The 129,959-nt window shown below is 43.7% G+C and overlaps 3 protein-coding genes across 5 annotated transcripts; 1 reads left to right on the forward strand and 2 right to left on the reverse strand.

Moving 5' to 3' along the window:
• Nucleotides 1–58,890: 58,890 nt before the first annotated feature.
• cldn14 (claudin 14) lies at nucleotides 58,891–60,323 on the forward strand. Its single transcript, XM_004912119.2, has one exon. The coding sequence runs from the start codon at nucleotides 58,999–59,001 to the stop codon at nucleotides 59,707–59,709; it is 711 nt and encodes a 236-aa protein (XP_004912176.1). The 5' UTR covers nucleotides 58,891–58,998; the 3' UTR covers nucleotides 59,710–60,323.
• A 15,511-nt stretch (nucleotides 60,324–75,834) lies between these two features.
• On the reverse strand, nucleotides 75,835–88,701 carry chaf1b (chromatin assembly factor 1 subunit B). Of its 3 annotated transcripts, none has more exons than XM_002942328.5 (14): nucleotides 88,570–88,701; nucleotides 85,777–85,900; nucleotides 85,509–85,641; nucleotides 84,371–84,488; nucleotides 84,062–84,165; nucleotides 82,591–82,687; nucleotides 81,740–81,824; nucleotides 81,115–81,208; nucleotides 79,903–79,972; nucleotides 79,695–79,783; nucleotides 79,405–79,567; nucleotides 78,174–78,587; nucleotides 77,525–77,622; nucleotides 75,835–77,122 (listed from the first exon to the last, which is right to left on the reverse strand). In XM_002942328.5, the coding sequence occupies exons 2-14, from the start codon at nucleotides 85,897–85,899 to the stop codon at nucleotides 77,004–77,006; spliced, it is 1,707 nt and encodes a 568-aa protein (XP_002942374.2). In that variant the 5' UTR covers nucleotide 85,900; nucleotides 88,570–88,701; the 3' UTR covers nucleotides 75,835–77,003. The 3 variants fall into 3 exon arrangements, with proteins under 3 accessions (XP_002942374.2, XP_012813446.1, XP_012813447.1); XM_012957992.3 differs by having other exon boundaries at nucleotides 75,937–77,125; nucleotides 88,570–88,700; XM_012957993.3 differs by lacking the exon at nucleotides 88,570–88,701 and adding an exon at nucleotides 88,175–88,196 and having other exon boundaries at nucleotides 75,937–77,125.
• Nucleotides 88,702–100,495: 11,794 nt separating this feature from the next.
• Nucleotides 100,496–121,474, reverse strand: morc3 (MORC family CW-type zinc finger 3). Its single transcript, NM_001079457.1, is given in 17 exon segments — nucleotides 100,496–100,869; nucleotides 101,694–101,839; nucleotides 103,432–104,287; nucleotides 105,673–105,794; nucleotides 106,584–106,605; nucleotides 107,468–107,545; nucleotides 107,773–107,895; nucleotides 108,701–108,799; nucleotides 108,902–108,999; nucleotides 109,543–109,662; nucleotides 109,911–110,042; nucleotides 110,623–110,767; nucleotides 112,224–112,371; nucleotides 112,919–113,133; nucleotides 113,962–114,094; nucleotides 114,874–114,946; nucleotides 121,404–121,474. Coding segments are annotated over 17 exon segments (2,709 nt in total). The 5' UTR covers nucleotides 121,443–121,474; the 3' UTR covers nucleotides 100,496–100,709.
• Nucleotides 121,475–129,959: the final 8,485 nt, after the last annotated feature.

A 129,959-nucleotide genomic window follows, 5' to 3' on the forward strand; every position in this document is an offset into this window, starting at 1 on the left:
GCCACCGATTTCTGCATCATGAAGCCATTGCTATATGTTATACACATGCAGCTCAAATCAACCATCAAAGCCCACAATACACTCATATTTCCCTGTAGAACTGATTTTAGTATAATGGTAATCCAATGCTGGCACACATCTATGGCTTTACACAGCTGTGTGCAGAGTAACAGGGCTGTTCCTGCTGAATTGTGCTTAGTACAGGGGAATCCCTATGCTGCCATAGTTTTATGGTATCTCTCTGTACAGGCTATGAGCAAACTTAGGGGGCTGTTCCTGCTGAATTGTGCTTAGTACAGGGGAATCCCTATGTGCCATAGTTTTATGGTATCTCTCTGTACAGGCTATGAGCAAACTTAGGGGGCTGTTCCTGCTGAATTGTGCTTAGTACAGGGGAATCCCTATGCTGCCATAGTTTTATGGTATCTCTCTGTACAGGCTATGAGCAAACTTAGGGGGCTGTTCCTGCTGAATTGTGCTCAGTACAGGGGAATCCCTATGCTGCCATAGTTTTATGGTATCTCTCTGTACAGGCTATGAGCAAACTTAGGGGGCTGTTCCTGCTGAATTGTGCTTAGTACAGGGGAATCCCTATGTGCCATAGTTTTATGGTATCTCTCTGTACAGGTTATGAGCAAACTTAGGGGGCTGTTCCTGCTGAATTGTGCTTAGTACAGGGGAATCCCTATGCTGCCATAGTTTTATGGTATCTCTCTGTACAGGCTATGAGCAAACTTAGTGGCTGTTCCTGCTGAATTGTGCTTAGTACAGGGAATAAACCATTTTCATTAAAATATACTTTTTTAGTAGTATGTGCCTTTGGATTGATTGATTGGAGACAGGGGAAGGCAAGCTAAAATCAGGTAACTCCCCAAAAAATTGGGGGAGTTTGGGGTTGACATCTCTGCAATGAATGGGGAGAGATCTGCCTTTTGCTCCCACACTACTTCCTGTTACAGTTAGAGCTGTATCACTTCCTGTCAGCTGATCTCTGAGGGGGCACACAGCCCATCACTAAATGGCGGCTTAAGGGAAAGGATATAACAGGGCAATATTTACTGATATATATATTCCAGTTTGGGGATATTCTTTAATTGGTCACACACAGACACCATACAGCAGAAACTGCATTATTCTGGGATTTTAGCAGCCAATGGGAGTGAGCGGTGTAAAAAACATAAACCAGAAATTCCAAATCAGTGGAACGGTACCGTTATCTCACACACAGCACTAAATCCCATGGCACTCTGACCCCAAGATTGCACCCCCAGATACAAAATGATACAAAATAAAAAAAGCTGACGATTTCCCCATTCTTTTTGGTTATTCCTAAATCTGTCTTTGATCAAAATACCATCAAACGTCCTCTCTCCCCATCGCCAGTGACTCACCGCCACCTAATGTCTTTCCCAGCCCCGCGCGCTGTATATCACCTCCTTCCAACAAAAGCAGTCCCTGTCAGGGTCTAGGGCAAGACTTTCCAACTTGCTTCCTACAGAATCCTAAAGGTGGAATAAATCAAAGAACTTCAGTCCTTTCTTCAGGAGAGAATCCACAATAAATCGGTTTGATTGAATTTCCAAACATGAACCCATGAAATTATTTGTTTCTCAAAGAACCAATAGGAGGCACAATCTCTCATAGAACAGAAGGTCCAACCCGAAACTATTTTATATGGAAAGGCTAATGGTGAGCACAGAGGGCCTGCAATGCCTTCAGGTCTTGTAATGATGTCTGCCTGATGCAGGAATGATCTCTAGTCAGTGTAAATGCTTGCTGCATGGCTGCATGGAAATCAGAGGGCTGCAGCTATTCAGTTGCATTCAGTATTCAGCTGCAGTTGGGAGCAATAAGCACTGAACAAACCTGTCCCTTTATCCCCATGTCTGATTCCTGTGTCCCATAATGTCCTAATGTCTTTCCCAGCCCTGAGCACTGTATATTACATATTTATCTCTATATGTCAGATAACAGCAAGATGCCTGACTTGATCTCAAGTTTTTCATCAGTAGAATTTCCTTGCATCTATAATTATGTTCTTGGGCAACTTCTATAGCAGAACTAGGGGGCATCATGGTTGGGTTGGCAACCCCTTTAGGTACAATAAGGCAGCCTCTGCCAACACTGTAGGGAAAGATAAACTGTAATCACAAATACCAGCTTTTTATTAAAAGTATATGCTTTAGGAACAATGATAATGTTGAGCTATTCCACCTGATTAAAATGAGGGATCTGCCATTTCTGGACAAAAGTGATAGCAGATAAAGGTCTGACCTTAGTCCTGGTGCAGTTGCCCCTTTTGCCCATTTATTTGCCCTGCAGCTACCAGCATCCCCTAAGGGCACATGAGAGCTGGGGATAGTCACACTTGTACTTCAGAAACATCTTGAGAGTCCAATGCATTGAGCCCCCAGCAGCAACAATACATTATAATGAAGGTCTGTACCTGTGGGACCGTATGAGAAGCTTATGCAGATACATGTTATGCAGTTGTTGGATTTTTTAACATTCCCAATAATTATCTAGACAATTTTTGGCTAAACATGGATCTGCCAGACTGTCAGGTTGGCCCATAAACAAGCTACTGACAAAATCTGAAAGGACGGAGCCAGCAGTTTATATTGTACAGGTATGGGATCCGTTATCCAGAAACCCGTTATCCGGAAAGCTCCGAATTACGGAAAGCCTGTCTCCCATAGACTCCATTTTAATCAAATAATTCAGATTTTTAAAATTGATTTCCTTTTTCTCTGTAATAATAAAACAGTACCTGTACTTGATTCCAACTAAGATATAATTACCCCTTATTGGGGGCAGAACAGCCCTATTGGGTTTATTTAATGGTTAAATTATTCCCTTTTCTCTGTAATAATAAAACAGTACCTGTACTTGATCCCAACTAAGATATAATTACCCCTTATTGGGGGCAGAACAGCCCTATTGGGTTTATTTAATGGTTAAATGATTCCCTTTTCTCTGTAATAATAAAACAGTACCTGTACTTGATCCCAACTAAGATATAATTACCCCTTATTGGGGGCAGAACAGCCCTATTGGGTTTATTTAATGGTTAAATGATTTTCTTTTTCTCTGTAATAATAAAACAGTACCTGTACTTGATCCCAACTAAGATATAATTACCCCTTATTTGGGGCAGAACAGTCCTATTGGGTTTATTTAATGGTTAAATGATTCCCTTTTCTCTGTAATAATAAAACAGTACCTGTACTTGATCCCAACTAAGATATAATTACCCCTTATTGGGGGCAGAACAGCCCTATTGGGTTTATTTAATGGTTAAATGATTCCCTTTTCTCTGTAATAATAAAACAGTACCTGTACTTGATCCCAACTAAGATATAATTACCCCTTATTGGGGGCAGAACAGCCCTATTGGGTTTATTTAATGGTTAAATGATTCCCTTTTCTCTGTAATAATAAAACAGTACCTGTACTTGATCCCAACTAAGATATAATTACCCCTTATTGGGGGCAGAACAGCCCTATTGGGTTTATTTAATGGTTAAATGATTCCCTTTTCTCTGTAATAATAAAACAGTACCTGTACTTGATCCCAACTAAGATATAATTACTCCTTATTGGAGGCAGAACAATCCTGTTGGGTTTAATTAATGTTTTATTGTTTTTTTTAGTAGACTTAAGGTATGAAGACCCAAATTACGGAATAGTCTTGGTCCCGAGCATTCTGGATAACGGGTCCTATACCTGTACTGTGTATGGCCACTTAAACAGTTCTGCAGAAGGGAGACAGCTATCAGTAAGAGATACCTCATTCTGACAAGCTACATAAAATACACAGAGATGCCACACTAAGAATTTATTTTGATTAAATAAATGTATTTAGACATAAAAATCCATGTTGGGGGAATAACACACACAGCCGGCCCACAATAGCTCCCCTTTACCCCCCAGTGTAGGCGACCACTGCCTTAAATGACCCATTGGCAGAGGGAACACATCTCTCATGTAGGAGGTGCTGCAGTTCCGCGTTGCATAAATAATGTTTCAAAACATGTTTGGACAGAATTACAGAATATTCACACGAAAAATGTAATATTTTCCTTGAAAATTGTCATTTTTTTTAAATTGGGGAATGCTTGTGTATTAAAACCCATAAGGAGGCGACTTGACACAAGGGCTGTGTAGCTTGAGTATAAATAAAAACCACCCCATTGACCCTACACATTCTTGAGGAATTGGGGGCTGTGATGGGGTAGGCGGGAGCGTTATTGAAGTAAAATCCAGATCTGCCAAAATAAATGCACGACTGAGCCATGAATATGTTATGTTACAAGGCAGCCTGTACAATAACAGCTAAGAACAATCTTGATTGGAGGCCAAAAATACTTTTTGGGAGTTTTTCCTCCTATGATTTCATGTGGGAGCCGCACAACACCTCTCTATGTCACTGCGCTTGTGTGTGTGTGTGTGTGTAAGTGTTCTTGTACTCACCTACACACTCACACTCGGGGGGAGCACTGCGGCACAATCATCTATTATACAGGACACTGATAGGCCGGCAATCTGCCACCAGTAGTCAGAGCTTCAAGCTGGTTGGCACTTTGCAAAACAAACAAAAACACATATACGCTTCCCAATATTTACACCCATGACGTTTTACTTTGCAAGAACCCTACTCATATATATACTATACACATTACCCCAGCACTCCATTATAAAGCTTCAAGAGAAAATTAAAAACCAATTTTGCACACACTGAAGGAAAAATGTCTGCATTTTAGGGAAAAGAGACTCATACTCATATATATATATATATAGTGATGAAGAATAAGTCCAACGTAGCAATCAGATTCTACCCCATGAATCAAAAACATAGGGCTTATATTTACCCACAGAATTACTCAGTGCCACCACCGTAAGACAGAACTCTATTTACTCATATATGGCAGATTCTGTTAATGCCTATAAGAGGGGCCTGGATGAGTTCTTGAACAATCAGAATATCCAAGGCTATTGTGATACTAATATCTACAGTTAGTATTAATGTTTGTATATATAGTTTATGTATGTGAGTGTATAGATTGGTAAGTATAGGCTGTGGGTGCTGGGTTTACTTGGATGGGTTGAACTTGATGGACTCTTTTTGGTCTTTTTTCAACCCTATGTAACTATTGACCATATTGTTAAGAACCCATTCCTGTGCTGGTGCTTTAATATTCTTTCCTCCAGTGGCCACAAGCATAGCCTCATTCATGGAATAATAAGTTCCCTTTGAGAGACCGGCAGTGATATTGCATGTGGAGCAAGGGCGAAGACACACGGAGCAACTAGTAGCAGCTACTTGTTGTGGCTACTAAAATAGACAATGTTGATCATTTACTGATAATTGTAGCCTTGAAAAAGTAGCTGCTACTAGCAGCTCAGCGTGTCTTCACCCTAAAGAAGCTCAACTTTGCGAGTCCATACTGATAATTTCTCATCATTATTCTTTTTTTTTCCCATAAAGGAAAACTATACCCCTGAACAATGTAGGTCTCTATAGAAATATATTGCATAAACAGCTCCTATGTAAAACCATTTTCATAAAAATATTTAGTAGTATGTGCCATTGGGTAATCCATTGCCGTAACTATGCTGGAATTGTGGGGAAAACCACTGCATTCTGGGTAAAACCATACCCCCATATGTAATTAAAGGCACTAAGTTTGCCCAGGAGCAGTAACCCATAGCAAGCAATAAGATGTTTGCTTTGAAATAGGTGACCAGTAAATGCTACCTGCTGATTGGGAGCTATGGGTTACTGCTCCTGGGCAAACTTAGTGCCTTTTATTGCATTAAATTGCTTCCTAAACTGCTTTCCTAAACTCATTCATTGTGCTACTCTATTTACCTTATATATATCTACATTATTATGATAACAATGTGGCCTTTATCGTACAACTCCCAGCGTACAAATGTTGCGCATATATATACGGGGCTGTAAAAACCATCTGAAATCCCCCCGCGGCCGGGGCGGCTAAATATGTCATTATACCTACACAATAACACTTTGCAACTCTCAGAAGATAATCCCTGTTCATATTAAAGGAATGCTGAATGGATGTTGGGAAAAGTTTAATGGTCCATTAACTGGGAACAATGTGGCTTAACCCTCTCCCCGCCGCGTGACCCGCGTGTTATTGGGACTATTTCCCTGCCGGTCCCTGCCACTAATGCAAGTTTTATACTTATGCCGTAAGGCTCGGAGCTTTGGAAGCAGGCATCGGAATCTGGAGGGGATTTTCCCCTGGAATAACGTCATGGCACGGTGGCGATTTCGCCAGATGATTGAGTGTTATTCCAGGAGCGTTACATTTAGCTGGAATGTCAGAGAGCTGCACAAATATGGATTCAGTAGGCTCCATAAAAAAGGGATTTGAGGTGCCGACAAGTGAGGCTTTCTAGGAAAGGGGGGTGTTCGGCCAGGGCTGTCCCAGGGCAAAAATGGCTTTGTGGGTTTCTTTATATCAAATAGCACTGTGTGACCTGTGTAAAACTACAATTCCCAGCAGCCCTTATAGCCAATCCCCCATATATGTAAGAAAAAGGCACTAAGGGGCCTATTTATTATGCTGTGCAAAAAACGGAGACAAAATTTGCCACGTAACAAAAGGCGTAATTTTTTATGCATTTTTTCTTCCGCCAGAACTTATGTAAAATCTGGCATTCAGACGATGACATTCGCAGCTTACTTTACACCTGATTGGTTGCTATGGGATACTGCACCTGGGCTAACTTAAGCTGGCCATACACGCACCGATAATATTGTACAAAACCTCGTTTCGTACGATATTCGGTGCGTGTATGGCAAGTCGGCGAGTCGCCCGATATCGCAGGAAGCTGCTGATATCGGTCGACTCGCCGATCGGCCAGGTTAAAAAATTTTGATCGGGCGCCATAGAAGGCACCTGATCAAAATCTGCCGTCAGAGCTGAATCGGCAGAAGGAGGTAGAAATCCTATAGTTTCTACCTCCTTATCTGCCGTTTCAGCCCTGAACGGTGTGTGGCGGATTGTACGATCTAAAATCGCCACGTGTGTGGCCACTTTTAGTGCCTTTGTCTTTCAGAGTCTACTGAGAGTTGTACCTTAATAACATCTAAGGGGCTGCAGGATGAGCAACACTGATACGTAGTGTCCATATTGCCCCACGTGCCACCAATCTTACTCTGCCATATGCATCTTGCCCTACTGCTGCAACTAGGGTTGCCATCCGGATGGTATTTTACCGGCCTGGCCCATAAAAATCATGTATGACATATCATTAATAGGTAATTAACATGCAACTGATGCCTCGTGGGATCCTGTTAAGTTTAAAGTCAAATTTACATTTATTTTTAACCTGAAATGTATCTATTTTAGTATAGAGAGCACAACTTAACCCAGGCAGGGGGTATAGAAATGTCCCTGTCCGGGCCACTATTAGGAAACACAGGAGCCCATACTACTAAGTTAACAGGGACCACTGGTCACTTGAGCCTGTTGGGCAGAGGGCCCTGCCAACAAACAGAATAAGACCCCAATAAAAAAAATAACGCCCTTGATCCACCCTGACAACACCCCATGGTTCCCCACAACCCCTGCCCCCTTTGTGCCCTAAAACCACATTTTTACATCTCTTGTGACCCCCTTCAGCCACAGAAACCCTGGTCAAAGTACTGCAACCCCCCCCCCCAAAGGCACCCTGCCTGTTCTTCCAACCTAAGGCCTCACATCTCCCCTACTCTGAGCTGTGGCATCTGCTTACATAGGTTCCTAGGAGATACTCCCTGGAGAAAACTAACCAGGTTATGGTAACTAGAACCTATTCTTTCTAGAACAAATCAGGATTCTTCCTCTGTCCAACTTGCAGTTTAAAATGCTCCCATGTCGCCAGTTATTTCATCATCTTGGACGCCAAGTTCTATCCATCTTCTCAGTTCCAAACCACTGCCCTTTGCTGGGGATAGTACTTCCTAGCAACCAAACCAGACCCAAGGAATATAAAGTTCTTTCAATGACCCCACTCCCAAAAAAACAACTAATTGCACCTTGCAAAAGACTTTTAGGAAAAGGACCCCTTTCAGTTAATCCCATCATGCCTTAAAGGGCATGTCAACCCCAAAAATAGTTGTTTGCCTAATTTTGTTTTCTTTTATTAGGCAAAACATGACATTTGGGCTTGACTTGTCCTTTAAATGGGAAAAAACACTGCTCTTCATCTGCATAAAGCAGCGAGTAGTATGGGGCTGCACTACCACATTATCCTGATACAAGACCTGGCCTTGAGGTAAACTGACTGCTGGGAAATCATCATATTGATCCCAAATATGGGCCAATATGGTTGCAAACTGCCTGCCGGACTGATATATATTTCGGAGCACTGTATGGGTTTTACCATGTCATGGTTTTGTGACTAAAAATCCCTGTTTTTTAACCAATATAACATGGGGCCAGGGAATATGCATTGATCAATCCCTTCTCTTGTCTGACCAATATCTGGCTGTCAATTCCCCTAGCATTATTATTTGTTTATACAGCCAATAGGGTATTGAGATGTACAGATATCATAAGACTGTGCCCCCAGTTTAATAGGCCATAGGCACCCAGTTTAATTGGCCATAGACACCCAGTTTAATAGACCATGGACACCCAGTTTAATAGGCCATGGACACCCAGTTTAATTGGCCATAGGCACCCAGTTTAATAGGCCATGGACACCCAGTTTAATTGGCCATGGACACCCAGTTTAATTGGCCATAGGCACCCAGTTTAATAGGCCATGGACACCCAGTTTAATTGGCCATAGGCACCCAGTTTAATAGGCCATGGACACCCAGTTTAATTGGCCATAGGCACCCAGTTTAATAGGCCATGGACACCCAGTTTAATAGGCCATGGACACCCAGTTTAATTGGCCATAGGCACCCAGTTTAATAGGCCATGGACACCCAGTTTAATTGGCCATAGGCACCCAGTTTAATAGGCCATGGACACCCAGTTTAATTGGCCATGGACACCCAGTTTAATAGGCCATGGACACCCAGTTTAATTGGCCATAGGCACCCAGTTTAATAGGCCATGGACACCCAGTTTAATAGGCCATGGACACCCAGTTTAATAGGCCATGGACACCCAGTTTAATTGGCCATAGGCACCCAGTTTAATTGACCATGGACACCCAGTTTAATAGGCCATGGACACCCAGTTTAATAGGCCATGGACACCCAGTTTAATTGGCCATAGGCACCCAGTTTAATAGGCCATGGACACCCAGTTTAATTGGCCATAGGCACCCAGTTTAATAGGCCATGGACACCCAGTTTAATAGGCCATGGACACCCAGTTTAATAGGCCATGGACACCCAGTTTAATTGGCCATAGGCACCCAGTTTAATAGGCCATGGACACCCAGTTTAATAGGCCATGGACACCCAGTTTAATTGGCCATAGGCACCCAGTTTAATTGACCATGGACACCCAGTTTAATAGGCCATGGACACCCAGTTTAATAGGCCATTGACACCCAGTTTAATAGGCCATGGACACCCAGTTTAATTGGCCATAGGCACCCAGTTTAATAGGCCATGGACACCCAGTTTAATTGGCCATGAACACCCAGTTTAATTGGCCATAGGCACCCAGTTTAATAGGCCATGGACACCCAGTTTAATAGGCCATGGACACCCAGTTTAATTGGCCATAGGCACCCAGTTTAATTGACCATGGACACCCAGTTTAATAGGCCATGGACACCCAGTTTAATAGGCCATGGACACCCAGTTTAATAGGCCATGGACACCCAGTTTAATAGGCCATGGACACCCAGTTTAATTGGCCATAGGCACCCAGTTTAATAGGCCATGGACACCCAGTTTAATAGGCCATGGACACCCAGTTTAATTGGCCATAGGCACCCAGTTTAATTGACCATGGACACCCAGTTTAATAGGCCATGGACACCCAGTTTAATAGGCCATTGACACCCAGTTTAATAGGTCATGGACACCCAGTTTAATTGGCCATAGGCACCCAGTTTAATTGACCATGGACACCCAGTTTAATTGGCCATAGGCACCCAGTTTAATAGGCCATGGACACCCAGTTTAATTGGCCATAGGCACCCAGTTTAATAGGCCATGGACACCCAGTTTAATAGGCCATGGACACCCAGTTTAATAGGCCATGGACACCCAGTTTAATTGGCCATAGGCACCCAGTTTAATAGGCCATGGCCACCCAGTTTAATAGGCCATGGACACCCAGTTTAATAGGCCATGGACACCCAGTTTAATAGGCCATGGACACCCAGTTTAATTGGCCATAGGCACCCAGTTTAATAGGCCATGGACACCCAGTTTAATTGGCCATAGGCACCCAGTTTAATAGGCCATGGACACCCAGTTTAATAGGCCATGGACACCCAGTTTAATTGGCCATAGGCACCCAGTTTAATAGGCCATGGACACCCAGTTTAATAGGCCATGGACACCCAGTTTAATTGGCCATAGGCACCCAGTTTAATTGACCATGGACACCCAGTTTAATAGGCCATGGACACCCAGTTTAATAGGCCATAGACACCCAGTTTAATAGGCCATGGACACCCAGTTTAATAGGCCATAGACACCCAGTTTAATAGGCCATAGACACCCAGTTTAATTGGCCATAGACACCCAGTTTAATTGGCCATAGACACCTAGTTTAATAAGCCATAGGTACCCAGTTTAATTGGCCAGAGCTGCAGCTGAATAAAATCTCTATTCAGTTAGCGGTACAGCGTTACTGCGCCGTCCGTAGATGTTTATGTTTAAGTTAAAGTTACTATGATTCCCATTGAGGCGGCCCGAAATCTGGGGCTGGATAAAGTCTTGCCAGTAGCTGTTATTAGCCACAGTGACAGGTTAATTGGCCCTCAGTGTTTCCAGGTGTGTGGTGTAGTCTGGGGTCAGGGAGGGCTCGGCAGTTCCATGTGGGTTCAATCAGTTTGGGAAAGGACCACAGTGCAGCCATTATTGAATTACTGATCATTTCAGCCCCTCAGCAGAACCTTCCTCTTCAGGCTTCACAAGTGAATAGCAATCATTTCCCATGAAAGGACTAGGGAGTGGGTTACATTGAGAACATAGTGGGAAATATACGGCAGCACAGCTTGTTACTAGCAACTAGCTTGTTATCCTGGAAGGTACCGAGGAATGAATGGGTATCCCCATTGCTACTATATCCACCATGTCTACTATAGTCTACTATCCCCCCCACTGCTACTAGAGGCACTATCTCTCCCTACTATACCTGCTATCCCACAGTCCCAGTCCCTTCCCAGAAGCTATTATCCCCCCACTGCTACTATAGGCACCATCTCTCCCTACTATACCTGCTATCCCACAGCCCCAGTCCCTTCCCAGAGGCTATTATCCCCCCACTGCTACTATAGGCACCATCTCTCCCTACTATACCTGCTATCCCACAGCCCCAGTCCCTTCCCAGAGGCTATTATCCCCCCACTGCTACTAGAGGCACCATCTCTCCCTACTATACCTGCTATCCCACAGCCCCAGTCCCTTCCCAGAGGCTATTATCCCACTGCTACTATAGGCACCATCTCTCCCTACTATACCTGCTATCCCACAGCCCCAGTCCCTTCCCAGAGGCTATTATCCCCCCACTGCTACTATAGGCACCATCTCTCCCTACTATACCTGCTATCCCACAGCCCCAGTCCCTTCCCAGAGGCTATTATCCCCCACTGCTACTATAGGCACCATCTCTCCCTACTATACCTGCTATCCCACAGCCCCAGTCCCTTCCCAGAGGCTATTATCCCCCCACTGCTACTATAGGCACCATCTCTCCCTACTATACCTGCTATCCCACAGCCCCAGTCCCTTCCCAGAGGCTATTATCCCCCCACTGCTACTATAGGCACCATCTCTCCCTACTATACCTGCTATCCCACAGCCCCAGTCCCTTCCCAGAGGCTATTATCCCCCCACTGCTACTATAGGCACCATCTCTCCCTACTATACCTGCTATCCCACAGCCCCAGTCCCTTCCCAGAGGCTATTATCCCCCCACTGCTACTATAGGCACCATCTCTCCCTACTATACCTGCTATCCCACAGCCCCAGTCCCTTCCCAGAGGCTATTATCCCCCACTGCTACTATAGGCACCATCTCTCCCTACTATACCTGCTATCCCACAGCCCCAGTCCCTTCCCAGAGGCTATTATCCCCCACTGCTACTATAGGCACCATCTCTCCCTACTATACCTGCTATCCCACAGCCCCAGTCCCTTCCCAGAGGCTATTATCCCCCCACTGCTACTATAGGCACCATCTCTCCCTACTATACCTGCTATCCCACAGCCCCAGTCCCTTCCCAGAGGCTATTATCCCCCACTGCTACTATAGGCACCATCTCTCCCTACTATACCTGCTATCCCACAGCCCCAGTCCCTTCCCAGAGGCTATTATCCCCCCACTGCTACTATAGGCACCATCTCTCCCTACTATACCTGCTATCCCACAGCCCCAGTCCCTTCCCAGAGGCTATTATCCCCCCCACTGCTACTATAGGCACCATCTCTCCCTACTATACCTGCTATCCCACAGCCCCAGTCCCTTCCCAGAGGCTATTATCCCCCCCACTGCTACTATAGGCACCATCTCTCCCTACTATACCTGCTATCCCACAGCCCCAGTCCCTTCCCAGAGGCTATTATCCCCCCACTGCTACTATAGGCACCATCTCTCCCTACTATACCTGCTATCCCACAGCCCCAGTCCCTTCCCAGAGGCTATTATCCCCCCACTGCTACTATAGGCACCATCTCTCCCTACTATACCTGCTATCCCACAGCCCCAGTCCCTTCCCAGAGGCTATTATCCCCCCACTGCTACTATAGGCACCATCTCTCCCTACTATACCTGCTATCCCACAGCCCCAGTCCCTTATTGACCCTTTGCCCTACTGTTGCTGCGCTGCAAGTTCCATATATCCATAAATACCATTCTGCCCTTGATTCCCTAAGCTGTAAGCAGTCCAGTAAAGAGTAGGGGGCAGGCTACTTTTTCTAGAAGTAACGTATCTGTCACTCTTTCTGGACACTTGAACTTTCTGCACAATAAATCCCGGATTTAGGACCAGTGTACAGAACTCCAACAATCTCTGCTCAAACAGACCCATGATTATATGCGCTCGCATGAATATGTCATTAGCAATTGGCAATATAATCTGACTGCAAAGCCCCTAACGTTTCCATGGTGCTTCTAATTGTTCATATCTGGTTGTGTTGTCATTCACGGCCGAGGCTGATAAGAAGATGAGATGGTGATTATGCAGCTCAAACATTTCGTTTGTCAGGGTACTTGTGCGGCCCGCGCCAGACATGATATTTTTGTTTGATACTCCGGGTGCAACTGATGTCACAATCAATACATTTAGACATGTGCCATTAACATCTTAATGAGTTGTTCTGTAATATTTTGACCCCCAGCATGTCAGGCTGCTTCCCAGAGATGACGGGAACATCTCAATCCGACGTGGGGCTCAGTAAATAGAGGCTCTTTTTTGAATATATGCATGGCGTTAATGAATTCATAACCATGGACAAAAGGTTAGAGTGTGAGCACATTCGACAGAATTAAACAAAGCAGGAAGGGAAGGAGAATAGGAACATGCAATGGAAAGGTCACACACAATAGTCACCAAGCAGAGATGGCTTTGGGGGTGCAAATAGACACGACTGCTCATGGATGTCAGTTCGAGACTTCAAAAGTTTAGTAGGGCAAATTGGGGAACATTGTGGTAGTAGGGCAAGATGGCTACAGTGGGGCAAAGGGTCAGCATATCTGGGCTATCCAGTTAGTGCCTGCAGACATCTGGTTTGAATAGAACTTACATTATAGGCTCAAGCAAGATGGTATTAATGGTTCTGAAGGTGGAACTGTAGGCACCTGACTTGCTTAGTTATATTTGGTGAGAACCTTATGTTAGTTAGGTCTGGGAATGTTTTTGTCTCGTGGTATTAACAAGCACTTTATAGGCTCAGTACTTATGCACCTGAGACATACCACAGCTTCTGACATTGAATCTTGCTCTTTTAGTATTTTAATTCCACAAGGGAATTGTCAGACCTGGTTGATCAGAATAGGACAACATGCAGATGTCAGTTATTTTTGAGGAGAATTGGGGAGAAGGCAGATATTAGACCTGTTTGATCAGAATAGGACAACATGCAGATGTCAGAATAGGACAACACGCAGATATTAGACCTATTGGATCAGAATAGGACAACAGGCAGATGTCAGACCTGTTGGATCAGTAGAGGACAACAGGCAGATGTCAGACCTGTTGGATCAGAATAGTATACCACACAGATGTCAAACCTGTTGGATCAGAATAGGACAACATGCAGATGTCAGATATTTTTGAGGAGAATTGGGGAAAAGGCAGATATCAGACCTGTTTGATCAGAATAGGACAACATGTGGATGTCAGACAAGCTGGATCAGTAAAGGACAATAGGCAGATGTCAGACCTGTTTGATCAGAATAGTATAAAATGCAGATGTCAGACCTGTTGGATCTGAATAGGACAACACGTAGATGTCAGACCTGTTGGATCAGAATGGGACAACACACAGATATCAGACCTTTTTGATCAGTAGAGGACAACAGGCAGATGTCAGACCTGTTTGATCAAAAAAGGATAACAAGCAGATATGAGACCTGTTTGATTAAAAGGCAGATGTCAAGCCTGTTTGATCAGAACTGGAAAAAAGTATCATCCATCTGCAGTGAAAGTCCAAATCAGAAGTGAACCAAGACCAAAGTTTGAGACCAGAAAGTGCACAGGAAACTAAGTGCTTTCCAAATCTTAGCATTACTGGTCCTGGAAAATCAAATTAAAACCATGGGGTCTGAGCAGGAGAAAACATCACTGCAGAATAAACATATTCGTTCAAACCTGGGAAACGGTTCATGGAAATAACGTTTGTCTAAGCCAACTCCTCTTGTTTAAACTCTTTATTGCACATATACGCGTGAGACTTATCTATCACGCACTAAATAAGCCCATAAGTAATGAACAGATTGTATGATCCTAGGAAATTTCTAGAACAAATAGAGAACACGTTGGCCGATCCAAACCCCTGACATTTTTCAGACCAAAGCCTTTTTTATAAAAACAAACGATCAGACAGGAGTTATCCCACCACAAACACAGTCGGGTGGTTCCACTTCACAATCTATTTCAGAAATATACTATTTGTGATATTCTCACATTACAGACAGACTCCATTCCAGCTGCTGAGTTGCACGTCAAGGTTTTAACTCCCGATGGAGGGGAAGAAGTTGTTTTAACAATGCACAAAAATTCTCCCGAAACCCAAAATTAATTATTTAGCTATAAGGGCTGCACATTTTTAGACAGATGACCAGTTTACCGTGCCATGTCTAATTTCCTTTATACCTCCGTGTCCTACAGCTTCAATGTAATTCGGACAAATTTCCTGAATGTTTCATCATAAACAGAGAGAAATGGCCTGCGGGGGATTCTATAGAATTCAGGAATATCAGTAAGAAAGGTTTGAGGGCCGTGGCAAACACTCAGCGTTGGCAGGCAAGGCGACACTGGGTAGAGAGGCATTATTATTATTATTATTATTATTAACATTTATTTATAAAGCGCCAACATATCCCGCAGCGCTGTACAATAGGTGGGTTACATACATTGGACATACAGAGTAACATATAAAGCAACCAATAACCGATACAAGAGGTGAAGAGAGCCCTGCCCAAAAGAGCTTACAATCTACACTGGACAGTAGTTTTGTTGACTTTGGCACCACCAGCAAGAAATGATTGGTTCCCATTAAACAGTAAAGGTCCCCATACACTATAAGATCCGCTCGCTTGGCGATGTCGCCAAGCAAGCTGATCTTCACCCGATATCCCCACCTACGGGTGGGCGATATCGGGTAGCAAGGGACGTTTGGGGCCAAACGATCGGATTACATTTGAGGTTATGGGGCAGTCGGTTTGGGGACAGCATCAACGAGCCGATGCGGTCCCCGATCCGACTGGATTTTCTAACCTGGCCGATCGAGATCTGGCCAATTTCAGGCCAGATCTCAGTCGGCCAGGCCGCTCTGTTCTGCCCATACACGGGACGATAAGCTGCCGAGTCGGTCCAAGGGACCCATATCGGCAGCTATAGTCGGCCCGTGTATGGGGGCCTTAAGTCAAGGATACAATGGCATAGTCTCTACAGTACATGATTAAATAGTGGCCCTGCAGATATCGGTACAAAGTTCTACAAACTTATATAGTTACATAGGGTTGAAAAAAGACCAGAGACCATCAAGTTCAACCCATCCAAGTAAACCCAGCACCCACACCCTATACTTACCTATCTATACACTCACATACATAGATGTTATATACAAACATTAATACTGACTGTAGATATTATAACTTTTACAAACTTCTACTGCCTTAGTTGGCCCTTTTCCTTCGGAGCCACCCCAGTAGTTGGTAGCTCTTCTTTCCTTTATTTGTCATTATGGTTTGGATACAAATATTGTCAGGCATAGTAAAGAATGGGTGGGATTGTATCTGTCACTCCCCTATGCATTTCTCTTCACTGTCTCACAATCTTCTCTAGAATCCAATTCAAATTACTATCACTTACATATAAGGCCCTTACTTATGAAGCCCCTCCCTATGTCTCAGCTCCAATCCCAGAATACACTCCTTCACGCGACCTACGTTCTGCCATTGACCTTCCCTCTCTTCTCCTCTCATCACCTCTTCCCATTCCCGACTGCACGACCTCTCCCGGGCTTCCGTTTGTCTCTGGAACTCTCTGCCTCGGCCCATCAGACTCCCCTCTTCCTTCCAAACCTTCAAACGCTCCCCAAAGACCCATCTGTTTAGAGAAGCATATGCAATGTGTCTAAGCTGATCAGACATTAAAGGATAAGGAAAGGCTAGTAAAGAGTTAATCTCCAGCTGCAGGCATACCTTAAGTCTCCCCCATATTTCACCTGTTCAGAAGATCAAAAGCCAAACAGGAAGAAAAAACGCTGAGCTCTGTAAAGAAAGTTCCCATAATGCCGCGCTCCTGCACCGAGTCCCAGACCCGTGTACATGCTCAGTTAGTAAGACTATGAGTCAGCTTCCTGCTGATTGGCTCAGATCCACATTCCTAAGGGGGGAGGGAGTTCTTAGCATTCTTGAGGGAGGGGGAGCAGGAGAGGGGAGAGAACAGAAAGCTGCGTGTCTCTGGCACAGGAATTACAGACACAAGAATTTTTTTTTCAGAGAAGTCAGTGCAGCGTTTCTGTGAGTGCTTATGGCTGTATTTACATAGACCTTTCTGATAAAGCTTACTTAGTTTTTACCTTTCCTTTTCCTTTAATATATGTATTATAGATCATCAATGCGTATCCACATCCTTTTGTTTCAATGTACCCCTAACTCTAGTGAGCAGGGCCCTCTGACCCTATTGTTACTCCGTATTCCCTTGTTTGTTAAACTTTTTAAAATCCATGTTTGTTTAAATTTATTGTGAATGTGTAATTTGCTGGCGCTATATAAATAAACGATGAAGATGAAAAAGGTTTTGGGGGTGGCAGGTCTAGATGGAATTTTTGTGAATGGCAGATAGCTAAAATATCCTGAATTTCAATTGTATAGTGTTGGCAGGTACTGAATAACCCCCCATGGTGCCCCATTTATTTCAGTCCAGCAACTCCCTTTGGTGGATTTTCTCTCCTGTTGTGTATCATATATTCATATTCTGAAGGCGTGTATGCCCACCTGTATATAAATAATCATGTAAATGGGCATATCATGTGGTATAGCTCTGGCAGTTGCGCTATTTATACAAAGCTTTAGAATCAATCTGGGACCAACATTATACAATGATAAGTAATCTTTGAGACCATGAATAAAACTGTGGAACTTGTGTTGTTTCAATGGCCGACGGCAATGATCCTCAAGATCACAATTATGAAAGTTTAATTAAATGTAATTTTTATGGGGCACTTTATATTTCTAAATGACACTGTTACACAGCAAATAATTCCCTCTGCCATTTAAACTTTTATTCTTGAACCAACAAATGTATTTGTAGCTGTAATATTGGTGTGTAGGCGCCATCTCAGTGCCTTGTGCCTGAGTCTGAGCTTTCAGCCAGCGCTACCCATTAGAACTGCTTTCAGCTAACCTATTGTTTCTCCTACTCCCATGTAACTGGAGGAGTCCCAAGCCGGACTTGGATTTCTTACTATTGAGTGCTATTCTGATACCTACTGGGAGCTGCTATCTTGCTCCCTTCCCATTGTTCTGCTGATCGGCTGCTGGGGGGGAGGGGGGGATATCACTCCAACTTGCAGCGCAGCAGTAACGTGAGACTGAAGTTTATCACAGCACAGGTCACATGACTGTTGCACCCTGGGAAATGAAGAATATGGCTAGCCCCATGGGAAAAACAGATTACAATACAGGATTCTGATGGAGAAGCTCTATTAACTGATGGGTTTTGAAAAAAACATGTTTTCCCATGACAGCATTCCTGTATTCCAATACTTAATAGTAATGTAGAGCTTGGGGTACAACCAATAAATAAACCACCATTGTAATATCGCTGTTGGTGCCATTTTGTCATCATTTCTGCAACTGAAACTACATTTTTGGTGTCTGCTCATTAAAAGGAATACTTTGCACACTTGTTACAAATGATAGATCATCTAGTAGAGAAAATTAACCCTTAAAAAGAATGAATGAAACACATGCAAAATAAAGTCTAGGTGGATAATTATTTTGAGTATCAATACATAGTTACATCGTTAATTTGGTAATAGTCTCTGTACTTTCCCCCGGTCTAGTAATATCCTTTTTAAGGACTGGCGCCCAAAATTGCACTGCATACTTGAGGCCTTACCATCAACCTATAAAGAGGCAAAAGTATTTTTATTATCCCTTGCTTACGGCCATTTGTTATGCAAGACAGCATTTTAGTAGCTTTAGTAGCCAGTGAGTGATGCTGCCTAGAGTTGCACAGATTGTTATCCACAGAAATCCCCAAATCCTTTTTCAATTAAGGATACCCAAACACACTACAATTTAGTGTAAAATTTCTATTTTTGCTATTTCCACTAATGTGCAGAATCTTGCAGTTATCAACATTAAACCTCATTTGCTGTCTAGTTTTACAATTTAGTCGAATCTCTCAAAAGTGGCAGCATCTTGCATGGAACTTACAGTTTTGCCCATCGTTAATACAAGTTAAACAGCAAAAGGCCAAGGAGGGACCCCTGCGGTATTCTGCTAACAACACTAGTCCAATTAGAAAATTTAATTACCACCTCTTTTCGTAATCTATCCTACAAATAGTATGTTCCATGCCAATATTTCATTATTAATTCAGTAACCTTCTGTGTGGTTCTGTATCCAATGCAAAGTCCAAGTAGATCACATCCACTGCCACCCTAGAGTCTAGGTTTCTGCTCACCTCCTTAATGAAGGCAATTAAATTAACATGCAAGCCCTTTTACACATAAAACACAAACTCATAATATCGTGATTTCCAATGTATTTGTAACGTTCAAGTTAGGAGGGAACCAGTGTGCGACCGCTGTATGCAAAATCTGACTCTTACAGTATAACAGGAACTCCCAGCTCTTTCCGGTCTTCACCGACGCCCTTTTGGGGCCCCGGAACTTTCTGCTGCGGTCCAAGCTGGGGTCCTGCAAACTTTCAGAGTTCAGACAAAATACGAGGTACCGGCAAGGCAAAGGCAGAACGTAGTCGGGGTACAGGCAAAAGTCGAGGCTGGCAGCAATATTCGTAATCGGGGTACAGGCAAAAGGTCGAGGTAGGTAGCAAGATTCGTAGTCAGGTTACAGGCAAATGTCAAAACCGGAAATAACAATCAAAACGCTTGAGCAGGTACTGATAATAACCAGAAGCCAGCTTGGGCAATGAAACACTGAAGGAAGGGGTTTAAATAGCAGAATTTGGCGCCAAAACAAAAGGAACCGGAAGAACTAGAAAACCTGCACAAAGATGGCGCCTAATGCTTCAAGGCACACGACTGCGCATGTCTGCGCGTCATCGCGCATGCGCAGTAACGCCGCGCCGTCCCTGCCGAACCCGGAAGTGCGGGCCCTTACTAGAGCGCGTCTGCCGGCCGGCGTGACCTAAGGTAGGAGAACGTGCCGGTCCGGCAGAGCGCCTCACAGTATTCAGGTATCTTGTCCCATTTTACCCCTTCCAAAAGCTTTCCTACCACTGATGTCAGACTAGCAGCCCTGTTGTTTTCAGGTTGCAAACTTGGGCCTTTTGATTCAAGTTTGCAACCTGATTTGTAATAAGTCAAGTATTTTTTCTATTGTTTTCTGAATAACCATTATGTCCTATGGTTGTAAGATTAATAAAAATCTGTCAGTGGACCCAGGGTGAAAAGACCCCATACAATTTTGACTAGTGCTTGATAAAAAAAACGACGCTACTCAAGAACCATTTCCTACTAGAAAGGTGAATTTTCTCATCTGGCAAATAAAAGCAAGATGCAGAGTTTGAGTTTTTTCCACTGGCGAAAACAAGTAAAAAAAAACACAAAACAAGACAATTCTTGGTAAATCTGCTTCTTAATTTGAATTGTTTGCTATGGGGTAATTGCGTCCAAAGTGCGAGCAGTTGGTGTTATAGAGAGGGAAGTGGGAAATAAAATCATTTAGGCCCAATAATGAGTAGGGACATTGGTGCAATGACATTATCTCCAACCCATCTCTATTATCTCCGCTAATCTGCAATTTCCTGCTTTCCTTATCTGACTTTTCTGTTGGTTTAGCCCATATGGTTCCAACTGTGTTGAAAAAACCAAGTGATTTTGATGGGAGTTTGTAATGAATTTCTGTTATCTGAAAAATCTATCTCCATACCAGCCGACCTGGAACTTGTATTTCCATTGGACTAAATTGTCACTTATATCCCATGTGTATTTTGACCTTTGAAAAGACAATAAACATAATACAATTTTGCACCATCAACTTGAACCTGGAGTTACAGACAGTAAGTCACCTTGGTGTAATGGTTGTTGGAGATGTGAGCCGTGTTCTTCACTGTGTAGAACTGATGGGTGATTTGGTACTGTACCTTCCCTAAGACTTCTCACACACCAGAGCCTTTTCTAGTAGCTCGGGAGGGATATACAACTATTGTACAAAGCAAAATATATATTGCTGATATACTGTATACTATTGCTGATATATACTATTGCTGATTGCAATGGGATTCCCTGGGGAGAGAGTAGGCTTTAGCCCCCAATGGTCACACAAAGAGTCTCATTTCTAAAGAACAGGGCAGGGTGCAGGGTGCAAAAACTGGCACAAACCACTGTGTCCTTCACATTTACCTGCCCAGCACTTTGAAGTGGAGTCTATATTTTGGAGCACATGGATACAGCAGAGTTCAGTAGGCATCCAACAGACAAGGAAACACTCTCGCATCCAGGACTTCTCACGCGATGCACTCTGAAACTCCCTTCCCCATCCCATTAGGCACTGCCAGACTCTCCAAGCCTTTAAACGGTCTCTTAAAACTCACCTTTTCATTCAAGCCTATAACCTAAACCCTCAGAAATGAGATTACCCCCTGAGCCCCCCTAATCTTCCCTCAATCACTCACTGACCACTGGTTTTCAACTCTCACTCCGCACTTACTGTCACTTTACACACCTACATGAACTCTAATGCCAGGCTAGTCACCCTGACCTTATGTCTCACCCCTCCCTTTTAGAATGTAAGCTCTTGCGAGCAGGGCCCTCCCCCTAGTGTCTCCGATCCTCATCCAATGTAACTGCAAACCATTTAACCATTTTTGTGAATTGTTTATATGTACATGTTAACTGTTATGTCTTTTGTACCCCTCTATTCTGTAAAGCGCTGCGTAAACTGATGGCGCTATATAAATAATAATAATAATAACAAGTAATGGTCCGCAGAGGAATCCTGTACTTACTGTCTGCCCACTGGTGTTCTCCCCCTAGCGCCAGATACTTAATATAGTCAGCACTGCCCTTTTCTACAGTTCTAGTGAATGTGAACTAAAGGGCACAAAACTGCAGGCTTTAAAATGTCGAAAACACCCCAAAAACACAGTAGGGCTTATTACCTGCCCCTACCGCAATAGGGGTGCAAATGCTTGTCCCTTAATGCTTATGCACATTGGACTTGCTGCAGGGGCAGTGGTCTGAATGACGCACAAGTACGGGGACAGGTGGGGTGCGGGAAGGGGGTGCCTTTGCGTGTAAACACCTTGTTACCTAATATAAGAATTCACCTTTTTGGCGTGTTTGCCAATTGGCTCTGTGTGCAGAGACTTGTAGCAGCAGCGCTAAATAAAAAACAGGCGGCGGGTTTAGAGGAAGGCATGTAAACAGAACGCCCAGTTCAGATCAGGTTAGGTTGGACTTATTCCCTGCAATAATAATTATCTCTCAGCCTCCAAAATCTCATTTGATTCCTTCATTCTCTTTTAATTATCCAGGGGGAACAGTGCAAAGTTGAATTTCCTACCCACTGAGAGTTCAATCTGCTGCTCAGGCGCCGCTCTATGTGCCAATCAGACAATATGTTATGGCAGCACATATATATATATCAATTATACTCTAAATGTCCCTGCATTTTTCATCAGCCTCCAATAACAGTGCGGCCAACAGTGGCCAGCCTTCATGGGACAGGTGGCATGTAGCAGGATAATGATCCCGACCAGCCAACCACAGCCCTTCAACTCATCATACACACCCCAGGGAAGCCTGGACAATGAATGGCATCTGGTACCAGAAGTATCCATGGTGCTTTGTGCAGTAGAAATAATGGGCCACTGTTGCAGGCGAGGCTAACACCATCAAAAGCTCAAATATGTAGCATTTATTTTCATAAGTGGCCACTTACCAAACACCCAAGCCAACTTATTGACTCCGGCCAATCAGGTAACTCCTCGGCTATCAGTTCTTTCAGCATTTTTTACATGAAATCCCTGCCAGAGGGAAGCAGAGGCAAGCCAGGAGGCAAGCGGCCAATTGCTCTGTCTCCTAGTTCGTAAAATAACTTGTGCGAAGCTGCGCCAGTAGGAGCCCGTAGCGTCGGCGAACAAGGGCATAGCAAAGACAAAATAGCTGTTTGTCTGAGAGGTGTCTGCTGGGATTGATGGGTTTCTTTTCTATAGCCAGAAATTAAATGAAAGAAAATGAAATTAGGTAGGGAAGGAGTTCATATTTATAAATAGATATAATTCCCCTATTGTACAATTTTGGACAAAGGCTTGCCTCTACATACATCTTAATTTCAAAATATAGTCAATATCTGCTTATAAAATAGATGTATTTCTAGTTGGACGGAGATCAGAACTTTGTAGACATTCCCAGTAATGCCAGTGCTACTGTGGCCTTGGATTGCTGAGCTGCTGAAAGATGAATTTAGCTGGGCTTCGGGCGTTCTGACCGGGTTCAAATGGAGTTTTTCTCCATTTTCTCCAGTTTTTTGCACCAACTATTCATTTATCCCTCTATTACTCTGAATGCCCAGTCCCTGTGGATGTACAGCAGCCCAACAACATCATGCTCCATCATGCCCCACCATATTCACTGTAGGTATGGGCCAACCAAGCATGTCTGGCGTTTTACTAAATGCATAAGAGTTTCCCACTGTAGTGCAGAAAAATGTTTTGTGGTCAAAAGAGTCAACATTCAGAGCATTTCCAGGTCAGAAAGGCTGGGCTAGCTATAGAGCTATTTAAACCCGTGTCCAAAGGAAGCCAAATGTGCAAAGGAAGCCCTGCATGGAGCTCTCGGCCACTGGAATATATAAGGTACACACCAATGCAATGTTAATTTCCATATTGGTGCAGTGCGATAAAAAACATCACCAGATTTTGCCCATTACACTGCTTTGTAAAGGGAAATACAACTTTGTGTGCTGCAAAGTGCTACTAATAAGGGTTTCTGTCCTTGGTGCACAGAGTTCCACACAATTGTGTGCCTAGTGCCATGCCTACTAATAGTATATGTGCCTAGTGTCATGCCTACTAACAGTATATGTGCCTAGTGTCATGCCTACTAACAGTATATGTGCCTAGTGCTATGCCTACTAATAGTATATGTGCCTAGTGCTATGCCTACTAATAGTATATGTGCCTAGTGTCATGCCTACTAACAGTATATGTGCCTAGTGTCATGCCTACTAACAGTATATGTGCCTAGTGCTATGCCTACTAATAGTATATGTGCCTAGTGTCATGCCTACTAACAGTATATGTGCCTAGTGCTATGCCTACTAATAGTATATGTGCCTAGTGCTATGCCTACTAATAGTATATGTGCCTAGTGCTATGCCTACTAATAGTATATGTGCCTAGTGTCATGCCTACTAATAGTATATGTGCCTAGTGCTATGCCTACTAATAGTATATGTGCCTAGTGCTAAGCCTACTAATAGTATATGTGCCTAGTGCTATGCCTACTAATAGTATATGTGCCTAGTGTCATGCCTACTAATAGTATATGTGGCATAAGTAGCGATGGACGAAGTGTTTCGCCAGGCATGGATTTGCAGTGAATTTCTGTGTTTCGCCATTGGCGGATTGTTTCGTGAAACGGATGAAAAAAATTGCTGCTGAAAAATTTGCTATTATTTGTCACGGGTGTCAAAAGAATAGCCGCGCGACAAAATAATAGCCGCGGGCAACAAAAGAATAGCCGCACGACGAAATAATAGCCGCGGGCAACAAAAGAATAGCCGTGCAACAAAATAATAGCTGCGGGAGACAAAATAATAGCCGCGCAACAAAACAATAGCCATGGGTGACAAAATAATAGTCGCCGGCGACAATTTTTCTTGCTGCATGACATTTTTGCTGTTTCGCAAATTTTTCGCTGTTTCGCGGATCTTTTGGAAGATTCGTGAATTTTTTCGGCGAAGCGAAGCGGAACAGATTCGCTCATGGCTAGGCATAAGATCTCTAACTCTCCCCATAGCAACCAAAATACTCAGCAGATTGGGCTTGCTATGAATTATATTGCAGTCCTGCATTCATTAGACTCTATAGGGGTCATTACTGACCCTGGGGAGGGGGGTACAAGTGAAAAATCTGGCATTCTGTCAGGAGTTGGAGCTTGCCCTGTGCCCAATGTGGGCTGTGCCTCCTCTGTACAGGGGCGCTGCTGCCTCAGGGCGGCTCAGGGTAGAATTGCCCCTGGCTACGTACCCCGTGAGTCTGAATTATTGGCAATGTGCCTCCCCTCACTTGCAGCTATTTGCACACAATCAGACACAGTGTGAAAGTGCAATAAAAAGTCTGATTTGTTTGCATTTTGCATGCTGGGTCCCCATTTTCTCCTGTATCTGCTTTGGCCGATTCCTTTCGTTTTCTCTCAGTTGCAAAGAAATGAGCTAAACCTGAGTCCTTTCCTTTCTCTCTCACCTGCCCCAGTCAGACTCACGGCTCTTTTGTAATAACTTGTCCCAATCCCCTAATTGTCCAACTAAACCCTTCGAGGCTTAAGCTGCTTTCTGTGCCATGGATCTGAGGAAACACTCCCCGGCCTCTTTTATCACTTGAGAAACACAACAAATGTCTCCTAAAGTGCCTGGGATTATTAATATGTCAGCGGGTTTTTAGTGTAGCTGTTAAGCCACGATGACAGCAGCGCAGGGAACAATGTGGCACTGAAACCGGTTCTGGGGTTGAGCTGGTAGGGAGAATATTATAAAGAGACGTCATTTGTTGGGGGGGGGAATAGGGGCTGATAGGGTAATTATTAATGAGATGATGGGTCTCATACCCAATGTTAGTGGTGCCATTTACCTTGCTATAATACCCAGCAGCGCCCGTGTATTCCTTCTGGTGTCACCAACAACGAGATTGTAGAATCAATATGTTGGTGCTTTATAAATGTTAATAATAATAATAATAATAATCAAGGCCCTTCGTTTAATTAAAGGGCTTTATTTTAAAACTCATCATGCAGAATTCTGCTCATTACAGGGGAATGTGTAGTTGCCATAGTTTTAGGAATTGTCGTTCATATGGATCATTCATTTGGCTAATTCCATTTCAATCAACTAAGCCCTCAAATCTGATCTCACCCCCAGGGGTGTAACTACCAGGGGTACAGGGTGTGTAATTGCACCCACGCCCGCACCCCCTTGGGGCCCACCAACCGTGGGGGGAATAGGGCCTGGTGCACCACTGTGGCTGGTTAGGCCGCTGCACTTCCACTTACCTGTTCTGGCTCCTTGCAAGAGAATGACAGAACTACAGGAGAACTATGGAAAGAGATATTTTAGTCACAGAGAACAATGGAGTTTTACTCAGGGCTGAAACTGCACGTCCACAAAAGCTCAGGAAGGTAAAGCAAGAAGCAAATGGTTAAACAATAGTATCCGTTTAACAAATACAATGGGACAGAAAAGTAAGTTATTATGGTTCTTGGTCACTGATTCCTGATAGTGAGCCAGGGGGTAGAATAGACTCGGGCAAACATGACAGCCCCTCGCAACACTGTGCAGTTTGGTGGGATAATTAACCTGTGGCCAGTGGGGGGATGAGAAGGCTGCAAGGGGCACTGGGGGGCACAGGCAGTGTTGTTAAATGAACCCCAGTGAATCAGGCAGCCAATCAGAACACTGCGTGAAACCTGCTTCTGTAAAAGTTATTCTTTGATATTTAAACTTGTTATTTAATATTTCTATGTCATCACAGTTTTTGTTATATATTGGGCTAAAGCTGGACAGAAATACAGATTCTACAGACAGTGCTGTGCCCTTGGGCCACATGGGCCTTTCTTGTTGCAGTGAATTCCCATTCATTGGCACCACTCGTTACCCACACGGGGCAAAGCCGCCCAATACTCTGGCTCAGCTTCCCCGGCCGTCTGTTTGCACAGCACATTTTTCAATTAGAAGTAAAGGGGAGGCTTAGCCGATACCCAGCCATCTCTATAGGGAACAAAGCTGTGTGTCATCAGCCTCTCAAAGGCAGAGAGGGATCTGATGCTCCTGGAATCCATCCTTTTGTAACTGGGATAATATATAGAAAGAACATTCCATGTCCCATAGGCTCCCATTTAATGACTAAACATTACAGATATTTCTAGAGGCACAAGAAGTTGGATGTTGGCCAGATGATTAAGATTAAGGATTAGGGGAGATCTGTTCGTTAAAGAAAATCTGAAACACTATGCATATGCATTTGTTATCTCATATGTGCTAGGAACTCCCATGATACCCACTGGGAATCAGGCGCCTCTTATAGTAACCGTAAACCAGCAAGCTGCTAATGAAAGTTGGTGCAATAGCCTCTGGGAAGGGACTGGGGCTGTGGGATAGCAGGTATAGTAGGGAGAGATGGTACCTATAGTAGCAGTGGGGGGATAATAGCCTCTGGGAAGGGACTGGGGCTGTGGGATAGCAGGTATAGTAGGGAGAGATGGTGCCTATAGTAGCAGTGGGGGGATAATAGCCTCTGGGAAGGGACTGGGGCTGTGGGATAGCAGGTATAGTAGGGAGAGATGGTGCCTATAGTAGCAGTGGGGGGATAATAGCCTCTGGGAAGGGACTGGGGCTGTGGGATAGCAGGTATAGTAGGGAGAGATGGTGCCTATAGTAGCAGTGGGGGGATAATAGCCTCTGGGAAGGGACTGGGGCTGTGGGATAGCAGGTATAGTAGGGAGAGATGGTGCCTATAGTAGCAGTGGGGGGATAATAGCCTCTGGGAAGGGACTGGGGCTGTGGGATAGCAGGTATAGTAGGGAGAGATGGTGCCTATAGTAGCAGTGGGGGAATAATAGCCTCTGGGAAGGGACTGGGGCTGTGGGATAGCAGGTATAGTAGGGAGAGATGGTGCCTATAGTAGCAGTGGGGGATAATAGCCTCTGGGAAGGGACTGGGGCTGTGGGATAGCAGGTATAGTAGGGAGAGATGGTGCCTATAGTAGCAGTGGGGATAATAGCCTCTGGGAAGGGGGTGGGGCTGTGGGATAGCAGGTATAGTAGGGAGAGATGGTGCCTATAGTAGCAGTGGGGGATAATAGCCTCTGGGAAGGGACTGGGGCTGTGGGATAGCAGGTATAGTAGGGAGAGATGGTGCCTATAGTAGCAGTGGGGGATAATAGCCTCTGGGAAGGGACTGGGGCTGTGGGATAGCAGGTATAGTAGGGAGAGATGGTGCCTATAGTAGCAGTGGGGGGATAATAGCCTCTGGGAAGGGACTGGGGCTGTGGGATAGCAGGTATAGTAGGGAGAGATGGTGCCTATAGTAGCAGTGGGGGATAATAGCCTCTGGGAAGGGGGTGGGGCTGTGGGATAGCAGGTATAGTAGGGAGAGATGGTGCCTATAGTAGCAGTGGGGGGATAATAGCCTCTGGGAAGGGACTGGGGCTGTGGGATAGCAGGTATAGTAGGGTGAGATGGTGCCTATAGTAGCAGTGGGGGGATAATAGCCTCTGGAAGGGACTGGGGCTCTGGGATAGCAGGTATAGTAGGGAGAGATGGTGCCTATAGTAGCAGTGGGATAATAGCCTCTGGGAAGGGACTGGGGCTGTGGGATAGCAGGTATAGTAGGGAGAGATGGTGCCTATAGTAGCAGTGGGGGGATAATAGCCTCTGGGAAGGGACTGGGGCTGTGGGATAGCAGGTATAGTAGGGAGAGATGGTGCCTATAGTAGCAGTGGGGGGATAATAGCCTCTGGGAAGGGACTGGGGCTGTGGGATAGCAGGTATAGTAGGGAGAGATGGTGCCTATAGTAGCAGTGGGGGGATAATAGCCTCTGGGAAGGGACTGGGGCTGTGGGATAGCAGGTATAGTAGGGTGAGATGGTGCCTATAGTAACAGTGGGGGGATAATAGCCTCTGGGAAGGGACTGGGGCTGTGGGATAGCAGGTATAGTAGGGAGAGATGGTGCCTATAGTAGCAGTGGGATAATAGCCTCTGGGAAGGGACTGGGGCTGTGGGATAGCAGGTATAGTAGGGAGAGATGGTGCCTATAGTAACAGTGGGGGGATAATAGCCTCTGGGAAGGGACAGTAAGAGATCAGTATAGCAGTACAAAAGCCAATAGTTACCCCAACTCCCGGCACCCCCATGATTAGAGCTGCTGTACAGACTATAGACATAACAGCTCTACTCCGTAGAAATCAAGCGGAACCACAACCTCTATCTCTTGTCATCTATAAACACAATATTCCAAACTGTCTTTCCTCATAGATCAATACATTTTTAATGAAATCCAACCAATTTGATTATTTGACATCCCGAACCCCCGTCATGACCCCCAGCCCAGAATATTTCCCAGGATTCCTTCTCCTTTTGGCCTTCAGTTGAGTTTTCACCCACAAGTGCTTTCATTTTCCTAAGGGCCCAAAACAACTCCCCCCCCCAAAAGATTAATTTAGATTTTTCTATTTCAGGAATCTGTCCCGTAGTCATGTGACCCGCGTCCTTTTGAAACCGCGCTTAAAGCCTGCAAAGAGGCAGCTGTGTTCTTCCCACTTTGAACAGAGCTTCTCAGACGAGGGGAGAATGACTAATCTGTCGGGCAAACACGGCTAGTGGAGACCAGTAATCACTCTCAGAGTCTGTCCCGGGAATGAATGTCTCAATTTACTTGGGGCCGTGCACTCCAGAATCCCACTATGTACGGGGAGCGACTCACAGTTGGCAAACAGGCCCTTTCTCACAGCAATGTGTTGGCTGATGGATTTTCCCTTTTTTGGTTACTGTTCTTAAGAAAGGCAATTCAAGGTATTCAGCCCCCCCCCCAACCCCCAGTCGCTTCACACAATCGAGGTAATGTCACGAGTGAGGCCCAGTTTGCGTCCCGTGGCAACCAAACCTATATTTGTATTTGTAAACAGCAAACTGGAATTGGTTGCTATGGGTTACTAGACCCGATCTAAACTTTGCCCCTTTTATTAAAGGAAATCTTTAATCCTAGAAGCAAATTTCAAATTTTCTCTGCTCAATCGTGACTACAAATCAAGTATTTTTGCTCTGTTTCGGGAAAACATTTTTTCCAATTTCACAAAACTTTTTGACAAAATTTTTTAGAATGTCTGAGATGGTGGAAAAAAAAAACCAGGAATAACAAGGAATACTGCCATGGGAAAACATGTTTTTTTGCATCAGGTAATAGAGCTTCTCCAGCAGAATCCTGCATTGTAATCTGTTTTTCCCATGGGGCTAGCCATATTCTTCATTTCCCAGGGTGCCACAGCCATGTGACCTGCTGATAAAGTTCAGTCTCACTTTACTGCTGCGCTGCAAGTTGGAGTGATATCCCCCCCCCCCCACACCCCCATCAGCCGATCAGCAGAACAATGGGAAGGGAGCAAGATAGCAGCTCCCAGTAGGTATCAGAATAACACTCAATAGTAAGAAATCCAAGTCCGGCTTGGGACTCCTCCAGATACATGGGAGTAGGAGAAACAATAGGTTAGCTGAAAGCAGTTCTAATGTGTAGCGCTGGCTGAAATCTCAGACTCAGTCACACTTTACTGCTGCGCTGCAAGTTGGAGTGATATCCCCCCCCCCCCCCAGCAGCCGATCAGCAGAACAATGGGAAGGGAGCAAGATAGCAGCTCCCAGTAGGTATCAGAATAGCACTCAATAGTAAGAAATCCAAGTCCGGCTTGGGACTCCTCCAGTTACATGGGAGTAGGAGAAACAATAGGTTAGCTGAAAGCAGTTCTAATATGTAGCGCTGGCTCCTTTTGACAAATCTGCCAAATTATCAGGTTAGTGGGCCTGAACAATCATACATATAGCAATTTTTTGTCCGATATTGCTCAAAAAAACAATTGGTCAGGTTCGAAAATTTTCATCCTTAGCAATAAAATTTGCCCATTGTCCAATTGTTGGACCAAGCAGGTAGGTTTCCCAGCTTCAACTAGACGATATCGCTTGAAATGGTCATTTTCCTTGATGGACAAATTGTACTTTTAAACGATTGTTTCAGGATTAGCTTGGTCCTGCGATAATGAAAAGATCTTTGAGAAATCTTAATTTCTTAAAGTGTCCAACAAAGACCAATCATCAATTACTGGAAGGGCATCTAGGAGGCATGGTCTGTTGAGGGTACAGCGCCATCTAGTGGGTCTGTAATAGGGATTGGGCCATGACCCGGAACTGAATGAAGAGAGGGAATAATAGGGAAATCAATTATATTAACCAATAATAAGGTTCAAAAACATCTGTTGGTTCGGTTCCTAATCTAGCCCATTGCAGAGAAAAACATTTTTACCCCAGAAGGGGGTTTGTGTCGATTGATGCAGCGCGACTCATGAACGCACAAATCTGTTTTGTACCCTGGAGCAACATTTATACCGGATTTGGGTAAAATGGTTGAAAAGAACAACAGAACAGTTTGTTAAATTAAATAGGACAGTCCAGGCAGTGAGGTGTAATTCCCACAGACTTGGCAGCGCCCCCTATGCTACTAAACATCCCAGGTGCCAAAGTGCCCCCATAACTAGCTCTTTGCATATTATTGTAGTCCTACTGTTTGAGTACCAGGGGCCATTTGCCTGGGTAAATATACTACTATCTAAATTGTATTTATTATTATTAGTGACCTTCTACCCCTGGTAGGTCATCTCAGTTGGACCGGGGTACCAGGGCCCACTGGGTACCCAACTCAAAGGTCCCTATAGGGAGTGCCACTGATGAAGTGATTTTCTAGCAAATGAAAGGCAAAAGTGCAATTGTGAGGGTCCATTTACAGTAGCACCCCCAGCATTCAGCCAAAAGAAATCAGCAGCATTCCCAGTGCAGGGCTTGTGTAAGGCAAATATATGCAATGCCACCCCAGGGCTATGGGGGGAGCCGTTTCAGCTGAGAGGGTGCTAGCGGAATCATGAGTGAAAACAAAAATGATTAGGAAAGCCCTAAATATTATTAAACTAACCAACACTGTTATAGGTAAGGGAACTCTGTTTGATATAAATGTTCCCCTGAACAGCAGTGGATGTTTAATAGTCGCTTCTAACAAATACCATGCTGTGTGTCATTGCCACTCAGGCAGGAATCAGCCAATAGGAGCAGGGGAAATTAGTCAGTGACTCACAGCATGAGTGAGTTGAGAGCAGCAGGATAGAAAGTTAGGTTGAATAACTCATTAAATAAAAAAATATATAATAATATCATTTATTATTAAAATAATAAAATAAAATGTAATTTGGAAGCATTTATTCAAGATCCATTGTATTGCATTATTAATGATGCCAGTCCCACCTACAGGGCTCCTATTGATGCATTGCCTTTGCCTGTCAGGAGATGCTGAGAGTTCTAGTTCAGTAACAGTTGGAGTCGTGCAGGTTGAATGTTTCAGATTTATACAATGTCCATCAGTAAGGGCCCCAGCCTTATTGCCAAGAACCCCCCCCCCCCCACTCTTTCTTGACTCTGCAGTTACATTTCTTGTAGAAGAAAAAAACTCTCTACAATATGAAAATAGAGCAAAATCCAGTATATAATATAATAATGGGGCTGCTGTACATTTGTACCCACCGGGAGAATAAGTGCTTGGCAGTTACTGAATGAACTCACTCGCTTGCAGCAAATGCAGCTTCTTGTCAACTAAGACTTTAAATGCGAATAGATTCCTGGGCGATACAGTCATGTTGTGCAACTCAGCAAGAACCGAGCAACGTGGGGGGGGGTAGCCTGGAGGCCATTTAGGGTGAGATTTGGGGAGAATGTCCAGGGACTCAGGGAGGCTGAGCTTGAAGGTCAGTCAGGGTAAGGTTTGGGGGTAAAAACAATCATTTCTTGAGCAATGGTTGAATGACTGATAAGGCAATATTCCCACATATCTGTCATCTAATTGTGAGCTAAGGGGTTGGCTGAGCAACTGCTGCACCTTAAATAGGAACTTTAGGGCAATGGCACGTGGGTTGTTTTGTTGCCCACACTAAATCCGCACTACTGTGGCCCACAAAATGTCCCTAGTTTGCTTCTCATCGGCAGTAATATGAATCGCTGGGGCAAAACATACACGGAGCTTCTGCTTTCCAATATAGCCAAACGTGGCCTCACAAGGAAATGTTGGGCTGCTTCATGTCACGTGTGTTTTCCCACCAGTGATTTACATTACTGCCGGGGGGAAGGAAACTAGGGACATTTCGTAGCCAACGGGAGGGCAAATTTACCGCGGACAACAAAACATCTCGTGTGTCATTGCCCTTAAAGGAAAACTATACCCCCGAACAGTGTAGTCAGTGTCGGACTTGGACCCCAGGGGCCCACCAGAAAACCATAGACCATAGGCCCACTCTCTAAACTATTTTTCCTCCTTTCCTCACCCAACCACTTTATTCTCCTAGTCTCTTTTATTTACAATAACACAAGAAAAAGGGAAAGTTGTGCTCAACCATTAATTGTAAACCATTAGGCGGGGATGCAATGAGGCTGTGACCATAAAATACATATAAACAACCGCAAAAAATCCTCTGCACTCACCCATTATCAATATGTAGAAATAGGACTCTAGGGCATTTCCGTGCATTCAGCTACTAAGAAATGCCTTCCCTCCCCACCTCAAAAAGAGGGATTGTTTGTCTGTACATTGCAATATACTTCAAACAATCCCTCTTTTTGAGGTGGGGAGGGAAGGCATTTCTTAGTAGCTGAATGCACGGAAATGCCCTAGAGTCCTATTTCTACATATTGATAATGGGTGAGTGCAGAGGATTTTTTGCGGTTGTTTATATGTATTTTACAGCCTCATTGCACCCCCGCCTAATGGTTTCCAATTTAGTGGTTGAGCACAACTTTCCCTTTTTCTTGTGTTATTGTTTATACAGGAGCAGTGGCCAGCTCCATGTTGTAGCCCCCACTATTCCCAGCTACAGTCAGGTGATCCCAATGGAGCTAATAAAAGGGCAACCATATGGGAGTTTTAACCTTATACGCAAGCATGTTGCAGGTAAAACTTAGTCCCTTTGCTCAGTACTAATCTTAAATTACTTATATAGGTCAGTTAGGGTAGGACTGGCCAGAAGGGATGACTGTGACGTAGTTGGCCAGCTTGAAGTATATTGCAATGTACGGACAAACAATCCCTCTTTTTGGGGTGGGGGGGGGAAGGCATTTCATAGTAGCTGAATGCACGGAAATGCCCTAGAGTCCTATTTCTACATATTGATAATGGGTGAGTGCAGAGCTGTTGTTTATATCTCTTTTATTTACATGCTAGCATCTATTCTTCCATCTATTTCTCCTCTTTGTTCCCATTCAGTAATAGGGAATGACCATTAAACAGGCCAAATGGTCAGGAGCAGGAGGGCCCACTGACCCCTGGGCCCACCGGGAGTTTTCCTGGTATCCTGGTGGGTCAGTCCGACACTGAGTGTAGGTCTCTATAAAAATATATTGCATAAACAGCTCAGATGTAAGAACATTAGAAAGAAAAGGACAACTGCCCACGAGTGGAAGGGAAGGATGAGTTAAAAGGAGAAGCAGAAGGAATACAATTGGGGACAACAGAGGAAATTAATATAGGTTGGGAGAGAAATTTGGGAAACATTAAAAAAAAGGGAAGAAAATGGAGAAGAAGGCGATAATGGCCAGAGGAAAAGCAATGTAATGCAGTTGGTGGGCCCTTGGCAAACGTTTCTCTGGTGGCTCCATGGGAGAATCTCCCCCCTTGTTTAGTCTTTGGAGAACCTGAAGGCCAGTCAAGATCTAGAGCAGGGTTCCCCAACCTTTCTTACTCGTGAGCCACAGTCAAATGTAAAAAGACTTGGGGAGCAACACAAGCACCATAAAAGTTCATGGAGGAGCCAAATAAGGGCTGTGATTGGCTATTAGGGGCCTCTATGCACCCTATCAGCTTACAGGGGGCTTTATTTGGTAGGAAATCTTGTTTTTATTCAACCAAAACTTGTCCCCAAGTCAGGAATTCAAAAATAACTCCCTGGTTTGGGGGCACTGAGAGCAACATCCAAGGGGCTGGGGAGCAACATGTTACCCTGAGCTACAGGTTGGGGATCCCTGATCTAGAGTGAGTGCCTTGGATATCCCCCCAACTACAACTTGATGACTGGTGAAACCATATTGTAATGTCCCAATGGGAGTTCCTGCCCATACTCCTACGTATAAAGCTCCGGCCCGGAATATCTGGATAAACTAAAGCGAGACAACGCTCGTCTAGGTTTAATGCAAAGAGAAAAGTATTTCTCAATAATACTCCACAATAGAATAACATATCATGTTTCCATTTTTCTTCTAAGGACATTTATTGAAGCCCTGTGCCTTCCCCCGTTATCCAAACAGAATTGGGCATTTACTGCATGATTAGGAGATGTGTTAGTGCTCTAATTAAAGCAGTGAAACAACAAGGCCCTCTCCGGGCTATTTATGTAGCTGAAAGCACTTACGGTGACTCTTAAGGAGGCACATTAAATTCCATGCGTACATATTACTGGGATATTTACATTACGATATTTATTTAAATGGCCTGGAAATATTTTCAGCTCAGACTCCTGTGTCTTTGATGTCAGATCAGCCGGGAAATGTCCTCCGAGAAATCCACCGATGCAGCGCAAAACATAATGGAGATTTTATTATTTACCAATAGTGATGGGCGAAATGTTTTGCCAGGCATGGATTTGCGACGAATTTCCGCGTTTCACCATTGGCGGATTATTTTGTGAAACGGATGAAAAAATTAGCAGCGGAAAAATTCGCCGCGTGTCCAAAAGTTGTCGCCGGTGTCAAAAAAGAATAGTCGCGGGTGACGAAACAATAGCCGCGCGACAAAATAATAGCCGCGCGCGATGAAATAATAGCCACACGACAAAATAAAAGCCGCGGGCGACAATTTTTTTTGTTGCACGACATTTTCGCGTTTTGTTAAATTTTTGCCGTTTCGCGGATCTTTTGAAAGATTCGCAAATTTTTTGGCGAAACGGAACAGATTCGCTCATCTACCAATGGCGAGTGTTGATTGGGCCATGGCGCAGAGCGCAGACCCCCGGGCAGTGGGGCTCTTTGTATGGGCACTATGGGGTGCACTACTGCCCCGGGGTAATGACTCATACAATACATTGCCCCCCTTTATATTTAGGAATGGGCATATACTATTCTCTCTATTATAGGGACCCAAAGGGTAAGTAAAACAGCTTTGCACCAAGCGCTGAGCAGACACAGCAGCAACTGGAATAATTAAAGTGGTGGTTCACTTCAGATAACTTTTAGTATATTATAGAATGGCCAATTCTAAGCAACTTTTCTATTGGCCTTCATTATTTATTATTTATAGTTTTTGTATTATTTGCCTTCTTCTGTCTCTTTCCAGCGTTCAAACGGGGGTCACTGACCCCGGCAGCCAGAAAAACTATTGCTTTGTGAAATTACAGTTTTATTGTTGTTGCTACTTTTTAGTACTTCTTTTTATATTTAGGTCCACTCCTATTCATAAATCAGTCTTTCATTCAAACCACACCTTGGTTGCTAAGGTAATTTGGATCCTAGCAACCAAAAAGCTGCTGAAACTCCAAAAGGGAGAGCTGCTAAACAAAAACTGAAATCATTAACGAGTACAAATAATAAAGAATGAAACTTACCCTTTACTCAGTAAATAGTTATTACTTGAAGACAAATAATAAAGAATGAAGACCAATTGCAAATTGTCTCAGAATGTTACTCTCTACATCACACTAAAAGTGAACTCAAATCGCTCGATTCTTCTCAGCTATTCCGCCCAAGTAGATTTGTTGGGCAGCAGGCAATGCAAGCGATATCTGTGTGGATGATAAATAACCATAGTACAGTTTATTTTGATTATTTAACAAGTGGTGGCTAAGGTGCAAAGTGCAAAAAACTGCCCCACCCTTTATACTCGGTGTTGTCGGCCCCTCCGGTGTAGGACCCTTAGGAGTAACACACAACTGTAAATGCCACATTGGCAGACAAACCGGTAGCCACCACTGAAGGGGCTGCAAGTGGTGTGACATGGATATGCCCCCCAAAAATCCCACACCTAAAGGTGGCCAGGTCACCAAGTGAGCAGATTTCTCCCAATATTCCCCACCTATGGGTGGGCAATATCGGGTGAATTTAGGCTAATTCAGTGGTTTGGCCCTGGGGCCAAACGCTTGAATTAAAATGACGGTATTGGACGCAGTCGGTTCGGGGACTGCATCAACGAGCCAATGCGGTCCCCGATCTGACTAAATTTTTTAACCTGCCCAATCGATACCTGGGCGATTTCAGGCCAGATATTGGTCGGACAGTCCTATCGTTAGTGTCCCTACGCGGGCCGATAAGCTGCCGAATCGGTCTAAGGGACCCATATCGGCAGGTACAATCGGCCCGTGTATGGCCACCTTAAGTCCTATTCTTGAGGCGCTGCTTTGGGGGCTTTTGGCTCTACACCATGGTCCATACTCAAAGGAATAACCAGTGCCGGCGCTGTACAGGCTGCTTAGCACCTGATAATAAATAGGCCATGGACGTTAATCAAATGCCGGCCTCAGTGCAGCCATGCAAGCGACATACTTTGAGGTGCCCCTTATTACTTACATGGTATCTCATTCACTTCTACATATAAGCAGGGCCGCCATCAGAAATCACAGGGCCCCTCACAACAAAATTTGTGCCTCTGGGCCCCCCTGTGCCCCCCTGTGCCCCCCAGGATATAAGGGTCTCCATAAATAAGAAAAGAAGACTCCAAATGCTGAATGTACGGGTTATCAGTAACTTACCCTTTACTCAGTAAATATTTATTACTTGAAGGCTGAACAAAAATGCTTCAATGTGGCTCCCCCAGCTGATAGTTACAGGTACTACACCTGATCTTAGCCAAGAGCCTGGGAAGCTTAGTGCATAGGGCAGACTGGCACGGGGAATGTATTACCTGATCCTATCCCTACTCTGGGCAGGTTGGCCGGTCCCTCTCTCCTGTATTCCCCGCTGCCACACACGGCGCTACGAGGCCTTGTACTTAATCTGCAGTCCGATCCCTACGTATGTGGCTTTTTAAGGGGAAAATAACCCCTTCCAGCTACTGCTTGGAATCCCTAGTTTGATTGGAAGTGACAGGCAGCCCTTTCTCATGCATGTAAATGGAGTTGTGCAAATGGGATATGGAATTTACACGGCCAACAGGTTATTTAGGGAACATCGTTTTGCTGATGAATCGCTTCATTGTTAACAAACAGCGCGGCGAAGCCACAGGATCGCGCCCGGGATCAGACCAAAGCGACGAGACGTCTCGTCCAATCAGCCTCACGCCCAAATCTGCGGCCGCGTTTCATCCTCATTATTTGCTTCTTACAGGCCCCGAGGCATGATGGATTCTGACATTTTTTGCATAAATTTGCATTTGGCAGTGATTTTCTTATTTGCGGCTCCAGGATTCGGGTTACGCGCCCCGCGGGGGATAGCGAGCTGAAAGGCACAGAGCGAAGCTCAGTCGGACGCCAGTCACTCACTCGCTGCTCCAATAAACTTGGGTATATAGACAAACATGGGATCTGTTATACAGAATGCACGGGACTTGGGGTCTCCCACATAAGGGGGCTTGAAGCAATTATTACTGAGAGAAAATAAGTGACTTCAATTGTGTGGAATTTCAGTTTTATTGGGCACCGGAAGAAATCACTTAAATTACATCCTCCTGTTTTGGTGCTTTCTGGATAATGAGTTTCTGGATAACAGATCAACAGATTGTAATCACGATAGATATCAGAATAATAGATTCATTAAACTCTCACAGGGCGAGCAAAGTCCTAGTACAGGTATGAGACCTATTATCCAGAATGCTTGGGGCTTTTTGGATAAGGAATCATTTTGTAATTTGGATTCACATACCAAAAAAATCCAATAGGATTATTCTGCCCCCAATAAGGGGTAATTATATCTTAGTTGGGATCAAGTACAGGTACTGTTTTATTATTACAGAGAAAAGGGAATCATTTAACCATGAAATAAACCCAATAGGGCTGTTCTGCCCCCAATAAGGGGTAATTATATCTTAGTTGGGATCAAGTACAGGTACTGTTTTATTATTACAGAGAAAAGGGAATCATTTAACCATTAAATAAACCCAATAGGACTGTTCTGCCCCCAATAAGGGGTAATTATATCTTAGTTGGGATCAAGTACAGGTACTGTTTTATTATTACAGAGAAAAGGGAATCATTTAACCATTAAATAAACCCAATAGGGCTGTTCTGCCCCCAATAAGGGGTAATTATATCTTAGTTGGGATCAAGTACAGGTACTGTTTTATTATTACAGAGAAAAGGGAATCATTTAACCATTAAATAAACCCAATAGGGCTGTTCTGCCCCCAATAAGGGGTAATTATATCTTAGTTGGGATCAAGTACAGGTACTGTTTTATTATTACAGAGAAAAGGGAATCATTTTTAAAAATGTTAAATGTAATTCAGATCCTATACACGTGCTTTATACCATGTCAGGGAAAAATGTTTGAGTGATTGTGCAAAAACAAGAAAAAATTTTTGCTTTCAGTTTAGGAAATAATGATTTTGTCACCTCTGGAGTAAAGAACAAATTTCCTGGAAATTTTGTTTAAGAAGTCTGATGAAATTCTTGATTTTCTTTCCTTTTTTTAATTTTGGCCGTAATAAAAAAAAGAACTAAAACAATTTCAGCAAACTAGGAAAACACTGGCACAGAGGGAAGTGCTTGTGAGTATCCAGTCCCGACGCCCTATTGCCTGTAGATACAGGGGGATGGTTATCATTAGCCATGAATTTAGCCTATTTTATCCAACAATAACGTTTTTACAAAACAGTTCACCACCTGAAACCCTGACAGTTTTTTTTATTTATTTGAAAAAATCAATATATATTAAATGAACTCTACGGATCTTCTTTTAGAAAATAAAATTTTTCACTGACTATTAAACGGACAATAGATTAAAATAAAAAGGCTGACAAAAATGATCTGAAAATATTTGCTAATTTGAAAAAAAATTGGGAAATCCACAGATATTGAAAAGCAGTGTATAAATGTGGAATCTACTGGCACATTATGACTCACAGAGGGCTTATTGTCCAGCCAATCAGATGGCAGAGCCCTCAGTGGGCAGGAGATATATAGGGGTCTCTGGGGGCACAGGGAACTTCTATTGATTAGGGGGTGTCAGTTGCAGCAGAAATGCAAGGAAACAGCCAACTAATCAGGGAAAATGAGACCCCCGGGCACCGGGGCAATTTACACAAATGTCACAATGTACTAAATGTAAAATGTCAGGGCAGATACGGACGCTCATATGGGACAATCCAAAAACAGGGGGGAAGGACTTGTTTGGACCACAGACATAAAGTGCAGGAACCTAAGCAACAAGGTGATAAAGAGCCAGGAATAATGACTATTGTGCATCATTTATCTGCCGGAATGGATTATACAACAACATGGCCAACGTTGCCCCATTTCTTTAACCCACAGCAAGGCCTCTTTCCTATTTGTGTCCCTTTGCTGCCCTTATTCTAACTGCCCGAGACCTGGCAGAGCTGCCATATATATTGGCCATGTTACTGCAATACCGAGGGGGCTGTTTATTCAGATTTCAGATTGTATTTTTTTTCCCACAATTCTAGAAAATCAGAGGAAATGGACGTGATCTTGAATTTTTCTAAATTGAGTTTTCTTACCTATAATTTAGAGATTTATCAGCTGAAAAATATCTGTAGATAAAAAAAAATCTAGCAACTAAAAAAACACCAAGGGGCTGATTTACTAAGACACGAATTCCGACCGAATTGGAAGAATTCCGATTGGAAAACGAACATTTTGCGACTTTTTTGTATTTTTTGCGATTTTTTCGGCGCCTTTACGACTTTTCGGAAATTATCGCGACTTTTTCGTTACCAATACGATTTGCGCGAAAAAACGCGAGTTTTTCGTAGCCATTCCAAAAGTTGCGATTTTTTCGTAGCGTTAAAACTTGCGCGAAAAGTTGCGCTTTTTTCGTAGCGTTAAAACTTAAAAGGCGCGACGTTTCGCGCAAGTTTTAGCACTACGAAAAAATCGCAACTTTTTGCGCAGGTTTTAACGCTACGAAAAAATCGCATCTTTCGGAATGGCTACGAAAAACTCGCGTTTTTTCGCAAAAATCGTAGTGGTAACGAAAAAGTCGCGATAATTTTCCGAAAAAATCGCAAAATACCGATCATTATGAAAAAAACGCAATCGGACGCATTCGGCCCGTTCGTGGGTTAGTAAATGTGCCCCCAAATGTCTTAAGAAGTCAATGAGAGGTGTATTTTTCAAAATTCAGGCTATTTTAAAATTTAGAAAAATAGTAGAATGCAATTTTAGGGTGATTGAGCTCTTTCATGGGGTTTAATGCAATTATGTTTTTGTGCTGGAAACCGAAAAAAAAATTGTGTTTAAGTTTTATTTCAAAATTTGAAAAAATTCCTCCCCAATATCCACCTCCCTGTGGTAAAATGGGATTCGGTCTGAAACATGAATAAACTCAATGTAAACAGCGTAACAATGGTGTATAGGGAATCTGTTCTCCTTCTGGTCTGTGCTACATTGTTTCAGGAGTCAGAGCCAGCAGTGCAGAGATCTTAAACAGCCGGACAGACATTGCTTTCAGTTGCCATTGCACTTCCAAACAACTCTGATAAATTAATGTGTATAAAAACATTGCCGCGAATGATTTCGGGTGGAGTTTCCCTTCAACTAAGCAAAAAAAGATAAAGTGATATTTCCAGAGCTGAGTGTATGGAATAACCGGGGGGCTGTCAGACGGCGGAGTTTGTATTGGCGACATTGAACTGAGTGGGCAGCTCTGTAATGATCTGATAGGAACGCTGGGTCCAAACAGACATTCCTCACTCTCATACCCGCAGCTGTATCACTCCCTGTTATAGGGGCAGATATTCCATATACATGAGGCATCTTTATTTCCCTTCCTCCTTATACTCTCTTTATATCCTGAATAAACTTGTGCTTCACAAACCCTGCCCCCCCCCCCAGCTTGGCACATAGTAGCCTAGTGCAACCCAAACGGGACCGGAGCCTCCCAGCCAACTCTCAGCCCATAATCAACTGCAAATGTGGCCGAGTGTGCGACTGATGAATTCAGCCATTTCCCAGTATCACTTCTTGCTGCCTCTATGCCCTCCTCTCCCGACTCCTCTCAGGAACGCTGGCCAGCAACATCAATGCTCTTATATAGAAGGGAATTCTCTAATATTAGGGAAAATGTTCCTATATAGAAAGGAATTCTCTAATATTAGGGAAAATGTTTCTACATGGAAAAGAACTATCAAATATTAGGGAAAATGTTCCTATATGGAAAGGAATTATCTAATTATGGATAGGAATTCTCTAACATTATGGAAAATGTTCCTATATGGGAGGGAATTCTCTAATATTAGGGAAAATGTTCCTATATGGATAGGAATTCTCTAATATTAGGGAAAATGTTCCTATAGGGAAAAGAATTGTCTAATATTAGGGAAAATGTTCCTATAGGGAAAGGAATTCTCCAATATTACCAAAAATGTTCCTATATGGAAAGGAACTATCTAATTATGGATAGGAATTCTCTAACATTAGGTAAAATGTTCCTATATGGATAGGAATTCTCTAATATTAGGTAAAATGTTCCTATATGGATAGGAATTCTCTAATATTAGGGAAAATGTTCCTATATGGATAGGAATTCTCTAATATTAGGGAAAATGTTCCTATATGGGAGGGAATTCTCTAATATTAGGGAAAATGTTCCTATATGGATAGGAATTCTCTAATATTAGGGAAAATGTTCCTATAGGGAAAAGAATTGTCTAATGTTAGGGAAAATGTTCCTATATGGATAGGCATTCTCTAATATTAGGGAAAATGTTCCTATAGGGAAAAGAATTGTCTAATGTTAGGGAAAATGTTCCTATATGGATAGGAATTCTCTAATATTAGGGAAAATGTTCCTATAGGGAAAAGAATTGTCTAATGTTAGGGAAAATGTTCCTATATGGATAGGCATTCTCTAATATTAGGGAAAATGTTCCTATATGGAAAGGAATTCTCCAATATTACGGAAAATGTTTCTATATGGAAAAGAACTATCAAATATTAGGGAAAATGTTCCTATATGGAAAGGAACTATCTAATTATGGATAGGAATTCTCTAATATTAGGGAAAATGTTCCTATATGGGAGGGAATTCTCTAATATTAGGGAAAATGTTCCTATATGGAAAGGAATTCTCTAATATTAGGGAAAAGTTTCTATATGAAAAGGAATTCTCTAATATTAGGGAAAATGTTCCTATATGGAAAGGAAATATCTAATTATGGAAAGGAATTGTCTAATATTATGGAAAAGTTTCATATATGGAAAGGAAAAAAAGGGAATTTAAACCATTAGGCGGGGAAGCAATGAGGCTGTGACCACAAAATACATAGAGACAACAAGAGCCCCTCTGCTCTCCCATTATCAGTGTATAATAATGTCCTATATATATATATTGATTGAGTGCAGAGGATCTTTATAGAAAGGAATCTTCATTATTAGGTAAAATGTTCCTTTATGGAAAGGAATTCTGGAAAAGTTGATGTACCGTGCTAGCCATTGAAAATGTTACAGGGCAAGTCTTTATATACCACAAATGTGTATATAGGCAATACCTTTATTGGATAACTAACCATAGCAAGCTTGCAGAGCACTTTAGCTCTTTTTTCATGCTGAAAGGAATTCTCTAATATTATATTAGGGAAAATGCCCTTTTATTGAAGAGAATACTGTATTGTTCTAAAGGGAGGATAACTGTAATGTAATAAATGCAAAGGGAAGATTTATATATAGATATAGCTATATGTACTGTATATATGTATAATATTGCATATACCCTAATTGCTGCACTTTTACTGCTCATTTTACCCTTGTAGATAGCTTTATGCCTTTTATCTCAGAAATATTTATTTTGCCCCTAAAAATTCTAAATCCTGTAAATCCCATTTCAAATTCCTGCACCCTCTGTTTATGTTTCAGTTTTTTCATTATTCTAATGTCCCTTCATTGGAGAGTGATTAGGAGATACACTAATACTAACGACTGTCGTATGTTTGTATTTATTACCAAATGGGCAAATAGCGAATCGTCCTTAAATGTAATGCAAACTCCCAAAACAAGTTACTATAACATTGCTCAGAGCACTTTCTAAGCACTTTTGCAGTTTTAATGGTTTTCTAGTTTTCAAGATATCATTATATGTTACACGGCTAATAGAATGATGTTGATACTGCAGCGCCACCTGCTGGTTAGTGCAACCAACTGGCTACAGTCACTAGAACAGAATTTAGTCAGAAAGTCCTGGGATGTTGCAGAAGTGAAGTTAATGAGCACAAAGGGGGGTTCTAAGCAGGGAAACCTCACAGCCTTTCCTTTTCCAAACAAATGTCATTTTCAGCCGTCTGTAGCCCGTTGGAAGAAATGAGCAGCAAGTGGTGCTGTTGTTTCAGGTTCTATATATGAGCATTTAAAAAAGCTAAAAAAACATATATATATGTATACACTGTAATAGCAGTGACAGGGCCAATTTATGTGCAAAATTCTATTTGTGATATGTAATAAATAAACCACTAAGTGAATGATCAATTTTATATCACTGGAACCTGCTGACAGGTGTATATTTGCCTTTACATGTGTTGCAGAACCGAAGAGAAATAAGATGAAAATAGAACCGGGCCTGGTACCAAACCCACAGAGATGGGAGATCCAATCAGAACTACCGAGGTTCCAGGAGAAAGAGGGCAAAATCAATGGTGTTTGGGAAAATTCTGGGGCTGTAAGATAGTGAAATACCTGTATATCCTGAGTATGTGTGTATGCATACCTCCCAACATTTGAAAAATAAAAAGAGGGACAAAAAGATTTAGTGCGCGTAGCGCGGCAAATTTTTGGTCACACCCACTTTTTTAGCCACGCCCTAATTGCCACACCCCATTTTTTTCCAAAAAATATTCCTTTTATATAGTTCAAATGGTGGGATCAGACGCAAAATGTGTTATACCTTCATACTGTACTAGCTAAGGAAAAACTATGTACCAGTTTTACCCCCCCACAGTGCCCCCAATTGACCCCATATCAGTGCCCCCAATTGCCCCACAGACAGTAGCCCCCATACACAGTGCCCCCATATAAAATGCCCCCAATTGCCCCTATAGAAAGTAGCCCCCATACACAGTGCCCCCAATTTCCCCCGTTGACAGTACCCCCCATACACAGTGCCCCCATACACAGTGCCCCCATAGACAGAGCCCCCAATTGCCCCCGTTGACAGTAGCCCCCAATTTCCCCTGTTGACAGTAGCCCCCATACACAGTGCCCCCATAGACAGAGCCCCCAATTGCCCCCATTGACAGTAGCCCCCATACACAGTGCCCCCAATTGCCCCCGTTGACAGTAGCCCCCATACACAGAGCCCCCAATTGCCCCCATTGACAGTAGCCCCCATACACAGTGCCCCCAATTGCCCCCATCGACAGTAGCCCCCATAGACAGAGCCCCCAATTTCCCCTGTTGACAGTAGCCCCCATACACAGTGCCCCCATAGACAGAGCCCCCAATAGCCCCCATTGACAGTAGCCCCTATACACAGAGCCCCCAATTGCCCCCCGTTGACAGTAGCCCCCGTTGACAGTAGCCCCCGTTGACTGACCACCACCGCCGCCGCTCCGGCTCTGCTTCTTCTGAGCCGGTGACAGGCCCTTTTATAAGGTTGCGCCCGGTGCGTACGTGTGACGTCAGACGCAACCTTATAAAAGGGCCTGTCGCAGCCAAAAACGAAGCAGAGCCGCACAAGAACGAGTCAGCGCATCCCGCTGTCCCGGAAATGCGGGACATTCCTTAAACTATCCGGGACAGCGGGAATGCGCTATTAAATCCGGGACAGTCCCGCAAAAAGCGGGACGGTTGGGGGGTATGGTGTATGTATGTATGTATAACTTTATTTATAAAGCACCACAAGGGAACGCAGAGCTGTACAGTCTTACAATATACACAATTACACACAGGGAGGACAAGTGTTATAATAAATACAATAAATAAGTATAAATACACAGGGAGTAAGTGCCATGGGGTATGAGACACAGTAGGAAGGAGGTCCCTGCCCTGTAGAGCTTACAATCTATAGTATATATAGTAATATATATGGTATATAATTATTATATATAAATATGAGCAAATTTGTCCCGTTTTGTTTCACGAAAAAATTCATAACATTTTTGAAAAAACGTGTGAAATGGCGGAAAATTTTCAAAACGTGAAAATGACGTGTCAAAAAATGGTTGCGCATGTCAAAAAAATTGTCGCAAATTTTTTCGCCTGTTTTGCAGAAAAATCCACCAATGGCGAATGCGGAAATTCGCTGTGAATTAGTATTCCCATAATCCCTCCTATATATAAGTATAATGAAGAGCTTGATACTCTTCTTATTTTCTGTTTTTTTTTTAATTATTTAGCGGCTCCCCAGTTTGGAATTTCATGGGGTATTTGGTTGCTAGGGTTCAAATTACCCTAGCAATCAGGCAGTAGTTTGAATGAGAAATTGGAATATGAAAAGGAGAGTGGCTGAATAAAAAAAGATAAGTAATAAAAAGTAGCAATAAGACTAACATTATATTTGTGCAGACATTTGTTGCTGCTGGGGTCTGTGATGCCCTTTTGAAAAGTTTAAAAAATGAAGAAAGGCAAAAAAAACAAATAAAGAATGAAGACCAACTGGAAAGTTGCTAATAATTGGCCATTTACCCACCGCTTTAATAACAGGCAATGCTGCAAAGCTGATTTTGACTTTGGATGAATTCAAGCTGCAGACTGCGCTGGTATCTAAGCAGCCACACACATAACCTTAACTAAAGACTTAACTATGTGGGGTTCCCAGATAGCGACCGGCCACATGTCCCAGGAAGGAGCTGGATGATGGATTTGGCTATGGGACGCCAGGGAGTGGGGCAGATTAAGTGGCAGGGAATGGGGGAGACGCACAAGGAACCCCTTTGTTCCCCCCACCTCAGACACAGTGACACCTTTAGCCCCCTTGATTGATTCTCCCCATGATATGAAAGCTGGGGGCTAATGCCCCATCACATATAGAATATATAGAGATCTATTTCCCAGTAATGAGCGTTGTTGCAGGAAAACCATGCGCGTTGCTGGGAGTGGCGCCCCCCGGAGTAAATCTGCAGGCAAATAGCGCAGGGCTGGGGCACCTGTGTCACTCATTTATCTGCAGCCCCCCAGGTTTGGGCTTGGGGGGGGGGTAAATTCTGGGCTTGTCCCCATCCCACCTCTCAGCACCCAATAAATCTTCCTCTCCTTACAGTCTCTCCCTCTCTCTCTGCAGCCCTAGATAGATAGATAGATAGATAGATAGATAGATAGATAGATAGATAGATAGACAGATAAATAGATAGATGATAGATAGATAGATGATAGATAGATAGATAGATAGATAGATGCTAGATAGATAGATAGATAGATGATAGATAGATAGATAGATAGATAGATAGATAGATAGATAGATAAAGGCACATAGAAAGAGAGATAGATGGTAGATAGATGATAGATAGATAGATAGATAGATAGATAGATAGATAGATAGATAGATGATAGATAGATAGATAGATAGATAGATAGAAAGAGGCACATAGATAGAGAGATAGATAGATAGATAGATAGATAGATAGATAGATAGATAGACAGATAGAGAGATAGATAGATAGACAGACAGACAGACAGACAGACAGATAGATAGACAGATAGATAAATAGATGACAGACAGACAGATAGATAGATAGATAGATAGATAGATAGATAGATAGATAGATGATAGATAGATAGATAGATAGATAGATAGATAGATAAATAGATGACAGACAGACAGACTGACAGACAGATAGATAGATAGATAGATAGATGATAGATAGATAGATAGATAGATAGATAGATGATTGATAGATAGATAGATAGATAGATGATAGATAGATAGATAGATAGAGGCACATAGATAGAGAGATAGATAGATAGATAGATAGATAGATAGATAGATAGATAGACAGACAGATAGATAGATAGATAGATAGATAGATAGACAGACAGACAGACAGATAGATAGACAGATAGATACATAGATGACAGACAGACAGACAGATAGATAGATAGATAGATAGATAGATAGATAGATGATAGATAGATAGATAGATAGATAAATAGATGACAGACAGACAGATAGATAGATAGATAGATAGATAGATAGATAGATGATAGATAGATAGATAGATAGATAGATAGATAGATAGATAGATGATTGATAGATAGATAGATAGATAGATAGATAGATAGATAGATAGATGATAGATAGATAGATAGATAGATAGATAGAGGCAGACAGATAGAGAGATAGATAGATAGATAGATAATAGATAGAAAGATAGATAGATAGATAGATAGACAGATAAATAGATAGATGATAGATAGATAGATAGATAGATAGATAGATGATAGATAGATAGATAGATAGATAGATGATTGATAGACAGATAGATAGATAGATAGATAGATGATAGATAGATAGATAGATAGATAGATAGATAGATAGATAGATGATTGATAGATAGATAGATAGATAGATGATAGATAGATAGATGATAGATAGATAGATAGATGATTGATAGATAGATAGATAGATAGATAGATAGATAGATAGATAGATGATTGATAGATAGATAGATAGATAGATAGATAGATAGATGATTGATAGATAGATGATTGATAGATAGATAGATAGATGATTGATAGATAGATGATTGATAGATAGATGATTGATAGATAGATTGATAGATAGACATAGAATCAGACACAGGTAGGGCAGTGGGGTATTTATGGGCCAGAGGTGCCTGGGGGGTCCCAGTCTCCCAAGGGGTAATTAAAACCAGTTCACTTGCTCTAAACAAAGGGAAAGTTTCCTGTAACCCTGCCCGGGGGGATGAGCCTTCAGTACGGAATTAAGTGCAGGGGATGGGGGTCTGGCAGCAATTAGCGTCAGTGGGAGCCACCATAGAGTCCGGCCCCTTCCCAGGGCACCTGTCCCGCTGCAGCCTGCAGAGCATTTCACCTGTTGCCCATAAAGCAACACCAGAGAAACCCCACTGAATGCATTGTACTATTCCTTTAACTGGGTCTGGGGGCTTATTTACTGGGCAACCCCGGGCACTGCTGGAGCTTTCTTACCTCCGTACCTTTGAGGTTGAGGTTGAAGCATTTTATTTAGGTCTAGTAACCCTTAGCAACCAAGCAGATGTTTGCTTATAGGATTTAGACTGCAGTAGATCAGCAATGACTGAATGCTTATTGGTTGTTAGTTCAGACTGAATTACACCATGATGGACCTGTGACTGCCGGTGACTGGGTGAGGGGGGCTTAGATCAGATTGACATCCCTGCTAACACCCTATAACAGGTGGGATGGGCAGGTCTCCCTTGGGTGCTGCACCCATAGGCCCTTACTACTGAATCAGTTCAATCACACACAGTTGAATGGCCACATTCTGCCCCTGCCCTTATGGGTGCAAGTTGCTATAAGCTCTAATTGGTTGCCATAAGCTTTCATGGTTCTAACAGCTGATTGGTTGCTCTAAGGTTGCTATGAGCATTTATGATTTAACATTCAATAGACCACTAAAGGCTAACTGCTGATTTGTTGCTGTGGGTTTGCTCTGAGCTACCAATTGTATTGTTTTGTATATAAAGCAGGACTGAGCGGTGTTGTTGAACTACAACTCCCATGGAGCCATGTGGAACTGCATAGCACAGACTGGGAGCCCTCGCGCAGGTTTCCGCAGATTTGCAGTCAGGGTGGTCCCATGTTCCCACACTTTACCCTGAAGGAACGTGAGTCTCAGCTGTCGGACCCTCTCGGCTTCCCCTCAGTCTGTTTATAAACTGAACCCACTCGTTTGGATTTCTGTGAAGCCAATTTCCATTTCCTATCAGCAAATTAGTCTTTTCATTTTCTGTTCAATATATATATTTATTGTTCCTAATCATAGAGCAATAATATTCCTATATAATCACTGCAGTATTTCCTTTATTATCATTTCAATCAGTGAGCCCTGAACTCTCCTGTATCCACTTGTCATTCTCCCTTCTACTCTCACATGTAATTCCCTATAGGAACATACGGCTATAAACTATGAGTGATACTCAGAGTTCCCTGTATAACTCAGCCTGCAGCCTTGTGCCTTTATATGGGCACAGAACCCCTCAGTGACTGCTAATATCCTTATCATTTACAGTAGGGGGTACATTATCCCTTATAATACATGAGTGATACTCAGAGTTCCCTGTATAACTCAGCCTGCAGCCTTGTGCCTTTATATGGGCACAGAACCCCTCAGTGACTGCTAATATCCTTATCATTTACAGTAGGGGGTACATTATCCCTTATAATACATGAGTGATACTCAGAGTTCCCTGTATAACTCAGCCTGCAGCCTTGTGCCTTTATATGGGGGGCACAGAACCCCTCAGTGACTGCTAATATCCTTATCATTTACAGTAGGGGGTACATTATCCCTTATAATACATGAGTGATACTCAGAGTTCCCTGTATAACTCAGCCTGCAGCCTTGTGCCTTTATATGGGCACAGAACCCCTCAGTGACTGCTAATATCCTTATCATTTACAGTAGGGGGTACATTATCCCTTATAATACATGAGTGATACTCAGAGTTCCCTGTATAACTCAGCCTGCAGCCTTGTGCCTTTATATGGGCACAGAACCCCTCAGTGACTGCTAATATCCTTATCATTTACAGTAGGGGGTACATTATCCTTTATAATACACAATACTAAGAGATATCTGTATAACTGAGCCAGCTGCCTTGTGTCATGTAGGCCAGCTTTTCCCCTATTTAGCAGATCATGCTCAGACACTATTAGTCCATGCAGAGCAAAGCGCTGATTGGTTACTACACGTTATTATCCTGGCACAATCCTGTTCCCTTGCTACAGAGTGCCCCCCTTTAAAAAGATATAACATATTTTGGGTGAAATGAAAGATTGTGCCATTTACCAAACACCATCACCCAGTCCCACAGAAAATGGGGGTGCAGAATATATATAATGAAATAAATATCCCTGACCCCCCAGTTTTAGATAAAAGGCATAACAGCTTGCTTACATGAACAGCAGAAATGCTTTAATTTGGGTGAATCTGGGGGGATCCTGTGTTGCTCAGTATTCTGTATGCAATTTGTATGTTTAATACACACACCCACAGCACTGCGGAATATGCAGGAGCTTTATGTTTATGTGTAATTGTTATTAACAATAATAAAGTATAAATTGCCAATCTTAGGGTACAGAGTTCTAGTTTTTTGAGCATTTTTGCAGTTTGGGGTGACACCTAGTGGAACTGCTGTGAATTGCACAATTTGTGCCTGTGGGGCTAAAAGCTCCTCTGGGAGAGGAAACTACCAGCAGCCACACCAGATTTATACTGGGGGCCAGTGTCGGACTGGGGTGCCAGGGGCCAACCAGAAAACCTTAGATTGTGGGCCCAGTCTCCAAACAATTTTTCCTTCTCTCTTTACTCCCATTATTTATTTTCTTAATCACTTCCCCATACATGTTACATCATTTATTCTTCCCCATACATATTATATATATATATACATCTCTATAACTTATCAGGGGGGCCCCTCTGTAACCAAAAGTGCAGAACACATATAGCCCATAAATATTCTTTAATCATGGCCACTCGGTATGATAAGAGACCCATGGGCCCTATCATTAGGTACATTATAGATACAAGTGCCACCTGCCCAGTATTTTACTATGGCCAATAAAAATATATATAGCGCAGAAGGTATTCTTTTCTAGCAAAGGTGGCCCCCAACCCAGGATTGAAGAACTACTTAGCTTTCTTAAAGCAATACTGTCATGGGAAACATGTTTTTTTTCAAAACCCATCAGTTAATAGAGCTTCGCCAGCATTGTAATCTGTTTTTCCTATGGGGCTAGCCATATTCTTCATTTCCCAGGGTGCCACAGCCATGTGACCTGTGCTCTGATAAACCTCACTCACACTTTACTGCTGCGCTGCAAGTTGGAGTGATATCCCCCCCCCCCTCACCCCCAGCAGCCGATCAGCAGAACAATGGGAAGGGAGCAAGATAGCAGCTCCCAGTAGGTATCAGAATAGCACTCAATAGTAAGAAATCCAAGTCCGGCTTGGGACTCCTCCAGTTACATGGGAGTAGGAGAAACAATAGGTTAGCTGAAAGCAGTTCTAATGTGTAGCGCTTGCTCCTTCTGAAAGCTCAGACTCAGGCACACTTTACTGCTGTGCTGCAAGTTGGAGTGATATCCCCCCCCCCCAGCAGCCAATCAGCAGAACAATGGGAAGGGAGCAAGATAGCAGCTCCCAGTAGGTATCAGAATAGCACTCAATAGTAAGAAATCCAAGTCCGGCTTGGGACTCCTCCAGTTACATGGGAGTAGGAGAAACAATAGGTTAGCTGAAAGCAGTTCTAATGTGTAGTGCTGGCTGAAAGCTCAGACTCAGGCACAAGGCACTGAGATGGCGCCTACACACCAATATTACAGCTACAAATACATTTGTTGGTTCAAGAATAAAATGTTAAATGGCAGAGGGAATTATTTGCTGTGTAACAGTGTCATTTAGAAATAAAAAGTGCCCCATAAATATCATGTACAGCTCACTCTCTATCTTCTGTCTATGGCACCTTACAGCAGCCCCTCTGGCATTTGCCAGAACGCACTGACTGCCAGCCTGGGCCTGGGTGCCGCCATCTTTCTAGCAATATTCATTTTCTTAGTACATAACTAAGTTTTGAGGTTATAAATTAAATAGAGGGGCAAGCGGCCAAGCTTTGCTTTTCCTAGAAACTCAATCCAAGCCAAGCTCCCCACTGGGCTCTGAATTAGGGTTTCACTTCCCATGCCTAATGATGATGATGATTAGAATGAGTGAACCCCCCGGGGCAGATCACAGCACAGTAACACTATACACAGCGACAAAGGGTAACTAGCCCATAGCTGGAAAGGTACAGCCAATGCACAAAGCTACATGAGTTGTACAATATTGCGTTCCACCCCCAGGGCTGCAGTTAATTGGCCGTCGGATTTGCCCACAGGAGCAGTTACATGTACACCCGCCCTAACCGCATATTATAATAAAGTTTTATGAGCATTTCCCAGAGTCCCTGCCTTTCTGCTGCCATTGGCTCTGGCTCGGCGCTGTCCCTTCCACATTTTAGCAGGATTTTTTATGGAGCGGTTTCTTGGCACCGATACATTGATCTCCCCATCTGCACAATGTGAGCCCTGTGACTTGTGCCTGTTTCCCCCTCAGCCCCCTGTTCCTCACTCCTATGGCAGAACTTCCCAATCATAAGGCTGCCCCTCTATACGTGGCCATGTCAGGAATGGGTTAAACCAACTGCCTAGCCCTCCCTATAGATCTATATGCTCTATACCTCATTATTACTCACCCCCAGGCATCATTACTCCACTTAGTACTCACCCCCAGGCATCATTATTCCACTTAGTACTCACCCCCAGGCATCATTAGTCCACTTAGTACTCACCTCCAGGCATCATTACTCCACTTAGTACCCCCCCAGGCATCATTACTCCACTTAGTACTCACCCCCAGGCATCATTACTCCACTTAGTACCCCCCCAGGCATCATTACTCCACTTAGTACTCACCCCCAGGCATCATTACTCCACTTAGTACTCACCCCCAGGCATCATTACTCCACTTAGTACCCCCCCCCAGGCATCATTACTCCACTTAGTACTCACCCCCAGGCATCATTACTCCACTAAAACAACTCAGTCTCTGCTATAACTAGTTACTCCATCACTACTAAGGCACCAGATCTATTATCCCTTTGTTACACAGGCATCATTACTCTACTAATACTCTGCTACCCAGTCACTACTATGGCAAAACATTATTGAATCCTTATTTACACAGGCATCACTACCCTACTATTACTGAGCTACTGAGGTATCATTACTCTATCACTGAGCTACCCAATCACTACTATGGCAATAGATAATTGAATCCTTTTTTACATTAGCCTACTTAACTAACAATAAGCTACTCATTTGCTACTATGGGGCAGATCACTTATCTGTAGAGCATCTTGGCTACGCAGTCAGCCCATGTAGATCCTGTAATGCCAGTAGCAGAGGAGGGGCCATGATTCAATTGTACCCTATGTTACTCTAGTATCTTTACTCCACCCAAGTACAGCCCAAGCAACCTAAAAATTACTATTCACCTGTTCAGTTATTAAGGCATCATAATTCTATTCCAATATACCCGAGATGGTCAGAAATGACTATGGCTCCCAGTCAGTCAGCCCTATGTACCCTCAGCATCCCTACCCAACCCAGAAATGACTCTAATGCCCAGCGTGATATTACTCTCTCACCCAGAAATTGTTATTCTGCCCTAGTATCACTGAACTACTGAGCCTTAACTAGGTTACCCTGGCATTTTATTCACGCCTTAATACTTTTTATTTTAGTTTAAGTTGGGAGCAAGCAGCTTATATTTGCCATGCCTGGAGAGGAACATGGAGAGGAACATGGAGAGGAACATGGAGAGGAACATGGAGAGGAACATGGAGGGGAACATGGAGGGGAACATGGAGAGAAACATGGAAAGGAACATGGAGAGGAACATGGAGAGGAACATGGAGGGGAACATGGAGAGGAACATGGAGAGAAACATGGAAAGGAACATGGAGAGGAACATGGAGAGGAACATGGAGGGGAACATGGAGGGGAACATGGAGGGGAACATGGAGGGGAACATGGAGAGGAACATGGAGAGGAACATGGAGAGGAACATGGAGGGGAACATGGAGGGGAACATGGAGAGGAACATGGAGAGGAACATGGAGAGGAACATGGAGAAGAACATGGAGAGGAACATGGAGAGGAACATGGAGGGGAATATGGAGAGGAACATGGAGAGGAACATGGAGGGGAACATGGAGGGGAACATGGAGGGGAACATGGCGAGGAACATGGAGAGGAACATGGAGGGGAACATGGAGGGGAACATGGAGGGGAACATGGAGGGGAACATGGAGAGGAACATGGAGAGAAACATGGAAAGGAACATGGAGAGGAACATGGAGAGGAACATGGAGGGGAACATGGAGGGGAACATGGAGGGGAACATGGAGGGGAACATGGAGAGGAACATGGAGAGGAACATGGAGAGGAACATGGAGGGGAACATGGAGGGGAACATGGAGAGGAACATGGAGAGGAACATGGAGAGGAACATGGAGAAGAACATGGAGAGGAACATGGAGAGGAACATGGAGGGGAACATGGAGAGGAACATGGAGAGGAACATGGAGGGGAACATGGAGGGGAACATGGAGGGGAACATGGCGAGGAACATGGAGAGGAACATGGAGGGGAACATGGAGGGGAACATGGAGGGGAACATGGAGGGGAACATGGAGAGGTGTAGCTGAGCATTATATTTCTGCACATATGGAATAGGATAAAATGAAAACATTGCCTGTATGGGGGGAATGAAACGCAAGGGTTGGTAAGCGTGAATAAACAGCATAGAAACGGATATGTTCCTGTTAGTCATTAGCCACCGATGATGAGACGTGAGGGGCAATTAGCCCAGCACCCAGGTCACCTAGCACCCTGTTCCACGCTCAACTTCTAAATTTAGCAACTTCATTTGCAAACGAGCTGTAAAAATAGCACCTTAATGGGGTCTGTTTCTAAATATATCTACGGCCATTAGGGAAATGAATATTTAACGGCCAAAAGGACCAAAACAGTTATTCATTTCCTATGGCTGCGCCTTCTAATCACGCACCGGCTTGCCTTAGATCTGCCCAATTTGGGTTAATGAACGACCTTGAATATCATTCTGTGACCATTAAGCAGCCATTAATGATGTGTGTGGGACGCTCAAGAGGTGATATCTACGTAGGAACGCTGAGCCCAGCGCTAGGAAATAAAGAATTTGGAATTGTGCGATTACATTGAAGAATATAATGAACTGAAATATGGACCGTTTACACATACACACACATACACATACACACACATATACACACATACATATAGTGAATTATATCCTCATATGGCTCCAGTGTCAGACAATGACAGATATAAGCACATATATTTCCCCTGATGATGATACAGTCCCCCTTATATACAAACAAGCCTGTAGTTTGGGACCAAGTCATTATTATTTTAGCCAATCAGACACCCACATTATACAACCCAGCCAATGGATGATATGCATGGTATATATGATACATCAAGGACACCCTTGTCTGGTGAGCAACAACCAGACTCACGTCCTACTAACACTCCTTACTGGGATTATAGTTACTTGCTGTCACATAGAGGCACTTCTTTATCACTGCAGAACTCTACCTTGGCTCACCTTACTCACATGGTACCCAGGATCTCTCTGTCTGGTGAGTAACAACCAGACCCAAGTCCTACTGACACTCCCCACTGGGCTTATGGTTGCTAGGGCTCACTTACAGGCAGTTCTTACTTACCCTTGATCTCTCGGTCTGGTGAGTAAAGGTCCCCATACACGTTAAGATTCGCTCGCTTGGTGAGATCGCCAAGCGAGCGGATCTTCACCCAATATCCCCCACCTAAGGGTGGGCGATATCGGGGAGCATGTAGGCTAATTCGATTGTTTGGCCCTGGGGTCAAATGATCAAATTATATTGGCGGCAATGGGGCAGTCGGTTCGGGGGCCGGTACTGCAGGTACTTCTTTATCACCAAAGAACTCTACCTTGGCTCACTTTACTCATGTAGTCCCCCTCTTGGTTTGATGTACTTCTAGTTTTTCTAGGGCTCATTTAATTCCAGGCTTTAAATCAGTGATCCCCAACCAGTGGCCCAGGGGCATCATGTTGCTCCCGAACCCCTTGGATGTTGCTCCCAGTGGCCTCAAAGCAGGGGCTTTTTTTTTTAATTCCTGACTTGGCGGCAAGTTTTGGTTTGTACTGCCAAACAGAGCCTTCTATAGGCTGCCAGTCCACATAGGGGCTACCAAATAGCCAATCGTAGCCCTTATTTGGCACCCTGGAACTTTTTTATGCTTGTGTTGCTCCCCAAAACTTTTTCCATTTGAATGTGGCTCACGGGTATAAAAGGTTGGGGGTCCCTGCTCTACATGCATCTTTACTCTGCACTGACTGGGCACCAGAGGAAGAACTCCATTGTAGCCTTATAAGATACATACGGTACTGGGGAGACCATTTTGACTCTCTTTCTCTATTGTCCTTTTCCCTTCGGCAACTGCTGGGTCTGCTCTCTCCGATGCTTCATCTTTGATAGTAAAGGAAATCCACATTAGTAGTTGACATTACATGGACTATAGGAAACTGCAAATTTCACTTTGGAAAATATTTTCATTAATTTCCTTTTTAAGTACTTTTGGGTGCAGATCACATATAAGAATTGGGCTGGGTGGGACTTTAGGGAACAGATAGCTGATAGATAGATAGATAGATAGATAGATAGATAGATAGATAGATAGCTGATAGATGATAGATATAGATAGATAGATAGCTGATAGATGATAGATATAGATAGATAGATAGATAGATAGATAGCTGATAGATGATAGATATAGATAGATAGATAGATAGATGAAAGATAGATAGATAGATAGATGATAGCTGATAGATGATAGATAGATAGATATATAGATAGCTGATAGATAGATAGATAGATAGATATATAGATAGCTGATAGATAGATGGCTGATAGATAGATGGCTGATAGATAGATAGATAGATAGATGATAGCTGATAGATGATAGATATAGATAGATAGATATATAGATAGCTGATAGATAGATAGATAGATAGATAGCTGATAGATAGATGGCTGATAGATAGATGGCTGATAGATAGATAGATAGATAGTTGAACTGAGCTCAGCCAGAATGACTGATCCAACTGCTCTTTTGAAAGCCATCTCCAGCAGGGCCGCCGCTCCCTATAAGCAGAGTACTCAGTCTGCATAGGGCACCAACTCCCAGGGGGGCACCATCCCAGCTGCTCCAAAAATTTTTTTTTTTTAATATATTATAACATACCGCTGGTTTTTATAGCGCATCCCGCTGTCCCAGATAGTTCTATCAATCTATGGGGGCTATTGGGGGCACTTACTATGGGGGCATTGTCTATGGGGGCAATTGGGGGCACTGTGTGTGGGGCCCCTATAGTAGGTGTTTTTTTTTATTATTTTATTTTTACTCCCGTAATATTTGGGGCAGGGGGCACAAAAGTAAATTTCTGCTTAGGGCACCCATTTGGCCAGCAGCGGCCCTGATCTCCAGAGATGAGACAGTTCAAAGATTTAACGAGCCATTAAGCACTCATTACAATACTGAAATCACTTCATATATTAGATGATATTTTCCTGGCTATTCATGCCTTTAATGTATTATGTTTTATAGGGAATTTATGTGACACCGACGGCCTGCAATTAACCATGTCAGTATTGCTACTATCGCTTTAATCACCGGGCACATTAATAATAGCAGTTAGTGTGGAACTAATTACGACTTTTCTAAAGCAAGACACCAGTAAGCTGTTTATATGGAATTATTTTACAGAATATTGTGACTTTCTATGGGCGTCTCTTTCGCTAGAGAATGGAGTATGATTTGGAACGCCATAAATCAGGCCGCCCAGCAGAATGTGCAATAAGTATGCTAATGGCCAAGCTAATACCTTGTTGTCAGGATCTTACTGGTTGCAAAAATAACACATTCCAATAATATTTAACTTCCTACTAAGCTTGTTCATTAGCGCAGGAGAGAGATGAGAAGCCGGCACAAGGAGCTGGGAGAAGTCTGGGCAGCCATACAGCAGCACAAATGGCAAGCATGGCTCTGCAGCTCCTGGGGTTCTCTGTGGCCCTCATTGGCTTCATCGGGACCATTGTTGCCACGGTGCTGCCACACTGGTGGAGGACGGCTCATGTTGGCACCAATATCATCACGGCTGTGGCATACATGAAGGGCCTGTGGATGGAGTGTGTGTGGCACAGTACTGGTATATACCAATGCCAAGTTCACCAGTCCCAGCTGGCACTCCCAAGAGACCTTCAGGTAGCTCGGGCCATGATGGTTGCCTCTTGTGTCCTGTCAGTTCTGGCTTCTGTTGTGTCAGTCTTTGGCATGAAGTGCACCCAGTGTGCCAAGGGATCCTCATCCAAGAGGATGATAGCTGCTTTTGGGGGGACCTTCTTTGCCCTGGCCGGCCTTATGTGCTTGATTCCAGTTGCGTGGTCTACTAACGATGTGGTTCAAGACTTTTACAACCCAGGACTGCCTTATGGGATGAAGTACGAGATTGGACAGGCTCTGTATGTTGGCTTCATCTCAGGGGGGCTATCGGTGATCGGGGGTATCATGATACTTTCCACATCATGTCAAAGGGACAACACTCCTCTACCCTACACTCCTCAAAGACGCTACCCCAGAAAGGCTCCAACCAGCAGATCTCAGCCCGTCAACAAAAGCAACCATGTACCATCATGGTCTTCTGCTTCTCGCCATGGCTACCACCTTAATGACTTTGTATGAGAGCACCTCTATAAGCAGGGACTTGTTTAAGAATTCCATGGGATTTCCCCATACTTCCATGAGAAATTACTTATGTCAATGTTTTCTTCCTATTAATGTTTACTTTGCAGAAGGAACTGAAACCCAGATGTGCATTTGGGGCAATAGACTATACCATGCCAGTGGGAAGAGTATTATTGCCTACCATCTGTCATTGTCTACCATCTGTCATTGTCTATCATCATTCAATGCCCAGTCTTTTTAACTGTGAAATAGTATTAATATCCATCACTGCTATTTGATTGGGTGTTATATGTGTTTAATTGCGGCTTCAAAGGGCCCAACATGGAACGGAGAACCCGCCCAACCTTCCCCCATCCCTATGTACAGTAAAGTGGATCCTAGATTATTAAATCTCAGCCTGTGAGTATGGGCAGCAAGGGTGTATAAACTTCAGTTGTTGTTGTTTTTGTAACTGAAGGGGGCAATAATGTGATATTTTGTACAGGGGGCAATTTACCCCAAATAAAAAAAAAATAGTCTTGTATATACAGTAAATGTAAATGTAAAATATACCAGATCAAATGTAATGGATAGAGAAGCAAGAAATAAAAGAAAGATGGGTTATTAAGAAAGCTGTGCTCATTGCCTGAGTTTTAAAGGCAACAATTACCCAAAATATAAAAGGGCTTTGCATGCATGTAAATAAAATGTGATTTTGCCCTGGAAACTATTGTATTTGCTTCAAGAACTCTCAGAGTTTACATAAATAAGTTTGTGTGGAGCCATGGAAGGGGAAATAGGGCCATAGGGCACCCGTTTATATAGTCAATATCAAGCTGTGTATATACAGCAGGGCACCATTTACACAGGGCAAGGGAGAGTGCAAAATGCAAAAATCAGGTGCAGTCTGCCATGTGTTTGCACTTTGTATCCATAAAGGACTGGCAACAGGAGGCAGCAGTTTAGTCATAATATATGTCCCCATATATAGGAAGATAGGGGTGCAATGCTATTCATTGCTCTCTACAGAAAAAAAAAATAAAAATCTATATCTATCTATCTATCTATCTATCTATCTATCTATCTATCTATCTATCTATATATATATATATACCAGGGTGCCATTGCTTTAATCCCATAATGAAGCTGTAGGATGGGGGCTATTTAGCTGGGCAACCCATGGGCTGGAAAGCAACACTTGCTTCTGGCATGTTGTGTTGGGATTGTAACACAATGGGAGGGCTATGGGCATATTGCAGTGAGTAAGGGAAGAGTTTTCATGCCCATTACATACTCTAGAGCAGTCTGACCTGTGTGTAGTTTAAGAATCCTACTCTGGGGGCACAAGTGGGTCAGGAATAATGAACTCATTGAGGGATTGACTGGTCTTTAACATAAAGACTAAATGATAACAAAAGGGACAGATTACTGGATTATTTCCAAGCAGTAGGCCATAGATACAGAACACCTTTCTGTCAGCTTCTGTCTGTGGCTTTTTCCTCAGCAGGTCTCCAGTTTGGAATTTCAGCAGCTCTCTGGTTGCTAAGGTGAAAATAACCCTAGCAACCAGACATTGATTTGAATGAAAGACTGGAACATGAATTGCAGAGGCCCTGAATAGAAAGAGGAGTGATAAAGTAGCAACAACAATTAAATTGTAGCCTGGCTTTTGTTTCTTAGATGTTGGGGTCCATGACCCCCATTTGAAAGCTGAAAAAAAGCAAAAATAAAGACCAACTGAAAAGTTAGCTATTCTATAACATATTAAAGGTTAATTTAAAGGTGACCCACCCCTATAAGGCCAATGTACTTATCCCATTAGTGACAATAGCTCACACAGCACTGGGGACAAACGCGTCACTGAGCCACCGAGGCCCCAGTCGCTGCTAATTGGAGCCTAGTGACAACTGATACCCCCGGGCGGCTTCCTAAGGATCAAATGGCGACAAAATTTAATTGTATCATTTGCCAAATCATAACATTTTCCAGCCAGCTAATTCTACGATCCCCGCTGACTTCCCTTGTTTCACGTCCCACTTTCCTGCTTAAAAACCTGAGCCGGGTATTAACTACGTCCTGTGTCTGTCAGCTTCTCAGCTCTCAAAGAAAACACAACGCGGAGAGAAGGGAATATTGTGCCTGTAACTATAAAGCGCCATTCCCATCTGGTGGCTGCTAGCCATGGCCGCCAAGCAAAACAGCCCCACAGGCCTGGGGAGAGGCCAGCGCCATGCGGATCCCTTCTACAGGAAGGCTTTAATGTCCGGCCCTTAGGTAGCTTGGCACAGCTCTGCTGTAAATCAGCTAATGCCCCCATTTACTTTAATGGCAGCGGCACTAAAATATGGCTTTATATCAGGTGGCACAGACACAGAGCCGGAGTGTTTAATGGCTTTGTCCTTTCAGCCCCGGCTGCTAATGACTTCAGCTTTCAACCATTCTTTAACCATAATATGGTATCATTAATAATAAATCCCTGTCACTAAAACTGAGCGAGGTGCTGCACCCACTGCTACTATATCCACCGTGTCTACTATAGGTACCACATCTGCCTACTATACCTGCTATCCCACAGCCCCAGTCCCTTCCCAGAGGCTATTATCCCACTGCTACTATAGGCACCATCTCTCCCTACTATACCTGCTATCCCACAGCCCCAGTCCCTTCCCAGAGGCTATTATCCCCCCACTGCTACTATAGGCACCATCTCTCCCTACTATACCTGCTATCCCACAGCCCCAGTCCCTTCCCAGAGGCTATTATCCCCCACTGCTACTATAGGCACCATCTCTCCCTACTATACCTGCTATCCCACAGCCCCAGTCCCTTCCCAGAGGCTATTATCCCCCCACTGCTACTATAGGCACCATCTCTCCCTACTATACCTGCTATCCCACAGCCCCAGTCCCTTCCCAGAGGCTATTATCCCCCCACTGCTACTATAGGCACCATCTCTCCCTACTATACCTGCTATCCCACAGCCCCAGTCCCTTCCCAGAGGCTATTATCCCCCTACTGGTACTATAGGCACCATCTCTCCCTACTATACCTGTTATCCCACAGCCCCAGTCCCTTCCCAGAGGCTATTATCCCCCCACTGCTACTATAGGCACCATCTCTCCCTACTATACCTGCTATCCCACAGCCCCAGTCCCTTCCCAGAGGCTATTATCCCCCCACTGCTACTATAGGCACCATCTCTCCCTACTATACCTGCTATCCCACAGCCCCAGTCCCTTCCCAGAGGCTATTATCCCCCCACTGCTACTATAGGCACCATCTCTCCCTACTATATCTGCTATCCCACAGCCCCAGTCCCTTCCCAGAGGCTATTATCCCCCCACTGCTACTATAGGCACCATCTCTCCCTACTATACCTGCTATCCCACAGCCCCAGTCCCTTCCCAGAGGCTATTATCCCCCTACTGCTACTATAGGCACCATCTCTCCCTACTATACCTGCTATCCCACAGCCCCAGTCCCTTCCCAGAGGCTATTATCCCCCTACTGCTACTATAGGCACCATCTCTCCCTACTATACCTGCTATCCCACAGCCCCAGTCCCTTCCCAGAGGCTATTATCCCCCCACTGCTACTATAGGCACCATCTCTCCCTACTATACCTGCTATCCCACAGCCCCAGTCCCTTCCCAGAGGCTATTATCCCCCCACTGCTACTATAGGCACCATCTCTCCCTACTATACCTGCTATCCCACAGCCCCAGTCCCTTCCCAGAGGCTATTATCCCCCCACTGCTACTATAGGCACCATCTCTCCCTACTATACCTGCTATCCCACAGCCACACCCCCTTCTCAGAGGCCATTTTCTCATTGCTGTTGCTAGTGAGTGGAGGTGCTTTGAGTGTTCTGTGGTTCTGTGACTTTCTCCCAGGCCCAGCTGGGTCTGGGGGTTAGTTTTGTGGGTGCTTTTTTTCTTTGTGTTTTTGGTGCCTTCCCTACTCAATGGGGAAGAAGGCAATAAAACCTTTTAGCCGGGTAGTGAAGACCCGTTTGGGCAGCAGCAAGAGGGCTGCCGGATCAAACATTGTGGTGACTGTGGAGCGCGCTGCAAAGGGGAATGTTTCCTGCTCTATTAAAGGAAAGAATAAGAAAAGTAAAAGTTGTTCCCAAAGCGGCATTGAGAGTGACTCTGACTCTGTGGAAATGGACGCCGGTGTTGGAGTAACTGCAGGGAGCTGCGGAGCTGCAACAGAGGCAAACCAGGAGGTGAGAGGAGAGTCTGATGGCTGCAAAATGGCTGCTGGCAGTGAGGAGCTTGGAAGCCATGTGGCAATGGTGGTTGCAGAAAATGCTCTGACCAACCAGGAAATGGCTGCTGCCAGTGAGGAATATGGAAGCCGTGTGGCCCTGGAGGTTGCAGAGAGCGCTCTGAGTGACCAGGAGATGGCTGCTGCCTGTGAGGAGCATGGAAACCGTGTGGCCCAGGACAGTGAGCAGGTAATGGCTGCCGGCCCCCTGGGAAGGCAGGGGAAGGGCACAAAGTTACTGAGACTGTAATACAGTATGACACTATCATTAATGCTTTGAAAGAACTGAGGTGTTTAGAGGAGAAACAAGGCAAATTAAATAAAGACATTGACAGGCTTATAAAAAATCTGAAGTTGGCAAGAGGAGAGAGGAGAACTCTGTATATCAGGGAGTTGGCTTTCCACAATAAGGAGCTGGAAGACACTGAGACTTACATTAAAGACATTCTGGCTGTTATAGAGCCATGGAAGGAGCTGTATGGCAACAAGCAGAGATTTGAACAAATGAAGGAGGGCAATATGACTGCTGAGAGACTGCTAAAAGTTGCAGAACTGCTCAAAGAGACTGATGTTTCAAAAACTCTTACTCAATGTAGTGTTGCTACTGATATTGTACATAGTAACGGTATTTCCAATGCTGATAGTGTGTGTGCAGCTGCCATGAGTGGGGTGAGTGCTGGGGGCAGTGTGGGGCAAGCGGCTGGGGGCAATGCAATGTGTGTGAGTGAGGGGGGTGGGGCAGTGAGTGCTGAGGCAGCTGAGGTGCAAGCGGCTGAGAGTGGTGCAGCTGAGGTGCAGGTGATTGCAGGTAATGCAGCATGTGTGACTGAGGGAGGTGGGGGAGGGGAAGGAAAAAATGTCGTTTATTCTGCTGGGGAAAGCAATGTGCAAGGGGGGACTGAGAGTGTTGCTGGGGCTGCGGGGGGCAGTGTTTGGGAGGGAAGGAGATTCTTTGCACGTGAGCAGGATGAGGAGTTTGATGATGAGTTTGATAAGAGGAAGAATGTGGTGAAAATTAAGTGGGAGAAAGAGAGGGAGGATTTCCCGGGGCGCAGGTTTGTGGGCAGAAACATTATTAAACAGTTGCTGGGTTTTACCCCACAGGATGTTTATGCCTTGCTGAGTGTCACAGACACAGAGTTTGATTTAAGCTTTAAGTTATCCCAAGGGTTAGAGGAGTTCTGGAGGCGGTACCATCCAAGTAAAGGGGCCAAGGAGTGGGAGGGGTTTAGGGTAATCCCTGTGTCCAAACCCAAAACCAAACTGGTTACCATTATCATGAAGAGAGAGACCGTGCATGAGCAGGACATCCTCATATGGCTCCGGCGCCAGTGCACTGTCCTATCCCCCCTGGAGCCGGTGTTTGATGAGGAGGGATTCTGGGTGGGGGGGTATAAAGTCCAAGTGAAACTGCATGTGGATCAGAATGTTCAGAAACATCTCCCAAATTCCTTTTTCATTGGGAAAGCAAGGGGTGTCTGTTTCTATGTGGGCCAGCCCAGGCTATGCTATAAATGTGGGTCCAACAGGCATTATGCTGTAAAGTGCAACATACAGAAATGTGCTTTGTGTGGGGAGACTGGGCACCCAAGCAAGGAGTGTGTAAAGGCCATAAAGTGTAACCTGTGTATGCAATCCGGCCATGCTTATAGGGCCTGCCCCGACGCCTGGCGCAACATTAAGAAGGCTTGTCCAAATTTGGAAGAAATAATGAGTACCCCAATGCCAGGGGAGAACTTGCCACAGACTGAGGGAGGGGGAAAGGAGAGGGCAGGTGGGGGAAAAGAGACAGACAGGGGGCGCCCAACAGAGATGAGAGGGAAAGAGACAGAGAAGGAGGGCAGGAAGAGTGAAAGGGGGAGGAATAAGGGGAATAAAAAGGCAAAGGTACAGGCATCCCAAGGGGGGGAGGATGGTTGGATAGTGGTGGGCAATAAATCAAAGGAAGTTAAGGAAGATCAGTGCCCAGGTGTAATGACCCTCCCAACTGAAAATAGATTTGTTTTGCCAGGAGGGAAGTCGTGGGGGGATTTGGCAGAAGAGCAGGCAGAGTTGGAGAGAATGGAGGAGGAGGAAGAGAGGGAGAAAGAAAAAGTCTCTCTTCTGATATCATCTCCAGCAGAAAAAAGAGCAAGAGGGAAGGGGCTTTTCAGTCTCAGGGGGCAGATTTGGAGTCGCTGGAGGAAGGGGAGTTGGAAGAAGAAAGCGGGATGGAGAGTCAGGAGACAGGTATAAGGATACAGGTAAAAAGATCAGGTGGGAAAAGTTCTGATACGTCTCTAAACAAGAAACATAAAGATGCCTCTTGATATACATTTTATAACCATGAATGTTTGCAGCATTAAGAACAGAAAGACTCGCTTTATGGCTTTTGATTTCCTAGAGTCAGTGGCTGCAGATATTATCTTTCTGCAAGAGACTAGACTGACCTCTATCCAAGAGATAAGGGAGGCTAAAAGGGATTGGAAAGGGGGGTTTTCTTTTTGGTCGGTGGCTACTGAGCCAGCTGGTGGGGTTGGTATCCTCTTTAAAGGGGGTAGAAAAATTGAGGTAAAGAAGGTAGTAGACATATGGCTGGGAAGGTGTCTGATGCTGGATGTGCAGATTGATGGGTCCCTGTTGAGGTTGATAAATGTATATGGGCCCCAGACAATCTCAGAGAGGAGGAAATTATTATCAGAAATTAAGCAGTTCTTATACACATCTGCTCCTGTGATTCTAGCTGGGGACTTTAATCAGGTTCTCAGGGATGTGGACAGAACGGGAAGGTATAAAAAATATGAGAGCCAGTTTCTGGTGAATTTGGTGGAAGAGACCGGCCTTATAGACATCGCTACAGCCCATGGGAGAAAGGGGAAGCACACTTATTATTGTGGTGGGAGAAGCAGCAGAATTGATTTGGTTTTTGTTAAGAAAGGGGAGATTTTCTCAGAGATCAAGGAAACAGCAGTAGAATTTTCTGATCATTTAGCCCTGTCATTTTGTTATGGTTCTGTAGGAAAACCCAGATTTGGGAGGGGACTGTGGAGATTGGGGGCAGGTTCCCTAGAGGATGCAGAGGTAGGGAAATCCTTTGAGCGTTTATTGCAGAGGGAAGTCACAAAGGTAGATTTTTTCGGCTCACTATCAGAATGGTGGGATGCTACCAAGGATTCTTTTAGAACCTTTTTCAAGTCTGTCTCTTTTAAGAAAGGGAGGGAAAGAGAGCAAAAGTGCTGGTCCTTGAGAAGGAAGCTTGAGGTCTGTGTTTCGGAGGGAGAGGTGGGGGAAAAAGTGAACCGGCTCAAGTATCTGTTAAGACAGCAGCAGTATAGCCGCTACAAGTCCTTGGTTTTGGAAAGGGATTATGGGGTGTCCAACTCTCCAGACCCTTACCAAACTGTAAGGAGACAGTTAAGAGAAAATTGGTGGAAGGTCTGTATGACTCCCAGGGTCACTTACAGAGTACTAGGGAGGGGATTCTGGGAGTTGTAAGATCATACTATGCTGAGCTTTTCAGAAAAAGAGCTTTGGATAGGGGAAAGATGCAAGCCTTCCTAGAGGCGACCCCAGGCCCTAACATTGAGAATTTGGACTTTTCCCCTTTGGTGAAAGAAATAACAGAGGAGGAGGTTTTGCAGGCCATTGACAAACAGCAGAAGAAGAAGGCTCCTGGGCCGGATGGTTTAACAGCTGAGTTCTATAAAACTTTTAAGGTGAAGTTGGCACCAATTCTGGTGGAGGTGTTTAATGAGAGTTTAGTGAATGGGAGCCTTCCTTCTTCTATGCAGAACTCCTCGTTGATTCTGTTGTCAAAGGGGAAGGATTCGAGACACATTGAGAATTGGAGGCCTATTGCACTTCTCAACTGCGATAGGAAGCTTCTTGCAAGGATTTTTTCTGTAAGGCTGGGTAAGTTTGCTGGGCTTCTTTTGTCATCTTCTCAGTTCTGCTCGGTGGAGGGACGTGACATCTATGGGGCACTTCTACTTCTCAGGGAAACTTTGGAAAGGTGTAAACTAAATAAATGGGGAAGGTACTTTCTCTCATTAGATCAGGCTAAAGCTTTTGATAAAGTCGATCACGAATACCTATGGGCTACTTTGCAAAAGTACCACATCCCGGGTCAGTTTATTGAATGGTTAAGAGTTTTGTATGGAGGGCAAAGAGCTTCCCTTTAATTAATGGTTGGCAGGGTGAAGACTTTGAAGTGCAGGCTGGGGTGAGACAGGGATGCCCTCTTAGCCCACTCTTATACATATTTGCTCTGGATCCTTTTTTAAGGGTTTGCAGAGTTGTGGTTTGGAGGGTGTTCCGTTTCCCATGGGTCAGTCTTTTAAGTCGGTAGCCTAAGCGGATGATGTGACTTTGGTTCTGTCTTATCCAGAGGAGGAGTCGCTGGTGTCAGAGCACATCAAAAGTTATTCAGAGGCCTCTGGGTCTCTAGTCAACCAGGAAAAATCGGAAGCTCTTTGGGTTTTAGAAGGGAGACCAAGTTTTAATCTTGAGAATTTTCCCGTAGCCCCAGAGCAGGTTAGAATTCTGGGTATCAAATTTGGGAGAGGAGATAATGCTCAGGTAAATTGGGAAGAAAAGTTGGATGTTGGTATTGCAAAGGTTCAGCGATGGAAGGCATGGAAGCTGACCTATAGGGAAAGGATCGACATTATTAAAGCTTATCTGATTCCTTTGTTTCTCTTTGTTTCCTATGTCTTCTTATTGCCAGAAGCTCTCTATGTCCGGATCCAGAGCCTGTTCTTCCAGATGCTATGGGGGAGCAGGATCAATCCTGTAAAAAGGGGTGTGACCTTCCTGCAGAGAAAAAAGGGTGGGTTGGACATGTTATGTCCAGTGGGGTTCTTTTGTGTCATTTTCCTGAAATATAATTTTAGGAATTTGATGCAAGAAAAGAAATTGCTGTGGGAAGTCAGTGTTAAGGACTGGGTATCGCCATTTATCAAGGACTGGTTACTTGGGGACAGAGTGAAGGAGGTTCGAGTGAGAGGAGGCAGCATCCCATCATTTCTGAGCCAGGCAGTTAAGCTTCTGCGGAAATGGAGCATTGGAAAGCAGGAGTTATTTTCCTTCTCTAGGAAAAGTATTTATTTACGGGTTTTAGATTTTTTCTTTTGTACCCCCCCAATAGTGCAGGACTGTGTGAGTAGGATCATGGAGGAGAGTTTAAGCTTTCTGAATAGCAAGAGAATTCCTAAAAAATTTTGGGATAATGCTTGGCTGTCCTTTCATGGGAAGCTATTTGTAAGGGGAAACCTTAAGTATCGAAGTGTTGATAACAGGGCATGTCCTTGGGGTTGTGGGACAGAGGAGTCACAGGAGCATTTTTTAATTGAGTGTCCTGTCTCACAATCTCTGAGATGTCTACTGGCGAGACTGTTACACCTACAGATGCTTATAGACCTCAACTATTCTGAGTTTGCCTATGGGGTGGTGGGTGCTGGGAGGGAGAATGGCACGGACAAAGAAACATTGTATATAATCATTATGGTGATAAGGTATCATCTCTGGCATATGAGATGCAAATGGACATTTGGACAAACGAAAGATCCTGCAGAACATGTTGCAAAAGTGATTGTAAATGAACTAATTCTTATTAAGACAATGGAAATTGAGAAATCTGTGGGAAATAAGATGCTTTGGAGAAATGTTCACTTTTTTTTTTGATGTGATATTGTTTATTGTATATTTCTGTTTGATTGAAATGTAATTGTATTTCTGTTGTAACTGTTTCATATATTTTAATAAAATTCTCTCCCTACTATACCTGCTATCCCACAGCCCCAGTCCCTTCCCAGAGGCTATTATCCCCCCACTGCTACTATAGGCACCATCTCTCCCTACTATACCTGCTATCCCACAGCCCCAGTCCCTTCCCAGAGGCTATTATCCCCCCACTGCTACTATAGGTACCATCTCTCCCTACTATACCTGCTATCCCACAGCCCCAGTCCCTTCCCAGAGGCTATTATCCCCCCCACTGCTACTATAGGCACCATCTCTCCCTACTATATCTGCTATCCCACAGCCCCAGTCCCTTCCCAGGGGCTATTATCCCACTGCTACTATAGGCACCATCTCTCCCTACTATACCTGCTATCCCACAGCCCCAGTTCCTTCCCAGAGGCTATTATCCCCCCACTGCTACTATAGGCACCATCTCTCCCTACTATATCTGCTATCCCACAGCCCCAGTCCCTTCCCAGAGGCTATTATCCCCCCCCCACTGCTACTATAGGCACCATCTCTCCCTACTATATCTGCTATCCCACAGCCCCAGTCCCTTCCCAGGGGCTATTATCCCACTGCTACTATAGGCACCATCTCTCCCTACTATACCTGCTATCCCACAGCCCCAGTCCCTTCCCAGAGGCTATTATCCCCCCACTGCTACTATAGGCACCATCTCTCCTTACTATACCTGCTATCCCACAGCCCCGGTCCCTTCCCAGAGGCTATTATCCCCCCACTGCTACTATAGGCACCATCTCTCCCTACTATACCTGCTATCCCACAGCCCCAGTCCCTTCCCAGAGGCTATTATCCCCCCACTGCTACTATAGGCACCATCTCTCCCTACTATACCTGCTATCCCACAGCCCCAGTCCCTTCCCAGAGGCTATTATCCCCCTACTGCTACTATAGGCACCATCTCTCCCTACTATACCTGCTACCCCACAGCCCCAGTCCCTTACCAGAGGCTATTATCCCCCCACTGCTACTATAGGCACCATCTCTCCCTACTATACCTGCTATCCCACAGCCCCAGTCCCTTTCCAGAGGCTATTATCCCCCCACTGCTACTATAGGCACCATCTCTCCCTACTATACCTGCTATCCCACAGCCCCAGTCCCTTCCCAGAGGCTATTATCCCCCCACTGCTACTATAGGTACCATCTCTCCCTACTATACCTGCTATCCCACAGCCCCAGTCCCTTCCCAGAGGCTATTATCCCCCCACTGCTACTATAGGTACCATCTCTCCCTACTATACCTGCTATCCCACAGCCCCAGTCCCTTCCCAGAGGCTATTATCCCCCCACTGCTACTATAGGTACCATCTCTCCCTACTATACCTGCTATCCCACAGCCCCAGTCCCTTCCCAGAGGCTATTATCCCCCCACTGCTACTATAGGCACCATCTCTCCCTACTATATCTGCTATCCCACAGCCCCAGTCCCTTCCCAGAGGCTATTATCCCCCCCCCACTGCTACTATAGGCACCATCTCTCCCTACTATATCTGCTATCCCACAGCCCCAGTCCCTTCCCAGGGGCTATTATCCCACTGCTACTATAGGCACCATCTCTCCCTACTATACCTGCTATCCCACAGCCCCAGTCCCTTCCCAGAGGCTATTATCCCCCCACTGCTACTATAGGCACCATCTCTCCCTACTATATCTGCTATCCCACAGCCCCAGTCCCTTCCCAGAGGCTATTATCCCCCCACTGCTACTATAGGCACCATCTCTCCCTACTATACCTGCTATCCCACAGCCCCAGTCCCTTCCCAGAGGCTATTATCCCCCCACTGCTACTATAGGCACCATCTCTCCCTACTATACCTGCTATCCCACAGCCCCAGTCCCTTCCCAGAGGCTATTATCCCCCCACTGCTACTATAGGCACCATCTCTCCCTACTATACCTGCTATCCCACAGCCCCAGTCCCTTCCCAGAGGCTATTATCCCCCCACTGCTACTATAGGCACCATCTCTCCTTACTATACCTGCTATCCCACAGCCCCGGTCCCTTCCCAGAGGCTATTATCCCCCCACTGCTACTATAGGCACCATCTCTCCCTACTATACCTGCTATCCCACAGCCCCAGTCCCTTCCCAGAGGCTATTATCCCCCCACTGCTACTATAGGCACCATCTCTCCCTACTATATCTGCTACCCCACAGCCCCAGTCCCTTCCCAGAAGCTATTATCCCCCCACTGCTTACTATAGGCACCATCTCTCCCTACTATACCTGCTATCCCACAGCCCCAGTCCCTTCCCAGAAGCTATTATCCCCCCACTGCTACTATAGGCACCATCTCTCCCTACTATACCTGCTATCCCACAGCCCCAGTCCCTTCCCAGAGGCTATTATCCCCCACTGCTACTATAGGCACCATCTCTCCCTACTATACCTGCTATCCCACAGCCCCAGTCCCTTCCCAGAGGCTATTATCCCCCCCCCCCCCCACTGCTACTATAGGCACCATCTCTCCCTACTATACCTGCTATCCCACAGCCCCAGTCCCTTCCCAGAGGCTATTATCCCCCCCCCCCCCACTGCTACTATAGGCACCATCTCTCCCTACTATACCTGCTATCCCACAGCCCCAGTCCCTTCCCAGAGGCTATTATCCCCCACTGCTACTATAGGCACCATCTCCCCCTACTATACCTGCTATCCCACAGCCCCAGTCCCTTCCCAGAGGCTATTATCCCCCCCCCCCCCCACTGCTACTATAGGCACCATCTCTCCCTACTATACCTGCTATCCCACAGCCCCAGTCCCTTCCCAGAGGCTATTATCAGATCAGATAGAGCATTCTGTCACAGTGGCACAGATCCTATCTGATCCCCCCCATTGTAAGCAGCAGTCCTGCCATGCTTTATGGCTGAGATTCTAGCTATCTGTATAACAGAGCATTCTGTCACAGTGGCACAGATCCTATCTGCTCCCCCCCATTGTAAGCAGCAGTCCTGCCCTGCTTTATGGCTGAGATTCTAGCTATCTGTATAACAGAGCATTCTGTCACAGTGGCACAGATCCTATCTGCTCCCCCCCATTGTAAGCAGCAGTCCTGCCCTGCTTTATGGCTGAGATTCTAGCTATCTGTATAACAGAGCATTCTGTCACAGTGGCACAGATCCTATCTGCTCCCCCCCATTGTAAGCAGCAGTCCTGCCCTGCTTTATGGCTGAGATTCTAGCTATCTGTATAACAGAGCATTCTGTCACAGTGGCACAGATCCTATCTGATCCCCCCATTGTAAGCAGCAGTCCTGCCCTGCTTTATGGCTGAGATTCTAGCTATCTGTATAACAGAGCATTCTGTCACAGTGGCACAGATCCTATCTGACCCCCCCCCCCCCCCCCCATAGTAAGCAGCAGTCCTGCCCTGCTTTATGGCTGGGATTCTAGCTATCTGTATAACAGAGCATTCTGTCACAGTGGCACAGATCCTATCTGATCCCCCCATTGTAAGCAGCAGTCCTGCCCTGCTTTATGGCTGAGATTCTAGCTATCTGTATAACAGAGCATTCTGTCACAGTGGCACAGATCCTATCTGATCCCCCCATTGTAAGCAGCAGTCCTGCCCTGCTTTATGGCTGAGATTCTAGCTATCTGTATAACAGAGCATTCTGTCACAGTGGCACAGATCCTATCTGACCCCCCCCCCCCCCCCCCCCATAGTAAGCAGCAGTCCTGCCCTGCTTTATGGCTGGGATTCTAGCTATCTGTATAACAGAGCATTCTGTCACAGTGGCACAGATCCTATCTGATCCCCCCATTGTAAGCAGCAGTCCTGTCCTGCTTTATGGCTGAGATTCTAGCTATCTGTATAACAGAGCATTCTGTCACAGTGGCACAGATCCTGTTATACAGATAATTAGAATCTCAGTCATAAAGCATGAAAGAACTGTTGTAAACATTCTAGATTTCTTTCAGGCATAAATAACGTCACTTTCAATTAGTGTTACTGTTGCTTTAATAATAAAACAGATTTCCTTTATTGATATATTTTTAAGGTCCCTCTGACCTCAGGTGCCCAAGTGCAAATGGAACGGATCTCACATATAAATATGTTTGCCTCTGAGACCCGGTGCTATTAGGAAAGTTGGATCAGGTTACCCATTCCATTTCCATTTAATTATTCGGCCCTAGGCCATTTCCCACCATTATGCAGATATGCCACGCAGACGCAACGGGCCATTTGTGCCACCTGTGCTGTAGAGGTTACCGACTCGCTAAGGAAAACGGCACCCCCAGCGCTTAATAGGGAACAAGCAGTGCATTCTGGGTATGGGGCCAAATAGATGCACATTTAGCTGCACGATTCCATAGGGTGATGTTTTTCACCCCATTACTAAAACGACTGACACGCTTGATGCCACGTGAATTGCAAGAGCAACAAAAGGTCCCAGTGAAATAAATGGCAAGCAGCTGTCAGCAGGGAGGGGTGTGATAATGGCTGCAATTCCCTCAGAGAGGGCAACTGTACTAAATACTGCCCTGGGGTCAAATCAGTAGCGAACATCTTGGTTTCTATTGGCCGACAGTATTGGTTCTAGTGTGCAAAGCTGTAAAACAGTGACTTGTGCGTAACTATAGCGGGGTGACTGTTACCCCAATGTTTCTATATATCTGTAACCTTGTTATGGGCTAAGGGGGCCCAGCCTGAAGGCCAGTTAGGGGGGGATTTGGGGTGAGTGCTTATTTGTGCCCTGGGTACCCCTGGAACTATAGCAGGGTGACTGTTACCCCAATGTTTCTATATATCTGTAACCTTGTTATGGGCTAAGGGGGCCCAGCCTGAAGGCCAGTTAGGGGGGGATTTGGGGTGAGTGCTTATTTGTGCCCTGGGTACCCCTGGAACTATAGCGGGGTGAATGTTACCCCAATGTTTCTATATATCTGTAACCTTGTTATGAGCTAAGGGGGCCCAGCCTGAAGGCCAGTTAGGGGGGGATTTGGGGTGAGTGCTTATTTGTGCCCTGGGTACCCCTGGAACTATAGCAGGGTGACTGTTACCCCAATGTTTCTATATATCTGTAACCTTGTTATGGGCTAAGGGGGCCCAGCCTGAAGGCCAGTTAGGGGGGGATTTGGGGTGAGTGCTTATTTGTGCCCTGGGTACCCCTGGAACTATAGCGGGGTGACTGTTACCCCAATGTTTCTATATATCTGTAACCTTGTTATGGGCTAAGGGGGCCCAGCCTGAAGGCCAGTTAGGGGGGGATTTGGGGTGAGTGCTTATTTGTGCCCTGGGTACCTCTGGAACTATAGCAGGGTGACTGTTACCCCAATGTTTCTATATATCTGTAACCTTGTTATGGGCTAAGGGGGCCCAGCCTGATGGCCAGTTAGGGGGGGATTTGGGGTGAGTGCTTATTTGTACCCTGGAACTATAGCAGGGTGACCGTTACCCCAATGCTTCTATATATCTGGCCAGTTAGGGGAGTTAAATACTCCCATGGGGCTGTGGCTACCTTTGTTCACTCTTATCAGCAGTCCCTCATTAAGCCCCACCCACTTTTGCATCAATGTATGATTCTTCTAACAGCAACAAAAAAAGGGTTAACAAACCCCTATGTTTCTCATTAAATCATGATGTGCAAGTTATAGAAGACTGGAGGGAACCAAATCTTTATTTTAGAACATCCTGTTCTTTGTACAGGAACTGGTACCACCAATCAGCAGTGGGATTCAACTGAAACAGAAAACTGCAGGTCTTTGATGAAATTCATTGTCCAATAAACAGATGAGTAACTACTCCTCCGGTCATTACAGGGATCATTCTGTCAGAGAAATGCCCAGTTATTGTTAGGATGCATTTCAATACTAGAAGAAACTCATTATAGGGGTTGGTTCACCTTTGAGTAAACTTTAATAAGTTATAAAATGCCCAATTCTAAGCAACTTTTCAATTGGTCTTCATTTTTTTAATTTAGTTTTTGAATTTTTTGCCCCCTTGTTCTAACTTTTTGAAGCTTTCAAATGGGGGTCACTGACCCCAGCAACCAAAACCTATTGCTCTGTGAGGCTACAATTTTATTGTTACTTTTTCAATTCAGTCCCTCTCCTATTCATGTACCAGCCTCTTATTCAAACCACTCCCTGGTTGCTAAGGTAATTTGGACCCTAGCAACCAGATAGCTGCTGAAACTCCAAACTGGAGAGCAAAAAACAAAAAGTGAAATAACTAAAAAGCTACAAACAAAAAATGAAGACCAACTGAAATTTGTCTCAGAATATCACTCTATCACACTAAAAGTTAAGTTAACTCAAAGGTGAACAACCTCTTTAAAACTGATGTTTGGATAATGAAATTATCAGGGGCCCCGTCAGTTCAAAAGTATAATACACAAGGGGTACAGCTTACAAACCAGCAATCCGCAAGAAAAGTGCAACTTGGCCAATACCAGCCAGCCAAAACCATTCTGGCTAACAACGTCCTTTCCTCCAATCAAACCTCCGACGCACAAGAAACACTAATGCAGTCTGATTTATATCTTTCTCCCCATAAAGATGGAGGAACTCATTTCCTTTGCACTCTGCATTTCCTGATGTGAGTGCGGAACAGGAAGTGAGTGGCACTTGCATTGTCAGTCTCTGCATATTAATAAGATAGTATGCCCTTGGACAGAAAGGTAACTGAGCATACGTGTTCAAGAACTGAAGAGTAAAATGCAATCATGGCCGACCGGGCATGGCGGGAGTTATAGCTTGTAAGACCTGAAAAAGTCATAAGTATCAAACAGTAACATTAAGGCTTTCTTGGAAAATATCATATTAAGAAATCACAGCCACCTCCTCCGCACTGAAGTGGCACAATAGTAGCGGCACTACCCCATAGCCACCATTTATAACCAAATTCTCTAATAGAGAATAAAGGAAAAATTACTTCTGTAAAAAAAAAAACACTATTCCCCATGTTGTCTCTTGTACAAAACACAGGGCCTATATACAGCAGGAACTCCTCTTTATATATACAAATATCCCTATGCTGGAGAGGCTGTAAATTGGATGTGAATGTTACAGCCCACCCCAGTAGCACGGCTCCATGTTCGGCAACACAACACCAGAAAGCGACCAATCAGCACTGGTGTTACTGAACAACTGAAATGGAGAGGATATTTCATTATACAAAAAAAAACTTTAAAAATGGCCCCCTGCAAAGTGTCAGAAAAGCTGCGGCGAGGGAGCGCATTTTTGTGGAACAGAACAAATAAAGTTCATTGGTGCAACAAGACTGCACAGAACAAGGAGGGGCTGCAGGGGAAACTGGGAGAAACCAACTGGGAGAGTCCAACATTTATCTTGTTATTTGTTGGTCTGGTCGGTGGTGCTGGGCTTGTCAGCAGAGGAGCAGCTCGGGGAATCCTCAGTTCTTAAGCGCTTTGATTCTGGGGATTTGCAGCCCGCATCCTCACTTGGGGACACTGCTAAGAAAAAGACAAAATAGGATTTCATTGGTTAGAATTGAACATTTTGTATTGGGACCAATGTATTTGTACTGTTTGCTGTCACTTCAGATTAATGTCAATCTGTCTATGGGGAATTCATGTACAGATAAAAATGAGAAATGCTCTGGGTGTACAATAACTAAGCAAGAGCACTATCTAATGGGGAAATAAATAGATATAAAGTAATCTCTAGCCATACATAGTATGTGTAAAGTAGAACCCCCATTATATGGTTTTCAGGGGGCCAGAAAAAAAATGTAAAAGGTGTAACAATGCAGGAAAACTTGATATCTAAGTGTGTAAAATTGAAGTTTCACTGTATCTACTGTTACAGAAAGCACAAAGAGACTATGAACCGTATGAAGAACCGTTCCTTACCGCTGGGGCTGGTTTGGGGTCTCGGCGCAGTACTGGGGGCTGGGCTGCTCTGTGCAGAACCGGGGGAATTGGTTTTCACCGAGATGAGACTGATCCGCCTGAAAACACAATTTAAACATTAGCCACATTTACTCCCTAGCAATATAAATGGGTCATATGATGGAACCACACTGTTGAAAGCCCCGGCCCCATCCATCCCTTACATAGGACTGCGTTTAGAGGCACACCAGGCAGTCACTTGCCCACATGAAAGCATTCAGAGACCACTGCCCCTGCGGAACCAAGCTTGCACCCATCTGTAACCGTGGCTCAGTTTTACTGCCACGCACTATATTGCTATGCAATACCTTTCCTTTTTCAGTGTAATTTAACCCCCATGTTTATACCACGTACCCAGGGTCAAATTGGGCGGCTGGGGGACTGGGAGAAAACCCAGTGGGCCCCGTGCCCAGTCCAGGATTTGCAGGGCAGAGGGAGTTTGTTTTTTTTTTTTGGTGTGTGAGGTATTAAGGAAGGAAAAGAAGTCTGTGGGGGGCGGGTATGACATGTCGCTTAGGGGCCTCGGAAAGAGGTTGGCGACGGGGGTGGGGGCCCTTTGCAGTGAGCTTAACGGTGGGGCCCATAACCCCCAGTCCGACACTGCATGTACCTTGGGGAGGGTGTAGTAGGTTTGCTCCAGGCCTCCAGTGTATTTAGCATTATCCTCCGTGGCTGCCCGCCTTTGCTTTTCTTATCCTCTGAGTTAGGGGTGGAGGAGAGTGAGTGGCTGCTGACTGGGGTGCACTCTCTACTTCCGGAGGCAGCCGCAGCTCTGCTGTTCATGGGAGTGGATGGAGTGGAATGTTCCATGGACTTGTTAGATGGAGTCAGTTCTTGTCGGGATCCTGGAGAGGACACCTTCTTAGACTGAGCTTTCTTGATCTTCCTCTCGGTTGCTGGAGTCTTGGGGATCAGAGGGACAGGTTTTTCCTTCAGAGGAACCCCAAGCTCACCCTCCTCAAAGGTCACAAAGGAGCAATAGCCGTCGGTGGAGGAGATGGCTAGAAACCTGCCATCACTGGACCTGTGGCACAGGCAAACACAGGGTGAAACCCCAAGTACAGAAACTAGAACTGATAACATGGAGAAAATATAGGTTTGAAATCAGATGGTCAATTTTTCTTCCTTTCCTGGAAGCTTTCAGACCGGTAACTATAGAAACTAAAATTTTACTACGGGCTGGTTAACCTTTAAATTGACTTTTAGCATGACTGATATTTGGTGACAATTTGCAATTGGTTTTCATTTTTTATGGTCTTGTTTATTTAGCAGTTTGTTTAAATGTACTCCAGTTAGGATTTTCAGCAGCTATCTGGTTGTTAGGGTCTTGTTTACCTTAGCAGCCAGTTAGTGGGTTAGGGTGGCAGTGGCTAAGAGATAGATCTCTGCTATCACGGGTGACTACCACTCCGAAACAGCTTTTCACCAGCAACAATAGGAGTCACCGGTGGAAAGCTTTGAATATGAAAAGGAGAGTAAAATGATAAGTAATAATAATAGTAAAATTGCAGCCTTACTGCAAAGATGTACAAGAGGGAAGCAAATAATACAAAATATAAAGACCAATTGCAAAGTTACTAGGAATAGAACATTCTATAACATACTAAAAGTTAACATTAAGGGGTGAAGCACCCTTTTAATGGGGGTGTTCAATGTAGCACCCTATAAGCTCAAGGTCTTTTGGGTGCTTGGAAGGACATGTAGGAAACTGTAGTACCTGCCCCTATACATTGGTCATATTCAGAGTTTCTCAGTCAGTAAAACATGTAACCTAGGGGCTGGGTATGGTATAGGCAGGGAGCCTTTAGTGCCCTGATATGATAATCTGTACATGTACATACCATGAAATATCGCTCAGTGTGTGATAGTGCACATTAGACACGTAGCCAAAAGGGAACAGCTGCTGTGTATCATAGAATAGAACAGCGTCTTCTGAGGCGACAGCAAACACCATACGGTATGGCTGGGTGATGAGACCCTGCGGTTGGGACTCCCCAGAATCATCTTTTTAAAAAATAAATAATAATAATTTAATTTCATGTTATTGACATTTTCCCCTCCCGGTTCCTGGGATAAGAGGTTTAATCTCTGGATGTCCCAGCATGCTTTGTGATGCTCCCTAGGATCATACCTTTTACAGTTGGTCTCAGCTCAAAGTAAATAGGACAGCAGCGCACAGCCAGGGTGGCCTTTGTTGGGCAGGGGAGATGTGCCATTGGTCTAGGGAGATAAAGAAAGAAATATATCAGAAGACAAGGGGCTCATTCAGCTGGGCAACCCTTCTGATATTGTTGCTGGGAGGATGCTGGCAATCACAGGTTATACATCCAGGAACTTACCGCTTTAGGTTCTTCCTAGAGAAGACGTACGTGGTGTTAATGACCGACTCCCCGGATTCCACGCAGCCAGCTGAAAGCAAGAGCACAGAGCTAAGCTGAACGCAACACTGACACTGAATTGCTTCCCCTGCTGCTTTTGTGCAGTTGCACAACTTCCAGCTGTCTGGGCCTGTGACCACCCTTAACTAAGGATCATGGGAGTAAAAATTTAGCAACAACTAGTTTGCATATCTGTGTACTTATTTGCCTGCTGAAAAATGCTGGCAGAGAATATGCCCATGGTGTTTGCTACAGAAACCCTACTATAGTTTATATAAATACCCCGCTGTGTAGCCCCGGGGGCAGTCAATCCTGCACTGGTACAGCTGGGGTGTTTGCTACAGAAACCCTACTAAAGTTTATATAAATACCCCGCTGTGTAGCCCCGGGGGCAGCCATTCCTGCACTGGTACAGCTGGGGTGTTTGCTACAGAAACCCTACTATAGTTTATATAAATACCCCGCTGTGTAGCCCCAGGGGCAGCCATTCCTGCACTGGTACAGCTGGGGTGTTTGCTACAGAAACCCTACTATAGTTTATATAAATACCCTGCTTGTGTAGCCCTGGGGCAGCCATTCAAGCCGGAAAAAAGAAGAAATGGCACAGGTTACATAGCAGATACCAGATAAGCTCTGTAGAATACAATGGGAATCTATGCAACGCATCTGTTATCTGCTATGTAACCTGTGCCTTTTCTCCTTTTTTCAAATTGAATGGCTGCCCCCGGGGCTACACAGCAGCTTTGTTTATATAAACTATAGTAGGGATTCTGAGGCACACACACAACTTTTACCAGTGCAGGGCAACTTTGTTTATATAAACTGCAGCCACGCGTTACCATGCAACAGAATGTGTAACCATGAAGCCGGACTCATTAGCAGCTTGTGACTACCAGCCTGGACTGGGACTAAAAACAGACCCTGGCATTTTAAGTACATGGAGGCCAAAACAGCACTCCCCAGCCCAATAAATAGTGACTGTCTACGGCATCATACAGCAGCCCCTCTGGCATTTGCCAGAACCCACAGATTGCTGGTCCTTGAAGAGGGTATCTATTCTCAGATATAATTGCACTAGAACAGAATAATGAATGCTACTTGGGGAGAGGGGGAGCATCCCATAGAGAATGACATGGCAGGTGTGGGACACATAGAGAGGCACAGGGTACAAACCTGGGGTTATAAGCAGAGATCCATCAGGAGTGAAAGTCAATCTCCTAAAGAAGGACTTCATGCTGTCATCATGGTACATGCGGAAACTTTTTACCTGCCATGAAAACAAAACTAATGAATAATTCTGACACGCCCCAGGGGGGAGACAAAGACTAAAATATATAAGATCTATGTGAGCCAATCATGCAAGGATACTGCTAATCGGCCACTAATCAGAGCACATATGTTACAAAGGTGAAATCAGTGCAAGTCTGAAGCTGGCCCATACATTGCAAGATCTGCTTGTCTGCCGAGGCCACCAAACAAGCAAATCGTTCTCCAATATGCCCACCCTGGGTTGGGTGGTATTGGGTTGATCCAATTGTCTGACCTTGGATCATAATTGCTGCTATGCTGATATCTGTGCACTTTGATTTTTCCCGCTGGATTGAGGACTGTATGTGTGCATTGATGTGGTCCTTGATCCAATGGGAAAATCAAACTGCCCAGATATCGACTGAATAGGCCCATTGAAGGGCCCCGTACTCAGTCCATAGGCTGCTTTTATCAGCCCTTGTAGAGCCACGTGTAGGCACAGAATAGTCTGTAGAAGCCAAAACGGGCACAGAGGGAATAAAGGCAATACCTCTCCGTCAGCGCCAGGAGCAGACGCCATCTTGCTCACGTTATAAGCAACTCTCTTGGTCTCCGTCTTGTAAACTCGCATTATCCTGAAACACAATCACATGAGTGAGGAACTGCACAGAATTGGCTGCCATTCACCAACCCAAGACCATTTTAACCATAATTAGGTAAATCCTTTATTTAAAGGACAACTCCAGCATAAGAAAATACAATTCTAAGCAACGTTCCATTACGCATTTTCATTGGTTTTATATTGATGTGGAAATGTAATTGCCAGTGAAAGCAGAGGCTGCCTGCCCCTTTCTTTTCTCTGGTTCTGACACTGAAACAATGTAGCAGAAGTCAGTTTTTCTTGCAGCTTCATTAAGCAGCTGGCTTCTGCTACATTGTTTTAGGGGTTAGAGCCAGCAGTGCAGAAAATGTCACACAGATACTGCTTGTAATATCAGTTATATTTACATATAATGACTTGGATTAAGTATATTGGAGAGTTGCTGCATGATGAATTTTTAATATTGCCTATAAAGTGACATTCAAAAACAATCTGCAATTGACCTACAATGTGTATGGTTTTTGGGTCTTTAATATTTTAGGTTGGCAGCCTTTTAACCAGGTTGCTAGGCTTACCAACCCTAACAACAGGGTTTTAGTTAGGGCTCAGTCACACAAATATGCCCATAATGCACTGCTCTGTCTCTCAGACTTCCTGCTATAGGACAGGTATAGTTCCAGTAGAGCCCACACCATGCAGTTGAACAGAGGGGCACAAGTGGGTTTCATAGAAAGGGGAAAAGCCCAAAAATGTGACCCCCGCTGCGTTACATCAAACAGCCCAGCTAAGGAAACACTTACCGGTCACAGCTGAGAGTGGCAATATACTGGCCCAGTGGATCCCAGGTGACACCCTGCACGTAGCTTTTGTGCTCATTGAATATAGACAGTTTCTGACCTAGAAAGAAGTAAAGAAACAACATCCTGAAAAGCCAGGGACGAGAGCTGGAGTTATTAGGAGCACTAAGAAATTTAAAAGTCCAAGACTGAATAAAGTCATTTGTTAACTGTTCGAAAGTTCTGGTCCTTTTGTGTTTGACCATCAGCTTCTGTGACAGACGGATCCTTCCTTTCTGCTAATGCTTTCATAATTACCATCTACCCTGAAACTTAGCAACCCAGAGGATACTGAGCATGTGTAGTGTCACTGACACTCAACCACATTCAAGCTGCTGGGGATCATTACTGTTATAGGGCTGATGAAATAAAATACAGCATTTTTAGTCATAATCATTTTATGGTTTAGTTATCCTTTACATTATAGTGCAAACAGGCTTAAACTTATCAAGCAGCATGTTTAAACTGCATTAATCAAGGCCTACTGTGTTCTGCCTATAATCAGCAATCTGTACTGCTGAGAGATACCATAAATCTATGGCAGCATAGGGATTCCCCTGTACTAAGCACAATTCAGCAGGAACAGCCCCCTAAGTTTCCTCATAGTCTGTACAGAGAGATACCATCAAACTATGGCAGCATAGGGATTCCCCTGTACTAAGCACAATTCACCAGGAACAGCCCCCTAAGTTTGCCCATAGCCTGTACAGAGAGATACCATAAAACTATGGCACATAGGGATTCCCCTGTACTAAGCACAATTCAGCAGGAACAGCCCCCTAAGTTTGCTCATAGCCTGTACAGAGAGATACCATAAAACTATGGCACATAGGGATTCCCCTGTACTAAGCACAATTCAGCAGGAACAGCCCCCTAAGTTTGCTCATAGCCTGTACAGAGAGATACCATAAAACTATGGCAGCATAGGGATTCCCCTGTACTAAGCACAATTCAGCAGGAACAGCCCCTAAGTTTGCTCATAGCCTGTACAGAGAGATACCATAAAACTATGGCACATAGGGATTCCCCTGTACTAAGCACAATTCAGCAGGAACAGCCCCTAAGTTTGCTCATAGCCTGTACAGAGAGATACCATAAAACTATGGCACATAGGGATTCCCCTGTACTAAGCACAATTCAGCAGGAACAGCCCCCTAAGTTTGCTCATAGCCTGTACAGAGAGATACCATAAAACTATGGCACATAGGGATTCCCCTGTACTAAGCACAATTCAGCAGGAACAGCCCCTAAGTTTGCTCATAGCCTGTACAGAGAGATGCCACAAAACCTTGCCACCAATGCTATTCCCCTGTAAAATATATATATCTCAGTGCCCAGCTATGGCACCCCCAGCAGGTACAGTAATACACAATTTCTTTCTTAGCATCACACTTACAGGACAAGGGGAGGCAGGAAGAAAAAAAGTGACAATTACCTTTGGTGACATCCCACATAATGGCAGTGTTATCTACCGACGCCGACACCATGAAGTTACTGTCCTGAGTCCAGCAGATATCATATACATCCTCCAGGTGCCCCCTGCAAGTACCCAGCACTGATCAGCACACACATATTATTCCTTCCTACTGAGCCCCATGCACTGCGCTTACTTAGAATGGTTTGCAAGTGACTATAGAGAAGCAGGGGCTGCGCGGAGCTGGAAGTCTGGGGCCCCTAGCCTGTACGGGTGCAATAAGGGCTCTCTGGGAATGCACCAAGGAAAAGGAGGGGGGTAAACAGATACCTCAAAGTTTTAAGCACAGTCCAGTTTTCCTTGTTGAGCTCGGGCTCATCCTGTTCCTGAAACGGAGTTGCCTCGGGCTCCTTGGCCTCATTCAGTTTCCACAACACTATCGCTGCGTCTGAAAAAGGAGAGAAACAAGCGATTATTTTCTGCCTCACTGGCCAAATCTGTGTGTTTGATGCCCTTTAGCCATGCTATTATTTAACACATGACTGGCAGAGTGAGAGGGGAACTCCTGAAATGGGCAGCTCCATGTCCCCTGACAGTTCCCTGCGCACTACCTTCACTCACTGTGACAGGAGCAACAGAACTGAGCAGATAAGCGTCAGATACTACCTGTATTAGAAACTTAAAGAATAAGTAAACGTTCTTTTTTAAATCTCTAAAATGACTGTACGACCCCCCGAAAAACATACCTTTCTCCCTGCATCCAGATTTATTTTGTTTCTCTATTACAGCCAGTTCAACTACAGCTTATTTTTACTGACTTCCTTGTCTTGTGTGAAGCTCCTCCCCTTTTGCTTTTTGTGCCTTCCTTTTCTCTCTGACTATGAAGTCCTCAAAGAGATGCCTACTGTGCATGCCTGGTTGATTGGAGTAGAGGCAGTGAGCATGCCCAGTAGGGACCTCTTTAAATAGCGGGAGAGGGAAGGAGGGCTCAGAAAGCAAAAGGGGGTGGAGCTTCACCCTTAACAAGGATGTAAGTAAAAGAACTGCGGTTCAGCTGCTTTTGCCAAGCAGCTGCCAGAAAAGAACAGCAGGGGAGGCTCTTGTTACCCTTAGTGCTAAACTGCTATTATGAAATGCAAACATAAAAAGTAATGGCAATTGCATAGCAGTACTGACCCTCATTTCCAATGGAACTGTAAGGGCGAAGACACACAGGGCAAGTAGTCGCCACGACTTTTAATCAAGTCAGATGCAGCGGCTAATCACGGCGACGTTTCTTCCATAGACTACAATAGCAGTCGCCGCAACTAATTGCTCGTGAGTCGCCGTAACTAATCGCCCCGTGTGTCTTTGCCCTAAGATATAGCAGATTTCTCAGTTAAAGCCAATGGCAGACGTGTGTTTAAACACCAGTGGAAAATAAGACCTGTCTGCTGTTAGCCCAAAGCCAAGAGGCCCATTCCCTTACCATCTCCCCCTGAGGCCAGGATTTCTCCATTTGGGGAGAACCGAACCACATTGACGGCTTTGGTATGGCGGGCAAGGCTGGCCACAAACTCAACGATGGCTTTGCCCTCCGGAGACTTCTCGATTTTCCACATCTGCAAAGAGAAAACCCAAGTGAAGCGACTGCTGGACGAGTGGCAGACCCAAGAGATGGCGCTGCACTGCAGCACCAATGAGGCGGGTTCATGTACGGGTATCAGGCTGGGCAGTGTGGGAGCAGCAGAACTCACCCTCACAGCCGTGTCCACTCCGGCAGACGCCATACGGTTGATCCTATCGGTGCCATGCTGGAAGTCCAGGCTGTACACTGGCTCCTTGTTATGCCAGGCAATCTCACACGTTATAACCTTCATTCTGGAAGGGAAGAGCACACAGACCAATCAGCTAAGCTCTGTCAGGCAATTCCTCCAATGGCAGAGAGGCTACTGTACCCCCAATCTCTGCTTGAAAAGACTGGACCTTTATTGGGTTATGTAATATAAAGGAACAAAGCTTGTTACAATGCTTACGACCCATAGCAACCAATCAGCAGGTAGCTACCAGTTTAAATCAAATTATAATTGGTTGCTATGGGTTACTGCACTTTGTGCCTTTTATTACATATAGGGGGGAGTTAAAATAGAACTAAAGACACAAACAAATAAAGCAAACAAGCAGAACCTGCTCCCCCGAGCAATTCTGCAATTTACTTTTGCAACCTGCCTGTATGTTCTGTGTGAATGTGACAGGGACCTTAGAGTGTAAGCTTACTGGGGCAGGGACTGATGGGAATGGGATAGGGACCTTAGATTGTAAGCTCACTGGAGCAGGGACTGATGGGAATGTGACAGGGACCTTAGATTGTAAGCTCACTGGGGCAGGGACTGATGGGAATGTGATAGGGACCTTAGATTGTAAGCTCACTGGGGCAGGGACTGATGGGAATGGGATAGGGACCTTAGATTGTAAGCTCACTGGGGCAGGGACTGATGGGAATGTGATAGGGGCCTTAGATTGTAAGCTCCACTGGGGCAGGGACTGATGGGAATGTGATAGGGACCTTAGATTGTAAGCTCACTGGGGCAGGGACTGATGGGAATGTGATAGGGACCTTAGATTGTAAGCTCCACTGGGGCAGGGACTGATGGGAATGTGATAGGGACCTTAGATTGTAAGCTCACTGGGGCAGGGACTGATGGGAATGGGATAGGGACCTTAGATTGTAAGCTCACTGGGGCAGGGACTGATGGGAATGTGATAGGGACCTTAGATTGTAAGCTCACTGGGGCAGGGACTGATGGGAATGGGATAGGGACCTTAGATTGTAAGCTCACTGGGGCAGGGACTGATGGGAATGTGATAGGGACCTTAGATTGTAAGCTCACTGGGGCAGGGACTGATGGGAATGTGATAGGGACCTTAGATTGTAAGCTCACTGGGGCAGGGACTGATGGGAATGGGATAGGGACCTTAGATTGTAAGCTCACTGGGGCAGGGACTGATGGGAATGTGATAGGGGCCTTAGATTGTAAGCTCCACTGGGGCAGGGACTGATGGGAATGTGATAGGGACCTTAGATTGTAAGCTCACTGGGGCAGGGACTGATGGGAATGTGATAGGGACCTTAGATTGTAAGCTCCACTGGGGCAGGGACTGATGGGAATGTGATAGGGACCTTAGATTGTAAGCTCACTGGGGCAGGGACTGATGGGAATGGGATAGGGACCTTAGATTGTAAGCTCACTGGGGCAGGGACTGATGGGAATGTGATAGGGACCTTAGATTGTAAGCTCACTGGGGCAGGGACTGATGGGAATGTGATAGGGACCTTAGATTGTAAGCTCCACTGGGGCAGGGACTGATGGGAATGGGATAGGGACCTTAGATTGTAAGCTCACTGGAGCAGGGACTGATGGGAATGTGATAGGGACCTTAGATTGTAAGCTCACTGGGGCAGGGGCTGATGGGAATGTGATAGGGACCTTAGATTGTAAACTCACTGGGGCAGGGGCTGATGGGAATGTGATAGGGACCTTAGATTGTAAGCTCACTGGGGCAGGGACTGATGGGAATGTGATAGGGACCTTAGATTGTAAGCTCACTGGGGCAGGGACTGATGGGAATGGGATAGGGGCCTTAGACTGTAAGCTCACTGGGGCAGGGACTGATGGGAATGGGATAGGGAACTTAGATTGTAAGCTCACTGGGGCAGGGACTGATGGGAATGGGATAGGGAACTTAGATTGTAAGCTCACTGGGGCAGGGACTGATGGGAATGGGATAGGGACCTTAGATTGTAAACTCCACTGGGGCAGGGGCTGATGGGAATGTGATAGGGACCTTAGATTGTAAGCTCACTGGGGCAGGGACTGATGGGAATGGGATAGGGGCCTTAGACTGTAAGCTCACTGGGGCAGGGACTGATGGGAATGGGATAGGGGCCTTAGATTGTAAGCTCCACTGGGGCAGGGACTGATGGGAATGTGATAGGGACCTTAGACTGTAAGCTCACTGGGGCAGGGACTGATGGGAATGGGATAGGGACCTTAGATTGTAAGCTCACTGGGGCAGGGACTGATGGGAATGTGATAGGGACCTTAGATTGTAAGCTCACTGGGGCAGGGACTGATGGGAATTATGTATACTCACACAAACGCACTGCAGAATACAAGGAATGGCTATATGAGTGCAATAGTATATGGATGATGCAGGGCTATCTGTGCAGTAGGGGGGGGGGCTGCAAGCTCTGGCGCTGAACTCTAACGCATCTGTTGCAATAGAAAGTATGAAGAGCAGCAAAGGGGAGTCAATAGGATCCAGTGTGGGAATGGCAGCAATAATGCAGTCACTATGGAGCAGATGGAGGGAATCAGAAGCCCCTGATATAATAGAGAAGCAGCAATAACACTCCTATAGGCATTACTCCCTCATCCCAGGCTAGCGCTATCCGAACTGCCAGTGTCTGCTGTGTCTGACAGGATTGTGGGAGTTGTAGTGCATACACGGGTTAAATAAGAAGCTTGCACACAAACACACGGAATTACCTGCCCGGGGAAGCGATCCGCTCTCTGCTCTACGTCTGCTACAAACTTTCCCGCGTCCGCTCCCTCCCCGCCCCCTACCATAGAGCGGCCCTGGTGCGGAGCGGGAACAGCGCCATCTAGGGGCGCGATAGGAACTGCAGCAAGGATCCCACTTGTGTCTCAGAGCGCAAAGTAACTGGAATGTGTGGGCACAATGCAGCGTAATGGGGCTGGGATGGGGTTTTACTGGGGCAATAAATGTACATGCAATGTGCTGCCCTTCTGTCCAAGGGATACCCCTAGTATTGTAGCAGGGTGTTACCCCCATGTTTCTATATATCTGTAACCTTGTTATGGGCTAAGGGGGCCCAGCCTGAAGGGCAGTTAGGGGGGGATTTGGGGTGAGTGCTTATTTGTGCCCTGGGTACCCCTGGAACTATAGCAGGGTGACTGTTACCCCAATGTTTCTATATATCTGTAACCTTGTTATGGGCTAAGGGGGCCCAGCCTGAAGGCCAGTTAGGGGGGGATTTGGGGTGAGTGCTTATTTGTGCCCTGGGTACCCCTGGAACTATAGCAGGGTGACTGTTACCCCAATGTTTCTATATATCTGTAACCTTGTTATAGGCTAAGGGGGCCCAGTCTGAAGGCCAGTTAGGGGGGGATTTGGGGTGAGTGCTTATTTGTGCCCTGGGTACCCCTGGAACTATAGCAGGGTGACTGTTACCCCAATGTTTCTATATATCTGTAACCTTGTTATGGGCTAAGGGGGCCCAGCCTGAAGGCCAGTTAGGGGGGGATTTGGGGTGAGTGCTTATTTGTGCCCTGGAACTATATGGGATTCATAATCCAGAAAGGTCAGAATTAAGGGAGGACCATCGCCTGAAAATGATTTCCTTTTCTCCATAATAATAAAACAGTACCTGTACTTGATCTTAACTAAGATATAATTACCCCTTATTGGGGCAGAACAGCCCTATTGGGTTTATTTCATGGTTAAATGATTCCCTTTTCTCTGTAATAATAAAACAGTACCTGTACTTGATCCCAACTAAGATATAATTACCCCTTATTGGGGGCAGAACAGCCCTATTGGGTTTATTTCATGGTTAAATGATTCCCTTTTCTCTGTAATAATAAAACAGTACCTGTACTTGATCCCAACTAAGATATAATTACCCCTTATTGGGGGCAGAACAGCCCTATTGGGTTTATTTAATGGTTAAATGATTCCCTTTTCTCTGTAATAATAAAACAGTACCTGTACTTGATCCCAACTAAGATATAATTACCCCTTATTGGAGGCAAAATAATCCTATTGGATTTATGTGTTTAAATGATTTTATAGTAGACTTATGGTATGGAGATCCAAATTACATAAAGATCCCTTATTCAGAAAACCCCAGGTCCAGAGCATTCTGCATAACAGGTCCCATACTCCTTATGAGTATTGTTGAAATAAAATCAAATATCTGTTGTTGTATTAATTTTTATAAATTGCCATGGGGCGTTACTTACCATTTCACTGTATATAGTGCCTGCAATATGTCTGCATTACGCAGGTTTCTTACCGTTCTGCTTCCAGTAGGGCAGGGCTGGGACACCGCATCCCAAAAGGAACTCAGCAGCTCTCACATTTGAAGATGTAGTAGTGTTTGTTAGCTTATTGTTGGGGTTAATGTAAGGTAGAGAGGGCTATTCTGAGACAATTTGCAGTTGGCCTTCATTTTTTTATTATTTGCGTTTTTTGCTCCAGTTTGGAATATCACCAGCTAAGTTGTTGCTAGGGTCCAATTTAACCTAACAACCAGGCAGTGGTTTGCAAGAGAGAAAGGAATATGAATAGAGGAGGGCCTTATAACAATGCCAATAAAAACATCGCCTCACAGAGCAATAGGTTTTGGCTGCCGGGGTCAGTGACCCCCATTTGAAAGATGGAAAGAGGCAGTAGAAAAAGGCAAATAATTAAAAAACTATAAAAAAAAAAAAAAAATCAAGACCAATTGAAAAAATAGGTCATTTTGTAGCATACTAAAAGTTGGCCTGAAGGTGAACCACCCCTTTAGTCAGAAACCTGCCCCCCATATATCAGTTCCCCACTAAATCCCGCTTTATTGATGCCCAGGAACGGAGTGTATCCGCTGAACCCTGTATTATAGAACCTTATATACGGGCACTGAGTGTATCCGCCGAACCCTGTATTATAGAATCTTTTATACGGGCACTGAGTGTATCCGCCGAACCCTGTATTTATAGAATCTTATTTACGGGCACTGAGTGTATCCGCCGAACCCTGTATTTATAGAACCTTATATACGGGCACTGAGTGTATCCGCCGAACCCTGTATTATAGAACCTTATATACGGGCACTGAGTGTATCCGCCGAACCCTGTATTATAGAACCTTATATACGGGCACTGAGTGTATCCGCCGAACCCTGTATTATAGAACCTTATATACGGGGCACTGAGTGTATCCGCCGAACCCTGTATTATAGAACCTTATATACGGGCACTGAGTGTATCCGCCGAACCCTGTATTATAGAATCTTATATACGGGCACTGAGTGTATCCGCCGAACCCTGTATTTATAGATCCTTATATACGGGCACTGAGTGTATCCGCCGAACCCTGTATTATAGAACCTTATATACGGGCACTGAGTGTATCCGCCGAACCCTGTATTATAGAATCTTATATACGGGCACTGAGTGTATCTGCCGAACCCTGTATTATAGAATCTTATATACGGGCACTGAGTGTATCTGCCGAACCCTGTATTATAGAACCTTATATACGGGCACTGAGTGTATCTGCCGAACCCTGTATTATAGAACCTTATATACGGGCACTGAGTGTATCTGCCGAACCCTGTATTATAGAATCTTATATACGGGCACTGAGTGTATCCGCCGAACCCTGTATTATAGAACCTTATATACGGGCACTGAGTGTATCCGCCGAACCCTGTATTATAGAACCTTATATACGGGCACTGAGTGTATCTGCCGAACCCTGTATTATAGAATCTTATATACGGGCACTGAGTGTATCTGCCGAACCCTGTATTATAGAACCTTATATACGGGCACTGAGTGTATCTGCCGAACCCTGTATTATAGAACCTTATATACGGGCACTGAGTGTATCTGCCGAACCCTGTATTATAGAATCTTATATACGGGCACTGAGTGTATCCGCTGAACCCTGTATTTATAGATCCTTATATACGGGCACTGAGTGTATCTGCCGAACCCTGTATTTATAGAACCTTATATACGGGCACTGAGTGTATCCGCCGAACCCTGTATTATAGAACCTTATATACGGGCACTGAGTGTATCTGCCGAACCCTGTATTATAGATCCTTATATACGGGCACTGAGTGTATCCGCCGAACCCTGTATTATAGAATCTTATATACGGGCACTGAGTGTATCTGGCGAACCCTGTATTTATAGAATCTTATATACGGGCACTGAGTGTATCTGGCGAACCCTGTATTTATAGAATCTTATATACGGGCACTGAGTGTATCCGCTGAACCCTGTATTTATAGATCCTTATATACGGGCACTGAGTGTATCCGCCGAACCCTGTATTTATAGATCCTTATACAGTGGAGGAAATAATTATTTGACCCCTCACTGATTTTGTAAGTTTGTCCAATGACAAAGAAATGAAAAGTCTCAGAACAGTATCATTTCAGTGGTAGGTTTATTTTAACAGTGGCAGATAGCACATCAAAAGGAAAATCGAAAAAATAACTTTAAATAAAAGATAGCAACTGATTTGCATTTCATTGAGTGAAATAAGTTTTTGAACCCTCTAACAAAAAAAGACTTAATACTCAGTGGAAAAACCCTTGTTTGCAAGCACAGAGGTCAAACGTTTCTTGTAATTGATGACCAAGTTTGCGCACATTTTAGGAGGAATGTTGGTCCACTCCTCTTTGCAGATCATCTCTAAATCCCTAAGGTTTCGAGGCTGTCTCTGTGCAACTCTGAGCTTGAGCTCCTTCCATAGGTTTTCTATTGGATTAAGGTCCGGAGACTGACTAGGCCACTCCATGACCTTAATGTGCTTCTTCTTGAGCCACTCCTTTGTTGCCTTTGCTGTATGTTTTGGGTCATTGTCGTGCTGGAACACCCATCCACGACCCATTTTCAGTTTCCTGGCAGAGGGAAGGAGGTTGTCATTCAGGATTTCACGATACATGGCTCCGTCCATTTTCCCGTTAATGCGAATAAGTTGTCCTGTGCCCTTAGCAGAAAAACACCCCCAAAGCAAAATGTTTCCACCCCCATGCTTGACGGTGGGGACGGTGTTTTGGGGGTCATAGGCAGCATTTTTCTTCCTCCAAACACAGCGAGTTGAGTTAATGCCAAAGAGCTCTATTTTGGTCTCATCAGACCACAGCACCTTCTCCCAGTCACTCACAGAATCATTCAGGTGTTTCATTGGCAAACTTCAGACGGGCCTGCACATGTGCCTTCTTGAGCAGGGGGACCTTGCGAGCCCTGCAGGATTTTAATCCATTGCGGTGTAATGTGTTTCCAATGGTTTTTTTGGTGACTGTGGTCCCTGCTAATTTGAGGTCATTAACTAACTCCTCCCGTGTAGTTCTAGGATGCTTTTTCACCTTTCTCAGAATCATTGACACCCCACGAGGTGAGATCTTGCGTGGAGCCCCAGAGCGAGGTCGATTGATGGTCATTTTGTGCTCCTTCCATTTTCGAACAATCGCACCAAGAGTTGTCACCTTCTCTCCCAGCTTCTTGCTAATGGTTTTGTAGCCCATTCCAGCCTTGTGCAGGTCTACAATTTTGTCTCTGACATCCTTGGACAGCTCTTTGGTCTTTCCCATGTTGGAGAGTTTGGAGTCTGCTTGATTGATTGATTCTGTGGACAGGTGTCTTTTATACAGGTAACTAGTTAAGACAGGTGTCCTTAATGAGGTTGACTAATTGAGTAGAAGTGTCTAACCACTCTGTGGGAGCCAGAACTCTTAATGGTTGGTAGGGGTTCAAAAACTTATTTCACTCAATGAAATGCAAATCAGTTGCTATCTTTTATTTAAAGTTATTTTTTCGATTTTCCTTTTGATGTGCTATCTGCCACTGTTAAAATAAACCTACCATTGAAATGATACTGTTCTGAGACTTTTCATTTCTTTGTCATTGGACAAACTTACAAAATCAGTGAGGGGTCAAATAATTATTTCCTCCACTGTATACGGGCACTGAGTGTATCTGCCGAACCCTGTATTATAGATCCTTATATACGGGCACTGAGTGTATCCGCCGAACCCTGTATTTATAGATCCTTATATACGGGCACTGAGTGTATCTGCCGAACCCTGTATTTATAGATCCTAATATACGGGCACTGAGTGTATCTGCCGAACCCTGTATTATAGATCCTTATATACGGGCACTGAGTGTATCCGCCGAACCCTGTATTATAGATCCTTATATACGGGCACTGAGTGTATCCGCCGAACCCTGTATTTATAGAACCTTATATACGGGCACTGAGTGTATACGCCGAACCCTGTATTTATAGAACCTTATATACGGGCACTGAGTGTATCCGCTGAACCCTGTATTATAGATCCTTATATACGGGCACTGAGTGTATCCGCCGAACCCTGTATTTATAGAACCTTATATACGGGCACTGAGTGTATCCGCTGAACCCTGTATTATAGATCCTTATATACGGGCACTGAGTGTATCCGCCGAACCCTGTATTTATAGAACCTTATATACGGGCACTGAGTGTATCCGCCGAACCCTATATTATAGAACCTTATATACGGGCACTGAGTGTATCCGCCGAACCCTGTATTTATAGATCCTTATATACGGGCACTGAGTGTATCCGCCGAACCCTGTATTTATAGAACCTTATATACGGGCACTGAGTGTATCCGCCGAACCCTATATTATAGAACCTTATATACGGGCACTGAGTGTATCCGCCGAACCCTGTATTTATAGAACCTTATATACGGGCACTGAGTGTATACGCCGAACCCTGTATTTATAGAACCTTATATACGGGCACTGAGTGTATCCGCCGAACCCTGAATTATAGAACCTTATATACGGGCACTGAGTGTATCCGCCGAACCCTATATTATAGAACCTTATATACGGGCACTGAGTGTATCCGCCGAACCCTATATACGGGAACCGAGTGTATACGCCGAACCTTATACACGGGAACTGAGTGTATACGCCGAACCCTGTATTATAGAACCTTATACACAGGAACTGAATGTATACGCCGAACCCTATACGCTTTGGGTCCCACGGGAGAAAAGCGCTTTACAAATGTTTGTTGTTGTATATTATGGAACAGTATATACAGGAACAGATTTCCATACCAGCCAAAGGGGTTTTTAACTGTTTTTGCAAAATGTTTTTTTTTTTATTTGACATACAGCAGTATTTCAACTTCAACATGAAATTATAGAAAATAAGGCATTTATGAAACACAACTTAAACATTCAAATACAGTTATTGTCCCCCTCCCCCCCCCCCCCCCCAAAAAAACAGAAAGTGTTGCTGTAAGTATGGTATATAATAACACTGACATTAAACAAGGATAATATCTGTGTATCTGCATTCCCTACCCCGGCAGCCATGCTAGAGATTGCCGCGCAGGGCAGACATTTCGGAGGCGGAGCTTTCATATAATCCAAGCAGACTAGAACTCTAAATGTTTAAATCTCCATTTCTCGTAACCCATTTGCCCTTTAAAAATTTAAAAAAATGAAAAAATATAAAGCATGAAAACCCTCGGCTTCCCTTGTTCCATATACATTATATTTCCTTTCCATACAAATACTAAATTCTAAATCAGTTTGTTTTTCATATGGGAAATGTATCTTAAAATGACACACACTAGCATTCACCTTTAAATCAACTTATAGCATATCTTAGGCTACAGTTTTTTTCTTTTTATAGTTTATATTTGTTTTTTATTTCAAATGGGAGGGTGGGGTCACTGACCCCTGGAGCCAAAATCTATTTTCTAAGGCTTCTATCTTGGTTTTTTTTTTTTATTTTCATTGCTGATTCTTTTATTTAGGCCTCTCCTATTCATCTTCCAGTTTCTGGCTGGTTGCTAGGGTAAAGTGAACCCCAGCAACCAGATATTTGCTGAACAAAAGCTAAACGATTTACCTCTCAGAATATAATTGCCTCCGTTATACTAAAGTTAATGTAAAGGTGAACTTCGCTTTAGCATAAAATGATTTACCCTGGTGTTTAACAATGGAAGCAGAAGAAAAACATCGGATTAATAAATCAGTAGAATAACAGGTCAGTGATTTCTGGCAGTTCATATGTGGCGGTTGCGGTGGCGCGGGACGCAATAATGCAATATTGTACAAACAAAATTCGGACATGGCAGAGGATTATTATGGGGTACAATGAATATTCCATGTACTGAGCCACAAGGAAGCGGTTTGTCTGCTCATCCAATGAATGACAAGCACGAGGCAATCAGAACATGGCAGAGGATTATTATGGGGTACAATGAATATTCCATGTACTGAGCCACGTTTGAGCCACAAGGAAGCGGTTTGTCCGCTCATCCAATGAATGACAAGCACGAGGCAATCAGAACATGGCAGAGGATTATTATGGGGTACAATGAATATTCCATGTACTGAGCCAAGTGTGAGCCATAACGAAGCGGTTTGTCCGCTCATCCAATGAATGGCAAGCACGAGGCACAGCAGGTCGGGAGCCTGGGTCCTGCGCATTTACGTTATAAAAAATAAATTCTGTTTTTATTTTATTGTTTATAAACAAAAAGAAGGGACGTATAAATAACAGTAATTATATACAATACATACATTCCATGTGCCCTGATCAGAGGAGATCAGAGAATGGATACACTATACACAAGTTTACATTTCCTACAGTTACCCTCCTAATAGAAACACGCCATGTTAGGGTACAAGCTACACCAGTTACAGGTAGGGTTACCCCACCCCTTAAATACCGGCCACATATTGAATCTGCTTGGCTAATTAGCAATGAATTTAGATGCATGCTGCAGACTGAACTGATTTATGTGCAGCCATGAAGAACGCATCTGAATTGTAAAAGGAACAGTAACAGCAAAAATTAAATTGTATCAAAACCCTACTATAATTGATATACATAGGCTGCTGTGTAGCCATGGGGGCAGCCATTCAAGCTGGAAAAAAGACACAGGTTAAGCTCTGTAGACTGTAATGGGATTTTAGCTGTTAGCCGCTAAGCAGCCTGTGCATTTTTTCCTTTGAATGGCTGCCTCTGTGGCTACCCAGCAGCTCCTTTATATAAAATAGTACAGTTGCCGTGCAAGGCAATAGTAAGTAATATATTAACTACTTTGATACACTTTCATTTTTTGGAGTTACTGTGCCTTTAATAAGTTGTGCAGAATGTGTATTCAATGCATGGCCGGTATTAAAGGGGTGATAATATAATAACAGGCCCCTGCCACACCTTCTAGGCTCAAAATACAGAGGGGGCAGAGCTAAACCCATTTCATTCCAGACCACACCCATTTTACTCCAGACCACACCCATTTCCAGATGAATGAATTTAGCTTACACCATCTGTACATGAAAAAGCAAACAAGCTTTCAGCATCTAACATATAACATGCCTCTTGGCTACTACATTATGGCATGTAATACAGCAGACCCAGCTTGTACAGTAGGGTGTAGAATGCCCTCCCTAGGGGTTGGGGGGCGCAGTGGTTTGACTCCCATTGTGCATTATATTTAGTGATGCACCGAATCCAGGACGGAAGTAGAACATTTTTACCCTATCTTTTAGAAAATAGTGCATTTGGCGCATCCCAAATTATATTTATTCTTTTTTTTTTCTACAGATACTGCCCATAGACTGACAGCAGAAACGCAAATCATATACAGCTATTCATACATCACTCACTTCATTAAATACCTTCACAGGACAGCCACAAGATCAGCCATATTTCTTCCCCCCCCCTACTCCATAGACTAAAGGAGTGGCCAATGTAAAATGTGTCTGTGGAGAAAAAAAATCAAAATGGCTGCCCTCTACGTTATAGTAGTATTGGAAAACAAAGCAAAGGAGACTAGGAAATCCAATGTATAAGCATTTGACTGTCAATATACCCTGGAAGCTGAATGTAAACACCGATGGCAGGGCTGGCAACACCGATATGGCTGCCATCTTGTTCTGCTCTTACCAACTCACCCAGCTAGAATTACTTCCAGCCTAAAGGTGGCCACACATGTGGCAATTTTCGATCTTTCGTGCGACCATCAGTCGCACAAATGATCGTTCCAATCCGCCACTAACCTTCAGGGCTGAAACGGCAGATATGTAGGTAGAAACAATAGGATTCCTCCTTCTGCCGATTCAGCCCTGAAGGCAGATTTTGCTCAGGCGCTTTCTATGGCACCTGATCAAAATCTTTTAACCCGCCCGATCGGCGAGTCGACCGATATCAGCAGCCTCATGCGATATTGGTTGCCTCGTCGACTTGCCATACACGCACCGAATATCATACGAAACGAGGTTTCGTACGATATTATTGGTGCGTGTACAGCCAGCTTAAAACTATGTATAAGGGACCCTGGGCAGTTAGTGAATAAGCGTAGGTAAGTTTTGCCCTTAAGCATTACTGTCTGACGGGAGTTGCTATGGGCTCTCTCACTATGAATTTCCCACGTGGTAGGACAGCTTTATATGCAATATAATAATATCTGTTGGAGCACAAACATTGCTTTACAAAAATACAAAAGAAAATCTCCCTAGTTTGCATAGTTACACAATAGTGACAGATCTGGTTCTAACTGAGGCTCTTCATCCATATATCTTGCCTATACGTCTAGTTAAAAAGAAAACTGTATCTAACAGAACAACTGCTTATAAATAGATTATATATTCTCTTTAAAAAAAAGACAACTATAAATATGTATCTGGAAATATACATCTGCCCGTGGAATGGAAGTGTCTCAGTAATGGCTATAAACATTGGGCGAGACATTTCAGGCTTATGGTTTCTCTATGTAACACAAAGCTTCCAAAACTCTGTATAAACCGTCCCAGCAGCTGAGAAAGACCCCGAGCGGATAGAGTTAATGGAAAACAAGGATATGATACGGTCTCTAACACTTTATCTGTCTGTTAAAATGTCCACATTCCAAATCAGCAATTAAATCACAACTACCACCATCCCTCGCCACTGATTGGCTGGAAGCTGTAGGTTGCAAACAGCTGGAAGACCACGCGTCGAGGATTTATTGTCATGAGAAGACATGGGAGTGTTCATTAAAGGAAGCATAAACCCTGGCATTTAACAATGTAAAATGTCCCAGGGTGCTCTTCTGAGCACTTTTGCAATTATTTTCAGATTACATGATATTTTTACATAAAACTTGTGCACCTTATGCTGTTTGCATCAGGCAAAAGCTTATTTAACTGAAGCAGGAAGCATCTCTTGACACGTTTCTCCCTGCTAAATTCTATTCCTAAGTGCGACAGGAGCAATGGAACGGAGCAGGTGAGCATCAGGAGATACTCCTTGCCTAAGTGATTTAAAGGAACAGTTCAGTGTAAAAATGAAACTGGGTAAAAGAGATAGACTGCGCAAAATAAAATATATTTCTCATATAGTTAGTTAGGCAATAATGTAATCTATAAAGGCTGGAGTGGGCAGATGTCTAACATAATAGCCAGAACACTACTTCCTGCTTTCAGCTCTCCAACCTCTTAAGGTGCCCATACACTATAAGATCCGCTCGCTTGGTGATGTCGCCAAGCGAGCGGATCTTCACCCGATATCCCCATCTACGGGTGGGCGATATCGGGTAGCAAGGGACTTAAAAAAAAAAAAATAATCCGATCGTTTGGCCCTGGGGCCAAACGATTGGATTACATTTGAGCTTATGGGGCAGTCGGTTCGGGGACCGCATCAACGAGCCGATGCGGTCCCCGATCCGACCGGATTTTCTAACCTGGCCGATCGAGATATCGGTCGGCCGGGCAGCTCTGTTCTGCCCATACACGGGCCGATTAGCTGCTGAATCGGTCCAAGGGACCCATATCGGCAGCTATAGTCGGCCCGTGTATGGGGACCTTTAGTCAGTCAGTGACTTTAGGGGGGGGCACATGGGACATAACTGTCAGTTAGTTTGTGAGCACGTAGGTCAGATTCAAATGCAAACTAACTGACAGTTATGGCCCCCCTCACTGATTGGTTAGTGACTGCTAACAGCTTAGAGAGCTGCAAAGGAGGAAGTAGTGTTCTGGCTATCATGTTAGACATCTGCCCACTCCAGCCTTTATGGATGACATTTCTGCCCAACTATATTGAAAACATTATTTATTTTGCGCAGTCTGTCTATTTTGCCCATTTTCATTTTTACACTGAACTGCTCCTTTAAGCTTTTGCCCGGCCCTCTCAGGATACACAATCTCAATATTAGCAGTTAAAAAAATGTTAATATATTAAAAAAAGTAAATACCACTAGTCCCCAGAAGAGCACTGAGAAATGTAACATTGGATTTAGACAGGGGTATACATGGATTATGGAAAAACAACTGCAAAGGCAAGCTGGCAACTTATACTTATTTCCAGTTTCCCCCCCCTTAGAAAAAAAGGTTAAAAACAGCAACAAGTACAGATGGAGCACTAGGAAGCTACATTATAGGTTATATGTTGTGATGGAAGTCTCAGCCAATGATCCAACTATAAGTGGCGCCACAGATAATTGGCCACAGTCCAATTCATTCACTACATTGGCCATATAGTATTTCCAACTTTCACGTTAGCGCTGCTTAGAGCATCTCTCCCATAAACTACGAACTCTGCAGAACATTTGTTAAAAAAAACAAAAAAAAAAACTTCAATTTTCTCCAAAATATTTTCTTCTCTATTTGGCATGTTAGATTTTTTTTTTTTTAATGAAAAAATAAACTAAATAAACTTTATATCCATAATATTATAAAAAGTGAGGTAACACCTGTGCATAAAAATGTCACGTCTTAAAAATGTTTATCTTCTTTTTTTGCACTTTAGTACCGAGGGGCCTGAGTAATTCCAGTCATGTTTAGCAGCAGATTGGGTGGTTGCGCCCACGCTGTTATTTGCCTCCAGTTCTATTGGTGTCCGCTCACTTGATTCTCGGCTTGCTCCAACACTTGGGTCAGAATTTCGTCGATCACGTCGACGTCATAGTTTATATCTTGTAACTGCAGGTCGGGCATCAATGTGGTCAGCAACTGCGCCACGTTTATCCGCAGAGATCGCAACGTAAGGCTGCAAAGGAAAGATGGCCGCAATTAAATCTGAAATGTATCATGAAAATGGTTTCCCTGCCTCGCAGTCATTCAGCCCCTCCCTCATGCATTTTGGTTGGTTTCCAGAGAATATGTGCCCACCCACTATGGCAAATAATCCCATCACTTCACACAGGAACAAGTTAATAAATGGCTTGGTGGCTTAAAAGTGGACCAGTATATTGTCACAAAACCCTAACCCCCCATATGTAATAAAAGGCAATAAGTTTGCCGAGGAGCATTAGCCCATTGCAACCAATTAGCTTTCAAACAGGTGACCAATAAATGCTTCATGCTGATTGGTTGCTATGGGTTACTGCTCCTGGGCAAACTTAGTGCCTTTTAGTATATAACCCCCTAAATCAGGGGTGGGCAAACTTTTTGGCTCAGGGGCCACATTGACATACAGGCCTGCCAGTGTTACGCCCAAGGCTGCCATCAGAAATCATGGAGCCTCTCAACTCCCCCCCCCCCCCAGCATATTCCAGCTCCCCACCCCAGCATCCTCCCCAACATCCTCCAGCTCCCCTCCCAGCTTCCTCCAGATCCATTCCCCAGCATCCTTCATCTCCCCCCCCCCCAGCGACATGTGGCTCCCTTCATCCTCCGGCTGCTTCTGTCCTTTTATCTGGTTGCACCCCGTGCATGCTGACGTCACGCGCACACATGGGACGCAACCAATAAGGGCCCACAATTCTTTTAAGGGGGGCCGGATTAAAAAGGCCGGCGGGCCGGATGTGGCCCACGGGCCATAGTTTGCCCATCCCTGCCCTAAATGCATATACTAAGGGATTGGTATCATACTTAGTTTGGCTCGCTGATGCCACGCTGGTTGAAGCACTTTCTTTCTTCTGCACGTCTTGGACCATATGCTTCAGCTGTTCAATTTGGGTTCCGAGCTGCCGGGTTTGAGATTCTAACTGCGCCGACTGTTGCTTTACCTTTTCAGCCTGTTTGCACAATAAAAATAAATTCATGTCAAAAAGCAGCATCTGGGCAATACTCAGTAACTAAACATTCTGATTATTCACAAGCTCCATCAAATAAGCACATCTTTGACCCAATTGATTTGGTTTTTTTTAACCACTCACTTAAACCACCTCAACCTGAGAAACCAAGAGTAAAGGGACCTCTAGTACCTGCCTTAAATATGCAAAAACCGGACAGTGGGGGGTTGTTGCCTCCATGTTTGGTGGCATCAGTCCTGTCGAAGGGAATGATATCAGCAGCTAAAATTGGCCCGTTTATGGCAGCCTTAGACCGATTCAGCAGCTTGTCGGCCCATGTATGGGCACTAATGATGGGCCTGCCAGAAATCTGGCCTGAAATCGGCCAGATATCGATCAGGCGGGTTTAAAAATTAGTCGGATTTGGGGACCGCATCGGCTCGTTGATGCTGTCCCCGAACTGACCGACGCCTATTCCCGTTGTTCTTACTTGATCATGTGGCCCCAGGTCCAAACGACCGAATTAGCCCGATATTGCCCACCCTTAAGTGGGGATATCGGGAGAAGATCCGCTCGCTTGTGACCTCGCCAAGCGAGCGGATCTTAGCACGTATCGGCACTTTTAGGTTCCTGCCCGGAGCAGATACACTGGAAACCAAGACTGTGTTGGCTTCCAGCTTGCAAGATTCTGCTCAGAGAGACCAGAGATAATGCAGCCAAACATAGTGGTGACCAACATCACTACCCACCCTTAAGGGCTCTGGCACATGGGGAGATTAGTCGCCCGTGACAAATCTCCCTTGTCACGGGCGACTAATCTCCCCGAACTGCCATCCCACCGGCAAAAATGTAAGTCGCCGGTGGGATGGCACACGCTGCACAGGCGATTTTGGCAAATCGCCAAAGTTGCGTCGTGAGGCATTTTCTGCAATTTACATTTTCGCCGGTGAGATGGCAATCTGGGGAGATTAGTCGCCCGTGAACAGGGAGATTTGTTGCGGGCGACTAATCTCCCCGTGTGCCAGAGCCCTAAGACAATTTAAAACTGGCCTTCATTTTTGTTGCTTTTCAATTATTTAGCTTTCGGTTCAGCAGCTCTCCAGTTTAGAAGTTCAGCTATCTGGTTGCTAGGATCCAATTCACCTTAGCAATAAGACAATGGTTTGAATGAGAGACTGAAACATGAATAGGAGAGGGGTCCGAATAGAAAGATAAGGTGTAAGTAACAACAATAAAACTGGACCCTCACAGGGAAGTCGTTTTGGATCCCCATTTTAAAGCTGGAAAGAGACAGAAGAACTTAAAAACTATAAAGAGCAAGTAAAAAGATACTAAGGACATTGTATAGCATACTATAGGTTATCTTAAAGGTGAACTTCCCCTTTAATACATGATTTTCTGGTTTTACCTATTATCGGGCAACTGTACAAATGTTTCTAACATATTATCATCCCTGACCCCTGTAGAAGCAAAGATTTACAAATAAGCAGGATAACTAAGGATGATATTTTTTCCTCAATTAAGGCGATATCTTTCCCAACATATAAGTAGGATATGCTGCCACTTTAAGTAAAAGGCCAGAGCACACTGCCTACCTCACTTTTATACCGATCCCGTTCGGTGGAACATGCATCCAGCTGCCTGAATAAGCTGTCCAGCTGCAAAGCCATATCATCCATGTCACTGCTGTTCTCTGCCGGTTTCTGGGGCCCCGTGCCAGGCTCAGCCTTCAGGTCCTGCAGCACCTCACACTGAGCTTTCAGCCTGTTGATTTCCTTAAGGGCCTGTTCATACTGGGCTACAAGTTGCTTTGAAGGAAGTTCAGTGATATTTGGGGGACTGGCATCTGTCTGGGTCACCTGATGAGAAACTTCTTTCTTAACCTGATTGTTTCTCAGTTCTGAGACCTCCCCTTCCAATCCCTTCACCCTGACAAGCAGTTCTTCGCAGTGCTTCTTCAGATTTTCTTTTTCACGGTCTCTTGCACCCACAGACTTTTCCTGGTGATGGGTTTGGTGTGAGGTGTCCATTTCATGTTGGGCTATTCCATTGCAGTTAATGTAAAGGATGGAGTCTGGCATCTGTTGGTTTTCCTGACTGCTGTAATCATTGCTTACATCTTCTTCTTTTTTAACAGGCAAAGTTGCCCTTTCTGTCTGGGTGGCCACTGCTGAAGTCTCACCTCTAGGAATGGGGTCAGGGGTTGGAATGGGATCAATTCCATTTGAGTTCTCAATTCCATTTGGCCTGTGATTTATCCTCTCAGTGGTCACTGGATTTGAATTTGAAATAAGGAGACTTTTTGTATTATTTTTTGGCTTGGTGGTGCTGTTATCTTCTATTATAATAACATCTTCTTCATCGCTCCACTGAAGGAGATCAATAGTATCTGATCCACTGAGCTTTGGCTTCTTCGCAGCTTCATTGTCATTAGATAAAGGACGTTTACAGCTAGAGAGGAAAAAAAAATAAACAGCATTTACAAGACTTAAAATGTCTAAGTAACAGCAAAGTGTATTGTCCTACAACTAACCCATTCATTCTGATAGGAATGTTGTATGTGTGGGTTACTATCAGTTGGACCATTTGAGATTGCACAGAACTGTACTTGTGTGCCTAAAGAGATCGCCAAGCAGCAGATCTTCACCCGATATCCCCACCTACGGGTGGGCGACATCGGGGACCGTGTAGGTAAAAAAATGAATAACTCGATCGTTTGGCCCTGGGGCCAAACAATTGAATTATATTGGCAACAATGGGGCAGTCGGTTCGGGGACCGCATCAATGAGCCGATGCGGTCCCCAATCCGACTGAATTTTCTAACCTGGCCAATCGATATCTGCCAAATTTCAGGCCAGATGTCGGCCAGGCGCTTCGTTTCTGCCCCTACACGGACCGATATCGGCAGCTACTATCGGCCCGTGTATGGGGCCTTTTACAGTGTCAAAATGACACGCTGATCTGTGCAGTTACTGGCAACACACGGCAAAAAAAGCATTGGTATCAAAAGCGTTAGTGAAGCCTTTTGATGGTCCCATATACAGAGGTTCGCCCCGGGGTCCCAACTTGCAGTGCAGCAGTAAAGTGTGCCTGAGTCTGAGCTTTCAGAAGGAGCCAGCGCTACACATTAGAACTGCTTTCAGCTAACTTATTGTTTCTCCTACTCCCATGTAACTGGAGGAGTCCCAAGCCGGACTTGGATTTCTTACTATTGAGTGCTATTCTGATACCTACTGGGAGCGGCTATCTTGCTCCTTTCCCATTGTTCTGCTGATTGGCTGCTGGGAGTGGGGGGGGATATCACTCCAACTTGCAGCGCAGCAGTTAAGTGAGACTGAAGTTTATCAGAGCACAGGTCACATGGCTGTGGCACTCTGGGAAATGAAGAATATGGCTAGCCCCATGGGAAAAACAGATTACAATGCAGGATTCTGATGGAGAAGCTCTATTAACTGATGCATATTTCTTTAACAGCTGCCGCAGTTTGTTCTCCAGGTATTTATAGGAGGGTACTAAAGAAAAATAAGTGTTGGAATTATGCCCTCCAGTGCTACTTGCCTGCCCCCCCTCCAGTAAACTCCAGCAACTTATTTAATAATTAGTAAAATATGGGGTTAGTTCTCCTTATGACCAAAAAATTATGATAGTGTAAGGGCACTGGCACAGGGTGGGATTTGGGTTACTTGACACAACCACCTAAACTCCTGAAGATTATTGACTCTAAATCACCTGGAATTGCCCCCTTGTGCCATTGCTTTAACAAAGCCCATTTCCTTTTCACAGAGCCATAATGCTACCAGTTATAGTTATATCCTGGTAATTAATAGGCAACATACCTTTTGTTGAGATCTGTCCCCTGGCTTTGATGTGGATTAAAAATCCTCTGACCAGAAACTATAGATGGCTGCATTTCTATATTCTGTGGTGTGAATAGAATTGTAGTTTTGTCTGGTGTCATCTGCAGAAAAGAATTTTAGTGTCAGTCTGTACCCAATATATTGTAAGGGAACCCCAAGAATATAATTTAGCAACAGTCATTTGCAAAGTTGTTACTCGACTATTAAACATTTGAACAAATGCAGTCACTGCAAATTCCTTTCAGAGACTGAAATATTTGTTTTGGTAAAGGGGTTCTAACCCTAAATACGGACTGAAAGTAAACTTAGGAGTGCTCTTCTGGGCAGTTTGCATACATTTTAAGTCAGGGATGGGCAAACAATGGCCCGCAGGCCTTTTTTATCCGGCCCGCTGACTCCGGCCCTCTTGAAAGAATTACGGGCCCTAATTGGTTGCGCCCCGTACCTGCGCGTGTCGTCAGCACGCACGGGGCGCAACCATATAAAAGGATTCAGCGGGGAGCCGATGTCAGAAGCAGCCGGAGGATGGAGGGAGCCGCAGGTCGGTGGGGGCAAGATGGAGGATGCTGCTGGGAAGGACACTGTGGAGGAGCTTGGGAGTGGAGCTGGAGGATGCTGGGGGGGTGAGCTGCAGGATGCTGGGGAGTGGAGCTGGAGGATGCTGCGTGGGATGCTGGGGGGGAGCTGAGAGGCCCTGATGGCAGCCCTGGGCGTAATGCTGGCCCGGCCCGGTTGTAAGTCAATGTGGCCTCTGAGCCAAAAAGTTTGCCCACCCCTGTTTTAAGTGGTTTTGATTACTATTTTCAGACTGCTAATAATGGGCTTTTGGCTAAGCAGCTCTCAGCAAACACTGCTAATTCACGCATCTTTTGCATAGTTCGATAACTTACTTGCTGAAACTGCTCAGATTTCCTGCAATAAAAATAAAAATCAGTTATAAAGGAAAAGCATTGTAAGATCTGTCATATAAAACATTCTCACACTTCCAGAGTCAGCTGTTTGATCATCCTTATGCTGTTTATGCGTTCAGGGCAATTCCTTAATAGAAAGTTAAGTATGTTTTTAAACATATTTATAATATATACGATTTATATATGATTTATGGCATCAGTGTATTATCACTAGACAAAAGGGTTTGAGTTTATAACCACAACAAACATATAATCCTGAAGCCCTAAGACCAGTGCTGTTAACTGGCCAACTATCATTTGCCTAGTGATTTACACGTGTAGCTTGTTGCTTCCCATAGCATGCTTTATTAGGCAGAATCAGGCTCAAGTCTGCATGGCCATATACTCTGACCATCTGCAATGTATTACAGTTTATTGCATGCACTGAACTTCTATGTTTATTGCCTTTATGGTACTGTGGCACTAACAACAGCCCCCAAGAGGTCAGAAAGTTGGTTCTGTCACCTATGCAGCAATGTACAGTTATGAGGTCTTGCAAGTATGTAATTAACATTTAATTTTGGAATCCTCCATGCATGCAAAAAATCCCATGTAGGCAGGCATAGTGGAAGCAAGGCTAGGTCATTCACATTTAAAACAAGGTACATATAAGGCTGTGTTCACCTAACTCAAAAGGTGCACTATCCTTGGTTGTAGTAAGGTATGCAATGGGAAGTTTAAGGGTGTCACCAAGTGTATTTACAATGCACATTCCTCTGTAAAGAACAGATGTTACTAGGGTGCAGGTTCAAAGTGCACTCAAGCAAAAACACACCATGAATTTTCAGCAAAATAGGATATAAGCACTCACATGTATGACTTACCTTCTCCTATAGGTCTTTTCATAAGTGGAGTGGGTAATGTCATCATCATCTTCTGGCTCTTCAGACACAGAACAATCTCTGTTAATAAAATAAAAATTTAGAAATGTAAAAACTCAAGGGTTCCTGAGGGAAAGAGTGCATTTTGTACACTGTCCAGTAATACATATAACCGAGAACACTGTAGATCTCCTACAACCCTTCAGGGAATGAGGGGAGGCGGTGGCAGAAAGTAAACTGCAGGATAATGGGGGCTGGATGGTCATTATTGGCGATACTTTTTTCTTGGCATTACACTGCCACGTTACCTGAATTGTGGGTCTGTGTTCATACTGCAGTACCATTTTTCGGGTAACTTTCCCATTGCATCTGGCAGTTTCCTCCATTTAAGACAAGAGTCACACTGAACCCACAACTGGTCGGGCTTTTTCCTAGACACACAAAAAACTTTGGTAAAATACCGAAACTGGTTTAGTTTGCAATATAAACCCGTAGCAACCAAATTATGCAGCCCAAATAGCAACCATTCAGTCCTTCCTAGACCTGCACGTACATCACCAGACAAATGGTTTTGGCAGTGCTTGACAGGAGCAAGTTGCCTGGGATAATGTATGGGTGCATCACTTACTGCTCCATGTGCTTCTCAGAAAATGAAGTTAGTAAGGAGAACATCTTGTGATGTTGCTTTGCTTAGAACAGACCACAGAAAGATCAGATGACTTGTCTGCTTACTTCATTTTCTGAGCAGAGCATCATCACAAGACTTTCCTATTCTTGCTAACTTAATTTTCCCCCGAATGCGGCCAGTCAGTCGAAATGGCCCTGTTGTTTCAAAGTTACGAGGGGCTTTATTACAATGCAGTGTGCAAAAAGAGGCTGCAACTAACAATTTTTTTTATACTTTGCACCTGGCGTTCTTTGTTTTGAAGTTCAGAGACCTGTCGCTCATCCCTAGAATACAACATTGACTGCATTAGTCCGCACTGTATTGGTGAGGAGCAGAAGGCACACAGTTGTCTCCCTGGCACGAGAAGCTTGCCCCAGGGTAACATAAATTACCCCTATTTTATAAGCAGGGTAAAAACAAAATAATAATGTACACGGCTAATTTGAGGGTTTACATTTTACATCCTGGTATTTTCTGTCACAGGGCTTTAGGCACACATTATCATAAAAAACACACGCACACAATTAAAATAGGTGACAAATCAAATTAACTCTCCTGTTCTTACTTACTGTATATCTTCTACAGGAAGACTTAAAGGGTGATTCTTCTTTACTTTCATTTCATTCCAGTAATCATTCAGCTTAAGCCCCAATGCAGACAGAGTAAGCCTATAAAATCATATTCATAAAACATGTTAATTTTTTTTTTTTTTTTAAATATCAAATATATCAAATATCATCTACGGTACTCACAGAACAATTCTAGCTTACCTATACTCATTTGTATAATCAAAATCCTGCTTATTGTGTGTGGGCTTTAGAAAGTTGCACTCGACCACTCCGACAACCCCAACGCCCATGTTATTAGCCTAGGAAATTTGGAAAAATACAGATTATTAAACTTATTACAGCTTGTCCAGGCTTCGCTCAAAACTGAACTGGCATAATAAGAGAAATAAAGCCCAAAAAGCATATAAGTTAAAAATATTGTACTTTATATATGAAGATTAATGCCGTTGTGCTATTACAGTAATCCAGGCCTTTAGATTGTTTCTACAGGGATGACTGAAATCATTACTGGTTTATAACCCACTGGTTTCTATGTTGTCTTGAATATATAATATAGTACTATATAACCTTGTTAAAGCCTTTAGCCTCTGCTTTTGTATGGTCATGGAACTTATCTGTGAATAATATTATAATATAATAATTATATAATATAATATTATATAATAGGGAGTACTTTATACATTACATAATTTTACAATGGGAAGGGGCGGAGGGGGGGCAGGACATCAATCATCATTCTATATACATTTTATATAGCTTTGGGTCTACAGGGCCTATCACAGAAACCAAAACTATACGGCATAGCACCTCTAGCCTAATATATTGTTGAGCTTTATACATACCTTTAATTGGCAGCCAACTTTTTCATAGGCCTTAATGAGCCTGTTTTTATGATACATCATCACTCCATAATGCTCCTTGTTTCGGCAGTTATATCCAAATGTGATTTTTATGGTTTTAGGCTGGTTGTATTAAGGAAAGCACACAAAGTATTGACCGCAAGTATAAATTAAGCACTGTTATGGCATCATTCACTTATATAAACATTATTATTAAAAGAAGAATGATTGAAATACATTTTCAGAATAAAATATATAGAGTGTTTAACTGAATATTTTTAAGATAAAGGGAAAATAGTGAGAGAAAGCAGTAAGCTCCTACTGCATATCCTGAGAACTTTCTTGTGCCTTTTACAATGGGAAAAGGATACTGCCAAAAACTGGGGCCTATACACATCTTTTTCTATGAGTGCAAGGCTTTTAGAGACCAGCTGTGTCTGAACCTTTTGTCCTCTCAAAACGATCTGCATCCTTGGTTTCAGATACAGAATGCTACAATAAGCCTGTGAAAGGAAACACGCTCCGTTAGTTCTCTAACCAGCCAAACAGCTTGGCATTTACTGAAAGGCAAAACAACGTTTAGGTGAAGCAGTTAATTTAACAGGAAGACAATTTATTTATATGATGCTGGATACTCTAAAACACTTTTGAGATTTAGCAGGAAAGTCCCTCCAAATATATATATTCTATGGTCTTGAACCCAATGCTCCATTTCAAATGATTTTCTACTGGAAATAGGTTTACAACAGTGGGCAACATAGGCGCAACTTTTGCACTGTGGTTTTTTGTCTATATGGACACCATTTGCCTGTGTCTAAGATGGCAGCTTCAGGGAATTACTGCATAGGTGCCTGTACAGTGACTGTTATTGATTAGCCTTCCAGTCTGGGGAGGGGAGGATGGAGGGGGATGTCAAGAGAGGAGTGTGCTTTGGGTTATGGCACATCAAAAATGCCCCTGATAAGCAAGAAAGCGACCTGTCTGGCTCCTTTTAGTGTTGAACTTGCCAATTTGCTAGACATGAGGTTAACTAGAATAAAGAAGGTTATTAGGTTAATAACAGAGAGCGTCTACCATACGTACTCTCAAAGAATAATCACTGTCGGGGGCAACCTGGTCCACTCTCTCCTGCTTTTTATAGCCTCTCTTTGTTCCGTCAATCTCCGCAGGTATCAAGATGTCATATTTATCATAATCAAAATCAAATTCTGGGCTCCCACGTTTGTCCCTAGGATAAAAGGAAATACATCAAATTATTTACACTAAAAAATGGCTTGAAGTCTAATATTGCCTACGAATACTTTATAGATTTTCCATGAATCCAATCCCAAGGGTAAATTCATTCTGGGGGTCAGAACACATTGGCTAGAAGGATATTTTGTAAATCTCCAAAAAGGAACGCAAAAGCATATATATATATATATATATTTTTTTAATAACATTAGTCATATGTACTTTATGAATGTGAAAACTTTTTAGAGATCCGTAAAGTGGGTTTATATACACTTACGTTGGTTTCCATATGGATGGTATATTTTAGCAGTGATCAATTGTTGATACAGGTTTTATTATTCAAACAGTTACATAGGTTATTAGAGCCCTTGGTCACTTGAATCAATAACCTTAAACAAATTAACCTTCTGGTACTTATTTTAGATTAGAAAATTCTGTCTAAAATCACTTTAATATTTCTGTGGATTTCATTAAATAAAATACACTATATAACACTACAACATCTATCTATACACACAAAAGCACTTTTATTACTTTCATTCATTCTTTCAAAGCATACTTTTTTTTACCTTGTATATTAGGGTATGGCATTTACGACCTTTTGAATTTAAAAAGTGTTACCCCTGAACAAGTGGATTTGTTTCATTTGTATGGAGGCTAAAACATGCACAATTTATTAGGCAGGTTGCCCCCAGACTGCCTGCACCGTCAGAGAAACAGAGACTTTCTGCCTGGAACACGACTGCTTTGTGGGAATACCCAGACTATGGACTTCAATGAAGCAGCACTGATACACTTGTACAATAAAAATATTCTTGGCCACACAATTAAGTAAGCTCACATAATTCCTCTATAATGAAATGAAAAGGGACCCATAGACCTACGGTGAAAATAACAAAGGGGTGATGGGAACCGTCATTGGCCAGGGCTTGCCAGAAGACTGTCTGATACTCTGGCAGGTCAGTCTGACCTGAATACACAGTCACAAAGCAGAGTATTGCTGCACGCAAAGTCTGGGACAATGCCAAGTGTTAACATGGAGAGAGGAAGAACTGCAGCATGGGAAAAACATAGCACTGTGTACTGTTATTATATACTATAGGGAACTAAATACAATTTATTTATTTAACATGTAAGCTTTCACTACTACTCAGTAAGGATGTAATGCTATTCTGCTACCTCTCATATCTGTGTGTGTAGAAGAATGCTGTATAAAAGCTTTAGTAAGTATAAGAGTGGTCATGATTTTATGGTCCATTCAGGTGTAATTTTGCTTCAATTCACATAAAGTGAATAAAGTTCAATGGATACACCCACGAAAAGGATATTATATAAAGTGCCATGTTTGAAAGTGCACTGCAGCGATAGCTGCATACCATGTATGAATGGGTGGCAGCGCAACACTGCATCATTCTGCCATTGGCACAAAAAGGTAAATGTAAACTTCGTACTTTCGCAGGTTCCAGATAATGATCCTCGTTCCCTTCCGGCCGGTAATGGCTTCCAGTTCAGCTAAGAGCTCTTTCTCACTGTTCAGCAGAGAGTAAGTGGTTATTGCCTTTACATTTGCATTCGAGTCAGGCGTCCGTTCGAGCTGCTGTTAGACATCAGTTAAGGACTGAAATAACAGTGCAATGGAAATCTTATGGCAGAAGAATGTCACTGGAACAAATACAATACAGCTGAAGTGTATGTGATTAATTACATTCATATATTAATCTATAGGCTGAGCAATAAGAGATGAGTAAAGACTCTGTTAACTGTAGATTGTAAGCTCTTTTGGGCAGGGCCCTCTTCACCTCTTGTATCGGTTATTGATTGCTTTATATCTTTCTCTGTATGTCCAATGTATCAAACCCACTTATTGTACAGCGCTACGGAATATGTTGGGGCTTTATAAATAAATGTTAATAACAACAACAACTATAGTACAGCAAACACGAAGGGTGAAGACACACAAAGCTACTTAGTAGCAGCTACCTGTGCCAGTTTGTTAGGCCCACCAAGTGACTCTTATCACCCGGGGACCATGGACTTTTGCCCCTCTTCTAATACAGTAACCTACACGGTATGAATACCACTTATAACCTTATGGCAGAAAGTGCACTTCCAGGCAGTTAGTCTTTACACCGCTATTAAAGGATATTTTGCTTGTTGAACGTTATGATGGGGACCAGGACATGCTCTGCATTGATTTTCTCCAAGTAGGTTTGGGATAACATGCCCACGTGCATGCCAGACTCATTTTTGGTGAACACAATGGCATCTTTCCCCAGTCGCATGGATCCTGACTTAAACCCATTTCCGTAAAGTCCGACAGGAACATGGCCGTGTACGGCAACTTTATCACTGAAGCCAAAGCTGATGGGAAGAATTAAAAGGAGAATTAGAAAAATATATCCAGTCTCATTCTTGCTGTAATCAAAATCATAGATTAGATACGGACACTAAGAGAAATGACTTTAATTTCTCCTTTACTGTCTACCTCTCACCTACGTCTACATATCTCCCCTCCCACGCTTCCTCCCCCATTTCCTTTTTGATCCCCGTCCCTTAACCATTTCCTTCCGCTCTGCACTTGCCTCCTGCTTCCCCTTTCTCTAATGTTGGTGGTCTTCCTCTTTCTCATGTGCTGCTCTCTTATCTTTCAGATGTTGTGCTCCCTAACCTGGGGCTGATTTGCTAACATTCAAGCTGAAATCGGTTACTAACAACAACCAATCAGATGTGTTTTTTAATTTTCTAGACTGAAAATGAAAGCTAATTCTATAAAAACTCTGATCATTCTGACCAAAGCTAATTCTAATTGGATGCTATGAGTAACTGCACTTGTGAAATTTAACATGTCCTGCTGAATTAACCTAACTCCCCTCCCTTCCCTTTTTTATGCTCTTCTAATGCACTTTATTGTGTACACTACACTTTGCTGCCTTTCCTCTGGTACTTTTCCCTTACCTCCTCTTCCACAACTACCAGCCCATTACCCTGTAATATTCCTTCTTTCTCTCATCACCTCTGCCCCTACTGTGCCCAGTTATGTCTGTCAGTACAGCTGACATACCAATCCTGATCAAAACCACCTCCAGCATTGGCAGGCAGGAGTTTATGGAATGGTTTTCTATGCGGTTTAGAGACCCTAGCAACCAGTCATGTAGTTGCAGACCAAGCCAGTAAAGGAGAGTAACCTACCTGAGCATTTTGTGCAGCTTGTCCAAAGTCATGCCATTGCCACTGTCTGTAAATGTCAGGCATATATTGCCTTTGATGACAGTTTTATCAATCCATATTTGCTTGGCATTGACATCAGGATCGTAGGCATTATCTAAAAATGAAGAAAGAAAAATAATAAATCTTTATTGTCATTATCACTTGGACAACGACATTGCAAAACAATCAACTCAAAGCAATGCAAAAGCACTATACAAAAAATAACACACCAAGAACAAATATCCACAAATGCACTAACTATGCAATTTAACAGTCCTCACTACTGAGAGCCATAATAGCTCTAGGATAAAAACTATTTTTCAAGCGATTTGTCCTTGCCCTCATTGCCCTATATCTCTTGCCTGATGGCAAAACCTGAAAAAAAGGAGTGACCGGGATGTAGTGGATCTTGTATAATGTCCAAAGGTTTTTTCTGGCATTGAGAATTGTAAATTTATTCCAGGAAAGGTAAAGGGCAGAGGAAAATATTAATTTTAAGATAAAAGCCTTATAGTGACATACCATAAACACCATCCCCACTTGCCTGCAGTCAAGAAGTCATTTGAAAAGGAAAGCAGAATAATAATCTCTTCCCCTCAGCTCAAGTGAGGATATTGAGTTCTACTACGTCACTTTTACACCTTCCATTTCCACTATGCATACAAATCACACTTACTGATCATTAAGCATTTTTAACGCAAATCCGTGCATTGGACTGTATATTGGGCTATATAAGTGCTTTATAAAATAACTAGCAGTGCAAACATACTGTTCCTGATGAACTACCTATAAAGGCCATAAGTCTGCATGGTTATGTAGCTGCAATGAGGAGCTGCGCATACACAGCTGATAGTAACAGAGCCCATGTTACCGCGGGAAGGAAGTTGCACTTACCTACAAGTTCAGCGACTGCGCTAAAAGGCCACGTATGACTTGTGGAGTTGGTATGCAGGAACTTGGGGCTAAGCTGAAAGACACAGTTCAAAAGTCAACAGGCAGATACAGACAGAATACAGATTTAAATATATTGTGCACAAAAATGACACTGTAATAACAGATTGCAACCAACCAGCAATTAATTCTGATCAGTCAGCTGCAATAAGCTGGGCATACACATGTATGTATGTATGTATGTATGTATGTATGTATGTATGTATGTATGTATAACTTTATTTATAAAGCGCCACAAGGGTACGCAGAGCTGTACAACCTAACAATACAAAATTACACACAGGGAGGGCAAGTGTTATAATAAATACATACAATAAATATAAATGCACAGGGAATAAGTGCCATGTGGTATCAGACACAGTAGGAAGGAGGTCCCTGCCCGGTAGAGTTTACAGTCTAAGTGGTTACACAAACACAAGGTATTATTACTCATTTTAGTGTCCAATGTCACAGGCCAAATTGGACTGATCCAGTTGGCCCCAGGGCCAAATTTGGGATCATACTGGTGACCTATTATCTGCAGGTACCTATGGACTGTATACATGGCCTGATGTGATCCTCCGACTTTCCACCCAGTCATTACCTGTGTAATATCATCAGTCGGCTATCCTTTTTTAGGAAATTGGATCAGCAGCCAACTTTAAGAAGCCTCCATTAAGGCTAATGTCAGACGAGGCGTCTGGCGTATATTTTCAGCAAGCCGAAAATTGCTTTAGCTGGGGGAAAGGGGTTTGTTTATACAGAGGCTTCAAAGTAGACTGCTAATTACAATGAATAGTGCTTGTAGGGATCAAGAAGTAGAACAAGTTTAGTTTCAGCGTTTGCCCTGTTTAGTCCAAGAATATAACAAACATATTTTCCAATTAACAAAATATGCAGAAGTTACATGTTTAGCATATGACTTATACAGGGAACTCTGAGTATCACTCATGTATTATAAGGGATAATGTACCCCCTACTGTAAATGATAAGGATATTAGCAGCCACTGAGGGGTTCTGTGCCCATAAAAAAGGCACAAGGCTGCAGGCTGAGTTATACAGGGAACTCTGAGTATCACTCATGTATTATAAGGGATAATGTACCCCCTACTGTAAATGATAAGGATATTAGCAGTCACTGAGGGGTTCTGTGCCCATATAAAAGCACAAGGCTGCAGGCTGAGTTATACAGGGTATCCTACAACTGTAATTTATAAGGATGTTATATTATAAATTAACATTTAATGATGTCTGGCTCTGTAAAATCTTAGCTTTTCATCCCTCACTAATGACCGAATCAAGAAAAACTTAAATGCAAAACTAATATTTTCCTATTTTTGGGGTTAGAATACTGCATGGTAACACACACCAATGGGGTCTGCAGCGTGTATGTAAACTAATCAGTAGCAATGTGGAATCTGGATTTAATACATAACCTTATGAATGTTATTATTCCATTTATAGACAAACTCAAGGTTCTAAATTCCCCACTGGACTTGTTACAGGGTTTTACCCCAGCCGGCTCTAATAGGTGTGTCCCATAGAGGGCAATTAATTACAGCCGAGTCAGTACTTGGGAAGAAACTAATTTCCCAAGTGAAATTAGCTTTTCAATTACAAATAATCCCCAAGTGTACAACTGTACAAGTGTAGGGGCCAATAATTATTATTGTTTATACAAAAATATTTCCAGTGTAATTATTGTGGCTGAATACATTTTTAATTCCCACAGACCCACTGCTCATCAGTAACAGGGGCAGCTTTAAAGGAACAGTAACACCAAAAAATGAAAGTTTATAAAAGTAACTAAAATAAAATGTGCTGCTGCCCTGCACTGGTAAAAGTTGTGTGTTTACTTCAGAAAGTCTACTATAATTTATATAAATAAGCTGCTATGTAGCCATGGAGGCAGCCATTCAAAGGAGAAAAGGCACAGGCACATAGCAGATAACAGATAAAACACTATTGTATTCTATAGAACTTATCTGTTATCTGCTATGTAGCCTGTGCCTTTTCTCCTTTTTTCCAGCTTGAATGGCTGCCCCCATGGCTACACATAGTGCTGGGCGGTATACCGGTTTAACCAGTATACCGTTTTTAAAAAAAAAAAACGATATGGTTTTTAAACATACCGCTACACCGGTATGCGCGCCTCCTGCTATTTTTCTTCAATTATATCCGGGTTGCGCCCGTGCGTACGTGACGTCAGCGCGCACGCGACGTCGCTAGGACGCATCGCTGGAGGAACCACAAGTTGGGTAAGTTCTGCTGGGGGGTTGTGGTTAAATTTATATTTAAATCAGATTAATTTTATTGTGCTGCTTCTGTTTTGTGGTTTGTATCTACACTGGGCCTCCCAATGAATGGAAATAGGATTGGGGTTCCCTGTACCCACCCCCAACGGCTACCCTACCCTACATCACAAAGTTTATTTTTGTTACTATGTTCCAAGCATAAACAACTGATCCAGGCTCTCAGAGTATGCTGGGGTGAAGTCATGCTAAAACCATGAGCTATATTATCCCAACTCGGTGGTGATTGCACCACCCGAGTGACTACCATGTAGATTCACAGTCAACATGGTATATAAAGGTTACTGCAATACCTCTGTACAAAGTGACCGTTGTGAGGGTAAGTGCTTGCTTTTGCCAGGTTGGATCTAAACAGACACTGGATTACATGCATTGGTGTGGAGGCATAGATAGATACATATATATGAAACATGGGCATATCACATTGCTATAGTTTCACCTTCACAGGATGCCACCTTTTTAACAAATACGTTTTTGGTAAGAAATTTTTGCCCTGCTTGAGCTGCACTGGTCAACTGTAAGAGAAGTACAATCATCTAGAAGCACAGTACATTTGTAAAGTTGTAGGCCACAAAAACCTCCAAACTGTTTCTGGACATGCAAAACATGTCCTATTGTGTTTAATTTAGGTTTAAAATATTTAGTAGTAGTAGACTTAAGGTATGGAGGTTCAAATAACTGACTTTTCAGTTTCATTTAAGATATTCATGACACTGTTAGATCTATAAACAAATATGCATATTATCACTGCTAAATGTGTTAGTTATGCAGTATATTTTAGACCTGGTTCCTGGACACTGAAACAGCACGTGGGGATCACCCTACATGAAAGGCAGGAGGGTCACCACCAGTCCATTCTTTAGACAACTGCATTTGATACAACTCCCCCCTTACAGTTGCAACTGGAGTTGAGAGGGAAAATGCTGTATACTTCAAAACATGGTGATTGCATCTGAAATTGCACACTGTACTTGTGTAGAAAATGGAAGGCTAGGTGATACCTTTTATTGTCTAACTGAGTAAGTAAAAATTGCAAGTTTCGGAGCATCCAGGCCCCTTCTTCAGATGTTGGGGTTTGGGGAGGGTCGGGGTTGTGGTTGGGGGGGTTGTGGGGGGGGGGGGGGTGTTGGGGGCCACCAATATTTATTATTTATTTTTTATTTATATACCGTCAAATACCGTGATACCGATATAATTTTGAAAAATACCGTGATATAAATTTTTGGTCATACCGCCCAGCTCTAGCTACACAGCAGCTTATTATATAAATTATAGTAGTGTTACTGTAGCAAACACACCCGTTTTACCAGTGCAGGGCAACAGTGGATTATATTTTTATTACTTTTCATTTTTTGGTGTTACTGTTCCTTTAAAGTGATACTAACACAAAAAAATGACATTTTAAAAATATGAATAGGGATAGGTCGTGTTGATAATTTTCTTCTTGTGTAAGTAATTGTTATTTGAAGTCCCTAAACCTGACTGTTTTGCCAACCTGACTGTCCCTTCTCAACCTGTCAGCTACAGCTTCTAATGCTAACGGCCTCCTGCTGCACAAATATGGCCGCCCCCTCATAGAGGGACATGGGGAATTATATAGGAAATGTAAAAGCATCAGGCAAATACTTATATGGCAAAATTATAAATAGTGTGTAAAGACATAGTTTTAATAGATGTAAAAGAGGTTTTATTTCTGGTGCCATTATATCTTTAAGAGTCTGAATGGTGTGGAAGTTGGTAAAAGGGGGCCCCTGCAGTGGCCCTATATTTCAAAACTTACTTTACTTCTCCATTAAAGTGAGCAATATTCAGCCTTTGTACCATCAGCCTTTTTCTGTGCGATTAACTGGACCCAGAGTGGTCCCTATTATACACAATTTGGGATATTGACATCGCCAAGCGAGCGGATTGGTCCGTGTATGGGGACCTTTATAGTCACTCTAGGAGTGAAAGGATAGATAGTGGTATTTAGTTGGGCAGCTTGAAGCCCCTCAGAGGAGATTAGTGAGGTTATCAATTCCTGGCAGTAGTTCAGGTACATTCAATGGCTAGCGCAGGTCACAGCATATTCCCAAAGAGGGGAGATAATCTGTAGAAAGAGAAGCTCCTGGTTTGGATATTGGGGAGATATACCTGAGTCTGCATATAATACTACTGAATGCTGTTTGGAATAAATAAAAAAGTTCGTTTGGTTAATCAGCAACCTCCAGTCTCCTGGTCAATTCCTCCACAGGCGGATCGCCAGCAACCTGGCACCCAAGGGGGAAGCAAGGTCCCGGGAGTTACCAAGTTTGAGGCCTACACAAATCAACACAGCTCAAATAGCACACACACTCAAGGATACTTATAGCCAACACTCACGGGTGTGCTACATATGTATATTTAATCTTAAAAATATAAAACAAATTTTAAAAATGCTTTGGGCAAAATACAATTAAAAAGGATGAGCTGAGAAACCAACATATGACTGTGAGTCACGCCAGGCGTATTCCGTAAACTTCCAGCAGCTGCCAGTTTGAGCAGTGCCCACAAGGTAAATAACACAAGAAGATCAATGCAAAGTGAGGTTAAGCCCCTCCTCTCCTGTCAGCCAGCACTAACAACTAGCTGAATTCAAGCACAAACATGGAAATGAAACTGAAAGGAAAAGCAGAGAAAGGGGCAGTACAGGGGGGGACAGGGGACATTCTATGCAGTGACACAGGAGCACAATGCCAGTTACTACTCACATCTGTATTATTTACCCTCCTAGATCAGGCCCAAGTCCTATTCAGCACTACAAACCCCTTACTGACAGCAGTGTCCCCAAATGCATTTCTATGCTGAACAATTCCATAATGTAACATGACATGATTGAAAAAATTAAAAAGGAAGAGATGAGAAACCAACATAAGACTGTGAGTCACGCCAGGCGTATTCCGTACAATAAACTTCCAGCAGCTGCCAGTTTGAGCAGTGCCCACAAGGTAAATAACACAAGAAGATCAATGCAAAGTGAGGTTCAGCCCCTCCTCTCCTGTCAGCCAGCACTAACAACTAGCTGAATTCAAGCACAAACATGGAATTGAAACTGAAAGGAAAAGCAGAGAAATGGGCTGTACAGGGGGGGACAGGGGACAGTCTATGCAGTGACACAAAGGGGCAGTACAGGGGGGGACAGGGGACATTCTATGCAGTGACACAAAGGGGCTGTACAGAGGGGGACAGGGGACATTCTATGCAGCGACACAGGAGCACAATGCCAGTTACTACTCACATCTATATTATTTACCCCCCTAGATCAGGCCCAAGCCCTATTCAGCTCTACAAGCTCATATAGATTGTAAGCTCTACGGGGCAGGGATCTCCATCCTTTTGTGTCTGACTCTTAACTTATTGCAACTGTATCTTGTATTTATTGTTATACTTTGTATTTATCTATTATTATCTTAATAACCCCCTGTTTGTATTACTGTATCCTACTGTACAGCGCTGCGTACATAAGTAGCACTTTATAAATAAACATATACATACATACATACTGACAGCAGTGTCGCCAAATGTATTTCTATGCTGAACAATCCCACAATGTAACATGAAATGATTGAAAATTCTCCACAACTACAAACCAACATCAACATTTATAGTGTTAAAGCTAAATTGGAATCAGTCATAGTAAATATTAATCAGCTACTGAAATGTCTACAGCAGCCTGGGAGACTCCCGCGGAATGCTGGGAGTTGTAGTTCAGACATATTTTAAAGAGCAAAGGGATAGTTGTTTCCTCCCACAAAACAGTTTATAATCGAGATATCTGGGATAGAATTAGGAAAGAAGCCACATTTCCCAGCCTTAACATAACTGTATATGCCAAAACGGAGAGATTCTTTTAACCAATCAGGCTGAGTAAACTCACTCATATTTAATGATACAGTGTATCAGCAGACAGTTCCGTATAACTCCTTAGCCATGTTGCTTTCTAACTGCCCTAAGCGCACACACCGCACTAACAACCACACACCGCGCTTAATGTGGCCCCATGGGGTTCAGCAGCAGCAAATAGAGCCCATGGGGAAAGCAGCCATTGGGGGGTCCCACTCTCATTAATTACGAGGAGCTACTTAGTAAAAACCCCACTCAAAGGCTTTAGTTGGGCTCCTCTCCGCCCTCTCACTGTAGGCTCCCGTAAGCCCTTCCACTCACCGCGCTCAAACGAATCCCGTCTGTTGCCTGCGCCGCCATCTTCCTTAAACATGTCCAGGAACCTAAAATTCCCACAACAGCTGAGCTAACCCCGCCCTCGTCTCCCCCTTTCCGGGGCGGAGCCTCGTCGCTCCAAAGAACCAATCCCGAATTGCCGCCACTTCCTGTATTTCCGCACATTGTTTACCCATGTGACAGAGCAACCCTCTGCCTTCCTTGATAGCGTCATGTGACTTTCCCTGACTGACTGCTGTTTAGAGGCGGGGCTTTCAACAGATGTTCTGACTGGAAAATTCCCTCATTAAGTGCCCAGCTTGAGAGGCAAAGTTTCCTCTCAATATATATGTATATAAATCTTCAGCAAGTCATAGTGGAATGGGTTATTATAATTATATAGTGAAATATTTACTCCTTACTGTAAAATATATTGTAAATAAAGTACACTCTGTTGTAAAACATAAAGGTCCCCATACATGGGCCGACTATAGCTGCTGATATGGGTCCCTTGGACCGATTCGGCAGCTAATCGGCCCGTGTATGGCCAGAACAGAGCGGCCTGGCCGACCGATATCAGGCCTGAAATTGGCCAGATCTCGATCGGGCAGGTTAGAAAATCCGGTCGGATCGGGGACCACATCGGCTCGTTGATGCGGTCCCCGATCCGACTGCCCCATTGCCGCCCACATAATCCGATCGTTTGGCCCCAGGGCCAAACGATCGGATTATTTTTTTTTTTACCTAAATGCTCCCCGATATCGCCCACCCGTAGGTGGGGATATCGGGGGAAGATCCGCTCGCTTGGCGAAATCGCCAAGCGAGCGGATTTGCTCGTGTATGGCCACCTTAAGACTGTAAATTGGGGTTGAAAGCTGGGTGCTTTTATTGGATCATGTAAATGTGAGGTGACATCGAAGATCTTCATATTTTACAACTTTATTTATTATAACGCACAAGTGTCAGCGAGTTTTGACAGAAATTACCATTGTGGCGCTGTATAAATAAAGTTATACATACATACATACTAAGCATTCATTATAACTGTTCATTCATAAAGGTATAATCTAAAGGATATTCACAGCTCTTGTGTATTATATAGTGTATAATTTCCCCCTCTGTTGTATAAGAATATTATAAGTAACTGAAGATTTCGATGAGCATATAGAACAGGGGTCCCCAATCTTTCTTACTCGTGAGCCACAGTCAAATGTAAAAAGACTTGGAGAGCAACACAAGCACCATAAAAGTTCATGGAGGAGCCAAATAAGGGCTGTGATTGGCTATTAGGGGCCTCTATGCACCCTATCAGCTTACAGGGGGCTTTATTTGGTAGTAAGAGAGCAACATCCAAGGGGTTGGGGAGCAACATGTTGCCCCTGAGCCACTGGTTGGGGATCAATGATATAGAATGAGACTGAAGGTACATTAATTATTATAATACACACGTTTTAGTGAGTCATGTGACAGAAATGACATCACCGAGACCTGATTATAACTAATTACATCACTAAGCATACCTCCCAACTGTCCAGATTTTTGTGGGACAGTCCCTCTTTTGACAGCTCAACCAGCAGTCCCGGATTCTTACTGAAAAGTCCCTCATTTCATTTTGATCTCCTGCACTGAAGCTAAAAAAGATACAAATTCAAGTAAAAGTAGCTTTTGACAGAGAGTCCAGAAATCTTAACGAGTGTCACCTGCACTTAGATACATTGTTTCTCACTTTTAATTAAATAAGTAGCTTTTGGCAGAGCCCAGAATACTCACCCCCTGCACTGAGATACAATTGTATCTAATAAGCTAAACAGGTCTCTTGGGGGAACTGAGACTTGCAGGGCTCTGGCACACGGGGAGATTAGTCGCCCGCGACAAAACTCCCTGTTCGCGGGCGACTAATCTCCCCCCGAGTTGCCTTCACCTGCCATCCCACCGGCGAAAATGTAAGTCGCCGGTGGGATGTCACACGCGACGGTGCGATTTCGCGCAAATCGCCGAAGTTGCCTCGCGAAGCTTACATTTTCGCCGGTGGGATGGCAGGTGAAGGCAACTCGGGGGGAGATTAGTCGCCCGCGAACAGGGAGTTTTGTCGCGGGCGACTAATCTCCCCGTGTGCCAGAGCCCTAAAGGGCTATTTCACCTTTTTAAGCAAAACTGTAATAACACATAAAACAGGACCCCAAAACCCCCAGAAATGTGTTCAAATAAAATAAATAACCTGCCAAATTTATTTAAATGGTAGTGGTATTTAGGGGCTGTGGTGGCAAAAACGGGCGTGGTTTATTTTGTCCCTCTTTACATTTTCAAAATGTTGGGAGGTATGCACTAAGTACTGTTTATAAGTATATAATTTACAAGATATTAATGGCTTTTGGGTATTATATAGTGAATAAAGTAACCCCTATTGTAAAATATAAGGATGTTATAAGTCACAAGGAGTTCCATGACCATATAAAAGCACAAGGCCAAAGGGGGTATTTTATTATAATATACAGTGGAGGAAATAATTATTTGACCCCTCACTGATTTTGTAAGTTTGTCCAATGACAAAGAAATGAAAAGTCTCAGAACAGTATCATTTCAATGGTAGGTTTAACAGTGGCAGATAGCACATCAAAAGGAAAATCGAAAAAATAACTTTAAATAAAAGATAGCAACTGATTTGCATTTCATTGAGTGAAATAAGTTTTTGAACCCTCTAACAAAAAAAGACTTAATACTTAGTGGAAAAACCCTTGTTTGCAAGCACAGAGGTCAAACGTTTCTTGTAATTGATGACCAAGTTTGCGCACATTTTAGGAGGAATGTTGGTCCCACTCCTCTTTGCAGATCATCTCTAAATCCCTAAGGTTTCTGTCTCTGTGCAACTCTGAGCTTGAGCTCCCTCCATAGGTTTTCTATTGGATTAAGGTCCGGAGACTGACTAGGCCACTCCATGACCTTAATGTGCTTCTTCTTGAGCCACTCCTTTGTTGCCTTTGCTGTATGTTTTGGGTCATTGTCGTGCTGGAACACCCATCCACGACCCATTTTCAGTTTCCTGGCAGAGGGAAGGAGGTTGTCGTTCAGGATTTCACGATACATGGCTCCGTCCATTTTCCCGTTAATGCGAATAAGTTGTCCTGTGCCCTTAGCAGAAAAACACCCCCAAAGCAAAATGTTTCCACCCCCATGCTTGACGGTGGGGACGGTGTTTTGGGGGTCATAGGCAGCATTTTTCTTCCTCCAAACACAGCGAGTTGAGTTAATGCCAAAGAGCTCTATTTTGGTCTCATCAGACCACAGCACCTTCTCCCAGTCACTCACAGAATCATTCAGGTGTTCATTGGCAAACTTCAGACGGGCCTGCACATGTGCCTTCTTGAGCAGGGGGACCTTGCGAGCCCCGCAGGATTTTAATCCATTGCGGTGTAATGTGTTTCCAATGGTTTTCTTGGTGACTGTGGTCTCTGCTAATTTGAGGTCATTAACTAACTCCTCCCGTGTAGTTCTAGGATGCTTTTTCACCTTTCTCAGAATCATTGACACCCCACGAGGTGAGATCTTGCGTGGAGCCCCAGAGCGAGGTCGATTGATGGTCATTTTGTGCTCCTTCCATTTTCGAACAATCGCACCAACAGTTGTCACCTTCTCTCCCAGCTTCTTGCTAATGGTTTTGTAGCCCATTCCAGCCTTGTGCAGGTCTACAATTTTGTCTCTGACATCCTTGGACAGCTCTTTGGTCTTTCCCATGTTGGAGAGTTTGGAGTATGCTTGATTGATTGATTCTGTGGACAGGTGTCTTTTATACAGGTGACTAGTTAAGACAGGTGTCCTTAATGAGGTTGACTAATTGAGTAGAAGTGTCTAACCACTCTGTGGGAGCCAGAACTCTTAATGGTTGGTAGGGGTTCAAAAACTTATTTCACTCAATGAAATGCAAATCAGTTGCTATCTTTTATTTAAAGTTATTTTTTCGATTTTCCTTTTGATGTGCTATCTGCCACTGTTAAAATAAACCTACCATTGAAATGATACTGTTCTGAGACTTTTCATTTCTTTGTCATTGGACAAACTTACAAAATCAGTGAGGGGTCAAATAATTATTTCCTCCACTGTACAACTTTTAGTGAGTCATGTGACAGAAATTACATCACTAAGCTCCGATTATAACTGGTGACATCGCTAAGCACCTTTAATAAGGATATAATTTACAGTTTGGTTCCATAGAGAAATGACCAAACTGGGTATAATAATGATATAATGCTGAAAAAGAGACAGACGGCAGCTTAGAAATAAACAGTGTATTGTGTGACTAAAGAGAAGCCCAATCTGTGAAGTGAAGGTAAAATATAAACATAATAACCTCTCTTTGGCCCTTACTTTATCATACTTTTATGTTTGCAAGACAAAGTTTAGAGAGGAATTTCTTTATGTTTAGTTTAAATGATAAATAGTTCCCAGGACACTGACATTTTCTCATCCCGCCAAATCTAAAAGACTTTTCCACCCTTTGGCTGATACAAGATATTAAAGTCCAGTCGTTACATTCTGCCACTATCTTACAGCTAATGGCACTGATATGTGCAGGTACCATTCACAGCAATGAGTAGTGCTGCACCAATCCCAAGCTGCTGTACAAGGTCAGTAGAACAATGGCATTTCCCTTAGTTTAAAGTCAACTTCTTATTTTCTCCAAGAAATCAATAAATATGCCCCTCAGTGCCATTCTAGCTCATTTCAAACCATCATAAAGTCTTCAACAGGGTATTCAGTGGTGGTCAGCTGTGTGATGGACGATATGGATTGGAGATTCAGAAGAGGGAATTCAGTCCATTTACATTTAGAACCTTTTTGCTGTAAATAAAAATACAAACTTTATATTAACATTTTATATACAGAACCATTTAGATGTATAATCACCCTGGTCACATATTGGCTGATTTTGTAGGCATGATAGTATCTTTCAGCCATATTGATTTAATACTGATGCATGGGTTCAAAGGATTTTGATTAGGCAGGTATGAAATTATGCAGCCAGGCCACATGGGCCCCAGAAATTGCCATGTAATTTTAAATTGATTAACCAAATGTACAGTCACAGTGGCCAGTGAATTTTTTAGGATGAAGACACACTGAGCTACTAGTAGCAGCTATTTGTCACGGCTACTAAACGCCAGAAAATACCCAGCCATAGACAATACTGAGAGTTGCCTCTGCTAAAACACACGTAGAGACAATTATCAGTAAATGATCAGCATTGTCTATTTTTGTAGCCAAGACAAGTAGCTGCTACCTGTAGCTCCGTGTTTCCACCCTTATGGTGCGTGATCTCTATTTCCTAATATTCTTGTTAAATCAAGATGCTATGTGATTGTTGGGGCCACTGACCCTGGCATTCAGAAGATCTTGTAGCTATACTGTTACATTTAGTATGGTGACCTAGGGGTACCCAATATAAATACCAATAAATAAATAAATTCATTAGGGGAAGGGAGAGACAGGAGAGAGATGGGGGGGTAGTTGCAAGTGGTAGAGGTCTATTGCAGATCAGGGGGGTGATGGATGGGTGTAGACTGAGCTGCTCAAATTGGATGTGAGCAAGATAGGGGAGTGGGGTGAGAATGAGCAGGGGGCGACATTGCTAGTATTACCTTGGACACCATTACTAATCGGTGTGGCTCTGCATTTTTCATTTAGTCCCTCAAAAGCTGTTGACTGATTGCTAAGAACAATAACAACCAACTGTGTAACAGTTTCAATACCAAACTAGAATAAGTTCTGCTGAACTAAATGTAACAACCAGAAAGAAAATACAAAAGTCCAAATGCATTTGTCTTTGAATTCTCCTATACACATCATCATAAATGGAGAGGATTACCCCAAACCTGAATTTCAATAGTTTCAATAGTCGGAGCACACTGCAACATGTTGTCGACTTCAGAAACAAATGCCACACATAAAAGGTGTGTATTGGAGCAGCCATGATCCATTGGCATGTTGGACCAAATGCCCAAGTGGTGTTTGATTTGGCAGGCCTTATACTGTAGCTGGACAAAAGAAAAATGTGGGTTTGGCCAGAAGCTCAAGTCTATCAGCAATGAACAGAAGTGAGAGGTAGGTCATCTACGTGATACATTCTTCAACTGCAGTGATAACATTTTATTGTATTTAATAAAGCACAGGACAAACCTATGCAGTGGACTTTATACTGTAGAACACCTATTTTTATCACAAACATCACATATGATTCATGAAGAAACACTGTCAATACTCCAAGCCAATAAAGATACAAGAAAAAAGGCGGGAAGATACAAGAGAAAAGGCGGGAAGATACAAGGAAAAAGGCGGGAAGATACAAGAGAAAAGGCGGGAAGATACAAGAGAAAAAGGGGGAAGATACAAGAAAAAAGGCGGGAAATGATTCATTTGTTTCGTAAGGTAAGGTTGATTGCCATGTTAAAAAGCCAATAAAGATATACTGTAATTGATGGGAAACATTAAATATAATACTAAGTGCTTTATGACAGTACCTTTGAATTACCATGTATATAACATAACATGCAACTGAGGAGGGAATTCTGGTTTTATCAATGTGCAGCGAGCACCAATGCATTACTCCAGCCTGTTCTGATGCATTATGCACAAGCAACTTATTGACAAACAGTAATTATTATCAGCCTGGTCTTGCTGCTAAGTACAGGGTTCCCTGGTTGTGTTTAAAGATGCAACTGACTAAGTAAATCAGATACTATTCATGATGAGTGCAAGAAGAACCAGCCACAGAATGGGTTATACTGAAAGTGATCTGGGCTCTCTCCACTACAGAGAATCTATTATCCTGGACTATCCCAAACAAAATGGCTCCAGGGACAGTCAGGGCCGTATTTGATAACACAGTGCCCCCTTTCTCGGAACAACCACCCCCCACGCCACCCACTTAACTCCCATACGGAGCAGAGGGGTGAGGACGCGATGAAGTTTAAGCGCGTATGTGAGCAAAGTTCCATTGCGGCTTAAACGGCATGCTGCCCCTAAATTTATTCTGCCCTAGGCCTGGACCTTTGTGACCTCTCCATAAATCCAGGACTGGGTACAGTTAAGGAAAGATTCAAAAAGATGGCAGACTATGGGGGGGGGGGGGGGGTGTCTCAGCCCAAGACAGAAATAGCTTGGGATCTCCTGGTCCCACCTTTAGCTGAACATTAAAAAAGATACAAAGTATCTCAAACGTAATTAAATAAGTAGCTTTTGGCAGAGCACAGAATACGCACCCCCTGCACTGAGATACAATTATAACTAATAAGCTAAACAGGTCTCTTGGGGGAACTGAGACTCCCAACTTAAAGGGCAATTTCACCTTTTGTAGCAAAACTGTAATAACACATAAAACAAGAACCCAAAAACCCCCAAAATTTCACAGTGCTATGCGTGGCATTTCTTTTTGCCCATCAAATGTTGGGAGGTATGAACAAGATAGCAGCTCCCAGTAGATATCAGAATAGCACTCAATAGTAAGAAATACAAGTCAGGCTTGGGACTCCTCCAGTTTCATGGGAGTAGGAGAAACAATAGGTTAGCTGAAAGCAGTTCTAATGTGTAGCGCTGGCTCCTTCTGAAAGCTTAGACTCAGCCACACTTTACTGCTGCGCTGCAAGTTGGAGTGATACCCCCCCCCTCACCCCCAGCAGCCGATCAGCAGAACAATGGGAAGGGAGCAAGATAGCAGCTCCCAGTAGGTATCAGAATAGCACTCAATAGTAAGAAATCCAAGTCTGGCTTGGGACTCCTCCAGTTACATGGGAGTAGGAGAAACAATAGGTTAGCTGAAAGCAGTTCTAATGTGTAGCGCTGGCTGAAAGCTCAGACTCAGGCACAATGCACTGAGATGGCGCCTACACACCAATAATACAGCTTAAAAATTATATATTTGTTGGTTCAAGAATAAAAGTTTAAATGGCAGAGGGAATTATTTGCAATGTAAACAGTGTAATGTGGCTATGAGCATACTGTCTTTTCATTGCTGCTACTCATGGGGGGGATCAGAATGCCACTACTCACACCAGATTGCTTCTTAAACAGCTGAAAAGAAAACAACATGACTGGTACTTGCCGTTTGTGATCATAACTGTGCCAGTGTGTGCTGACATTGAAAGCAATTTAGTTTTATAGTATATAATTACCAGTACATGTAGCTGCAATCAAAATACTACAATGTTCGCCGCCTGCTGGATTTGATTTTAGACTAAAATTGTCGGTGAAAAGTGGAGTATCTTTAAATAAAACCCAGCTAAAGCATTCCGTTTGTTATGGAATGTTGGCATTAGTGTGACCATGCTAATAAACTATGTCTGGCGTAAATTTCTGGACTACTACTGTGGTACCTGCCTATAAAAAAATTATTTTCTTCCGCAACAGTAGCCACAGCATCCTGCTGTAATTCTGCAGCAATGGGTAGGCTGTTTGGCATCTGTGTACCTGAAATGCCAGGGCCTGGGAGAAGGACAATAGTGAGCAGGGAGTTTGGAGGTATGATAGAATTTTATATCCTACTCCTGATTCTTTGTGCAATGGTTCAATCAG

Source organism: Xenopus tropicalis, chromosome 2 (genome assembly GCF_000004195.4).
Source record: "Xenopus tropicalis strain Nigerian chromosome 2, UCB_Xtro_10.0, whole genome shotgun sequence".
Taxonomy (NCBI): domain Eukaryota; kingdom Metazoa; phylum Chordata; class Amphibia; order Anura; family Pipidae; genus Xenopus; species Xenopus tropicalis.

Excerpts from the sequence above, each read along its gene's own strand:
- cldn14 (XM_004912119.2), top strand. The coding sequence starts at position 58,999 with ATGGCAAGCATGGCTCTGCAGCTCCTGGGGTTCTCTGTGGCCCTCATT.
- chaf1b (XM_012957992.3), bottom strand. The coding sequence starts at position 85,899 with ATGAAGGTTATAACGTGTGAGATTGCCTGGCATAACAAGGAGCCAGTG. Across the intron at positions 85,642-85,776 it reads GAGTGGACACGGCTGTGAGG|ATGTGGAAAATCGAGAAGTC; the intron begins GTGAGTTCTGCT and ends TTCTCTTTGCAG. Across the intron at positions 77,126-77,524 it reads ACCCCAAACCAGCCCCAGCG|CAGTGTCCCCAAGTGAGGAT; the intron begins GTAAGGAACGGT and ends TCTTTTTCTTAG.